Genomic DNA, 144,179 nt, shown 5'->3' with positions numbered 1-144,179 from the left:
TGAAGTTTTGTTATGCTAGAAGCAAGTGTTTTCATGTCACAATGGTGCTTTGTGGTATCACTGTGGCATTTATAGAAAATGTGCAGTTTGTTGTAAGAGGAATGTGACTACACTGTCTCATGGGAAATTCTGATGATATTTGTTAAATTCAATTGGTTTGTTGGCATAATTTAGCTCTGAGATTTCTCTACTAATTTTATTATGGAAAACCTATCTAAAGATGAGTGTGGAATATTAAAATCTCGCAGTATTAATTTGTCAGTACTGAGCTGATCTTTTATGAAATTGGGTGTCCAAACATTTTTGCATATATATTTATGATTGTTACTTCTTCATGATTACTCCATCTCACTGTCTCTATGTCTCTCTCTCTGTCTCTCTGTCTCTCTCTCTGTCTCTGTTTTTCCAGACAGTGTGTCTCTGTGTAACCCTGGCTGTCCTGGACTTGCTTTGTGGACCAAGCTGGCCTCGAACTACTACCTGCCTCTACCTCCCTGAATGTTAGGATTACAGGCAAGTGCCAGCACACCCAGCTAATTATTCTCTTAATTAATATGAAGTGGACTTCTTTATCTCATCTGACTAGGGCCTAGTTCGAAAACTACTTGCCGAGTAGAAAAATCCTCACACCTCTTTGTGTTTTTCATTTGGCTGGTAGGCTGATTTCCATATTTTAACATTTTATATATGCATATACACATATATATACATAATCTCAGTGCGATGTGTTTATTGAGACAACAGACAACTTGGTACTGTTTGGGGTGTGTTTGTTTGTATTAAATCCAGTCTGCATTGCTTTGATGTTAAAGATGTTGAGCATGTCTTTAAGTGCTTCTCAGCCATTAAAGATTCCTCTGTTGTGAATTCTCTGTTTACTTCTCTATCCCATTTTTTAATTGGATTATTTGGTTTTGTGGTATTTAATTTCTTGGGAATATATATATATAAAATATTAGCCCTTTGTCAGATGTAAGGTTGGTGAAGATCTTCTCCCAGTCTGTACACTGACATTTTATTCTGTTGACAGTGTCCTTTGCCTTGTAGAAGCTTTTCAGTTTCATGAGGTCCCATTTATTACTTGCTGATCTTAAAGCTTGAGCTGTTGATGTTCTATTCATGAAGTTGTCTCTTGTGCCAATGAGTTCAAGGCTCTTCCCCACTTTCTCTTCTAATAGGTTTAGTGTATCTGGTTTTATGTTGAGGTTTTTGATCTACTTGGACTTGAGTTTTGTTTAGGGAGATAAATCTAGATCTATTTGCATATTTCTACATGTAGTTAGACCGGCACCATTTGTTGAAGATGCTATCATTTTTCCATTGTATGGTTTTGGCTTCTGAAGAAAGAAGAGAAAGTGGGAAGGAGCCTTGAATTCATTGGTACAAGAGACAACTTCCCGAACAGAACACCAACAGCTCAGGCTCTAATATCAACCAATCTTATGGAGACATTTTCTCAGTTAAGTTTCCTTTTCACATGACTCTACCTTGTATCAAGGTGACATAAAATTAGCCATTCGGGAATTTATTTGTCCTCTTATTTCTTTGAACATATAGTTTTTCTTGTGAGTTCTTTGTTTGGGATTTCATCTAATTTACTCTCATTGGAGGCCTTTATTAAGGGATTAGTTATTTTGTGGGGAGCCATGTTGCTTTGGATTTTTTTTTAAAAGCTTCCTGGGCTTTATGTGAGACTCAGGCACATATGTTGTCATTAATTAGGTTGTTTTAAAAAAAAAAATCACAGTTTTCCTTTCAGCAGAAGCTTTTTTTTTTTTTATAAACAATGCTTAAGTGGATTGGGTAGAAATGTCCCTTTCATCTGCTAATCTGATATTTGGGACATCAGGCTCAATTTCTAGTACTCCTTTGACAGTAGCATACTGTCTACAAAACAATTATTGTATAGATACTATATGAAAACATAGTAATAATCAAATAACCATTACCCCTTAAATGTCAATTATGTTAGGACATAAAGGAGCACTGATAGTGCTGTGTACATTGGTAGGTAAAGGAAAAAGCACAGGACACCCAGTGAGTCATAGTTTAATAGAGGAAAAATAAAAGAGGAAAAAGTAATGTGAGGAAATAGGGACAGGCCAAAGGGATGAAGACGTTTGAGATAAAGATATTAAAAGAAGAGAATTAATAAAGAAATACAATCAGATAAGCTAAAATTTTCCCTGTTCTCAGGAGGCTAAGATATGGAAAATGCCCATGGGCTCTCTGTAGGGTCAGATTCTTCCTGTAGTTCCTCAGAGGTCAAGGTTATGGTGTCAAATAGAAGTGGAGGTGAGGGCTGTCGGTGCGTCCACAGGCTTGCAGCAAGGTCCCCAGATGGTAACACTGGAAGTCCCAAAGAGAGAACGAGAAGGACACGCAGCACACATCCTCAGATGGAGGTGTTCGGGTACCAGAGAAAGGGAAAGAGGGGGCCACCTGTTGAATGAGCAGGAACCTAAGCAGATCATCAGACAGCAGCATTAGAGTCCCAGAGGGAGAGAGAGGAAGGGCTACCTGTGAGGTAAGCACGTGACTCACTGCAAGTCCTCAGATGGCCAACTTCAAGGTTTCAGAGGGGACGGGGGGGGGGGGGGGGAACTTATGCTAACGATTGTCAAATTTATTTTTGCAGTCAGGACTTCACCGTGAATCGTAGACACGTGCAGCTAACTGAAGTCTGAAAGTCTCAACTGAGATGTTTGGTTTAGAGTTCACATTTAAGACTGGGCACATCTACTGAGGGTAGACAGGCAGTTAATTTAGGGGAAAGGGACCCAAAGGCAGACAACAGAGTCTGAGACAGACGCTGCTGCTGCTGCTGTTAGAGGTCCCACTTGAGGACCAAACCATACATCTGCTACGTATGCGTGGGGATCTAGAACCGTCCCATGGATGCTCACTGGCTGGTGGTTCGGTCTCTGTGAGCCCCTGTGGGCCCAGGTTAGTTGGTTTTATAGGTTTCCTTGCAGTGTCCTTGATCTCTCTGGCTGTTTCGATCGTTCTTCCCCCTTGTCTAAAGATTCTCCAAGCTCTGCCTAATGTTGGGCTGCGGGTTTCTGCACCTGTTTTCATCCGCTGCTGGGTAAACCCACTCAGAAGACTGTTATGCCAAGGTAGGTTGATACCCATGGGAGGTCCCTCCTTCTCTGAGAAGAAGGGGTGGGGGCACAGAGGGAGGTTAGAGGGAGGAACTGTGAGGAGTGGAGGAGTACAGGAGAGGTGAGAGAGGGACACTGGGAGTAGAGAAGGAAGGGAAACTTCCTACAAGAATGTAAGTTGATTAACTAAGTAACTAATTAATTGATGAAAAATATAACAGGACATATACACAAATGAAATTCACATTTACAATTTCTGAGTCTGGCTTTTGCCCCCTTTCACCCAAGCCTGCCCTATCCATGCTCTTCCCATATCAAAAAAGTAACAACTCTGAGGCTTCATCACCGGCTCTCTCACACCCATAGCTGCTTCACGAGCAAATCCTGTTAGCGCCAGGTCTGTCCACTTTTCACACCTGTAGGCATAAGGTTATTGAGTAGTTTAAGTTCCGATTTCTGTCTCAATGTTGTGTAAACACTGCTCCCCAGTTGTCCCCTGGTATGCAAAAAAAAAAAAAAAAACCCAAAAACCAAAAACCAAACAAACAAAAACAAACCAGCTTACAGCCAGTAGCAGAGCAGGGGATAGAATAGGAGGAATCAGAGGAAGAAGTAGGAGATTGAGCCAGAGGACTCAGCCACAGGCAGAGGTTTAAGAGAGATGAAGAAGATACAGCTGGAGCAAACAAGTAATTTAGGGGCTTTGGCAACGATGGAGCCAGGATAACCTAGAGGCTTAAGCGCAGACTTAAACCGCTTGAGACTGAGTTGTACAGCTTTATAAACAAATACAAAAGAGTCTCAGTTATCTGTGTGATAGGCAGTTAAGAGAGAAGCTAAGAGAAATGAACACAGTTTTACAAAAATAACTGCAGCACACACCTCTCCCCCGGGCAGCTCTAACCCAGCCGATCCCATCTCTTCTAGACTATGAGAAAGTCTAATTGGTTTCCTCCCTCTTCCTCTCACCCTGCCTTGAGTCTCCTCACACAGAGCTTTGAGTGAGTCCTTTAAAACCTAGATCATACTATGTGCCTCTCCTCAAGTCCTCTAATCGCTACCAGCTTCACCTCTCCCCCATTCACGCTGATTTGGCATATTTCTTGCCCCAAGCTTCTGAAATTCTGTCACCTCTCTTCCTAAAATGCCCTTTCCCCTGGGTGTCCTCACCGCTTCCTCATTCTTCTTTGGGTCTTTACTAAGATGTAATTTATGTTTACGTGTGTGCATGTGTGTTTGCCTGCTTGTCTATATGTACAGGAAGTTGCCTGTACACAGAAGCCAAAAGAGGAAGTCAGGACACCTGGACCTGGCATTACAGGAAGTTCTTGAGCAACTCGGTGTGGATTCAGGGAACCAAACAGGGGTCCTGTGTAAGAGTGAATAAATGTTCTTAACTGCTGGGCCATCTGTTCAGCACTCCAAATGTCATTTAAATATGACATTTTCCAACTCATTTAAAATTGAAACATACACTGTAAAGACCAGACAAACTCCATTTTGAAAAAGAAACTCCATTTTGTGTTAAACCTGGCCAAGGGTTGAACCCAGATTCCAGAAAAACCACAAAGTATTCTAAATGGAAAGATTCCCCTCGCAACACAATCAACTCACCTTGGTCTGACACATAGCAACAACCAATTACGAGAATACAGGCCAAAGTTCCTAACACCCCCATGACTGCTTCAACCGATATTTTCTGTAGGTCAACTTGTCCCTACACCTATTACCCAACCACGAAACACCAAGGCTTATAACGCCCTGCTTGCAGCTTTTCTGCCCAAATGCCATCCAGTCATATACTATAAAACCCATTTCTTTGTCTAAAGCCTATAAAAGCCCCCTCTCAGTTGAGACTCGGGCCACTTCCCTGCATCTGCTGTGTCAGTGCATAGGAGGCATGGCCCAGGCTCAAATCTGCAATAAAGACTTCCTTGTGATTGGACTCGGTTCTTGGGGGGTCTGTTCAGGGAGTCTCTCAATTTTTGAACAAAACAACACACACACACACACACACCTTTCCAATTCTGCATTTCATTTTTCCCATGGTCTCATCATTATCTGATACAGTGTATACTTTATCTGCACAAGTGACCCCCCTCTGATAACATTCTTTACTGCTTCTAGCATTACTTCATGCATAGTATGCTCTCAATAAATATCCGGCACATGAATTAAGATGGCAAATATTCCTGAATATCATTGGAAGAAAATGCAGTAAATAATCCAAACTTCTATGTGAGATTCATATAAGAAGCAAGGTGAGGCTACTGAGGGCCGTACAGGGGAGAAGGCTCCCGAGATAGCTCTTCAGTAGAGTGTTTGTCTAGCTAGTATGAGGCCCTGTTGGATCTGACACACTGCAGGGGAAAAGAAGATGAGGTGTCCTGTGATCGTATGTGAGAAACTGAGCTGCAGCACACACTGTGAGAACTTGCTTCCACATGGCCACATTCCCACACCCTTTCACCTGGACTTACAGCCTGAAAATCGGTTTTGCTACCTGCACTGCAGGTTAAAGATCAAAAGCCTTTTTCATTCCTTCGGTGGTAGAAGTCTATTTCCTAACCTCCCTCCATCACACTCCCCATGGGAGAAAGAAGGTGAAAAGCAAACATTCCTTGAAGAATGTTGTTAGCGACATTGCAGAAAGCATTTTAAAGATGCTCAAGTATTTTAAACAGTGGAATCATCCGTCATCCTGAGAAAAAGGAAAAGGGAGACGAAGTGTACAGGGGGAATGGCTGAACTTTAGCCTGCAGCTGAATCTCAGGCACTACTGTAAATCTGATATCCCCAAACACAAATAAGAGTCATTCACACAACTGTACGTTCCGTGCCAAGTTCCAAACAAAATGAGTAATGTTATAACAGATGACAAGTTCCATGGATGAGGGAAGACTACATCCACTGAATTGGATGTAGTGTGTCAGGAAAGAGCTTATGCCCATTCGGGATCTTCTTCCTTCTTTTCTTCACAGCTAATTTGGTTGGTTGAAAGGACTCCATCTTGCTTAAATGCGACTTGGAGAAAGAGTTGTCAAAGAGGAGTTTGAGCTTCCAAGGAGATGAAAGGGAGTTGGCCACTCATGTGCTTATGAGGTCAGGCTGGAATGTTGCCTATGACCAAGGCTGGCAGAGTTTAGTCTTTGGGGGAATAAGAGTAGGGATAAGGGTCATTGTTCAATAAGATAATAAGATAAATATGGATTAGATGTTTACATTATTTCAGGCTCTGATGAAAAACATTAATAGGCACAGGCTATCTAATCACATATTCATACTGACCCTATGAGATTAATACAACATTCAGCAGGTAAAGGAAGATGTTCAGAGAGTTTTCCTGAGACCTTTTGTATTTCTCTGGTGCTAAAAATGAGCATTTAGGATTAAGGAGCTCCTCATGATGTCAAACACACGGACTCAGACGGCATATGCACAGATGGACAATCACACGAGAGCTTCTTGGCAGAGGCCACAGAGGGCCTTGCTCATAAGGCCACATTCACCAGTGCAAATCATTAGAAGAACTCAACATTATGAGATGTATTTTCAATGATTTTGACTAAACTTTGCTTGTGAGCCCCCACGAAACCCACTCTCGACCAGCTGAGAAGGGCCCACACCTGGGCTTTTGTAAAGGAATGTTGCCATCTGGTGGACATCTGGTCATGCTAAAAGAACAAAATTAAAAAAAAAAATTCATGGTTGTAGGGAGTAAAAAAGGAAGGGGTTATGAACTTTGAAATCAAGCTGTTCTCGTTAAGCATCAGCTATTTCAGCCTTAATTTTAGGGCTCCAAGTTTTGCTGTGCAATTAAGTGAAGCTTCAAATCACATGACAACTATATATTGTTTGTCGTCCTCATACAAATCCCATCTTTCCTTTATTTTCACAATCTTATTAAAGACACTTCCATTAGCTAAATGTCTGGGTCTGGACAAGAAACTGGAAGCCAGAACAATATAGCTGTTATATGATCCAGCTATACCAATCCTGGGCATGCACCCAAAAGACTCTTTATGCTACTACAGAGATATTTGCACATCTGTGCCCATTGCCGCTTTATTCATAGTAGGTAGGAGATGGCACCAGCCTAGATGTCATCAATTGATGGATAGGTAATGAAAATGTGGTACATAAGCAATGGAGTTTTATTCAGCTATAAGGAAAAATGAAATTTGGAGGAAAAAGATTGAAACTGGAAAAAAAATGCTCCTGAGTGAAGCAACTCAAGTCCAGAAAGAGGAACACTGCATGTTCTCCCCGAGAGGATCCGAATCCACACAGGACACACCAAGACCACGTTCTCAGAACAAAGGAGATGTATTTGCCCCAGAAGGACAAAGGGCAGGGATAAGAGACAAAGACAGGAGGCAGAGGACTCAGGGAAGAAGGAAAAGGAACAAGGGAGAAAAGGGGCAGGGGAGAAAGGGAAGGGACATTTGTCCCTGAGGAACAAAGGGCTGCCCCTGCATAGAGAGAACAGAAGTGGCCTGTAGGCAAATGACAGTTTATCAAGGGAAAAAAGGAAATCCTCATGTCAGATGAATTCATTTATTTTGATTGGGCATGTTAATTAGGGTAGCCAAAAGGGAGATTTTTATTGCTAGATTTCAATACTTTGATAGCTGGACCAACATTAGTTTATCCTGTTACTATACAAGGCATGCCAGGAGATGATAGGCACCACCCAAGGTTATAATGAAATTAAATAGAATCCTGTAGACATGTTAGATTTGAGGAGATTTAAGGAAGCCATCACCTCCTACGTCATAGGTATGCATTCCTCCTATGTTAGGCAGATGTTAAATTCATGGACAACTCAGAACAGGATTATTCCTCAAGGTTGGAAAGAGTTGACAACAGCAATATTGGAACTTGGCCCTCAGTTACAATGGCAATCGTGGTGAAAAGAGGAAGCGAAGGCCACAGAACAAAGAAATCAGGCCAGTCAGAGGTATTGATATTTCCCAGGATCGGTTGCTAGGTGAAAGTCAATATGCTGATTCACAAAGGCAGTTTTACCTGGACTGTAATAAAGAGACAGGTTGCAGAAAGAGAGAACCCAGGTGAAGACCGAATGAGCCAGAGAATGAGAAGGAGCCAGGAGATTAGAGCAGGTTGCTGGAGTTTGTTTGAGGCCAAGCAGAGCAATTCAGAGGCCAAGAGAAAAGCCAGATTGAATAAGTCAGGCTGAGAGAGGAGTTTGAGCCAGAACAGCTGAGTTGAACCAGCTAGCTCAGAGCTCAGAGCTCAGAGCTCAGGAAGAACAAGGAAGCTTATTAAGCAGTAATTCTCAGAGGCTGAAACCTCAGAGGTGTAGGTTAGATTGTATGGAGGCTAGAAGCTTCCAGGACTAGGCCTAGGTTAGTAGACAGAGGCAGTAAGCCCCCGAGACAGTACTTGAAACAGGCAGATAAAAGTTCCTTTTACACCCTTTTCCGTTCTAATTTTATTAATTTGTATATTTGTCTTTTATTTACCTCGGATAAGGGTTTGTCAATTTTACTGATCTCAAAAAACAAACTCTTTGTCTCATTGATTCCCTCTTTGTTTTTTGTTTGTTTGTTTCTGTTTGTTTGGCTGTTTGTTTGGTTGGTTGGTCTATTTCTATTTTATTGATTTCAGCCCTGAGTTTATTTCTTGCTATTTATTCCTTTTGGGTGTAATTCTTCTTTTTATTAATTTCCTCTTTAAGGACTTTTGTTATATTCATAAAGGCTAATATTAGGTCCTTATCTTGCACTTCAGCCACGCTCCATTTCTAAGAGCCTACTGTAGTAGGCTTACTGGGCTCCAGTGGGGACATACTGCCCTGGGTTTATGTTGGCATGAAGGCATCTGGGTTTGGGAAAATTGTAATTCTCGGTGCTGATATTTGGTCTTGTCTTTTTTTGGGTGGGAATTTTGTTCCTTGATTTCTGCTGTCCTCTTTGATTCTTAGCAAAATGTGGTGGCTGTGTGTTGCCTAGTAGGGAATGCTTCTGGGATCCTGCTAGGTGTGGCCACTAGGGGTTCTGGGCACAGCAGGTTTCTAGGTATTGGGAGCTAATGTTTAGCAATGATGATGAACTAGGAGAGGGGTTGCCGAGGGGGCCCACAGCAGGGAGAAAAGCAGGGTGTTCCATCAGGGTCTACTTAGTCACCTGGGAATTGGGGCAGAGAATGAAGAGAGGATACAGCCTGCGATCAGATACAGAGTTCGGGATGAGTCTATGGAACTGGGCTTGAAAGAGTGAAGGAAGAATGAAAAATAGCAGCCAACTGTGCCAGCACACTCCCTCTCATAGCACTAGGGAAGCAGTGGCAGGCAGATCTTTGTGAGTTCAGGGCTAGCCTGATCTACATAACAAGTCCCAGAACAGTTAGAGCTACATAGTGAGACCCTGATTCTAAAAAGAAACAAATAAAATCTTAAGTTATGTAAAATAATCACAAGTCCCTAACCTTCTGTAATTACAAGCAATCTAACAATTTCCTGAATTACAAAAATGCACATCTGTTGATAGATTTAGCCATCTATTGTTTAAGATATGTGCTCTATCCTGGTGTCTCCTCCCTACAGCATAACTGTTTGTACTAGCTAAGTTTGCATCTTTGTTGGTTTTTTCTTAACTACAGACACTACCTTTCCATCCTTAAGTCATTAGACTTATGCTAAATTATAGTGCGGAATCAGTAGCATTGGAAACTTGGACTGGCTTGGGGTCATTATGACACTCCAAGTTAATACCATGCAAAGCACAATGTTGCAAGTTACCGCTCCTGGTGGCTATAGATGCTTCCTTCAGTCATGGTCAAGGCTCTTTAGCTGTCATTGTTTTGAGCCCATGTACCGAGGCCCACATCTACTCAGTTCATACTGTCTTATTCCATTGCTTCCCACCTCAGTCGTTGTCTCTCCCTAGCTCTGTATCTTTTGGTTTGCTTTTTGCTTGTTGGTTTTGAGATAGGGTCTTTCTACATAGCCCTGACTAGCTTTGAACTTAAGAGATCTGCCTATCAAGTGGTGGGATTAAAGATGTGTGCTACCGTGCCCGGCCTAATGCAGCATATTGTACACCCCCCTCAAGTCTCCTATCTCTACAGCCTAGGTCAACTTCAGAATAACCTTTAACCAAGAAGACGCTTAAGTTTTATTCACCTTTCAGTTTTACTGAGTTGCATATCTCTGTTCTGCCATTCCTATTCAACTGAGGTGTAGCCAAATGACCACTGAAGTATTTTACTCACCAAAAGGTGTCCTTCCCTACAATATTTTGTCAACAGTTCTTCAAGAGGATGTTTTAAGCTGAAGGATGTGGGGAAGCAGGATCACTATTCACTGCTAGTAGGAGTGCCACCTGGTACAGCCACTATGTAAATCAATGTGGCACTTCCTCAGAAAGCTAACACTAGATCTACCTTAAGGTTCATCTGTACCACTCTTGGGCACCCAAAGGATGCTTCATCCTACTACAGAGACAATTGCTCAACCATGTTTATTGTTGCTCCATACGTAACAGCCAGAAATTGGAAACAGGCTTCATCAGCTGTTGAAGGGATAATGAAAATGTGCGGTACACTTACACAATAGAACATTACTCAACTGTCAAGAAAAAATTTTCAGGTAAATGTATAGAGCTAGAAACAACAAAACAAAACATCCTCGGTGAGGTAAACCAGACCCCAAAGTACAAATATTGTGTTTTCTCTTATATGTCGGTGCTAACTTTTAAGCCTTTCATAAGCATGCTACATTCCAAATAACCACCAAGGTTGGGTTCCTCATAAGGGAATAGGTGGGAAGAGAGGATCGCCCACAAAAGGGGAGATAGAGTATATTGTCATGGAGAGACAAAAGGAAGCTAGAAAAGGAGACATAAATGGGGAGGAGGGGAGGAGAGCAGGGTAAAAGAAGGAACGTGGGGGAGGGACAACTAACACCAAAGATCTTAAAAGAATATGGAAACATGTGACTGTAGAAGCTTCCTAAATATTTTCAGATATGAAAGGAATTTAAATGGAGTCATCACATGATAGGAGAGACAGTGCACCAACTAGGCATCTTATGCCACCAAATAAAACCTCCTGTCTTAGGAATGAGTTCCATCTAGTTGAGTCATTGGCCAAATGTGTCCCATGGACCTGCACCCCAAACAATGCAGGCTATTGCCAAGGCTATTGATTACTCTCCACAAGGTGATGGTAGGGCCTATTGCTGAGGGAAAAAAACTTACCTGTGTCATCAAACATGAAGACATGGAACTGGTGCCTAAAAAGGGGCTCCAGCCCTAATAGATAGTGGCCACGCTACTGGAAGGTATTCTGAATATTACCAGAGGGAAAGAGTTACCATCAATATCACAAGTGACCTACAAAGTAACCTGACTACAACATACACTCGTGCAATAGTGATACAAATGTTATGGGAGCCGGGTGTGGTGGCACATGCCTGCAATCCCAGCATTCTGGGAGGCAGACAAATCTCTGTGAGTTTTAGGCTAGCCTGGTCTACAAAGCGAGTCCAGGACATCTGGGACTACACAAAGAAACCCTGTCTCCAAAAACTAAACAAACAAATCATGGGAGTAACCAACCACTGTTTTGTTAAACTTAAGGTCACTCTGTGACTGGGAGCCCATACTTGACACTGCTAAAGTGGCCAGAAAACTGAGAATAAAGATATCAATGGCCTAGGAAAAAAACCTAACACTTATACTTTGCTAAAGGAACTTAGCAATGTGACTCCTAGCACCACACTGCTGTATCCATAGATCAGTGCCTCTGTCAGCCATTATCAGAAAAGCGTCCTCTTGCAGTAGATGAGACCCCTTCCATCAAGGCTTAAAGATGTAAGTAAATGAAGAGGAAGGAAGATTATAAGCGCCAATAATGATGGTTGATTCCAAGGAAACAGTGTCTTCCAGAAGCAATAGAACTGATACACATGAATTCACAGAGACTGTGACAACACATACAAGACGTGCATGAGTTCAAACCAGACAAAATATTATCACCTAGAGGGAGAAGTAAACACAAAGTCACAGTCCTAACCAAGAAGTTATTTTGAATTGATACTTGATGGCAAAAAGAAAATCAGGTTTTTTTTTCCAGAGGAATTATTACTGGGATATGAACTGTACTACAGGTCAGGCCTTATACCTATGATTATTTACCAACACAAAATGAAACACACACATACACAGAGATGTGTATATACACACACACATATATATACACACATATGTGTATATATACATATATACATATATAAATATGCATATACACATATATACATGTATCTTCAGGCAATTGTTTGTTTTCATGGTTTTTGTTTATTGTTTTTTTATTTTTGTTTCTTAGTTTTTTGGAGTGTTTTTCTCTTCTGAGAGAGAGAACACCATACTGTTGAATGATTAGGGAGGTAGAGAGGAACTGGGAAGAAGGGGGGGGGTGGCAAACATAATCCAAATGTAATCTATGGAAATTCTTTAATAAAATAAATATACATATACCAATGAGAGCTATCAATTCTTAGTTTTTAAAAATAACTTTTTTTTTTTTTTACCTATATGTCCTTAGGTGTTGTTCACATTTCCTGACACTGCTGCTGGGTGCCACATGTGCCTCTTGAGAGCTGGTCCAGGCTCTGTCAGAGGAACCTCAGGATTAAAGGTTCTGCTTCCTTTAGGAGTAGCTACAGCGCTCAGAGCAAGGCCTGTGTGTAGGGCTTCTGGATCTCACCAGAGGTGTGGAAAAGAGTTTCCCACTGTGCTATAGTTAGCTTTTTTTTTAATGAGATTGCTGGTACCAGACAGCAGTGGAAACTGGGGACTTCTAAAGCTAGTGATGATACAGTGTTACAGCCCTCCAGCTAATCTGCCAGGCTAACAGCAGAGGGTGCAGGCAGATGCCTGAGACCAGCCAGAATGTAGGCCTGGCTACTGCTTCCTTGGTCAGGGGCTCACTTCCTTTTCAGTGGCAATCTAGGGCAGCTATGGCTGCCTGGCCAGAAGCCAAGCCTCAAGGGTCCAGCAATGAATTATTCAGGGGGGAGATGAGCCCTTCCTTCCCTGGGATAAATGACAAGTCTCAGATGGCTGTGGTGAAAAGATGATGACAGCCCATTTCTTTAGTGTAAAACAGGGACTTATAAACCTTGGGTAGTGGGAGTGGTTTTGAGGGTGAGTGTGTTTGATTCACTTGGATTAGGGGTGCCAAGGATAGTTCATTTACATGCAATAGCACAGTTCTACTGTAAGAGAGGGAACAAAGCACTTAATTATCCTATGGGTGAGGGAAGAACTCTAGGTATGGTTAAAGGTCATTTGCTGAAAGCAGAGGTCTCATCAGCATAGGGTGGGTGTTTCCAGGAATCACCAGGTGCTCACTGAATAGATTTCTAAGGAAAGGGTCAGATCCTGCAATTTTTCCTGAGGGCTATGTGACTCTCCTTAGAGGATCTGGAGTTTCCCCAGATCAGGGGGAGAGGAAAAAACCCAGCTGTGGAAGGGAGTCCTTCATCTTAGCACTGAACTCAGGAGCTATCCAGTAATACCAGACTTTGACCTTACCAACAGGGTACAACACTTGGCTTCATTTACAATTTGGCTTTATTTAGTGTTTTGTTGCTATGAAAACACAACATGACCATGCAATTCTTATAAAGGAGAGCATTTAATTGGGGCTTGCTTACAGTTTCAGAGGTTTAGCTCATTACTGTCATGGTGGGAAGCATGGCAACACAAAGACAGAAAAGGTGTGGGGAGATGTGGCTGAGAGCTACATCATGATCTGGCAGCCAGGAGTGAGACTCTGGGTTTACTCCAACAAGGCCACGCCTCCCAACCCCTCCCAAACAGTGCCACTCCCTAATGACTAAGCACTCAAATACATGAGCCTATGGGGGCCATTCTTATTTGAACCACCACATTTGGTATCAGATTGATTTCAAGTACATGCTCCTGTAAACCAGCTTCCTTCTGGCTCATAGTGAAACTAAGTTTTAAGTGGGGAAAATCCCAACCTCAACTGCCCAAACAGGCTAAGTAAGCTTGGCCAACACAGCTAGCAGGCCAATTTAAAAACAAACAAACAAACAAACAAACAAACAAGGCAATGGACAGAGAGAGGATATGTAAGCAATATGTTTGTATTTGGAAAACAAATCCAAAGTGTTCATTGGCCCAGGTCTATCTTTTGGAGGTACTAACATGAACATTTAAAAATTAAATTGAAAAGAATCTTAAGACATACCTGGTGACACATTGCTGATGAAGATGCTGTCTGCTTGATCTTTGCCTCAATTCTGGTTCTACAAGATCATCTTGAAAGTCTCTACAGCTTGAGGGATGAACTGGTTTTTATGAGAAAATTGTTCTTGCTCCATAATGCAGTCTTTTCTCCTAATAGGTAATTGCCACAATCTAGGGTCTGGAGTTATTAAAAAAAAAAAACAAACCCACAGTAGAAATGCAAAACAAAAACAAAAAACAAACAACAACAAAAAAACCCTATTCTGTTTTGGATGTCTCATGAACCCTAATGAGAAGTAAATACTTTTTCTTTATTTCCTTTAAACCAAAACAATTTCAAAGTGCCTGTTACAATGACTTAAATCTTTATAATTTAAATGTGTTAGGAAAAAGGATAGAATTAATGTGTTTTATCTGTATTTGTACCTGTTAGATATTTAAAATACTGTATATATCAGCTGTGTTTTAGATACAGCTTCCTGGGTTTTCATTTAAAATATAATCATCTGCTTGAAAATGAAAGCATTTTATAAATTGTGCAAATATACCAATAATAATGATGATGGTGATAAGGCTTAAAAGATGGAGGAACCCACAAGTAAAAAAAAAAAAGAGATCTAGTGTATGAGATACATTTTTTGATAAGAGAAAGTTAAAAAGGAAATAAAATGAGGCTGAAGGGCTGGCTCAGCCGTTAAGAACACAGGCTGCTCTTCCAAGGATGGGGTTCTGCTTTCCAGCACTCAGAACCATTGAAACTCCATCCTAGGAAACTCAATGCCTTCCACTGGCCTCTACAGACATCAGGCACACACACGGTACACAGGCACACCGGCAGGCATCACACATACACATAAAATAATGTTTTTAAAAAATAAAAAGAAAGCTGGGCAGTGGTGACTCACACCTTTAATCTCAGCACTCGGGAGGTAGAGGCAGGTGGATCGCTGTGAGTTCAAGGTCAGCCTGGTCTACAAAGTGAGTCCAGGACAGCCAAGGCTACACAGAGAAACCCTGTCTTGAAAAACCAAAAATAAATAAATTAATTAATAATAATAATAAAATAAAAAGAAAGGTAAAGATTTGGTGCTGTAGAAGGAGTATGAGAAACTGGGCGTGGTTAGAATTAAGTTGGTTGTAGGTGAGGGCTAGACAGTATCTACCCCTTCCTCATAAACTCCCAGTGGGGTGGGGTGGGGGAGTCTAACTTCACCAAAGTTCATGGGGTGAGGTATGAAGAACCAACAGGTTTATTAGGCTTACTTATGGATCAATGGGTTAGGGATTATAGCCAGACACATAGATGACCTTAAAGCCTATACCCAGGGATGACAACGACTTTTCATTGCTCTGAAGATCAAGTCCCCTTCCCTAGTTGCCTTCATACTCTACCCCTTCCCTAAGGGCAGAATAGCATGTAATTAGTTGGGAGGAGTGGCTATATCCTGGGTGAGAGTTCTGTGACGTCTTTTTCCTCCTCCTTCCATAAGGAATGTCCACTACCAACAAGCCCATGTTTTGAGAGCTGGTCAAGCCAAAACCCTGAAGATGGTGGCAGTTTGGCTCTGAAGATAGTCCTGTACAACAGTTACTAAATTTTAAAGGTCAAAAATCAATACCCTGAGGTAGAATTGATGCTTACTTCTCTGTCTACAATAATAAGCTTTTCTTGAGTATTGACCTATTTTTAGTAATGTTTTTAAAAACTAACTTAGGAAAACAAGGACTTTGTTTTATTCTTTTACTAAGTGAGATGTTTAAAACTTGTGGTAAGACGTTTGCTTTGTTTTGTTTTGTTGAGACGGGGATTCTCTGTGTAGTGTCGGCTGTTCTGGAACTTTCTCTGTAAACCAGGGTGGCCTCAAACTCACAGAGATTCACCTGCCTCTGCCTCCTGGGATTAAAGGTGTACACCACCACCTCCTGGGTAATACTTTATTTTCTCACTGCTTTGAATTTCTCATTGAGTAAAGTCCTCCTTTACTGGACAGCCATTTCCTCAATAGTAGGGAAAATTCTTACCAAAGGAATCATTTCAACCCTAACTAAATATCTTTTGCCACCAAATGAAGATTTTTGTGCCGGGGATGGATTACATGTAATTAGCTGTTGGCCAAAGGGAACATTAACAGCTCATTCTATTGCCAAGGATACTAGTCATTATCTACAAACTGATGGTGCAGTTCTATTGCTGAAGATAACACTTACAATTTCACTGATAAGAGAATTCAAACTGGAGCCTAACTAGAGCCTTCTCCCTACTGGATAGTGTTCATGATACTAGAAGGTTCTCTGCACGCTACCAGAGGGAAAAGGCAATCATCAACATTTCCCAGTTACAAACTCTTTGACTTACAGCAGTAACCTACCTACAAGATACATTGGTGCAATAGTGGCAAAAGTTGTCGGAGCAACCAACCATTGTCTGATTGGATTTAAGGCCCAGTCCGGGAGATGGAACCCATACCTGAAACTGCCTGGGTGACTAAGAACCCAAGACTGCATATGCCATGGGCTTAGGGGAAAACCAAATAAGGAACACAGACATAAAATGACTCTTAATGACATATATTGTTATATCCATAGATCATTGCCCTTCTCAGCTATCATTAGAGAAGCGTCCTCTTGCAATAGATGGGAACTAACTCAGGGACCCGGAACTGACAATATGCCAAGAGTGGCAAACTTATGAGCATCTAGTCCTAAATAGCTATCTCTATCAGACCCTCACCCTCAGGGCTCGAGAAGCTATGAGGAAGTGAAGACTAAAATATTGTAAGAGCCAGAAGGGATAGATGACACTAAGGAAACTGTGTCTTCCAGACACAGCAGGGCATACTGAGACAATGGCAGCCGAAACAGAACCTGAACAGATTCAAGACAGTTGAGGTACCAGGGCTGAGAGAGGAAAGTAGATATAATCTCCCACTTCTAACCAGGAAACTCTCTAATTGACAACCCCTTGCAAAGGAAAATCAGTTTCATTCCGTGGATTAAACAACACTTAAGAACAGTCCCCATACTCAGCAGTAGATGGTCAATACAAATCAAACTTAGTGTTGCTTTAGTAGAATGTTTTTCATCTCATGTTGATTTATTTGGGCCTTTTTAAAATCTTGTCATTTGCTTGTATATTATTGTTTATGATTTTGTATTTTTATGGGTTTTGTTTACTTGTATCTATCTGTCTATGTGTATTTCTTTTTGCTTTTTCATTTTTGTTTGTTTGTTTTAAAAGTCTGGTTTGTTTGCTTTTATTTTCCTTTTTTTTCTAAAGAGAAAGAGAAAGAAGGCGTGGAGTTGGACAGATGGAGAGCTGGGGAGGACCTAGGAGGAGATAGGGGAGGCAAACCATGATCAGAATATATTGTATGAATTTCCAATAAAAAAGAAAAAAACAGAATTATTCCAGGGCGCCAGAGAGATTATCTAGCTGGGCACTAGCTGTTCTTGTAGAAGACCCAGGATCAGGTCCCAGCACCCGCAAGGTGGCTCATAACTAGCCACCCTCCAGTTCCAGAAGCTCATGCACCCTGTCCAACACCTCAGACACCACAATGCACATAGTACATACACACATACAGACAAGTACTCATACACATAAAATATAGATAAGTGAGTCTTAGCCAAATGTGCCCTGGACATATCTACAATTACTGTTGGAGAGACAGGGGCAGATGAGTCTCTGAGTTTGCAGCCAACCTGATCTATATGTTAAGTTCTGGTCTAGTCAGAGCTACTTAATGAGACTGTGTCTCAAACAAAACAAAAACAAAAACAAAAAAACAAAGCAAAAACAAAGAACGTAAATCTGAAAAGAAAAAACAAAAGCCTAATCCTGTTTGAGGAATTTCTGCTAGTCACACAGCAGTCATGGAGCTCAGTGTAATGAATAACTATTTAAGTCTATCCACAAGCTTGGACTAGTAGAGAAACAAATAGAGTTAGTAAGTTGTCAAAATTAACTAACACTTTGCCTTCCTCCTAAGGTCTTCCCTTTTTAGAAAACATCCATTATCTCCGTATAATGTAAGTACCTGGCGGCCTATAAAAATTAAAATTTATATGACCTATCTCCACTAAAAGGGGAATGCACAACGGTCTTCCTCAAAAGATTAAGAAAAACGTGATTTTATCAACTGAAAAAAATGGAACAAACACACACAAAATAAAGTAGCTATCACATCAAAGACTCCATTCTGCCTGGAGGGAAAGACTCTGTCCAGTACTTCATTTTTTAAAAAAGATTTATTTATTTACTTTATGCATATGAGTGTTCTATCTGTATATACCCCTGCATGTCAGAAGAGAGCATCAGATCATATTATAGATGGCTGTGAGACACCATGGGGTTGCTGGGAATTGAACTCAGAACTTCTGAAAGAGCAGGCAGTGCTCTTAACCTCTGAGCCATCTCTTCAGCTCTCTGTCCTGTACTTCTAACCTATTCCTGGAAGACAAATTTTTATGCCATGAACTCCTAGATTTGTACGTCTTCTACAAACACACGCACCTGGACCTCAGACATTCTAAATGGCACTCATCTTCAACTACACTGATGCTGAGTACCCAAGTAACTAAACATTTATCACATGGTTAGCTTTCTTCAATCATTTATAAGTAGAAACTTTATTTGTTTAAAGTACTTAGCATTTCAAAACTCACTGTGGTTGTGACAGAATGCTAATCTTGCTTTTAATAGAAATGCACATGAGGATGTTAAGTCCTTTCATGTAGCAAGTTCCAGGGCAGCCAAGGCTATATAGTGAAACCCTAGATAGATAAGTAGATAGATAATAGACGATAGATAGATGATAGATAGATAGATGATAGATGGATAGATAGATAGATAGATAGATGATAGATGGATAGATAGATAGATAGATAGATGAAAGATAGATAGATAGATAATAGATGATAGATAGATAGATGGATAGATGATAGATGGATAGATAGATAGATAGATGAAAGATAGATAGATAGATAGATAGATAATAAATGATAGATAGATAGATGATAGATAGATAGATAGATGATAGATGGATAGATAGATAGATAGATAGATAGATAGATGAAAGATAGATAGATAGATGAAAGATAGATAGATGATAGATAGATAAATAGATAGATGAAAGATAGATAGATAGATAGATAGATAATAGATGATAGATGATAGATAGATAGATAGATAGATAGATGAAAGATAGATAGATGAAAGATAGATAGATAGATAGATAGATAGATAGATAGATAGATGAGAGATAGATAGAAAGATCAGAACAGTAGTGATGTGAGCTTGATACCTAGAGCCCAGGTAAAGGTGGAACAGAAAAAAGAGGTGGGTCCCCAAAAGCTGTCTTCTGATCTCTGCACACTCACCAGAGCATGTGTGCACCCTCCCACAAATAATTAATTTAAAAACCTAAGGCCACTCCCTCTTGGGGGCTCAGCTACATACTCCTATTATTCCTAATCATAAACCCCAAGTAGACTCTGGGAGATACCCTCCTGTGAAGCTAGGACCCGGCTGTAGGTTGGCACAGCTGCTCCCAGTTACTGTGCATACCCATCAATGGGCACTGCCCTAACAAGCTACTTTGTCAAAGCACTGCTTCTTTCTCATAGCGTAAAACATCAAAACACAAAGAGCAACCCTTGCTCCCATTTAAAAACAAAAACAAAAACAAAAAACAATAGCAGAACACAGAGGTCAACACCATGAACTCAATTCAGGCCAACTCTGAAGACCCTCCCAGCTTCAGTCCTGGACCAGGCTGTAGGCTCAGCTGAGGCTGCAGCTGTCTCTGCATTGAGAGGGGCTTGTCCTTCCAACCAGGGCTGCCCGTCCTGCTTCCTTACAGGTATCTCTGTAAACCAATCACCACGAGAACATCTTCAGAAAAGGCATTCCTTGGATTCTCCACTTGAGTGACAGGCAGAAAGAATCATGACTGAAATTCATTTTCTCACCTCACTAATCCAGACCAATCTGGATGATTCTAGTGCTTTCTGTGGCTGTAGCTCTACCTACGAGAACATAATTCTTCCTTTGAGATGTGACATGCTGGTAGCTTATACAGACAAGTGTGCTGGTAACTACCTGCGCTTATTGCTGCTTTAAGAGCTGTTATTTTAGCTTGAGAGTCTCTAGAAGCAGAGCCAGAGATGAAGAAAGACTCAGGTGAAGCTTGAAATCTAGGCCAGCTTCTTCACTAATGTACCAAGGACGGTTACACACCTGCGTAGGACACGGGAGCCCAGGGGCAACTTAATGCCCAGCCATACCATTCTAACAGTTTTAAATAATTTTGAGCATTTCTCATTCTGTACTGAGTCACATAAATCATATCGCAGGTCCTGGTTAGGACGTGTTCCCAAAAAATTTAAAAAGGGGAGTAGGAAGTGGAGCTGGGAAGTGTGGTAAGGGAAAGGGAAGTAGATGTGATGCTCATTACTAACCAAAGTGCTGGAGAAAAAGGAAGACTCTTACCCAATTCCCTCAGGGGGTGCTGCTGATTGCAGAGATGCAGCCTCAAGTTATTCCAGTGAGGGCCAAAACAAACGAAGTATTTTTCCCTCCACACTAATCACTAAGCACTTCCAATGTTTTGTGCCCAGGCAAAGGACAACCTGAAGCTGAGGGTGGTAGTTTGATCACGAGATGCAGATGCTGGCAGGCAAGGAAAGCAGTAGACTTGAAATCAGTGTTCATAAAGCTGGAAAAGGGTTGCAAGGGGTCAGATCAAATGCCAAGAGAAATTGCTGGGGTTGGGCATATACGTCATTATGAACAGGAAAAAAAAAAAAGAATTCTTGATGACCAAACCATGACTTCATGAGTGGAATTCTAACCAAAAAGGCATATACTCACTTATATAACCATATAAACCATATAAACATGAGTATATGTAATACTACATGCACACACACACACACACACACACACACACACACACACACACCCCACATTTAAAACCCAACTCTGCCCCCCTTCAGACTGAGTGGTTTGAGTTTGCTGTGTCTACCTGCTGGGGTTGCTAGGAGAAGGAAAAGGGTTCAATATATGTAAGGCTCTTAAAGCAACATCTGCCACACAGGAAGTACTAGTTAAATGTTAGCAATTACTGCTCTTGCCTTTTGGCTAACATGATCAGAACTTCCCAGCTCTCTGTAGTACAGCTGTCCCTCAGCCCACAGGCAATTGGTTCCAGGACCATGCTCCATATAAAATGACATAGTATTTGCATATAACTTAGAGCATCTTACATATGATGTTTTAATTATTCCTAGATTTATTTATTATGTAGTCCTTTAAAATGTAAATACTAACCTTTGTTGTACTGTATAATAAATGAAGTAAAGATGAAAAAACTTGTTCAGAACAGTCTCAATTTTGTTTTCAAATATTTTCTGGAGTTGAATCTGAGGATGCAGACCCCCACAGGTATACATGGTTAACTGCATTTTATTCTTAATTTGCTGCAGGCTGTTATTTTAGTAAAAAAAAAAAAAGAAGAAGAAGAAGAAAGAAATTCAAAAGGAATAGTGTAGCGGACACAAAACAGAAAGCCACACTTCAAATGACTTAACTTCAATAGCCAATTTCTTCAAACATTTTTTCACACGATCTTGGATGTCTGTTCTCTCCTTGTGCATGTGACAGCTTATAGATTGTTGTGTAGTTACAGTCTGAAGAGCACTAAACCAGACATTCTTTAATGAGCCACTTTGGTTGTTTTTGTTACAGATGAGTGAGAAAAAAATTAAAAATACATGAAAATGCTTAACTGGACTATATAATGACAGTCACTTCTTATGTCAGGCCTGTGGGGGACGCATCTTTGAACTGTCATTATCTGAATCAACCAAGTGTTTTCCTAAAGCTGTACAAAGGAGGACATAAAGGACAGACAGGCTTTGGTTTGCACCTCAGCAAGGACGCCCTCTGGGAGCTGCTCACACCACACTCAAGCAAGGCATATTTGAGTTAAGAGTGTAACAGGAGTTGAGTTTAATGCCTTCCGTGGGATTCAGTGCCTAGATCCCGGTGCTCCAAGGACCCGCTCCTCTTCTGCAGCTGAAACTCTGCAGTAACATCCTCACTCGATGCGTGTATTTTTTATGCCAAATATTCGTGTGTTTTAAACAGTCTTTTATTTATTTGACAATTTCATACATGTATCTTGATCACACCCAACTTCCCCTCCCAAGCCCCCACAACCTTCAATGTTTGCCTCCCATCTTTTTATCTGTTTTTATTTCCTTCCTTCCTTCCTTCCTTCCTTCCTTCCTTCCTTCCTTCCTTCCTTCCTTCCAACATTAGCGCCATTTCAAAAAGAGACCACTGCCGACGTCGGTTCTTAGTGACCCACCTTGGCCTTCTATCTCAACGTTTTTAAACGAGAAAGCAGATGCTGTGGAGTAATCTAGCCGACTGCTGAGCATCACTATTTCTGCACACCCATCTCTACTGAACTCAAGCAAGCCTCTCACGGGTTGCTATCTCCTTATCCAGCACAGCATAATGTTAACACGCAACAGGTGCTTCGTTCCTTGAGTGGCTGGAAGCAGCTATTATGGCAGCAAAACTGGCCCTTCGATCTACTAAACTCTAAATCCATTAAAAAAAAAAAAAAAAGACCAACCTGATCCAATTAATTTATTACGCGGAAAGAACTCTGCCAAGTTTGGGGCATTCAGAAGCACAAATTTCACAGTGATCGAGGGGGAAGGCATGGTAGAGTATGTACTTCACGTTTAACAATCTGACTGTGACCTCCATTTCTGGGAAACAACGTCCCAGAGCCCTTTAAATGTGATGGTGGCCTTTCCCTCAGACCTTTCTGGATCAGAGCCTCACTTTTGTTGTAAGGGTTTGGCAGAGCTCATCTTCGCATCCCGGGAACTGCAGAAAATTCGGGCGGTGTGTGTGTTGGCGGCGCGAGGTGGTGGCCTCCCGCGGGTGTCGGGTCCGCGGCACCGTGGCGAGCTGCACCTACCCTGTCCCGGGCACGAGTGTCCTCACACTCGACGGCCGCGGCAGGGCGTGGCGAGGGAGTCCGGGGCCCAGGGGGTGGCGGGCAGCGGCCCCGCCTACCGGACCGCGCGCCCCGCCCACGCGCGCGGGGAGGAGCCGGAGCGGAGTGGGGAGGAGAGGTCGGACGGTCCCGGATCGCGGAGAGACTGACTCTCTGGAGGCGCTGGCGGCGGTGGTGGCTGCGAGTGAGTGCCAAGCGAGCGCGGGGAACCGGCCGCGGGGACCGGGACCGGACGGGGTGGCCGCAGCCACTTCGGGGCCACCTGCGGGTCCCCCGAGTTGGCAGCGGACCGGAGCGAGGGAGCGGAGGAAGGAAGCGCGGGCTGCGGGCGCCCTGGGCCGCGGGAGGGGACTGGGAGCGAGGCCCGCCGCCGCGACCCACGGACGCGAGAGCCCGAGGAGCGCGAGTGACCCCGGAGACTGGGTCTCCGCAGCTGCCCAGTCCGGCCTTGCCTGGAGGGCGAGAGGCCCTGGAGTGGCCGCCTAGCTCGTGGAGGTGTGGGAGGAGCAGATCATGGAGGGGCGCCACGCACGCCCCTCCACTCCCCGCGCAGATCTCAGGACGCGCGTGGGCTGGCAGCCTCAGTGCTGGGTCCTCACTGGGGGGGAAGGGGGTGGCGGCGGGGAAGGAGAGAACTCGGTGGTGACACTCCACAAGGGACCCGGCGGCGGTGACTCTAACAGGAAGGTCGGAGTTCAAACTTACGCCTTAGGTGCTTTTTTTTTTTTTTTTTTTAATTGTAGCGGGAGACACTTTAGCCCCTGGGTTAGAGGAACTCGTCTTCTTTTTAGTTAGGGCCTGTCCATTAAACCTCTTTTAAAGACGCCATTGCTTGTGTCTTCTGACACTCATTTATCATGGCCGGGGATGTCTTGTAAACTTGACTTAAATCATTCATAACTTTCGTGAAGGGAGCCGTGATTCTTGTTAAACTTTAAGCAAACTGGAAATCAGCTGGAAGGATCTGCCGAGGCCTTCGGGCTCGTGGTCCTCCTGTGCGGGCGTGGCTGTGCACAAACAAGTGGAAAAGGAAGGAAGAATCCGCACGCTGGAGCTGGAGGGGAGGTCTGTGCCCATGTGCCAGGGCACGTTTAACCGCGGCTCCCAGCGGGAACACTGGGGATGTCTTAGGCCTTGTTGGACGGACTTCACATGATTCGCCTCATTCCGGTCAGTTATTTCCTCTCCCCTCCGCTGTCTTTGGACACTGTTTATATTTCCTGGGGCGATCGTAGCGTCTCCTGAGTAGACTGTCTATAATGAATCTTGTGGATGTTGTCAGAGCCAGGCTCTGTGCCTGTGTGTTCTCAATTTTTAAAGCAAAAGCTTGGCTTTGTTTTTAAGAGCGCCGGTCACCCTGCTGCACCATTGCTTGGCACTTTCAGACCATGGATGTAAATTACTGCTGGATTGCAGCCCTTCCCTAGGGAAGCTGGGAAAGCAGGTCACTCTAGAACAGCGAGGTTAAATTTACTGTTTGTCAGGCAGTCACTTTTAAGTAAGGAGGTCCTCCCCGCCTTTTTAGAAAAAATGCATTTGTCAGAAAGAGCATTTTCCAGTAAATAAACATATGGTTCTCACATTTTAAATTTTTTCTTTATTATTGTCTGTTTCAGACTTGTATATCCTCTTACCCTCTTTCAAACCACTAACTCGCATTGACCACCACCACCTTCCCCCCAACCACATTAGAAAGCAACCAATTGTAGATTGTTAAGTGGACTTTTAGATAAACTATTCAGACCCTTTGCCTTTCTTAGCAGTCAGCCAGCACCGTAAACCCCTGGTCCAACTCCAGTGAGTGCTGAATAGTAACCACAATGTGCTTGTATGTAGCACAGCATTTTTAGTAGGTGTAGAACCTTGCAGTGTGCAGCCCTTAGGTTTGTATAGACCCATGGACAAATGAGGATCTGTGGTCTCACAAGAGGCTGCAAGTCACCTGTGCGGAAAGCTTTGAGCTTATTTGAAAAACAAATTCTCTGACAGTTGGGTTGCTGTTCTCACTTGCTACAGAGCTTGCAAGGTGTTCATGTTTGTGAGAGCAAAGGGTCTCACAGGGGGAAAAAAAAACCCCAAACTATGCCACATTTTCATTAGGTGGGTTTTGTTGTTTGTTTCATTTTAGTATAGGCCTTGCCTAGAAAGGTCAGTTCTAGAACTAAGTTTTTCTGAGCCCTGACTGGGGTGAGAAACAGTTTAACAGCGGTTGACTATGTAGGCTTTCTTGTCAGACAGGCCAAGATGAGAATATATTTAGCCTTTTTCAATCTGATCTGTTAATTAGGATAATAGTGGTCTGGTCTCTTCCTAGAGTTTTGATGAAAGTGCATCAACTAGTCTTTGGAAAACGCAGACTGGAGCTAAGCGACATTAAGTGCTTAGAATGATCACATTTCTTCTTTGTAACCTAGTTTACTCAGGCAGCAGGATACTTGATAAACTATGATACCTACAACCTTCTAGAAATGCAAGATGTCACAATGTTAAGTTCCAAAGAATGATGAATGCTGCCATGGTAATCTCAGCAGTTGGCAGAGCTGAGGCAGGAGAATTGCTTTGAGTTCAAAGCCAGTTTGAGTGTCAGGCTAGCCCAGAGTAGAATGAGATCTTGCTCAAAAAACTAGAAAGTTGACCAGACTCTCGTGCGTTCGTGTGTGTGTGTGTGTGTGTGTGTGTGTGTGTGTGTGTGTAAGCATGTGTAAGCTTATATGTTCTGTTTCTACCACAGCAGTATGAACAATAATGATTAATGGACCAGTAATTTTAATAATACTTTTGGTGTTCTTGTATACATAATATTTTTAGGGCTAGGTAAGCTAGCTTTTAAATTTAAAGAGAATTTTTATTTCAAATAGTTAAATTCGTTAACCTTGGATAGAAAATTAAAAATAAATCAAAAACAGAAGTCAAATTTATCTTTCATGAAGTATTGACTTTTAAAGTTTGAAAAGGTATGATCCAAGAGTATGTAGTTGTTTGCGTTTATGTGTGTGGCTGTCCAAGGCCAGCAGATAAGCCATAAGAAATGGAGACTAATTGTGTTTATTTTAAAATTTTTTTGAGAGTAGATAGCTAGTTAATTCAGGGAATGAACTCATAGAGTCACTGAATCATCTGCTAAAATGTACAAAATTGAAAAAAAAGTTTTTACTTTACAAACAGACCCCTTTAAGTATCTGTTTCTTTCTTAATGCACATCAGATGCATAGGATCAGCCATGTCAGTGACTGACACAAATGCTGGTTTACAACGATTTCAAGTATAAAGGGTACAGTGTTCACTATGAATTGTTTTGGGGCCTGTGACATTGTGCTCTGATGTAGTGAAAGACTTGATTGAACAAATTATTGCTTGCTTTTACTCCTAGAACATTACAGCATAATGATGGATTGCTGGCTTATGCTCCTAGGTGTGCAGATCAGACAACTTAGTTAATTTCCTTGTGTTTTATTGGGGTTGCGAGGAACAAGGAATTTGTCTATGTAGACCATGCAGAACATTGCTTAACATTCAATAAGTATTAACATTGATACATCTTTGTACAGATAATAAGAATGCATTGCTTTTATAACAGGAAAATGGCCACATAAAATTTTCTCATTCCTCTCAAATCCAAAAAGGCTAATGTTATTCAAAAGTTCCTACCAAGTTGTACTTATGAAGAAACTATACAGTGATTAGGCACTAATATTTTGGTTTTTTTTAAATATGAAATGGATTGTTATACCAACTCACTAAGCAAATTAATTCTAGATCTTAATTTCATTTTCCTTTCTAATCAGTAACTCTGCATGAAGTCTGTTTTAGGTTACAGAGTTGAAAGACAGGTACAAATATAGTATATTATTACAGTTTTTAAAAATACAGCTAGCTCTGCGTTTTTGTAAAGGCTTCAAGGAAAATACAGGCAAATGGATTCCTCCATTATTCTTCCAGTTTCCCCTGTAAGCTTGTACATACTACAAATAAAAATGGTTTTGTAATAGTTATTCAAAATAAATTCTGGCTTATAGCTGCATATAGCAGGGATTTTGTTGTCCTGGAGAAAAAAACAAAACAAAACAAAAAACAAAAAACTTTTGCAACTGGGATATGGGAAGGAAATGGGAAACCCTTCAAAAGTTTTTAAGTTTATCTTTGTAAGAGATTGTGTGTGTGTGTGTGTGTGTGTGTGTGTGTGTGTGTGTGTGTGTGTGTGTGAGATACTGGCCATTGAATGTAGGGCCTTGTTTGTGCTAAGTGGTTCTATGCACTGCTACTCAGTCAGGCCTTGAACTTCTGGGCCTTGTGCTGTCGCCTCCCAAGTGCTGCGATAATGGATCTGCGCCACCACGGAGGGCATTAGACGCCACAGAAGGTAAGAAGGAGCTGCCTAAAAGCCAAGTCAGAGTTCACAGAAGTTGGCACTTGGCAGATCCAGGTCTCTTCTGCCTTGACACGCTGCGCTACAGAGCACCTCGAGCCTGCCCCGGATGGCAGGAATGAGGAAGAAACGGGTGCACGGAAGCTAATGAGAACGTCAGATAAACAAAAGGTGACTGCAGTACAACTGAGTGGTCATCAAGCTGCCACCCACCCTGGGCCCTTCCTAGGGCTTTTCTGCGTCCAGGTCCTGCCCAGTTCTCACCAGCGCCCACAGGAGGCTGATGTTTCCTAAGCATTCAAACCTCAAGGGTAGAGAGAAAAAAATTTCCCCAGAGTTGCTATAATTCCACAGCCCATTCAACACTCTGCCAAGAGTCATAGAAGAGGCCCATCCGGTCATAGGGGAGAGAGCACATGGCGCCTAATGGGGGCATGTACATTGGAAAGCTGTACATCAAGAGAGATACACCGGTCAGGGCTTCTTACATGGTTGAAAAAAGTAACCAGAAGAGAACCACGGAGGGCCTCACTACTTCAGCCACGGCAGTTAGTGCCCCACATAACATCTGAGACCCAGCAGGCCTGAGGTGCAGTCCGAGGCCAGTCTTTCAGAGACCTAGGAAGCTGTCTTCCCACAGTTCCCAGAGGAAGCCTTGACTGGGCCTGCAAAGTTCTGTTCCAGAGAAGCCCCTGCCAGCAGGTGTACACAGCATCCTGTATTTTCTCCAGAGGGCAGGGGCAAGCAGCTTGGAGCTGGCCAGAGGGTAGAAGTGACTGAACTGAAGATGACTTCCCAGCTAGATTATTCCATTTGCTGCCAAGTCTCTCTTGAAAATCATTCCTAGTGCCACTGAAATGTTTGGTTTGTCATGGCAGGTTTTATTGCGAGTCATAAAAATACTTAGCTACGAGTGTCTGGTTGCTGTCCTGGCACAAGGAGGGACTTTGTCTTTTTTTTTTTTTTTTTTTTTTCTCAAGTAGGTCTGCATTTCAGAAGGTTACAGAACAGTGAACCAGGGTGTTGCAGCCCTTTCAGACTTGTTACTTTGAGCAGTTCCCGAAGATTGTAGCTAGAAGAATTTTTTTGTTTGTTTGTTTCTGGGCCTGGCTGAATGAATGAATGAGTTGTTAAGAACTTGTATTTTTTTTTTCCCCATCTGATTTTCCCCATGTTGATTTTAAGTTTGTGACTCTGGGGCCAGGGAGTCAGCAATCCCTGTATTCTGTGACCTTCCTTGTGGAATAGGCTGTTATCATTCCTCTTGAAGACAAGGTCATACATGTGGTTGACATTTGGCTGACTGAGAAGAGAAATGTGAGTCTGGGTTGGATCTGAGTGGGTGTTGTTATCAGGGCTCCCTGGAGTGTCCAGGTTGGACCTGAGTGGGTGTTGTTACCAGGGCTCCCTGGAGTGTCCAGGTTGGACCTGAGTGGGTGTGGTTACCAGGGCTCCCTGGAGTGCAGACTGCATTGCCATCATCTGTACTCAGAGGCTCTCTGGAGAGCCTTCACACAGCATGACTGTGTACAAGCCCCCATAAGACAGTCACGGGGATACTTCAGTGGTTGAGGACCTTCAGGTTTCTACTTTGCTCCGGATACTCCTGACCCCTGGACACTAAACTATTAGTTCCCACTGGGGTGCATTGACTCAGATCTCAAGCTCATGGTAATTTCAAATTTTGTCCACCAGATTCCCTGGAAAATTAGACAAAAAAAAAAAAAAAAAAGCAAGCCAAACTGGGCATGGCAGTGTAAACTTACAATCTCAGTACTTAGAGGCAGAGGCAAGAGGATTGCTAGAAAATTTAGAGCAACCTGGTCTACTACATAGTGATTTCCAGGCTAGCCAGGGCTATACAATGAGACCCTGTCTTTAAAACAAAAAACAAAAAAACAAAAAAAAACGAGCCTCCTCACACCACCAAAGACTAAACAAATAACGACACACATCGCAATGTACTGGAGTATGATTATTCTGGGATGTAGAGGTGTTTCTTTCCAGTGCACTTGGGTTTGGTGGTGGTGGTGATGGTGGTCTTTGTTTTCCTAACTCAGAGAAGTGCAGGGTCTGGCAATAGCCCTGCCTCTCAAAGGCTGAACAGCTACAGCAGCCTTCTAAATGCCCTAAGCTGTAGGATGTGGCACATGGTAGTAGAAACTTAAGAGATGCCAGAGGACTGAAGAAGTAAGGCCGTGCTCCCTGAATGTGCGCCAGCAAGTTGTGTAAGCCACTGTCTTCTTAATCAAAAAAGGAAATGTCATTGTATTCTGGGAATCACACCCTCAGTGGTACACAGATTTTTAAAATCTGTTTTATTAACTTATTCATATTACATCTCAGTTGTTATCCCATCCCTTGTATCCTCCCATTACTCCCTCCCTCCCATTTTCCCCTTATTCCCCTCCCCTATGTCTGTGACTATGTCCCCTCCCCCCTGTATATGCTCATAGGGTATCAAGTCTCTTCTTGGTAACCTGCTATCCTTCCTCTGAGTGCCACCAGGCTTCCCCACCAAGGGGACGTGGTCAAATATGGGGCACCAGAATTCGTGTGAAAGTCAGACCCCACTCTCCACTCAACTGTGGAGAATGTCCTGTCCATTGGCTAGATCTGGGTAGGGGTTCGATGTTTACTGCACGTATTGTCCTTGGCTGGTGCCATAGTTTGATCAGGACCCCCCAGATTTTTTTTTAATGACTTCTTAATCTTGGCTTCATCATTCCTTAAGGGGCAGCTAAAGACTTGGGTGTCCTTGATCTTGTCTAGTGTTGATTTTACAGCAGCAGTCCTTGGATCACCTAATACTTGCTGAGCTGGGAACAGCTTGTGCACCCCTCTGCAATCATTTGTGCATCCTAAAGTGCCCCCAGTGTCTGTCTGACGCAGGGAAAGGAGTCCTAGGAACGGCTGGGGTGCGGAGAGAGACTCCTGTTAGGTATTAGACAGACATGGCCCTCTTGTTTGGGGTGAAATACTGGTGAGTGTAGCTATAGAAGCCTTTGGAACTGCCTCTTTGGGGGGGGGCGGTGGACTTCTAATTTAGGAGAGAAGTGAGGAATGCTGGTGCCAGAGCCATCAGGAGTTTATCTGTGTCTCCCGTACTGCCAGCTGGCTCTTAACGTTTTCTCTTTTAAGCAGCTTCTTCAATTTGCTGTCAGAATTAGCTTCCTCTTTCTGCACGTTTTGGGATGGATGAGACAGCAGGTGAGAGCAGAGCCTTGTTTGGTGGGTGTAGCTGTCAGGCGTGGTGTGAGGGTGAACCGGCTGCTCTGTATTCTGCCCTTCAGCTTTCTGCTGCTAGATAGACAGAGCCCCTTGTGAAAATAAGCCAGCATGTATGTCTAGAAGAGTGAGTATTTTTCACTCTTAATTTGGCTAAAGAAAGTCAGTCATCTTCAGCCTTGGGATTCCCAAAACAGAAACAGCAGATGACAATCCCTTTATCGGACTTCCTTATGGACTTTAACAGCAGGCTCACTTGCTACATTTCAGTGTGATTTCAGTTTTCAAAGTTGCAGAAAACTCTTGTGCCCAAGCATCTGTGTGTGCTTTGCCTCTTGTTTAGCCTGCATAGCCCAGGAGCAGCATGCTTTACCTCCTACTTAGTCCACAGAGCAAATAAACACCCCTGGCGTGCTGCCTGGGAGGTAGTACAGGCTTTTGGCCTTTGCCTCCCATTTACCTGCACTGCTCTGTCTTCCTTCTGGCCACAATACGGAACAGGGACTGCAGTCTGTCCACACCCAGAAGGGCAGAAGTCACCCTGTCCACACTCACTGTGCTCAAACTGGACTCTGGACTCTGGACCGAGTCTCTCTGACTTTACAGACTTTGGCCTGAGAACTTGTTGCTTACACACCTGGTCCCCTAATACCCCTCCTAGTCAAACTCCTTAGATTTATTTTTTGGTTTGTTTGTTTTGTTTTTCCAAGCTAATCTTACCCTATTTTTCACACTTCTAGGAACAACCTCTTCATTAAAAAGTTTTTTTCCAAAGTTTAACAATCATAGTAGAAATGAAAAATATTAAAGCTTGCTGTATGCCACTATCATGGAGGCTTTTCCATACCAGCTACAGGTATCAACTTGTAAATTTAAGGTATTATGGAATGTGTATGTTGCGTTTCTTCCCATTCTTTCATACGGATGGTCCCTATACTGTTGTCTGCCTTGGTGTTTTAAGCTGGCAGTGTGTTGATAAGTGTGTTGAGACAGCTTCTCTTTCATTTGCATCAGTTGTCCACTGTGTGGATGCTTCACAGTCCATTCTCTCCCACTGGAGCTGTGGGCTGTATCTAACCCTTTGTTCTGACAGTGCTGTAAAGACAGGTTAATGAGTAAATCATTTTAACTGTTGGAGTACCTAAGGCCAACTCCCAGAAGTGGTCTGCTGGCTGCTGGGCTCAGTGGTCACCTTCGCTAAGTACTGACTCAGCATGCTCTTCATGGACCACCAGTAAGAGGAGTGTCGGTTCCTTTTTATTTTGCTAATCTAGTTGGTGGGAAATGACAGTTTAGAGGTTTTTTTTTGCTTTTTTTTGTTTTGTTTTGTTTTGTTTTCACGGTTAGAAATGAAGTGGAGGTTTGAGTTAATTATGGGCCCTTTGGACATTGTCTAGGCTGGCAGGTTCTCCTGTGGGCCTTTGTAACCTTTCTTCATTTGTATAGTCTGTCAGGATTTCTTAATTACAGACTTAAGGATGTGGGCCTGGGTGGAGTGGGCTGCCAAATCATTAGCACAGAGTCAAGAAAAGTACAAAGGGTGGTTTTGCTGCATTTGCTAATGTCTGAATTACAGTCTTCAGCTAATGGTGTTATTAACTTGTGGCTGCTCCAAAGCCATGAAAAAATTATCTTCCTGAATGTCTCCTCCTCCTGCTCACCTCACCTCAAATACACATACAGACATACAACATGTACACTCACACATGGGTGGGGGGGTTGTGGGTGTATAGGGAGAGTGAAAACAAATCATGTAGATTCCAATGATATTTCCTATAAAACCTTTTTAGGAGTCTAGAATTTTTCACATATTTATATCTCTACAAAGGTCATACAGGTCACATTTGTTTATTTCTTTGGTCCTTGTATTGGGCTGTTCTGTTTGATTTTTTAAAAATATTTTTTGGTTTTTTTTTTACATATACATTTATATTATTTCACATATATAAAATAAACTACATCAGCAAGAAGAACCATGAAACAATCAGGAATTATGTTAATGTTACATTCATAATATCTTGGCTATTTGTATCTGATAACCTTAAAGAAAACATCTTTCCTATCTTGGTAAGTCTCAAATTCTGTATGTAAATCAGTATCTATCATATCTCATCATTATCAACTTAAAACATCTATCTAGACCTAAAAACATCTTAACCCCTAAACAACTAAGCTTCATTGTAATACTAAACTATCTGGTTTTTAACCCCATCAGAGACTTGAGAAGGAATAAAATTAATTACCTGAGTAAACAAGAAGTGCAGGTTAGCAGCTTCCAAAGTGAAAAAAAATGACAGAGACAGTTTGTTGCCTGACTCTCTCTAAAATTGGAGGGTCATCTTCAGCCTTCTGGCCCAGTATATCTGACAGACATATTTGTAAGGCAGGAACTATCGAGGACTTGCTTACCCTGTCTTGGCAGAGTTTGCCTCTCAACTCTACCTGCATTCAAGCTTGCCAATTTTTAGGCAGAATTCTGTCTGTAGCCAAAATGAGAACATTTTTGCCTGGTGGCTTGTTTGCCACCTCCATAAGGAGGTTCTTTGATGCTTATCATCTTCTTTGAGGTAGGCTAGGTATTGCCAGGGAAATGGGGCATCATTCTCTTAAGGTTTCTTCTGGCTGATTTGGGACGAATAATACCTTTGTAAGGGCTTAAATAAAATTGGAGAAACTGGTTAAACAAGCTAGGAATAGCATTTGTGGACCAATTTTTAAATGTTGAGAAATTCGAGGCTTAATAGAAGTCCTGTGTGGGACAGGTTGAAAATTCTGGACCAATTAGGATCAGAAGCTTTCTTTGAAGCTGTCCTGGGAACCATCCTGTTCTGATGAGGAACAGCGACTGAAGTACTTGGTGCTGGAACATGAAGGATACAGGATGTCAGTCATGCCGAGAGGAGTGAATCCTGTCAGGTCTGATCCAGTGTCAGTGTCAGGCTCTTTTGCTCTTAAAACATATAATTTCTCACAAGCATTATACAGTCCTAAAATTATAAATGTATGAGGTGTGCAGGATGCACAGAACAATTAAGGCTGGATTCTCGGCTCTTTGTGTGTGCAGAGGAAAGACATCTGTAAATCTTCATTCATGCCATATGACCTAACACCTTTAATCCCAGGGCATTGGTCAAAGCCCCAACTGAGAGAGTATATTTTGCTAGCAATAAACTTGATGATAACAAAGTACTTAAGCACCAGCGGTAGGCATGTACCAGGACACATTCTTACTCCTTGTAGGAACATGAGGTAAGGTGCACTGGCTCCATACAGGAGAGGAAGTAGGTTTGGAAGGGTGCAGCCATCAGTGGTAGTGAGGTTTCCTAGTATGAACCCACATACAAAGGATTCTGAACGTGGCATACGTGTCATGGCTCCATGTTGCTTGGCTTCCCTGTCCCTGAGAATAGCATATGAAAATGCCACAGAGCTGGACTGGTGGCACACGCCTGTAATCCCAGCACTCAGGGAGGCAGAGGCAGGTGGATCTCTGTGAGTTCAAGGCCATCCTGGTCTACAAAGTGAGTCCAGGACAGCCAAGGCTTCACAGACAAACCCTACCTCGACCTCCTCCCCCAATAAAAAAAAAAAAAAAAAACGCCACAGGAGAGCCGTGCACCCCCTGGAGTGGGCGGTCTGCCAGCTAGGAAGGAGATAAATGGTGCCTCCTTTTTTCCTAGCTATTTAATGTTTAATTCACTGAGACAAAGGCCCCAAGTCTTTTTAAATATCCAAGTGATCTTAAGTCAACAAAGCAGTTGCCTGTTCTGTAGGGAAATGGCTTTAAACAAGACATGAGCAGTTCTTTAGTAAGAAACACACCAGCTGTTATTGATTCGGGTCAGGTTAAGTATTGTGAAGGCCGGAGAACTAGGAGTGAGGACTAAGAAATGGGTGTCAAGAGAGTAAGAGGGTTGGTTGCCTTCATGAGGAACCTCTGGAAAGACCTCCGTGCAAAGTAATACTTCTGCCAGGACCAGCCTGAACTTGACCATAAGCTTGGTGCTTACTGGTGAGCACACGAAAAGAACACGTGAGTAGCAGTCCAAGGAGCCAGATGACAGGGCCGGGATGGATCTCGTTGAAAGTGCCTGTCCAGTATGGATAAGGCCCTGGCTGCAGTGATAAACAACACACGCACCTCTGAGCCACGCGGTAGCCTGAAGGAGAGTGGCTCCCGCAGGCTCATGTGTGTGAATCCTTGGTCCCCAGTTAGTGGAACTGTTGAGGATGGATTAGGAGGTGTGGCCTTGGTGGAGACAGTGTGTCACTGGGCACCGGCTCTGAGGTTTCCAAAGCCCATGCTAGGCCCAGTGCCTTTTCTCCTGCATGCTGCCTCTGGATCAGGATGGAAAGCTTTCAGTTGCTTTTCCAGCACCACGTTGCTGTCTGTTTACCACCGTGATGACCGTGGCCTAGCCCTCTGACACTGCACGCAAGCTCCCAGTTAAATGCTTTCTCCTGTAAGCTGCCCTGGTCATGGGGTCTCTTCACAGCAATAGAACAGTAACTAAGAAATTTGGTTTAATGAAAATGCCATCAGGACGTCATAGAGAGATGCTCTGTTCACAGATAAGCTATAATGAGCTGGGAACCTGTACCCCAGACATGAGCCTTGTAGGACTTCAAAGGGTGAAAGTTTTGGAACTATTTTTAATTCTTGCCTTTTATTTTATTTTATTTTATTTTTAATTCTTGCCTTTTAAACCATTTTAAGTGTACCATAGTAAAGGCAGAACCAGATTAAAAAGAGAGGCTACCTGAGCTCAAAACACTCAGGGATCTGGCACAGTTTATGCCAAGGGAATTGTATTCGGGTAAACATTGTTGAAACCTGCGCTCATCCTCCCGTTGAGTCTGCTGTTCTTTTTGCCTCATTCTAGGTCATTTCAGGACCTTCCCTTCCCTCCATGACGTTCGACTCTGAACCCCTGAATTATCTGGATCTCCTCTCTCCCCTACACCTCCTCCTGTTCCAGGCAACCTTGACCCTGGTCACTTGCTAATCAGCCTCTGCCTCATGCCTGACTTGCGCACTTTACTGTCACCGGGTGATTTCTCCGAAATGAAGGTCTGAAAGGTTACTTCCTGGATGACACTCAGTGGGTCCCCCAAATCACCCCAGGCCTGTCAGTAAGAATACTTCCTGTCCAGGTTCAGGTCCACCTGTGCTTCTTACCAGCCCTGGAGTCTTGGAATCACTTTAAGCATTTTTGTCTCAGTTTCACTACCTATAAAATGGAGGTGACAGTCACACCTACCCCACAGGTAAACTGTAGGTTTACAAGGAGTTAATAGTGAGGTTCATTCAGCCGTGCTTGGTGTACAAACCCTCCCCGAACAGTTGTTAGTAGCTGCCCTCTGTGTGGCAGGCTCAGCTGGTCTAGCCTGCTGCTTTCACTTCAGCCTCACACTCCACCCTTCCAGAAGGCAACAAGATTAGTACAGAAATTAAGAAGATCCAATTCGCAATCTATGTATCAGCTTCATCATCACTTTTGAAATGTTCAATTCAGTCTTTTAATTCAGGTTTTTTAAAACTGGATTTGTATATTGTCTGGTTTATAGGAAATCATTTTTATTGCGTTTTACAAGAATGGTCTTCCACAGTGAGTTGGAAATAAGTAAGTGGTTTTGTTTCCGCACACACACACTCTCTCTCTGGAGTTTATTGTACACACCTTTTAAGCACCTATTATAAAGTTGAAGACACAAGGGTGATAGTCCGTTACTTTTGAGAAAGTTTTTCTGAAACTAACCAGCCTAAGTCTGTGGATTGATGACCCACTAAGAAGTGTATGAGGCACCAGTGATGTACTTAGTCCTCACTGACCTAAGGTCCCTGAAGTGAGTGAGAGAAATGGAGGTCCAGAGCAAGGAGTGTGGAGACAGTGCGGGGATGGCGAGGCTGGCTGGAGGAGGGCTGGGAGGAGTCAGGAATGCCTTACCTGTGGGTAAGGCAGAGGCCGTGTGATAGAAGATGGAGATGCAGGTCTTAATGTGAAGCAAGTGGCTGAAGCCTAGCTGTAACACTCCAGCCAAGTGTGGGGTTGAGCGACGTCCTCTCAAGCCCTGAGACCTTTTGTTTGTGACCTGAGGCTAGCAGCATCTGCCCCTCTCAAGATTGTGCTGAGGCGTGCGTGCGTGCGTGCGTGCGTGCGTGCGTGCGTGTGTGTGTGTAAAAAGCGCCTGACATCAGCGTTTATCAATTTCTTAGTGTAACTTTACTCTCCTTTACTCCATCTCTGGGCACAGTAATATATTTTTCTTGTCTGCACTTACTGTGGGAAGCTTATCAACCGGTGTACTAACTACTACATTAGGCTAGGTAGTTTTGCCTATATTTTCTGTCTTCTAGATAGGTTGTGTCTCTTCAATCAGTGGCACTTTCTTTTCATTCACAGTGACAGCCATGTTTATCATGTATAAGGCTTTGTGTCTAGAAAATTTGTATTGAATTAAAATAACTGGTAATTTGTTACTTTTCAAAAGCTTCAGGAGGAATTGGTTAAAAACATTATTTTTTACCTTCTAGGTAGTGAAAGTGAGGCCCTTCTGGATAGCTTCTGATGTTTGCCTAAAGTCATAAAGCTGGCAGGTAAATGGCAGAGATGGGATTAGAACCCCCCATGCCTCTTATTTTCCTGGCTGCAAAGCATTGCCTTGTCAACTCAACCCCAAGAACTGGGAGCTTTGTGGGTGCCCTCCTGGCTCAGTCCCTCCTTGTCACTTGCCTTCACCCAGGCTCAGTCCCTTCTTGTCACTTGCCTTCACCCAGCCTGGGATGGCTGAGTGGGCAAGAACCTGGCCTTAGGGAGAGCCTTCGGGAACACCCAGCCCCCTCCCAGCTGCCCTGAAGGTATTTATGGGTGTGAGTCCTCCTGGAAACCTAGGGAGAGGCTGGGAATGGTGGCCAGGTGTAGCTGCCAAGAGTGGAGGAGGGGAGGGGAGGCGTGGCTTCTGAGAGTGATTTGTAACTAATTAGTGTCGAGGAGGAGGAGCCAGGTGGAGCTCTGCATTGGAATGCCGGTTAAGAAGTCCAAAGTGCAGTGGAGTCTGTCACAGACTACTTTTTGGTACACAACCCTTCCTACCCTCTCTCTCTCTCTCTCTTACCTTCTGCTGGGAAGCGTGTTCTTGCTTACTCACTCAGCTTGTGTTGTAACCTTTATTGTGTAGGCAGGCCGAGGGAGGGCTGAACACACAGGAAGGCTCTGACCTTAACCGTCCTGGCTTGAACGAAGTTTAGAGTTTTTGACTTTGTGTTCTTTTAAGAGTGTTGTTCGGTTAGAACTGTAGGGAGGGAGTAGGATCCAACAGCTTAACTGAAGCAGAGGTTCCCAGGGTGTGGGTCACACGCTTGTCTGTGTGGCAGCATCAGTGGGGAGTGACTGAAAAAAAAATCACACCACCCAGCCACACCCAGACCTGTGGAGTCGGCCCTTCTGGGTATGATCCAAAGGCAGTGCCCCCGTGAAGCTCCGGCAAGGTTCAGTGTAAGAGAGAGCCTTGTAGGGCAGCCATATGTAGTCTCTGTGGCCGGGATCAACGGCAGAAAAGAATCAGTCCCTGGCTGCTTAAGAGCCATGAATTAGTCCGCTTGGTTTTCTCATGTGTGTATGAGGTCTAAGAGGAGCCTTTGAGCTCAGATGCATGTTCCTTGCAAGCCCCTTCTTGAAATTTGCTGGGCCTTCTGTAATCTACCTGTTCAAGGAGGTGGAGGTCATACCAGAAACTTGCACATTTAAACGGCTACTACATCCTGTTGTGTAAAAACAAAGCAGAATGCCCTTAGAGGAAGAATGTCTGTCCTCTTTTTCCATACAGTCTGCACACCACCGCTCAACACAGGTGACACACACAGTGCCCCTGCTGTGGCCTAGCGGCTGCTGGGTCTAAAAAAAACTTTGTCAGAGAAGATAGGATCTTGGGATTCTGTGAGACTATTAACACTTGACCACCTTGTTATAACAGAGCCTGGGAGCAAACTGTTCTATGAGGGCCATGTGAGCCTTAAGTTTTTACTAGAAACTGTTTTTGTGCTCAACATGAACTTTATGTCCTTCATATTTAAATCGTCTGTGACTTTAAGGAGAGGCACCTAGGGGTATTTGCATTCGTGTGGTGTCTGCTGTTCTGGGTTCAGGGCCAAGCCGACTATCAAGACAAGGTTTTTCTTGTCTTGAATTTCTGATCCATATGTGTTTCTCCCTCTCCCAGGACAGCAAGCAGGTTCCAGAAGAACCCAAAAGTAGACATCCCTTGAGAAGTGTTATGGTCACAAACCTGCTGAAAATTAAAAATGAAATCTCAAGGTTTTAACTTGGTTTTGAAATTTTTATGACATCTGATTGTGAGAAGCTGTGTTATTTACCTGCCCTCTTTCCCTCTCTTTCTCTCTTCCTTTCTTCCTTCCCTCCTTCCTTGTTTTTGTTGTTTGTTTCATTTTGTTTTGACAGCTCTGTGTCTGTAGCTCAGGCTGGCCTGAAACTGACCTTGTAGTCCAGGCTGGTACTAAACTATTAATTTTCTTGCCTTGGCCTGTCCAGCCCTACTCTTGACAAGCTTTGAAATCTCTAAAGAAAGTATAACTAGTTTTACAAAGAGAGAGAACAACAGCTTTAAGAGGTGCCATGACTAGCCCAAGGATGCACGCAGTGCATGGAGAATGGACCACCTCAGACTTTTTGTGTTAGTATTTTGTTGTTGAGGGTGATGTTTGGGGTTTTCTTCTTCTTCTTCTTCTTCTTCTTCTTCTTCTTCTTCTTCTTCTTCTTCTTCTTCTTCTTCTCTTTCTTTTCTTTTCTTTTGCTTTTTTTTTTTTTGTACCTTTGAAAGACTCAGTCTTTTACTGGTCACAAGATTGTTCTGAGAAGCATTGTAAAGCCCGAGGCCCAGCCGAGTCTGCATCTACAGCACAGCGTCCAGAGAAGAGAAAATAGGTTGCAGTTCCTAAGAGCCCAGCTCACAGTCATGTGCAAGCTGCTTTATAACAGCTTCAAGGACTACAGCTACAGGACCCACTCAGCCTCAGTTCCCTGTAAGGTGCCCTTGCTGAGAGTGCAGCTGTAGTTGAAGTTTTGCTGTTGGATAATGTGTCTTTAGCTGATTGTTAACAATGAAGCCAAAGGGTTTGGTTTTGTTTCTGCGTTTGTTGTTGTTGTTGTTGTTGTTATTTTCCAGAAAACAGTGCTGAAGGAGTTCAAGAGTAAATGTTGAGAAAGTGGCAGAATTAAAAGATTGGCATTCTCCGGAACTTCTCAACAGAAAAGATTCAGACAGCAGTCTGGAAAGGTGTTAGGGACAAGTCTGGAAGCCGTTTGCTAAGCAAGCCCAGCTCTTTTTCTCTCTTTGGTTATATGGCCCTAAAATGTTTTCTAATAATGTTTTAAATGTCCATTGTCAATATTAAAAAGGGTCTTGGATTTTGGCAGCATAGAAGCCTGACAGGTAGGACTTAAGTCCCAGCCCTGCCACTTTCTACTTGTGCGACCTTGAAGAAATTACTTAACCTTTCCGTGTCTAGGTGTCCTCTACTGCAGAGGAAAAATGACTTAGTGTGAGGTGTGCGTTAATTACCAATGTCTTTATGGCTGTACTTGGCATTTCTGTTGCCATTTTAATTAACTAAATCTCAATTAATGTAATTGCAGGAGCCAGGAGGGATAATGGGGGGAAGGGAGGATGCTAAAATTGTCACAATGCAGCCTTCTGTGAATTCTCCCAGGGTAAATAATTCCCTTTAGCCCAGTGATTTAAGGTTTGTGTTTATATTGGCACTGAACTCCGCTTTTGAATTTTCTCCACATAGTGTAGTGAGAAGATCACCAAACCGCTTTAGCCCACGCTGGCCTGGAACTCACTGTGTTGCCCAGGCTAGCTCAAACTCAGGGCAGTTCTTCTACTACAGCCTCACAGCTCCTGGGATTACGGGCACAAGACACCTGTTTTAGCCCGGGCTCCTAGTGCTTCCACGAAACACCATGACTGAAAAACAAGTTGGGGAGGGAAAGCGTTACTCGGCTTACGTGTCCAGATCATAATGCATTATTGGAAGACGTCAGGACAGGAACTCAGGCAGGTCTGGAACCTGGAAGCAGGAGCTGATGCAGAGGCCAGGGAGGGCACTGCTTACTGCCCTGCTTGCTTGCTCATGGCCTGCTCAGCCTGCTTGCTTATAGAATCCAGGACCACCAGCCCAGGGGTGGTCCCACCCACAATGCACTGGGCCCTCCCTCACTGATCACTAATTGAGAAAATGCCTTGCAGCTGGATCTCACGGAGGTGTTTCCTCAGCTGGGGCTCCTTTCTCTCTGAGGACACTAGCCTGTGTCAAGTTGTCACACAAAGCCAGCCAGTCACCACCATTTACCCTTTAGAACGTAACTCTTTGTCATAGTTACTGTTCTATTGCTGTGAGGAGACATCATGACCAAGGCAACTTATGGAAGAAAGCATTTAATTGGGAGCTTGCGTGCAGTGTCATAGGATTAGTCCATGAGCATCAGGATGGGAAGCAGACAGCATGGTGCTGGAGCCGCAGCTGAGAGCTTTACAGCCTGATTGGGGGGGGGGGGGGGACACAGAGATAGAGACAGAAACACACACAGAGATAGAGAGAGACACAGACACACACACACACACACACACAGAGACAGACACAGAGACAGAGACACAGAGATAGAGAGACACACACACACACACACACGATGGAGACAGAGGCACAGAGATAGAGAGAGACACACACAGACAGAGACACAGAGACAGAGATAGAGACACAGACACACACAGAGAGACAGAGAAACAGAGAGAGAGACACACAGAGACAGAGACACAGAGATAGAGACAGAGAGACACAGACAGAGAAACACAGATACACACACACACAGAGACACACACAGAGAGATAGAGTCAGGGAGACACAGAGACAGAGACACACACAGAGAGAAACAGAGACACAGAGACAGATAACAGAGAGAGACACAGAGAGAGAGAGTCTCTCTCTCTCTCTCTCTCTCTCTCTCTCTCTCTCTCTCTCTCTCTCTCTCACACACACACACACACACACACACACACACACACAGAGAGAGAGAGAGAGAGAGAGAGAGAGAGAGAGAGAGAACTTTAGCATCCTCCTTCTCCCATTATCTCTCCCGGCTCCTGAAATTACATGGCGTTTTACTTGTAATTATAATGATCTGTCTGTGCCTCAGTGTCCTCATTCATCAGCTGAAGTTAATACCTAGGATGTGGGATTTTTAAACCTCAAAGGCCATCCCCAGTGACACATCTCCTCCAACAAAGGCTACCCCTCCTAATCCTTTGCAAACAGTTCCACTGACTGGGAGCCAAACATTTAAACATATGAGCCTAAGGGGGCTGTTCTCATTCAAACTACTACACTCTTATATTAATCTTCCAAGAGGTGGTAGATACAGTCTCTGCTTAAAGTGCTTTCCATGGGTGGAGATAAAGGCCAGGAGGAAAGAGGTGAGAGCTCCATGCTAGAGAGAAGTGATGCTTATAGTTTCTGTGGAAAGGGGCCCACTATGCTTAGGCATTAATTCATATTTATATCTTACAGCCATGTCATTTCCGTTCTGTTGCAGACGGAAAAAGACTTTTTTCTGGAGAAACAAGGTTTGTTTTTTTTTTCTGGTCCTAAATTGCAACCTTTTCCTCCTATAGGTTCATATGGGAAGGTCATTGGGGTAAGCCTCTTCTCTGTTTCCAGCTGGCCTTTCTGGTGAGTACAGTCTTTTTTTATGACTTGTTTCATGTGTTAGCCTTGGAATAATTAAAGTATGCTATTTAATTTGGATTTAGTGACCGATTGCCCAGGAAATAGCAGCTACCTAGCCACGGTCTTCCCTGGGTCTGACCTGGTAAGGGGTCCAGTATCGGTAGAAGGGTAGATAGATTCAGCAGTCTCCCATTGGGGATTGTGAGCAGAATTCTAGGATGTTACTGCAGAAAAACCTTTTTGAAAAGAAGAGTGAGCAGAAGTTCAGATTTGCCCAGTTCCGGGACTCCCAAAGCAGCTGTGGGTGCCAATAATTACAGCCTAGTAGTGCAGCTGCAGTCCTGAACGGCCTGTTCTGCCTAGGGTGGGAGCCACCTGTCCCACATGGCTCCTGCTCAGTGTTACTAAGACACTGGCTTCGTTGCTCTTTCACACGCTCCCAACATAGAATTTAAATGTGTGTAGTTGCATGTCCATGTTGGACGTGAGTCCTCGCCTCATGCGCCTCACTGTGGTCAAGTGAGAGGCAGAACCCTCTTCCCCTTTCAGAAGGCAGCTCCTGCCCAGTGAGGCTGGACTGGAACTCTCTGAGGTCTCACTTTGGGTGTTTTCTGCTAGACCTGCTTTCTACTTGTCGTCGTAATGACCTGTCTGTGCCTCTGTTTCCCCATGTGTCAGCCCACATTAAACACCTATCCTGTCCCTCCCTCTCAGAGATGTCAAGGGAAGCTTGAGCTTAAAAATTCATGGGAGGAGCTTCCCTCACAAGCTTCTTTATTTTCTTTTCAAAAAGTCTGTGGTGCCCGGAAGCGTCTTCGTTTGGGTAGGTTTTCTTTTCTCTCGGACAGTGTAGGTGGATGAACTTGGTGTTCCCCGGTGATGTTCATCATGGGACCACAGACTCACAGCTCTCAGCTCATGGGAAACATGAGCTAGAAGGCAGAGTGATGATGACACAAAGCCTATTCCACCAGTGAGTGCTAATGCTCAGGTTACCGTCGCTGAAGTGGGCAATCTCTACCCTGTCCCCCCAGGGAGCTGTGTCATCTAAGAAACCAAGGCAGATGGCATTCTGCTGGGGATTTTCTTAGGGTTTCTGGTGCTGTGATAAAACACTATGACTAAAAGCAGCTTGGGAAGAAAGAGTTTATTTCAGCTTATAGGTTTTAAGGTCCATCATCCAAGGGAAGTCAGGGTAGGAACTCAAAGCAGGAACCTGGAGGCAGGAAGTGATGCAGAGGCCATGGAGGAGTGCTGCTTACTGGTCTGTTACCCATGACTTGTTGCTTTCTTATATACCATCCAAAACCACAGTGGGCTAGACCCTTCCATATTAATCACAAATCAAGAAAATGCCCCACAGGCTTGCCTATAGGCCAACCTGGTGGGGCATTTTCTCAACTAAGGTCCTCTTCTCCTTTTTCTCTTGGTGGCTTTCTCATCTTTAGCCTTGCTGAGTCTCAACTTCAGTATTTGGCACAGTGTGTTCTTCAGTAAGAAAAACCTCTCATGCTGATTTTGACACAGCTTCAGTGGCTCTCAGACTTTTTTTCCAAGAGAGGGTTTTTTAGCTGCTAGGACACAGCATCAGTCAGTAGTTTTCACCGCCTTCAGGACTGTGCCACTCAGTTTTGGCAAGATAGCTTCCTCTGCATAGCAAGACAGGACAGCAGCAAGCTGGGACCAGGCAAGCAGGCACCTTAGCACTTCTGCAATGTTTGCTCAAAGCAGTAAGGTAGCATAATTGAAACAGCACCTGTGGGAACCCTGGCGTGTTACCCAGTGTGGCATGGCATAGCTATGCATGCTCTGGAAACCCCAGGGATATTACTTTTATTACACGAGAGTCTGCTTTTTAGTATGGTTTATGGATGTCCTTTAATTCTTTAATGACACCACCAAAAATTGTAGTGCATAACAATGACAAAGGGACATTAGGGCTCACTCTTTGTGTTGGATTTTCTATGGGTTCTGAAGATCTATAATGTATATTCGCTGTTGTAATATTCTACACAGTAGTTGCCCTGGAAGTCCTCTGCTCTGTTGTTCGTGCTCCCTCAGCTCATACTAAAACAACCACTAGTGGTTCCTCTGTCTTCATAGTTCGCCTTTTCCAGAATGACGACTATTGAAATTGCTATAATATATAACCTTTTAAAATGGTTTATTTTATTTAGTAATATGCACTAGATACTAATCACTTTGCAAAGGATGTTCAAGTTGCTTTCAGGTTTTGGCAATTATGGACAAACTGTACAGACATCCATACACACATTTCTGTCTAAACAAAAGTTCTCCATTTGTTTGAGTAAACGTCGGAGGACGCCATTGCTGGATTGTGTGACAGGGCTGTTATGACAAATGACTGAAGTGCCTGGGCTGCTTTGAGTGTCTGTCACCAGCTGCTGCCGCCCAGTATGCTCGTCAGCTTGTGGTAGTGTTGGTGTTGGGGATTCGGCCATTCCAGTAAGTGTGCCGTAGATCCGATTGGCTTATGGTTGAAAAGCACTTAAGTACTCAGCCCAAATCCATGGCGTTGGAGCCACTAGGTAGGCGTTGTACTGTTGAGTGTTGATTTCTAAGAAAATTTTCTTTTTGCTATTAGGTCTTTATCAGAAGTTTCTTTTGCAAATATTTCCGTTCAGCCCGTGGTTTCTCTTTCTGTTCTCATGCATGGCGTTTGGAAGAGCAGTTCGTTATCTTTTCATTTGAACAAAGGGAAGCTCATCAGTTGTCTTTTACTTCTGAGAAGCCATTGCTGCTCCTGTCATCATTTATTTTCCTGTTGCTGTGGTAGTCCATCAGGGTGGCAGGAACTGGAGGCCACTGGTCATGTCACTTGCAGAGTTTGGAACAGAGAGCACTGAGTGCACACGGAGACCACATGCAATCCGGATTCCAGGCCGGGGAGCGGGGCCGTCTGCAGGGCCAGGTCTTCCCACTTCCATTACCTCAACCAGGACAGCCAAGACCATTCCCCACAGACGCGCCCGGTGTCCCTTCTCCAGGGGATTTTAGGTGCTGTCAGGTTCTCAGTTGGCATTAGCCATTAAGATACCCAAGTCCTCCCACATGTCCCTAGGTTGTTTTTCAGTTTCTAGTTTTTAAGTCTACGGTGAGGCCTGTCATTGGTACTGACTTCTTGTAAGGTTGTGAAGGCTGTGAGGTCCGTGCCTGGTTTGTTTTTTAATGGTTTTGTTGAGAGGATTCTCTTTGCCGTTGCCCTTATGTACTTCTGACTAGCAGACTGTGCTTATGCCCACCTGTTCTGCCTTTCTTTCCATTGTTCTAACTACATTTCTGCTGGAGTTATGCTGACTTGATTACTATAGCCTTATACTCTAATTCTTGCAGTCAGACTCAGTCCTCCAAATGTGTTATTTAATAATGATTTGACTATTCCAGGCCTTTTGCTTCTCCGTTGTAAACTTTAGAATCAGTTTGTTAATTTATAAAGTAATTCAGTAGATTTTTGTGATTGAATTGAATCCAAAGATGAAGTTGTGAAGAGCTGTAGTCATAAGAACACTGAGTTTTTCTGTCTGTGAACACGGACTGTTCATTTATGCAGTTCTTTGATACATTTTGCCGTAATTTTATAGCTTTCCTTATACAGTGTTTATAGATTGTTTATAGCTCAGCATTTTACTTGGGGGTGCTAATATAAATGGTAATGCATATTTTATTTGAAATTAAACGTAATTGCTGCTGCTACACAGAGAAGCAGAAGCTTGCTGGGCTGGCTGTGTGTCTGGCAACCTCACTGTGGCCACGTAACAGACTCAAGACAATTTTTGTTATTTTTTTCATATTTATAGATGATCATATCGCATGTGGACAAAGCTTTACTCTCTTCTCCATTTATCTTGTGTGTATGTGTGAGTGTGTGAGGGGCAGGGGATACACATATACACAGGCTTACACTTTAAGGTCAGAGGACAATTATGGAGAGTCAGTTCATTTCTTTCTACCCTATTGGTTCTAGGGATCAAACTCAGGCAGGCAGTATTGGTACCAAGTATCGTTACCATCTCACAGGTTCTGTTTATTTTTTTAATTTGCCTTTCTGGTTGTATTAATTAGCACTTTGAATACAATGTTGAAAGCATTGGCAGTTTATCATCATTTGAATGGATAAAGAAAATGTCGTTTATATACAGTGGAATCATATTTTGCTCTAAAGAAGTGAAAGAAGCCAGACTCTGATTTTGCATGTTTTTTCAGATGTAGAATCTAGATTTAAATTTATGTATACACATATACACACATACACATACATATGTGGGGTGTGAAAATAGGAAGGAGAACTATAAAATGGAAGCAGTAGACCTAAATGAAAGAGAAGGAACAAGAAAGAAAAATTAAGATAAAAATTCAAAGGAGGCGTGAGCGGTGAGATGGATCCCGGGTTAAGAGCGCTCACACAGGACCTGAGCTGCGCTCCCAGCACCAACAGCCTGAAGTTCTAGCTTCAGGCAGTGTAACCTGCTCTTCCAGACTCCATGGGCCCCACGTGCACACACACACACACACACACACACACACACACACACACACACACACACACCCATGCACCTCACACACACATACACACATACATGCATGCACATTCCACACACACATGCAACACACACACACACACACACACACACACACACGCAACTCACATGGACCTCACACACAAACACACACACACCCATGCACCTCACAAACACACATGACCTCACACACATGTACCTCACACACACACATGCACAAACCTTGCACACACATACACACACATGCACGCATCACACACACACACACACACACACACACACACACACACACTCACACACACCCTCCCTCTTAAGCAAAAAAATGAGTGAAATCCTTCAGAAGAGAAGAACCGTGGTGAGAGCACCCGTCCGTCTCTTACGTTAGGACAGCTTTGTGTTTAACCAGTAAACATTCTGTCAGCTGTGCAGCTTTTGAGGAATTCTTGTTTCTGTTTCTTGGGGGTTTTTAGGGAGGTTGTTTTGTGTTTGTCTTTCTGAGATGGGGGTCTCAGCACACTCAGGCTTGGAGCTCTCACACGGCCAAGGGTTGCCTTGGACTGCAGCTGCTCTTCTACCCTAGTTTCCCAAGTGCTGGACTTAGCGCCGTCACCACCTCATGGCTCGCTGTACGGTTTTATAGGCATGCTTTGTCATCTGAGGATGTTTATTACCAGCTAACAGAATTTTTATAAATGTTGGGTTTTCCCCAAGTGCCTTTACTGCTGGAGACCCAATATGCTATCATATTTTGTGTGTCAGAAGCCTATTCTGTGTTACATAGATGTGTCACACGAATATTTTCTGACACAAACATAAGCCTTTTTGTGAATAATATATTTTGATGTCTAATTTTGTAACATTATTTGTAAACAAATCTATTTTCCATTATTATTACTGAATTAGTGTTCAGTGGGAACCATGTGTGTCTTCCCATTAACCCAACCAGAGATCTCAACACTGAGAAAATGTTTATGTTTCATGTGGAGCAAAGCACAGAAGCCATGCAGCAATGTTTCTACCTATGTCAGTCTCTTAAATTTTTTTATCTTCATAATTGATTAAAAGTTTAGAATTTTTGAGAAATAATTAAAGCATATTTTAATAATTTAGTCATCCTTTAATGCAAAATATTAGTTGTCTCTCTTCTGGACATCCAGGAGCTTTTTCCCCCTTGTTAGCCTCAGTCTCCATGAATAACATTTAAAAAGGCCAGATCTAAACCATTCCACTAGGAAACTCAGTCAACATTTCAATGTCTGCAGTTTCTTTGGCCTGATAGAAGTAAAGACTTTAAATATCATTGGCTTTTAACGTCAGTCTCAAGTTCAACAGTTAATTCCTGATTTGGCTTGGCCTGGCTGAGGACCTAGAATAGCAAGTTTTAGAAAGAACTAGTGGGCAGGGCAGGGCAGGGGCGCATCGTGGTAGGAAGAAAGAGAACAGTCATGAGCTATGGCCTCTGCACATGAAAGTCGTATTTCTATTTCCCATTTTTTCATAACACATAAACACATACACACACACACACACACACACACACACACACACACACACGTTGCTTCATATTAGCAAGGGATTGTGTTTGAGGCTGGCATATGGCAATGCTTTCCCAGGGTTGTACTCCAAGGTGGGTTTCTCATCTGTGTTGGGTTGGGCTGGGTTGGGCCGCATGCTCTTAGCAATGGCAGGTGGCAGGGGTGGGCTCACTGTTTTCTGGGTTGTGGATGTGACATGACCAGTTGCTTCCAATGTTCCTGCCATGGTGAACTGCAGCCTTGAACTGTGGGCCGAAGTAGTCCCTTTCTACCGTGAGCTACTTTTGTCAGGGCGCAGTGTATTACAATGTCAGGGACATAAGCCACATGGGACAGAGTGGGGTGTGTCACAGCAAAGTGGGGGGACCCTGTTGTAGCTTCCAGGGGCTGATGACAACAATAAGTAGAGGCTGGTGGTCTGCTAAGAATACATTTGAACACTTTTCATAGTCACAAGGATGTAAGTTTGGACACAGGCACAGCCTACGCATGGGTCCACTCAGGTCTGCAACATATTAGCTCTCCACAGTCACAAAGTTCAGTCGGTTGTCCATGTAGAATCGTAACCACATGTGGGCCTTGCCTTTTTTTCTGGAAACTCGTTTATGACTTCATAAAGTTGCTGTGAGGGTAAAGTAAATGTGAGTATAAAGCAAGTTCTTCAGCTGGTGTGCTGTGAGGGCTGTGCCTCGGGAGGCTTGCATACACAATAGGCAAGAGCCCGCGCGACTGCTGCTGCTGCTGCTTCAGCTGGAAGCTCCGGAACCTTCTGGATGCTCTTCCACCTTCAGTGCTCTCACCTTCCTCTAGATCCAGTGCTTTCCACCTGTTGATTTGATTGCACAAGGAGAAAAGTTGAAGAAATGTAAGTTCAATAACTTAGTTAAGTGGTGGAAATGCCTTCCTAAAGGTTACTTTAATACTAAAAATAAGATGTAATTGAGTTGGGCTGTGCTTAGGAAGGCTATAGACCACAGCGATGCCCAGGACTCCTTGTGTCTTGTCCTGCCAAGTTCCCTCCATGATCATATAGCCCCATGTCTCTGCGTCTTGTTCACGTGGTCCACTTGTTCTTCTGAAGCTCATCTCAGACTGTCTCCTAGTTCCTCCAGCTTCTCCAGGAAGGTCAAGCCTGCCTCCTGCCTGCTGTGCCTCTCGGGGCCCCTCCATCTGCCTCCACAGCCCACTCACCCATTTGGAACGGGCTGGTTGAGCATCTGATGTGTTAAGAGGTTTAGAACAGGGATACACCTGAGAGAAGGACACACAAAGTGGAGTTAGGAAGCCGTGCTCATGCTGCCTAGACTGGGGCGGAGGGGAGGGTGTGCCAGGATGTGGAGGCTGCCTGGGGCAGGGCTATTCTACTGGCTGTGAGGGACCCAGACATTCAAAGGTACAATGTAGCACTGCTCACTTTGTTTTGATTAATCTTTGTGTGTATAAAAGTGTGGTCATAAAACACCATGGCCAAAACAACTTGAGAGGAAACGTTATTTGGCTTACATTTACAAAGCACTATTCTTTGTGGGGTTTTATTTTGTTTTGTTATTTAATTAATTTATTCAGATTACATTGTTATCCCATTCTTGTATCCCCCATCTCAATTGTTATCCCATCTCTTGTATCCTCCTATTCCTCCCTCCCTCCCACTTTCACCCTATTCCCCTCCCCTATGTCTGTGACTGAGGGGGACCTCCTCCCCCTCTATATGATCATAGGGTATCAAGTCTCATCTTGGTAGCCTACTATCCTTCCTCTGAGTGCCACCAGGCCTCCCCATCCAGGGGACATGGTCAAATATGGGGCACCAGAGTACGTGTGAAAGTCAGTCCCCACTCTCCATTCAACTGTGTAAAATTTTCTGTCCATTGGCTAGATCTGAGTAGGGGTTTGATGTTTACTGCACGTATTGTCTTTGGTTGGTGCCATAGTTTGAGCAGAACCCCTGGGCCCAGATCCACCTGTCATAATATTCTTCTTGTAGGTTTCTAGGACCCTCTGGATCATTCTATTTCCCTATTCTCCCATGATTCTCTCACCTAGAGTCCCAATAGGATGTCCTCCCCTCTGTCCCACTTTCCTGGTAAATGAGGTCTTTCATGGGACATTCCCCTTGGGCTAGTGTCCAATTATAAGTGAGTATATATCATGTGAGTCTTACTACTTCTGAGTAAACTCACTCATTATGATCATTTCTAGTTCCTTCCATTTGTCCACAAATTTTGGGATTTCCTTGTTTTTAATAGCTGAGTAGTATTCCATAGTGTAAATGTACCACAGTTTCTTTATCCATTCTCCTCTGAGGACCACTTAGGCTGTTTCCAGGTTCTGGCCATTTATGAATAAAGCCACTATGAACATGTTCTTTATAAGTTAGGACAGGAACTCAGACAGGGCAGGAGCCTGGAGGCAGGAGCTGATACAGAGGCCATGGAAGCTTACTGGCTTGCTCCCCATGGCTTGTTCAGCCTGTTTTCTTACAGAACCTAGAATCACCAGACAAGGGATGGCCCCACCCCCAATGGGCTGAGCCTTCCTACATCAATGACTAATTAAGAATCTTATGGAGGCATTGTTTTCAATTGAGTCTCCTTCCACTCCAGTGCCTCTAGCTTGTGTCAAGTTGACATAAAACCAGCCATCACACTCTCTTATTTTTTTGGAACAAAGTCTAACTCTCCTACTTGGCAAGACTAGGTGCCCAGCAGGCTCAGAAGATCCCCTGTCTCTGTGTCTCAGCACTAGCCTCACAGGCACACCAGCACAGCTGCTTGTTACATGGGAGCAGGGAGGGGGGGGATCTGAAGTCAGGTCCCTGTGCTTGTGTGACAGGCACTGTACCCACTGACTGTCCATCTCCTCAGCCCATTTTGTCATGCTCACAATATGATCTTAACACTCCACTTTTGAAGAAACACTGGTTCTAGAGAAGAGATGCAAGGATAGAGTATGCCCAAGGCTGATGCCAAAAGCATTGGCTCTCAGGTTTGATAGAGAGTGGAGTGGCTGGCTAGAAAACAGGGTGGGGCCAGCCAGACTGTGGGAACTAAGTGGTTTTACCAGTATGTCTTGAGCATCTGGCCTCTGGTTTCTCCACCTGGCCTCATTATCAGTGCCCTGGGTCCCACAGGTGTGTCCGTCCTTGTACTCTGTGTCCTCCTGTGACTTAGCTCCAATTGTGGACTTGTGTATGCCTTTCAAAGCCCTCTACCTTTGCAACCTCAGCTCTAGTTTCCATGGTACCTTGGGCTGGATGCCCTGTGGGCACCTTCATATCAGCTCACTTTTCTGATCACCCAGACTTGGAATCTTGGAGTGACACGAAGCATCTTTCTTATTCTGTTAGGAAAGAGCACCGCTGGCAGTTCTGCTCACTGCTCAACACTGCCGGGATTCACTCCAGCAGTCTGACAAGGTTCCTCCGCCCTCTCTGCCCATTTCTTCCGTTTCCCGCACCCCCAGTCCCTTCCTTTTTCCTCTCTTTCCCTTGTTCCAAGCAATATTTATTAGACCAAGAATTATATCCCTTCCCCACATGGATTGTTTCATTAGATGCTCACAACATCTGTGAGAAATGAGTATCAGCATCACTCTAGAACTCTGCAGTGCAGGAATGTAAGCACCAAATGGAATGTACAACTTGTCTAGCATTAGATTAGGGACAATCTGAGTTTTGTCTAACATCCTTCCTCAGGACCAGATTAAGCCACTCAGCTGGGATCCACATTGGTCTCTGTTGTCTTCCCTTCTGTGTGGTGTCAGAGCTTGCTGCTTACTCTAATCTTCCCACAGCACAAATGTGACCCTGTCACTTTGCAGAGTACCTCAGTTAGCAACCCCACTCCTGGCCGACTTTTCTGCCATTCCCTGTGTAAATACTCCACCCAGGCCATATTTTCTGCCATTTTGACGACACTAGTTTATGAAAAACAACATGGGTCTGGTGGTTTGGAAAGCCTGGGTTGACCCTAGAACTGCTTCCTGTCTGTTACCGAAAGAGAGGTAGTTAATTTCTCTGAGTTGTTCTGTCCATTTTGTGTGTGTTTCCTGCATGTTTTCTCCTGCTAGTCTTGCATGAGGGATTCCAGTGTTCGGAGCTCCCAGGGGGCCCATTTGCTCACCTTGGACTTCCTGCTGGACCGTGTCGGGACCTGTGTGGAGTGCAGTCTGTGTGGTGCAAGGTGCTAGTTCTCCAGAACTGCTTGCTTCTGCTTTGCCAAAGCTCCCTGCAGCTTACTAACTTTTAATTTCAGCTTCTTCCACCAGCCTTCTGTCCCTTAAAAAATACAGTATATTCTCCCTTTCTTCTTCTTCTTCTTCTTCTTCTTCTTCTTCTTCTTCTTCTTCTTCTCGACCTCCTCCTCCTTTTCCTCCTCCTTCTCCTTCTTCTCCTCCTCCTCCTCCTCCTCCTTCTCCTCCGTGTGAACATGTGTTGCAGCCTTAGTATAGAGGTTGGAAATTTCTCTGTGAAGTCAGTTCTCACCTCCTGCCTTTATGTCGGTCCTGGAGATCAAACTCAGGTGGTCAAACTCTCAGTGTTGGGCAACAGAGCCATTTTACTCACTCCGCCTTACGTCATCTGGATGACTGACCTGAAAAGCTGTCCGACTCACTGAAGCTTTCCAGATCGTCCTTACTGAATAGAATTGTGTCATTTATGAATGAGTTCAGACATTCTCACTAAATAGTTTAAAAAGCAGGTGTGTTGCTGAGGGTGCTACACAAACCTGAAGTCATCTCTGATCCCTTCAAGGGATCCACAAGGTAGGTGTGTTTCTACGATAATATTAAGATACTACTTGGTATTTTTCTCTGTGTTGACATTTGGATATGCAGTAGTCACATTCATTACAACCTTATGCTCAGAGTGAAAAAGAAATGTTACTTGAAGCAATAAAAGTTACTTAACTAAGCCTCATTTCAAAACACATCTTCTGAATCTGCTGTGTGAAACAGTGACAGATAAAGCTGACTGTCAAGCCTGGTGTCTCAGGGAAACACTCTGATTATTTTAGTTGCACACGTAACTAGCCACATTTGTATTTTTTTTTTTATTGGTTTCTCCAGTGTGCTCTCTGTTTTGCATCTCTGGTGCACTCAGGCTTGACTGTGGACAGCAAGCATTGGGCAGGATCCTACTCATGTTTTCCTGCCTGTATGACTTCAGCCCTAGCTAGGTGGTACCACTGTCCCGGGTCACAGTGATGCTGGTAGGTGGGCAGCAGTGGAAGAGTGAGCATGTCAGTGATCCCAGCTTTTTGTTTTCAAGACTGAGTATACTGTACAGAGTTCTTTAATCTTTTGGTCTCTTAAACGTCCTGACACTTCTAAAAATTGAAAATCCCCATGAGGTTTTTATTTAGCCTAATCTGTTGAAATATATAGTAACCATTGGCATATGCTGTAAGAAACTGAAATTGGGAAGTTTAAAAGTGTTTAATACATTTTATAACGATTTTCATGGGGTCAAACCCTAGACAAAGAACCACAGGCAACTAAGGAATGCCGATGGAGAAAACGTCCTTCCCAGGCATGAGGCCCCTGATTCCCTGTCCAATAACAAGTGGTCAGCCCTGAATTACAAGTGTGTTTAATAATGCTAATGAGATAACTTATGGCAGGCAGCCCCTAGATAGCTTCAGGATGGGGGTTGGCTAAGCACAACAACAAAACAGAACATTGTGGCAAGAGTAGAGCGTTGTGGTAGAAGTCCAAACACTCCAACCTTTTGGAGGGAAAAGGTTATGGCGGCTGGTGATCTTAATCAGGCAGTCTGCTTGTGTAATGAAGCCGCCATAAAAACAGAAAGGAGTAATGTTTGGAGAGCTTCCTGGTAGTTCCTGGAAGTTGATGCCCCTGGAAAGAGCGTGGTAGCTTTGCACGTGCCCTGTTGTGACTTCCCATTCCTTCATCTGGTCTTCATCTCTGTCCTTTTTAGTATCCTCTTAATAACCCGGGAATGTTCTCTGAGCTCTGTGAACGGCTCTAGCCGATTAATTAACTGAAGACAGGGTTTCTGAAAAGCTTGTTTCTAGCCAGTCAGTCACAAGCACAGCTAAAAGTACTTGGGGCTTTTTGCCTGGAATCTGAAGTCTTAGGGAATATGCCTAAGTATGGGAGAAATGCCTTATCCAGACAGACAGTATCAGAGTTAAGTGAAATCGAAGGGTATCCCTTGCCGGTGCACACAGCAAGGCCCTTGTTCATCTGGGTGCAGATATCTGGGTTGAACTGTTGCTGACACCAAGACTGATTTTCCTCCCTGTATTTTCAGAAGCCCACCATCAAAGGCTAGGTTTGTTGTTGTTGTTGTTGTTTGTTTTTTAATCCATAGTACCACAAAAGAAGAAGCCTTTTTTTGCTCTGGTGGTTCAAGAGGAACAGTAGCTGTTTCCCTAACTAGTGTGTGTCCTTCTCCTACCTCTACCCCGAGGGCACAGCTGACAGAGGCCGATGACAAGAGCCCTTACATCCAAGGCAGCTCACCCCAGCTGAAGCAACAGCTCTTTATGCTCAGAGTCTTTATGTGAAGTGGAAATAGAAGATGTGAATGACACTGAGGTCAGGGGACACATAGGGAGGGATCTCCGAGTGACCATGACTGAGGGGAAAGCTTCCTAATTAATGATGTGTGCACTCATGATGCATGCCCGCCCCCCACCACAGGTAACCCTAGGGCTGGACTGATTTTTTTTTTCCTCCACTCATTTTCAAGGTTAGAACGTCTTCTGATAAAGTATGGAAAGCTTAACTGGAAATTATTTGAATAAAGTCAGTTTGGGGGAATTTTCCAAAATTCAGAGCTTAAAAAAGGGACTTTTCTGTTGGGCTTCCTTAGATCCTGCTGTGCAGTTTCATTTGTGTGCTGTTCTTACTTGAGCTGGTGTCTTGTTTGCACGTTTGTCTAAGTCACTGTTTTGTGCTGCCTCAGTTCTGCTCAGCCTGCAGCAGGGTGGCCTCCTGTACTGACTGGTGCCCACGGAAACCTTAAAGGAGAGAGGTTCCATCTCCGGTGTTGGTCTTCATGGCAGGACAGGTTAGGTATTTTTAGAAAAAATAATCAGAGAATTTACTTTGGTGAACATGATTTTTTTATATCTGGTTTTTTTTTAAACTCATAAGCTGGAACTTAGAGAACAGTGAGCCAAGACGGGGGCTGAGTCGCCTGTTCCTGCCAGCCTTGGCCAAGTGTTAGCTTAAAGCAACCTACTTTCCCTTTATAAAAAGTCTGATAATTATAACGGTCTCTTCTCGCTGTGTTCATGAGAGGAACTAAATATTCATGCCTCCAGCAAACGTGGTTAGTGCCTGCTCTCTGTTTCATACACTGTGGGATGGTACTGCAAAACCAGATTGAAATGGCATTCATAGGAAGACGCTTATAAAACATGCTTGCATTACGGTAGAACACCCAGGAAGCAGCACTGTTGCTGCTTTTACTTTTGCATGCAAGTTTAGAACGTCTTGAGTAAGCCATAATTAACCAAGAGAAGAGTGACACGGAGTGCCAGCCCAGCAAGGCCTGTGTCTCTGGGGAACAGAGCCTAGGGTGTCTGCATCTGTAGTCAGCAATGCACGGGCTTCCACACACAGACTTGATTCTTGTGAGGCCTTCAGACATTAGAAACAATGTACATGTTTAGCAATAAATGGATGTATTTTGTCAAGAAGGCACCCTGAACCAAAAGAGGGAAAAAAGAGAGCCATTCACGCCCATCATGAACACAAAGACATGTCTTTTAAAAGTTGGTCAAATATTACATTGTGAGCATGCAGTTTGTAAGAACTTGCAACACTGATAATATAATGACCCTAAAGATAAGCAGTAGGAAGAAGAGCCAGTTTCCATCATTTCATTAAGTTCTAAAGTTGCACTGTGCACTGAAGTGTTCTTACGAGCCCAGATTCGGGTTTTCATGTAGATGGGAGCCTGTGTGTAAGTCTGTTGGTCTGTCTTTACATCTACCCTGGTTGTATATTGTCCTTTCCTATGTCCTTATGCTCCAAATCCTTATTCTAATGGCAGTAAAAACAAATCCTGCCCTGGTACATGTCTATTGGTTTAGATTTTCACCTGGGTACCAGTACCAGGTAGCTAGGTTTGGTTTTGGGGGGGGGATGAGGGCGGCATCAAGTTAGACACACTTGCCGTACACACTGTTCATAGAGAGCTTAGTCAGCAACTTTGTTGAGTCAGGACGCATTTGCTGTACGCATTGTGCACGGAGAGCTTAGTCTGCAACTTTGTAAACACTTCCTGGCACAGGACCCTGCCGAGGCTTGAGAAATATTATCAACTTGTGTGTGATAAGGCTCAGAATTGGCATGCAGGGTTCCTTGGGGCAGCGTCTTACTCTTGGACTTAATTTTCTCTTCGTACATTTGGGCACCTGATCTTTGAGGAGCTAAAAGAACCATCATGCCCCTGGGAGGGTACCGGGAGTGTACCCCTGGGAGTGTCCTGCAAAATGGTGAGCAGAGCAGAGAAGGGCCCCACATGAATGCAAGGGGAAGCTGTTACCCCACTTGTTACTCATGGTAGTTGTAGGTATGAGTTGGTCTGACCAACAGGTAAAAGTAGACCTATGTCCCAGATGCTACACATGTCCATCCAAAAGTGACAAGAAACAGTTAGTAATTGGTGTACCTGGGGATCGGTCAAAATTGTAGACTATCAAAAGGCAGTACAGTTTCTTGTTAAATGTCAATTAGGCAAGTGAGGCAGTGGTTGACATTTAAAGCATGGTGAGAAGTGTAAGACATACATCCAGATGCCTATAGATCTGAATCCCAATGTTACATACAGATTTGTAATGTAGAAAAACATTTAAACCCTGAGAACCTCAGTGTCCTTGTCTCTATAGCGGGTACAGTTGCTTTGCGTCTCTAAGGTGGTGTGCATCCCTTTGGCCTGGTGAAGCATCCATTATAAAGTACTAGCTTCACAGTTAGTTGTTAGCAGAGGAAAAATGAGAGAGGGCAACACTGATTGGTGCAGGAATGGCTCCACTGGTGGGTGAAGCAGCTGCCCTGCATGGCTGAATCCCAAGGCATGCATACATCCTGATGCCCTGCATGGCTGAATCCCAAGGCATGCATACATCCTGATGCCCTGCATGGCTGAATCCCAAGGCATGCATACATCCTGATGCCCTGCATGGCGGAATCCTAAGGCATGCATACATCCTGATGCCCTGCATGGCGGAATCCCAAGGCATGCATACATCCTGATGCCCTGTCAGTGGCTGAATCCCAAGGCATGCACACATCCTGATGCCTTGCATGGCTGAATCCCAAGGCATGCATGCATCCTGATGCCTTGTCAGTGGCAAGTTTGATAAGCAGATGTTTCTAAATCTGTAAGCCTTGTCATTTCATGAATATTAAGACTAAACATATCAGAAAAGCAAACTGACCAGCCGTGACCCTAAAAAGTTAAGGGATGTATCATGGCGGAGGCAGCTGTTGTGTTTATTGTCACTAAAGGTCTGTGCTAGTCTCAGCCCATTGGTTCGCCCTCTTCGTTGTATTGCTTCTTAGTTTCAAATTCCTTGTGGTCACCAAAGGCTGTCACAGCCTTTCAGCCTGAACAACAACAACAAACAGTCACATGTTCCTGGTTTTGCTGAGGAACTAGAACTTTCCCCTGCATCCTGCCCAGGTTTCCCCTTAGGTCTCATTGAATTGACCGCAGAGATTCCAACATATCTGCACAGGAATCCAGGCTCTATCAGCAGAGACACATTGGGAGTGGTCTGCTGAGTGACCACTAGTGGCATTGCACATAAGTCAATGGAGGAAAAAAGAAAAAAGGTGGGTGTTCATTGGACCGGATTTATTTGTGAGGTTCCAATACCCATGTTCAGGGATTCAGGAGTTAGAAGTCCTCAATTGTGGCTTGAAGGCTCTGATAGTTTTGAGCCTAGGAAGAACACTTTGGAAGATGCCTCTGCTTTATATGTGGTTTTTATCCTCACTCCTTCCTTTTAAAAAAAAGTGAAAAAATACTTACAAAGGTATCCATGTGTTTGTGGGTACCCACAAAGGGCAGAAGAGAGCACTGGGTCTCCCTGAGCTGGAGTTACAGGTCATTCTGAGTCATTGAGCATAAGTGTTGAGGACAAGCACTGGCCCTCTGCAAGAGCAGTACCTCTGAGCTAGCATTCCAGGCCCAGCATACTTCGTTTTTGTTTTTGTTTTTTTTCTTTCTTTTACTTATTTGTTCACACTGCCCTATACATATATGTACTTTAACCACACTCACCACCTCCCTTACCCTCTCTTACCCCCTTCCTGTGCTGTCTTCTTCCTTGCCACTCATCTCTTACTATCATGTCTTAGTGTGTGTTCATGGCTCACTCAGTTTCATTAGGGTTGCTTAAGTAACCATGATTAGGACTTATTAAACCAGACCCTGGGCGAGTTACTAGTGGTGTAGCTCTCAAGAAAATGAGTCCCCCTTACCCAGCAGCCATAAACCACATTAGCCACGCAAGGCACAGTGAGGACTTGTGAATGTCGATGGATCCAGTCTTGTGCAGGTCATAAGCAGGTAGCCACCGCTGCTGTGAGTTCAGGAGTCAAACAGCATGGCATGTCCAGAAGGCAGCACTTCACAGCGCAGTGCTCCTCCCATCTCCCAGTCCTCCCCGTTCCTCCCCCCACCTCCCGAACTTGGAAGGGCTCAACCTCCCTTCTTTCTAGATGGCAAAAGAATAGAGGAATGAAAGAATTCAAGTTAAGGAAATGTTTGGGAGTTAGTGTTAGGCATCTGAAATGTTTTAACTCTGACTAATGCCAGGAACTATATCAAAACTGGCCAAGGGACTGTTAACAGATTACTTGCCCACCCAAGCCCCATGAGGGGAAGAAAATCTAAAACAGTATTTGGGCAGGCTGGCCTTGGAGACAGGAAGAACGTTTGCAGTGAAGCTTTGCAGAAGAAGACAGGAATGTGAGGGTCGCTCAGAAGTCACCAGCCCTTGGTTTATGTTGGCCCTGCCTGTGCTGGGTGTTCATATAGGGAGGAAGAAAGGAAGCCACGTACATAGTCTGGGTAGGAGAGACCCTGGAATTCCATCCAGAGTTAAATTGTGCTTGCATTCCAGGAGTCCAGATTTGTGATGTAAAGAAATATGGATGGAAGGAAGGAAGGAAGGAATGGAGAGGCTTTGCAGGACATACTAACTTGAGTAATGACATACTTTTTGTCTGTTTGTTTTCATTTTTCAAGACAGGGTTTCTCTGTACCCCGACTGTCTTGAAACTCATTCTGTAGACCAGGCTGCCTGCCTCTGCCTCCCAGGAGCTGGGTTTAAAGATGTCTGCCACCATTGCCTGTAGCGACAATTCTGGAATTTTGTTTTGTTTTGTTTTTTTTAACGCAAAAATATTATAAGAATGTGTTTTTGTTTTAATCCCAGGTATGGGGATATGGAGCTGCTTCAGACTGAGTTGCCTCGTGCTTTAGCAGAAACATGCTTTTGACCTAGTTTCTATGATTGTGTAATGTTTGGAATTCTGGGAACTTTTCAGGGGGTATATAAATGCTAGAGCCCTGATAGGTGGTGTTGGTGGCTGTTGGTTGTGGTTTGTTAGTAGCAATGATCAAAGAAAAAAGCAAAAGGAAAGAAATTAGATACAGAGATTTTCCTAATTCTTCTCTTCTTTCTATCCTTGTTTCTCTCCTATCCAGTATTAGGGGGTAAAAAAAGGGGGAGGGGGTTAATGTGTGGGAAAAAGAACCCACAAAAAATAGGAAAGAAAAACAGTTACAACCACCCAGCTATCAACATCTTTCTTTTATAATCCAGATTTACTATTTTGTTTCCAACAAACTACCCAAAAGCTTAAGTTCCTACATGGTTAGAGGATCCACATCACAGACAGGACCAGTGGTGAGAGAGGGTATGACATCACAGACAGAACCAATGGTGAGAGAGGGTATGACATCACCAACAGGACCAATGGTGAGAGAGGGTATGACATCACCGACAGGACCAGTGGTGAGAGAGGGTATGACATCACCGACAGGACCAGTGGTGAGAGAGGGTATGACATCACCGACAGGACCAGTGGTGAGAGAGGGTATGGCATCACCGACAGGACCAGTGGTGAGAGAGGGTATGACATCACCGACAGGACCAATGGTGAGAGAGGGTATGACATCACCGACAGGACCAGTGGTGAGAGAGGGTATGACATCACCGACAGGACCAATGGTGAGAGAGGGTATGACATCACCGACAGGACCAGTGGTGAGAGAGGGTATGACATCACAGACAGGACCAGTGGTGAGAGAGGGTATGACATCACCGACAGGACCATTGATGAAAGAGGGTATGACATCACCGACAGGACCAGTGGTGAGAGAGGGTATGACATCACAGACAGGACCAATGGTGAGAGAGGGTATGGCATCACCGACAGGACCAGTGGTGAGAGAGGGTATGACATCACAGACAGGACCAATTATGAGAGAGGGTATGGCATCACCGACAGGACCAGTGGTGAGAGAGGGTATGGCATCGCAGACAGGACCAATGGTGAGAGAGGGTATGACATCACCGACAGGACCAATGGTGAGAGAGGGTATGACATCACCGACAGGACCAGTGGTGAGAGAGGGTATGGTATCACCAACAGGACCAGTGGTGAGAGAGGGTATGACATCACAGACAGGACCATTGATGAAAGAGGGAATGACATCACCAACAGGACCAGTGGTGAGAGAGGGTATGACATCACCGACGGGACCAGTGGTGAGAGAGGGTATGGCATCACAGACAGGACCATTGATGAAAGAGGGCATGACATCACCAACAGGACCAGTGGTGAGAGAGGGTATGACATCACAGACAGGACCATTGATGAAAGAGGGTATGACATCACCGACAGGACCAGTGGTGAGAGAGTGTATGACATCACCAACAGGACCAGTGGTGAGAGAGGGTATGACATCACTGGCAGGACCAGTGGTGAGAGAGGGTATGCCATCACCAACAGGACCAGTGGTGAGAGAGGGTATGACATCACTGGCAGGACCAGTGGTGAGAGAGGGTATGGCATCACCGACAGGACCAATGGTGAGAGAGGGTATGACATCACCAACAGGACCAGTGGTGAGAGAGGGTATGGCATCACCGACAGGACCAGTGGTGAGAGAGGGTATGGCATCACCGACATGACCATTGATGAAAAAGGGTATGACATCACCAACAGGACCATTGATGAAAAAGGGTATGACATCACCGACAGGACCATTTAAATATTAAAGAAACTTAATGTCTAAATAAAAGGCTGTCAAGACTCAGGCATGATTTGTTACATTGTATATATTGAGGAAGTCACTGAACAGAAAAATGAGTGTGCTTTGTTATATGCAGTGTAAGAATTTGATAAGACCCTTGATTGAGCTGTGCTGTGAATTCTCAAATGATTCAAAATTAAGAATATTTTGTTTTGGGGACAACGGAATGGCTAAGTGGATAAAGACACTGCTGCCATGTCTGACCTGAGTTCGAGTCCTGCAACTTACGTGGTAGAAGGGCAAGTTCCTCAAGTTGTCTCCAGACCTCCACATGCATGCTGTGGCAGGAGTGCACCTCTCCCAATATTTTTAAAAAGAATGCCTCGTTTTTAAGAAGGAGTCCCAAAGTCTCGCCTTTAAATGCTGCAGAAAGATTGTGCTTTAAGAAATGGAGTGATGAAGGTCTGGAGAGATGGCTCAGAGGTGAAGGGCACTGACTGCCCTTCTAGAGGACCTAGGCTCAGTCCCCAGCGCCCACATGGCAGCTGACAACTATGTGTAAGTCTAGTTCCAGAGGATCCAATGCCCTCCTCGTACAGACACACATGCAGGCAAAACACCAATGCATATAAAAATAGAAATAAATAAACTATTAAAAAAGAGAGATGAACCGGGTGGGTGTTACACACCTGTATTCCGAGCACTCAGGACACTGGCCTTAAGTACTTTAAGTGCTAGGCAAGCCTGAACTGTAAAGACAGTTTACAGCAAACGTAAAGGAGAAGGAGGGGCAGCTGGTGAGACGGAGTACTTGCTTGAGCAAGCCCGACTACCTGAGTTCCACAGGCACATGTGGGCACAGCCCCCACCCCACAGCAATAATAAATAAAATGTAAAAAAAGGAAAACCAGTTTGAAAAAGAAGACAGTTGGCAGTTGATCTCACCTGCTGAAGCTGATCAGAGAGTTTGTTAGGAATGCAGCCAAAGAAGAGTTAAATTTGTGATGGGAGATCGTGGTCCTCTGCCACGTTGGACAGATGCCAGGGTAGAATGGCTGTCCCCTGGAGCTAACACTGACAGCTTAGGATGTCCTCGTCAATGGGATTCATTCATGAAGAGAAACACTACCCCTGTGAAAGGCACCCAAGCAGCCGGAGCCCCAAAGACCCTTGGAAAAGGCTGGCACTTGTTTCTAGGACTCCACCTCCCAGGAGTTTTCTTAACGTTCTGCAGGTTTTCAGTGGCTCTTTGGCCCCGAACGTCATAGAACCAAGTAACAAAAGTAGTGGAGCCATCCACGTGATACTGAGGTCAGAACCAGCACTATTTAGAAATAACTGGGAAGAAACTCTGCTACTAACAGGAGTGCAATGTTTAAAGTAGCGAAGCTTCAAGGCCTTAAGACACAGAAGACTGGAGAACACGGGTTGCCTACCAACAGTTTAAGAGTACAGCCGTGATGTTTTCCAGTGAACTCATGTCATTGCTCTGCAAGTTAATGTGTTTGTTTGTTTGTTTGTCTGTCTGTTTGTCATTTGGGGGAACAAGAAACATTTTCATAGTACTAACTGAAACCCAGTTTCTGGCCAATTAAAAATACTACCTGTAGGAGATGGAAGATGCTTGAGCAGGTAAAGTGCTTTCTGTGCAAGCATGAGGACCTGAATTTCCAAACTCCAGCACCATGAAAAAGCCAGACAAAGCAGCACTGGTGATGCAGGCAGGCGGATCCCAGAGCCTGCTGCCTGCCGGTCCAGCTGAATCAGTAGGCTTAAGGTTTAGGCTGGAGAGTGAAGAAGACACCTGTTTTCAGCCTCTCAGGTCACACGCATGCGCTTGCTCCCCACCCCCCACCTCCGTCCCCATATACACATAAACTAAATAAAGTTGTTATTGAATGCTTGTTCTTTTCAGGCTCTGGGGCACAGCAGTGAGCAAACAGTTCCCTTTGAACAGTTTTCATTCCAGTGTGTGAGGTGCATGCAGATCAGTAGGTAGAAAGGGGAGCATCAGAGGGTACTTTGACATGGCAAAGCAGTGTAAGGGAGGAGGGCGGAGGGCTCTTGGGAAGATGACACTCGATCTCTCAGAAGGGCTTATCTTCTCCATCAGGACCACCAGCCAGTTCAGTTGGCTCATAGTTCATCCTGTAAGGCACTAGGGGTTTTATGAAAAATACACAAGCCAGCCAAGCCTGACAAAGTGACATAAATATCAGGAGGAGTGGGCGCAGAGCCTGAGGGCCTGTCATGTAGGGTGTCTTATCTGTGTGTACATAGACTAAATACAGTCTATTATAACAAGTATTTCTCGAGGCACAGCACCGTCCCACAGTCCTGAAGATGAAATGCCAAGCAGGTTCTGCTGTGTTCAGTTTGAATTTTGGATGTCTTCCTTTCATATGTTGATCTAGATGCTTTTGTTGTCTTGCCAGCTAATGTCAGTTGCTTCCCATGAGTTTTACCGTATTAGGAAACAGATGTGCTGTATTTCTGTGAGTTCTTTCCAAATACTAATCAAGACTTGACTACTTCGTGGGATATACAGATATGCGCGCACACACACTGAACATTTGAAGGATGGATTAGATGTGAATTGCAGAGTGAAGTGCAACAGATAGATTTTCAGAAAGGCACAGATCGGTGCCAGGTTGTAAATGTCTTGGTCCACTCTGTTTGATATAACTTAGCGTGGTTTAGCTAATGCAGTCTTTGCACTGGGGATGCTTCAAAATTGTTTCATGGTAGGAGTGTGTTTTCAATGCAGCAAAGAATATACAGTTAATACACCCTACACTTTAATGTTTCAGGTGCTAGACAGTGGAGAAATAGGACCACAAAAACAACAGAGCCTTGAATCCTTCCCCTCTAGTTTAAGTGCAGTGTGTTGTGAATTACATTAATGGAAGGAACAGCCGTAGAGCTTCAGGGAGTGGAGTGGTTTCACTGAACCAAGATTGAGGAAACCCTTCTGACAAAAATCTATATTTGTGCCAAGTTTAAAACCACAAAACAGTTGTGGTGATGCACACCTGTACTCCCAGCATTTAGGAGATGGTGACAACAAGCTCACTGCCAGTTCTAGGCTAGCCATGGCTACGTAATGAGACACCATCTGAAAACAAATAAGCTAGAAACCAACCCTAGGTTAAATCTAAGTTACTTTTGAAACTTCATAAAAGACTGGGTAAGGATGACTATCGCTTTGGTAGACTCCCTGAACTTGCTAGCGTTTCTTGAGAGCTTCCGGTTGCAGCAGATGATTACCTGTTTTATTTGGGTTCTTCTGCCTTTACCTCCCTTTTCCACCCTAATCCCTCACAACCCCCCAACACTAGGTAAACGAGAAAGGTTAGAAGGCAAAGGGGATGTCGGTCTCTTTAGACTACTTCCTGCTGATTAGGGTCGTCAGGTTCCTTGGGACAAGTCCAGTGTTCGTTTCAGAGTTTCTCCCAAGTTCTCATCAAACTGCAGCAGCAGCCACCAGGGGTGGCAACTACCTCTTCTTCTTTGCATTGCCCCTGGCCCTCTCCACGCTCTGGCATTTATTCCCTCTACAGAGTCCAGAATTAAACTATGTGCAGCTGGCAGAGATCACATCTGTGCTAGTGCACAAGACATCGTATAATTAGCTGCTATGGACAATCTGAAGTAGCCCCATTTTCCACACCTGGGATATAAACATAAACATAACCACAAAACATAACTGGGTTTCGAAAGAAACCAAATGTCTCATTTCCCTGATGCTTTGAATAAAGGTTTCCAGTAGAAAATGCTACAGAATTGGTACGTTGAGACTTGATTAAAATACACACCAAAAAGCCAACCAAACATGACAGAGCTCCACGTATATCAGTGTGTAAGGAACCGGAGAGGCAAAAATGTTGCACACAATTCCACTTTACCTCACAAGGTTTGGTTTGGTTTGGTTTGGTTTGGTTTTTCCGGATAGGCCCAGGGACTGGTCTATAGCTAACTAAAGAGCTCAGGGACCCTACCAGGACCCTACTGCGTCACCTGCAGTCTGTACCTCAGTTTTCCATGCTACTCAGTGGGAATTGTTTCACCTGAAAGCTTTTCCATAGACTGACTATAAAGCTCAAAGTGGATAGAAATATACTTTGAAAAGCAGTCAAAAGCATTTTACCAGGAAGCAATGCCATTGTTTATGAGGCTCATAAACACACAAGCCATATGTTTATTGCTGTTGCATATTCATTAAATGTCTTACAACTGAGAAAAGCTACCTCAAGATTACAAAAGCTGCTGGTGTGGTGGCGGTCCTTTAATCCTAGCACTCAAGGTTGCAGAGGCAGGTAGATGTCTGTGAGTTCAAGAACAGTCAGGTCTACATTGTGAGTTCTAGGTCCATAGCAGTTACATAGTGAAACCCTGTTTCAGAAAAGGGACAAACAAGAGCAACAACAAAGTTGCAGAAGTTTGGGGAATACATTTGTAGCAATATATGTGTGCTTCTGTATTCATTGCTGATCATGAACTATAAAGAAGACAATCATAGTTATAAGAAAAAACAAACTAGTGCAGAAATGAACAAAGAATATGAGTGTTTTCATTGTAACAAATCATTAATAAATGGGAAATTTTCATCTTTATTAATTGTTAGGAAAAATAAAATAACATTAACAGTACCTTTTTTTTTTTTTATAAGATATTAAGACTTTAGGAATCAGTGCTGGAGAGATGGCTCAATGGTTAATAGTGCTTACTGCTCTTGTAAAGGTTAGGGGTTCTGTGTCCAGCACCCTTGTGGCTGACCACTATAGCCTGTAAGTTGAGTTCCAGAGCATTAAACATGGTCTAGTGACCTCCATGGGCTCCTGTGTACATTATGTGGTATACATACATAAATTCTACAAAGTGCTTAGTGAAATAGATCTTAGGAGCTGCTAATTATTTTGTTGATGGTATACTAATAAAAGTTCCTTTAGTGAAGAGGGGTTCACAAGTCCCACCCCTAACTGGGGAGATATTGACAGTTGGTAGCTTCTGGGGGAGAGAGGGTCAGTTTCTTTAATGGAATGTCACCCCTTGGTAGGTAAGCCACACTTCAGTGGATGGCCTTATACACATGAGTCTATATAGAGTGCAAACTTGACTCAGTAGGATTAAAAGAAATAAAAAGGGAGGTGAAGGTGGATCTTGGAGGAGTTGGGAAGTGACTGCCATCAAAATGTATTATATGAAGTTCTTCAAATATTCATAAAATGCTGCATTTTTAAGTAAATTTTCTTTAAGAAAAGAAAAAATAAACCAAGTAGCAATTCTAGTCTTTGAGTACAGTGAAACTAGAGAAATAAGATACAAAGCAAAATCATAACGATGCCAGAGTCGTCATAGTCATAAAGATATTAGCCATCAGTAACCTAAGGACTCCAGCATGGTGAGGTGGTTTAGTAAATTAAGGCTCTCAAAATGAACAACTCCAAATGCATACATAAAACACAAAATATTTAAGGCTTAAAATTATTTTTTAAAATGACTATCACTTATGGAATTTTTCCTTTTAAAACTTTTATCATATATATGTATGATCGGCCTGCGTGTATGTCTGTGCACCATGTGTGCCTGGTTTCTGCAGAGGCCAGAAGACAGCCCCTAAAATTGGAGTTATAGATGGTCATAAACTGCCATAGGGTACTGGGAATCCAACTCAGGTCCTCTAGAAAAGCAACAAGCGCTCTAAACCACTGTGCCTTCCCTCCATCCCCCACTGAATTTTTTGTCTCACTGTGCTAATACTATTTATCCTTCTAACAACTGTATGCAAGTGGTAATATTAGTTTCCATTTTATACTAGAGAAAACTGAGGCTCAGAGACAATTAGTCATATTCAGTCATATAAAAACATGCACATTCATCTAAAGTAATTGCCACAAATACTAGCACTTAGCACAGGGAACACTAACATTTTTAAAAAGATTTATGTATTATTTATTTATTTATTTATTTATTTATTATTTAATGTGTATGTGATTGATTGAGCCTGTATGAATTTATGAGTACCACATTGCACGTTGAAGCCAGAAGAGGTTATCAGGTCCCCTAGCACTGATAGTTAAAGGCAATTATAAGCTGCCATGTGGATGCAGGAAACCAAACTTGAGTCTTCTCCAAGAACAGTAAGTGCTCTTTAACTGGTGAACCATCTCTCCAGCCCTTATTCTATAATTTTATGTATGTTCATAGCATGGCAAAGTGGAAGCACAGAAGTGAGCTCATGAGATGGCTCAGCCCATAAGGCCCCCTCTGCCAGGCCTGATGACACAAACATGAACCAGGGATCCATGGTGGAAAAAAAATACCGCATCTAAAAACTAGCCCTCTGACATCTAGACATGGAAGAACTGGCGTATTAAAATGTTTCTCTCTATTGTTGGTATTGTCAGACTACCATGCATTGTCAACCTATCTACGCATTGGTTGAGAACATGGACTACCAGCTACTGAGAAATAGACTTTGAAAGGCGCTAGAGAGGCAGCGCAGTGGTTAAGAGCACTGGCTGCTCGTGCCAACGACGTGGGTTTTGTTCCTGGCACCCACCATCCGTAATTTCAATTCCGGGAACTGCTTTCTAACCTCTGCATGCACCAGGCATGCATGTGGTACACATACATACATGCAAGCAAAGCACGCATACATAAAATAAGATAAATAAATCCTTTTCTGAAATAGACTTTTAGTCTGCATGTTAAGGATGGTATCTCTTTGGAAGAGTTACTCTTAATGGATAGCTTAAGCCAAGTCTGCCAGCAAGGAGCCCGTCTTGAGTGGAGGCTGAGGTGGTAACACCTTTGGTTAAAGTGGACCAGTTCACCACCCTGGGGACATGGTACCCCTAGGATAGATGCCCCCCATCTATGTCATATACTAGCCCTAGTCATTTTACCTTCAGAGTCCATCTACTTCTGTCCCTGCTGTCACCATTCTAGACCATCATTTCTCACCTGAGCAATCAAGTGATCTCAGAATTGGTCACCTTTTGCCCACTGTTGCCTCTTCTAGAAACCTTCATACAGCTGCAAAATAGAAGTAGCTGAATTCTTCAGTAGTCATGACACTCTCTGCTCCTGTGAAAAAAATTTTAAGAGCCATCACTGCTTGAAATTGAGTTCTTACTGTGTCTGCGCATTAGTACCCTGTGAAGGCCTTAGGCCATAAACACCATTTGCCTTATTCACTGCTGCATCCCAGTGCCCACAGCAAGGCCCAGTGCAGTGTGTTTGCTTTGTAAACCTCTCAGTAAAGAGTTGAGACAGTAAACTGGGTGTGCTGGCGCACGCCTTTACTTCCAGCACCCGGGGAGACAGAGGCAGGTAGATCTCTGGTGAATTTGATGCCAGCCTGGGCTACAAAGCTGATCCAGGACACCCAAGGCTATACAAAGAAACCCTGTCTTGAAAAACAAACAAGAACAACAAAAAAGTTGAGATAGCAAAAAATCAAAATACAAGTGCATAATTTGGTCATGAGTGACAGATGCCTCTCAGATTGTGCTCCTGAGAAGGTAGTACTTGATATCTCTGTAGTTCGGTGGCTACTACAGCCAACTGCAGTTATCTGCGGGTGCTGTTCTAGGTCACAATCCTGGTGCAGTTTTTGGGAAAGGTAGAAAGAACACCTTCTTGCTGAAGGTCTCTGCGTATCTCTGATCCTGAAGCTGCCTTTTTTACTGTTAGAGGACCATGTCCTTATACAAAATCCCAGGAGGCATTTAGAAAGATTCCATAAAACGCTGGGCCATTTCCTAGCAAGCAAGACTTCATTATAGCCTAAACCCATTGTAAGCTGCTACTTACGTGTACTATCCACTTCAGACCCGTATGTAGGGGCCAGTATGAGAACTGAGTTCAAGCCCAAGCACCCGTGTACGAAAGCTGGCTGTAGTAGCACACAGTAACCCAAGAGCTGCACAGAGAGTCACAGGCAAGTACCTGGTCCTCACTGTCTGTCAACCTCGCCTTCGTGGAGAGTTCGAGGTCAGAGAGAAACCCTGTCTCAAAAACAGGTGGACGGTGCCTGAGGAACCACCCCCAAGTTGCTCTTTGGCCTCCACACACAAGCAAACACCACAGATACACACATAATCCATATGCAAAGTAGAATCAAACCAAATCAAACCGATGAATCCCTTGGAGATATAGTAAGTCAATTGCTTATGTTACTTCATGTACGGAATAGGCCTGGGAAGTATCGTTGCCTTGGTGATGGCTGGATTTAAAGGACAGAGACAATCCTGCTTTGTTAAAGTGGATATCCAGAGAGCTCCGATGTGCTTTCATGAGCCCTGTGTCCCATTCTTGCAGTGTTGCTTTCCATATGTGTATTTATTGAGCACCCACTGTATTCTAACATCTTAGGTCTTAGAGACCCAAAGATGAGGTCTGAAGGTGGTGTTCTCAATCTTCCAGGGTTCTGTAAAAGTCTGCAGAGAGATCGGCACATCACAAACCAAAGCCTAAGAGCTACTTTGAGGTAGAAGGGGGGGGGTGAGGGGGCAGAGGGGGGAGAGGGGGGCAGTGGGAGAAGGTGGCTACAGACTTGGAGTAGCTGATAGGCCACGGGCTCTGGAAGCTCTTTGTCTGTTGTTACATCCAAACTTTGTGACCTTAGGCTACTGCCTTCACTGTACGTGTGTACCTACCTGCCGCATGGGGCCATAAAGGGTGACTCACAGAGTTACTAGTGGGGTTAAGGGAGCTTGTGGTGCATTAGTATTAGCTCCATAAAGATCAGCTCTTACTTTGGTCTTTTGTGAGCTGTGCATTTGTGAGCTGAGAATAAATGCTACTGCAGTGGCACCACCATCTCTGGGCTGGTTGGCTGGGAGGTTTGAGTGACTGAAGAACAGGATACCCATGGGGAGTGTGGCAATGAGACAAGTGGGAGGTGGTGTGAGTCTTCTTGCAGCTTTGGGCGTGACTCTGACCAGCAGTGCGCTGTTGCCTCGGCCTGAGTGTTCTGAGGTCTCGTGGATGAGCTGGCCAATTCATCCTGTGGGTCTGTGTCTCACTTCTTGTGATTTCTGCCTATGCATTAATAAAGTAAAAGGATGGGGGGTCCTGTTATTCTGTGTTCTATTCCCTCTGCCTTAACTCCCTGCTGCTGCTAAAACAGAGGCACAGATAAATACTTGTGACTTTTCTGGAGAATGATAAAAGCCATGGGCTTTTGGCGAAGACAGGTGACAGAGACAAGCTCTTCTGTAGATCTCACATGACCCTCACATGACACTCCCTCCCTCCTCATTCAGAAAGATGCCAGACTCATTGCACTGCCTGACTCCAAGCCTGCTTTTTGTTTTCATATTCCCATGTCAGATTGTTTTTAATTTTCAAGCATAAAGTGACTCTGCCATGTGCTGTTACCATTGCTGGCTAACCACGTCATCACGTCATCACGTGCACTGACTTTGATAATGATGATCATGATTTCCAATGAAGGGAATATCTTATTTTGAGATGTTCTAATTAAATTGACAGTAAGTAGTGCATGGACTCTGGAGGCAGGCCCCACCGTCCTCGTAAGGCCTTAGGTGAGGCATGTAATGTCACTGTGCTTCAGTTGCTCCAGGACACACTTAACACATAAGGTTACCTTGAGGGTTAGTTGAGGTAAACGGAGCCAGGGCAGGTCCTGCTGGCACCTGGACAGCACTGAAACCGATTTCTCTTAAGATGAGGCAGTGATGGATTGTTGTGAGGAGGAAATAGTGACTGATTTCTCCCCTTTGGCAGCTGGGGAATTGTCTCAGTGGGTAACAGCCTTTGCTTCCCAAGCTTGAGGACCTAAGTTCAGATTGGCAGCCAGCACCACATAAGAACTTAGTGGAGCAGCACATGTCTGTTAGCCTAGTGCTGTGGGACGGAGACAGGAGATAGATCCCCGGGGGGCTGGGAGGCTGAAAGGGTGAGCTTAAGATTTGATGAGAGACTTATCTCAGAAAAATATGGTGGAGGAGCTCGAGAGATGGCCTAAAGAGGTTAAAGAGCAATGGCTGCCCCTGAAGAGAACTCTGGTGCACATACATAAATGCAGTCAAAACACTCGTATGCAGAAAATTGAAAATAAATAGAATAAAATAGAATGGGGAGCAGTGGAGGAAAACATCTCACGTCACCTCTGATCTCAACACATGTGTGCATGGTGTGTTTCACACCTGTACACATGCATGTGCATAATGCACCGTACATTGCTATGTATCTGTGTACACACACACACACACACACACACACTCCATATCAACTGATTTGCTTTATAGCTTGGTATTCACTGAAAGCCAAGACTGTCTTTCTCAGTCGGGTCTGCTCTGTGTGCAGCCGCGGGCTGTGTTGGACTGACATTGTCGCTGTCCTGAGTTGAGAAGTATGAGATCTTGACAGTTTAGTTTTGAAGACTGAGCAGAGGAAGCGTTGGATGGCTGTAGGGTCAGAGGACACCAAGAGTCAGGTGTAAGGTAAGAAGCAGAAGCTGCAAACAGGCACTCAGGTGGTAATTTGTAGGAAGGATTTTTGCTTTTCTTCTTACAAAGAAAGAAACTATTCAATATGAGGCTAATCAGTGCCACTGTGGGGGCCATTTTTCTATGTATATAATTATTTCATAACATGCTATAAACCTCAAATATATACAACAAAGTTTGTTAAGTGAAGAAATATAAAATATCTTAAATTTTTATGTGGACTTCCTGTTACAATAGTATTTTTAATTATTCAAATCTCTTGTGAAGACTTTCATCCATTTCTACTTTTCAATGTAGCTTGTATTATCTATCACTTGGGGCTCAACATTAACAATAAAACAAATTTTAGTTATTTACTTGCTCAGGTGACTCCATTAGAAAGCCTGGAGCATCCTCCTAGTATCCTTCAAGTGCGGCTTAATCCTAGCAGAAGTGGGTTATGGGACCAGAGCAAGAGTGACATCTGCGGAGGCTTTTGCTCACTTGCAGAGTTTGGATGAAAACACGACCATTTATAGTTATGCTGGCTTCAGCCTTCCAGCCACTCTCTGCAGCAAATGAGAGAATGCCTTCTATTTGGGAAGCTGAAGTAATGTAGGGGAAAAACACTCCCTACTCTACCAGGAGCCAGGAGCAAGCTTTGTTAATCTTTAACTAATAAAGAATAAATACTTGGCATTACACAGTCGTCGCTTGAGATGAAAGCAGATCTTTTCCATGTGCGATTCACTCCTAGTTTGTGTGTTTAATTCTCTTTCAGATTCACCTCACGGTTTAAAACCTGGAGACAGTGGACCACACAAAGCCTTGCTGGTAAGTAAGGTCTTCCTCATTCATTGTTAAAACAAAGTGACTCTGTGCCATTACTTTTGAAATGCTAGTCACACTTTAAGTCAAAAGCACCCCTTAACATGGCTGAATATTTATTTGCACATTTTTCCTCTGAATGATTTATGAATTTTCCATGCCTTAAAAAGTTTTATGGTTTTTACTTTTTTCTTTTTCTAAGAATTGAGGCCAGTAGATCTGTGATTGCATAGCAGATTCTATTAAAATAAAATCTTCTGTATAACGAAACCCTTTCCAGGCTCTTGTTGCTGTTCTTCTTGTTTCATATAGTATCCAATGCAGCAAAAATGTCCCTTGGCTAAGGAATTCAGAATCTGCCTTGAAGTATGCTGTAGTGAAAATGAATGCACAGCTACAACACATTCGGCTGTACAGTCTTTTGTTTGTTTGTTTGTTTGTTTGTTTTTACAATTTTTCATTATGCATATGCATATGTCTCTCTGTGGGGGGGTGTGCACATGAGCGCAGAGGCCAGGAGAGGGCGTTGCATCTTGCGGAACTGTAGTTGCAGATGGTTGTGAGCCACCACCTGAGTGTTGGTGACTGAGCTGACTGGCTGCAAGAGCAGCCGGTGCTTTACACCACAGAAGCCTCTCCTCAGCCCCAGACTGCACTTCCTGCTTTGCTTCCTTTCTCCTCTAACCTTAGCCTGGCTGATTGTTGCACAGACGGGAGCTCAGTAGTAGAAATCAATTTTGTTTTGTTTGGTTTTTTTTTTTTTTTAAGTGAAAAGCATCTGAGGATTGGTACGGTATCACTTCCTGGTCTTGCAGCTGTAGTCTGTTTGCGGTGGTAGCTTTTACTCTATAATAAACCACTCTAAATGTATTTCTCAAATAGCAGTTGTTTATGTATCTTCCAGTTCTGTGGGGGAGGGGGCGGTTGAGCTCAGCTCAGTTTTGTGATTCCTCTGATTTGAGCTCAGACTGTTTTATTCATGAATAAATTCCAGGTGAATGAGGCTTTGTTTTTGTTGGTCATGTGGCTGTTGGCTGAAGTGTTTATAATGCCTGAGGCGTGGAGTCTCCACTTGGTGCCACATTGCCTGTCCTTCAGGATGTCCTTGCTCTGCTCACAAACCACCCCTACCTTCTCTGCTCCCCGGCATTCCAGCCCGGGCATCTCTATGCTGGCTGCCTAAGTGCATCCTCTCTTGCTCGCTCCTTACTCTTCATTCTTTGTGTGTGGTGTTTGTGTCCAAGTCAGAGGTCAGCCGTAAGTGTCATTCCTCAGGAGCCATTGACCCTGTCTTTTGCTTTTTTTTTTCCCCTCCCCCTCACTGGGCACCTGTAGATGGCAAGTAAGCCCAGGGGTCTGACTGTCTCTACGTCCCCAGCACTGGGATTACAACCACATGCTACCACGCTGGTGTTTTACAGGAGGGCTGAGTAGAGGTCACAGGCTTGCACAGCAGGCATTTACCCACTGAGTGATCTCCCTAGCCCCTATGCCTTCTTTTATTTCTGTCAGGCTAATCTGCTCACCATCACATGAGGCATCTTATTTCATTCTGCTTCCCCTTTCTCCACCTGAAGAGCCTTGTTACTTTTTTAAGGGTTAGTCAAGTCCCGCCTTGTTTTTGCCATCTGTGATCTCACCTGCTCCAGTCTCCTTCCAAGCTAAGCAGTGCCCCTCCCTTTTTCATCCTGCCTGCTCTACCCTTTTTTTCCCCCCTTTGTCAGCTCTTCAAAAGCAGAACTTTCCATATGCACTCCTTGTGGTCCGACAGCAGGAGCAGAAAGTACGAGAGACCCCTAGTTAATCAGATAGCAGGCCAGCCCAGCACTCATTCACACCCCGAGGCCCAGTTCTGGGGGAGCCACAGGAGCGCCCCGCTGCATGACATTCATCAGGCTTGGGGGAGAGCACAGGGATCAAGTGATGCTTCACAGCAGACAGCCACTTGTTACTCCAAAACCAAAACACTTAGGGGAGGCTTGGGTTTTAAGCACAGCTCCAGGAGTTTCCCTGCAACAAGCCACCTTTCCGAGCTGCGGCTCCCCGGTCTGGATCAGGGCTGATACTTAACGCAAAGCCTACCGGAAATGAGTGGAAGTGGTGGAGTAATAAAACAGCATCCGTGCTAATAATTAGGGTCTGCCGTTTATTGGGCAGTGGCTGTGTGCCAGGCACTGTGCTGTCTGTTTACATGCGGATTTCCTGGAACGCTCCTCATACATGTGCAGAGCACTGTTTTTCTTGGGATCGGGTTGGACTCACCGTTTAGCCCTGGCAGACCTGAAAGTCAAAAGTCTTCCCGGTTCAGACTCCCAAGTGCCAGAGTTACCGGGGTCACCGCTACGCCCTGCTCTCATAGGTACTATTTTTATAGCTTTTTTTTTTTTTTTTTTTTTTTTTTTTTGCCATTGGTGATATTTTGTGCGTTTTCTTTTCTATTCTTCAAAATAACTAATTAGATATACATGTCCCTTACAAAGGTATGGTGTTAACGATATCAGCCATTGACAGCTAGACAGACTTACCATGGAAATCTCTTCAGAGAAGTGATTTTAATTCAATTAAGATTATTACCAGAAAGGAGCCCAGAATTCCACAGGGACTGGGCTATTCATGGAAGGAAATTTCCTTTGGGGCTTTATTTCCCCTTAAGTAAGGTTTATTGGTTGCAATTATTCTGCTCATAAGCAACAGAACTCCAGTTTAAGCCAGGTTATTGACTTACACGGATAGCTGGTTTGTCCTGCGTGGGCTTTAGGCACAGTTGTGTTGAGGGGCTCAAAGGCCTTCTACCCAGCCATTTGGAGTCTCTCTCCTGTGCTTCTCCTGTCATCTTAATTCCATCAGTGTTATTCTCCTCCCTATGCCACGCTCCATTTACACACCATGGTGGCAGACATAGCCACCAGCATCAGCCACTGTTCTTGAAGTCTGTGTCTTAAGAGGGCTAACTCTTCTATTAGTACCAAGAAGGTATTTTCACTGGCCTGGTTTGGGTAGCCTATTGGAACCATCATGATTAGAAGTGGGCAGTAGCCAGCAAGCAGTGTCTCTCTGACCAGGCTGATCATATTCCCATGGCAGAAGGCAAGACTGTCAATGCCAATTGCGGGGAGGAGGTAGAACTTTTCCAACAGGAGGGTTGGTGAGAGAAGATGCGAGGCAGGTAAGTACCAAAGCGGCCTGATTTAGAAACTTCCTAATTTGGAGTCAATTAAACTTGGAAGGTTGAAAATTAGATGTAGTCTTGGTGACACTGCTACCGGCTTCAAGTTCGGTGCCTTGATCCAGGCTGCCAACCATGAGCTTGTGGCAGGAACCAGAGTGAGTGGCCTTGCTGTGGGTGTGGCAGGGAGCTCCTGGATTGAGGACTCCATGTTGTATCTGAAAGGGCTGTAGAGTAATCGGTGTCTAGAGATGGTGGTTGAGCCTCAGTGGCTCTGTAGACCTTCTGTAACGATTTACAAAATCATGTACATGGAGCATCAAGTGGTCCATCACTCTTTCACTGGACTCAGCTGATAAACCATCATTTGATTTAACTGTGGCTGTTTTAGATTTCACTAGTTTGGTCTCTGGCATCAGTTAGTCTCTGTTCTTGGCTCACCTAGCGAAGTTTAGTGTCCATTGTAAACATGGAATAGACAGTGATGTCAGTGGCTGAGTATTTTGCCTTAAATTATATATTCAGTTTTCCAGCTTTATGTATAAAGTTTTCACAGCCATAGCTGCCATTTACCTAATGCCGGGTTCAGCTAAATACTTCATGCACATTATCTGAACTGCATGTTTATGGACATGGCTAAGTCAGGGAACCTCGGATCTGTCACAGTACATCCCGCTGGGACCAGCACCTTCCAGCTGCCGTTCTGGAGGCACAAGACACAGACTCTCCTTCTGTTTGCTCTTGTAGGCCCCAGAGCCTCCTTCCCACCACAGGTGGCAGGATCAAAGCCTCAACATTGGAAGACACTGCTAAGATCATGTGCTTCATTGGTTTCCCGTTCCATTCATACCCTGTCTTAGTAGGATTTCATTGCTGTGGAGAGACACCGTGACCGTGGCAACTGTTATAAAGGGGAGCATTTCATTGGGGCTGGCTTAGAGCTCAGAGGTTGAGTCCACTATTGTCATGGGAGGAAGCATGGTGGCATGCAGGCGTTCATGCTGCTGGAGAAGGAGCTGAGCTGAGACTTCTACCTCAGGATCAGCAGGCAGCAGGAAGTGACTGGGACACACTTCCTCCAATAAAGCCGCATCTACTCCAACAAGGCCACACCTCCTAATAGTGCCTCTCCCTATGGACCTTTTGGGGCCACACATTCTACAGAAACCTGCTCACCTAAGATAATACAACAATTTAGGCTTAGACCTCAGACTTGGTTCAGTACCTGTCTGACTACCGTGCTTGCTTTCCTGTGTGGTCCTGGGCAAGCTGCTTGCTTCTGAGCCAGTTTCCTTGTCTGTCAAATTGGATAGATAGCTGTCTTATGGAATTGTTAAAAGGGTCTGAGTGAGGTTCACACCCCCACCCCAACACACACACACACACACACACAATCAGGTTCACTTAGAAGCCAGCAGTACTCTCTAGGGAAGGCCACCTACTCTTTTAGCTGCTTATCCCTGCGTCTCTCTGGTGCCACAGAAAGGAGAACACAGTCACAGATGGCCTGAGCCTAAAGGGCTGTGTTTGTTAACTTTTCCTGGGAAGATATGAACAAATGTTTTTTCACCTCAGATAGGGCAACAGCAGCAAACCAAATGCAATTCTACCAGAATCCAACTTGGCAAAGCAGTGAGTTTATCGGGCTTATTTACAGAGCATGGGGGCAGTGCTGCTTTCAGGGGCATGATTATCCTAAATGTCTCAAGTCAGAACCAGACAATACATTGTGCCTTTCCTCAGTGTCAGAATTTCTTTAATAAAATAAATTTATAGGATATTGTAGTTTCAATGAATTCTTTTATTCAAACCTTAGTTACTAATACTAACTCTCCGATCACATAACTGCATATAACACAGTATATATCTCTCTGCACCTGCATACATGGAGGTTATAGCTTGACTATAAAACATGAAAGAGGCAGGAAGTCAAAGGGGCTTCAGAAGCCAAAGCTGGGAAACTGACAGGGACACACAAGTCTCTTTTGATAAGATAACCAAGCCACAGAGAAGCAGCACCAGCACCACCAGCAGCGACAAGAAGCACCAGCAGCAGCGGCAGTTGTGGGTGTTGGGGTTAAAGTTGTAGAGGACCAAGGCCAGACACCCTAGCAGGAGGATGAACAGGTGGCAGTGGAAGAAAGTTGTGGCAAAAGTAGGGGCCAAGTCAGGCTGAACAGGCAGTCTGGAGTCCTCTGCCTGTTGGTCCTTGATGTACACATCATGTGGTTAGGTGACAGGTTATTGGGAGCTATTGCTATTAACAGTGCTAGGTACCACAATGCTGTTCTGATAAGTGTTAAATGTTTGGACCTGGTTTTCTTGATAGGATTTTAGTATACCTATGGGTCTCTATATTCTCCGTTTACTCTGGTAAATTTGTAGGGCAACACCCCCTCTACTTCTAGAAATAAGTTACCAGCAGGTGCTATTGGTCATATGGTGCTGCTGTTGTGACCACTCAGGTATCTTCTGTCCTCAAAATAGAGTCAAAGGTGCTTAGTAAAACACAGTGTCAGGGGCTGGAAAGATGGCCCAGCGGTTAAGAGCACTGACTACTCTTCTAAAGGTGCTAAGTTCGATTCCCAGCAACCACATGGTGGCTCACAGCCATCTATAATGAGATCTATTACCCTCTTCTGGCCTGAAGGTATAAATGCAGACAGAGCACTGTATTCATAATAATAAAATTTTTAAACACACACAGTGTCTGGGGAACACACACAGTGTCTGGGGCAAGGCCCATCTGAAAAATTTTTTTACACAGTGTGGGTAACCTAAAGCAGAGAACAGACTCTCAACAGCAGGTCAGTCCAAACAGCTGCATCACAAAAAATCCCCACCTCCTCATGGATAGCCACCTCATGGAGGCCTTATTTCAGACAACCTTCTTCTTCTGTGTACTCCGGCTTCTCTTAAGAGCCTTTGTAGCTGGGGATGTGGGGAGCAGGAAAGAGGATCTTGTGACCTGTCAGTCAGTAGCTGTGTTACAGTTAGCATAGATCAAGCTATTTTGCTGATTTGTGGTACTTGGTACCTAACCAAGAACTGTCTACTCCAAGATGGCATGAGTTGAACATATTACATCTGGAGGGGGAAAGCCATGCTGCAGCAGGCCGATGGAGAAAAGTGGTCTCGGTGTTGGTTTCCTGGCTTTGTCCGGCACTTCCCCGTGAGCCGCGCTGTACCTTCCACCACCCTGCCGTACCCTCCTTCACAGCTTCTGGCTCCCAGTCCTCTTCGTCACTTGCTGTAAGGGACACTCAAGCTGCCTTCTAGTGCTCAAGATAGTTGCATTCCCTGACTTGTTTTGAGGAACAGACAAAGCCACTTACTGTGATGTTTTGAACAATCCTTCTTGAGTTTGGTTCCCGTGGGTAGAAGTTACACCACCGGCCTGGGATTCTGGCCGAAGCTGCCTTTAGAACTGGCCTCTCTGAACTGAATCAAAAGGGCAGCCCTCTTGTCCTCGCCACCCTGGGATTGTAGAAATCAGAACAGTTTCCTCCACTAGTGTTGTCTATTTCCACTGCCTGCCCTGTTTACACCCTTGTTAGGACTCCTAGATCTAGCCAGGTTGACTTCCTAGAAATTTCCATGTTATGGTCTATCTAATCCTTCCTTTGGAATTTTTTTCCTGTCACATCTTGACTCTTCAGTGGAAACTTCCACTACAGTGTCTTGCTATGTTGAGTCAGCTCCTGACCCAGGATAGAAAACTCCTCTCCAGAAACCTAAAAAGGGGTCTTTCCCCCCCCCCCCTGTTCTGTCTTTCCAGGTAAAAGAGTCAGGAGTGGTGAGGCTGTGGTGTGGGCGATACGTGTGTGTGTGTGTGTGGTGTCAGAGGGGAGGCGTGATGTGTAGAAGGGTGTGCTATGTGGTGTGTGTGTGTGTGTGTGTGTGTGTGTGTGTGTGTGTGGTGTCGGAGGGGAGGTGTGATGTGTGGAAGGGTGTGCTATGTGGTGTGTGTGTGTGTGTGTGTGTGTGTGTGTGTGGTGTCAGAGGGGAGGTGTGATGTGTGGAAGGGTGTGGTGTGTGTGTATATGTGTATATATATATATATATACATATATATATATATATTGTGGGTATATAGGTGCTGTATGTGGTGTGTGTGTGTGTGTGTGTGTGTGTGTGTGTGTGTGTGTGTGTGTGTAGAAGTACCATGAAGTACCTTACTTGTGCAGGACAGTTTCAAAGTGAGTCTGAGACACCCTGTTCTCAGTAGCCTCGAGGAACCCTCTCACTGCTGGCCGTGGGTAGGTTTCACTGCCCTCATTCCAAAGCGCACTTGATGTCACCTACAGAAAGCCAGCGCCTCTCGGGAAACTGCTCAGTCACCATTTTTCATGCTCAGCGCCCTAACATAGTTTATCTTGATCGGAGAGCCAATTTGCTGTGTACCATGAGGGTGTTTTGGTGAGGGCTCCACACAGAGCTTATCGGTGCCACAGAATCAAGCCTTGTTTAGTGTTCCACTCCTTCACTGAAAAGCCACCGCAGTGCACCTTTTGAGGCAGGGAAGAGGGTGCTGGGCCAAGAGGCTGGGGGCTTGTTCTTTCCAATTACTGAGACACTTGCGCAGTGACCTCTGCTGCGTCTTAACTGCTTCATCTCTAGTGGGGTGATAAGATTGCGTAATATGATCTCTCCATTCCGGAAGCACTGCACTTGATGAGCTAGCTCACTGCGGCCTCCCTCTCCGGAGTCAGTAGTCGGTGGTCAGCAGACAGCTTCTAGGAGTGTTTGTTTGCATGTGGCCGGTAAGAACAAGTTAGAAACCTTTTAAAACAGCCCACTTCATAAGACTTTTTTTTTTTCTTTAAATCAGTCAGGACTTTGAGAATAGCCTAAAATATGTATATGCTTCGAAATAAATGACTGTCTTGGGCTGGATTGATGGCTCAGTGGATTAAGGCACTGGCTGCACTGGTAACCTAACTTCTATCACCAGAAGCCACATAGAAAGAAGGTGAAAATTGATTCCAGAACATTGCCCTTTGACCTCTGCACATGTGCCGATACATGCTGCACACAGTCACATAAATAAATGGTATTTTTTATAACATCTGCTTTGTGATATTCATTAGTCATTTTATAGTGTGAGTACTAAGTGCTGAGGTAATGAGGCTTATCTTCCTAGCTGAGACCTCGGTCAGGTCATTTACACAAGGATAATAGTGTCCAGTGTCATAAAACTTAGAGTGCACGGAGCAGGCATGGCACACTGGGAACCTCCAGTTGTGATGGCCGGCGCTTTCCTGTACATCGGCTCCGTTATATAGACAGGCATTTGAAGAGTGTTTGGTTCCTTGTGACGAATGATAAACAGCATCATGAAGACACTTTCACATGCAAGACGTTGCTGTCTAACTTGTTCGAGAAAGAACATTTGACAACAGAGGAGCTTGTGATCAGCAAGCTGGTACGTATAAAAAGCGGTGGCATTTACTTAATTAAGCAGCTCTCCCTTTTGGAGATATCTCACTGTGAAAGTATGAGGCAGTCGTTTCACCACCGGATCATATCTCTGTTAATTTTACAAGGACTAGGGACACATATCTGCGGCTATGTTTAGCTGGCTGCTCTAAGCCCAGATGTTTATTTTGCTTTCTTTCAGTGAAGGAACAGGTGCCAACTACAGGAAGCTGAGCAGGGAGTATGAGTTCCCTCAGGAAGAAGCAGGGCCTGGAACAATGGCCTAATATACACAAGGGCTGCCGATTTGTCAGGCAGATATGAGACATGGGCCAGAGCAGAGATGGGCTAAGCAGGAAGTTGCCTTTTCCCGTGGCAGGCACTCACTTCACCGTCCCCTTCCAGGGCAGTCCAGAGTAGCTAGAGCTCCAGCCTGCTACCCTGTGGTCCATACACAGAGTGAGTGCGTAGAGTGAGGGCTGCGTTGTTTTGGCCTAAGCTAACCTAGTAGTTTGTGTTTTGTAACACATGCCTAGGCACCTCCGGTGAATGAATAACCCGGAGAGCAAGAAACCCATGCCTGTGCCGGTCTTGACAACACCTTTTGAGCAACAGTCATTCTTTATAAGGAAGGCAAACTACGGCTAGGCAGTTGGAAACAGGAAGGGGAAGGGGGGGGTGTCCGTGGCAATCAGCAGACCACTTTAAACAGTTGGTTAGCAAATGTTTAAGGAATACCTTACACTTGAGGCTATGGGACTTTATTTCCGAGCTCCTCAGTCTGCTCCCAGTGGCCTTAGAGAGATGCAAGGCTGACGGGAATCCTTTGTCTGCGTAGTTCTCCGCCATCAGGGCCCACCACAAGCTGACAGTTCCCGCAGCAGCAGTCTGCCACGCCCATCCCTGTAGCTTGTATGACCTCACACATTTTACTTGATTGTTTCTTTGTTTTTGATACAGGGTCTGCTCTGTAGACCAGACTTGTAATGATCGCCTAGTTTAATTGTGTTTCCTTTGTTTAAAGAAGACTCTCGAGGTAATGTAAAACTCTGTAGAACCTACAAAAACCGGATTTAAATGGAAGTGTAGCAGGACCTCCAAGCCTTTCCTCTGCCCTCGGTGTGCTCATGAGCGTGCCAAAGAGGGTCAGTCCCCAACCCCAAACTGGCTTTGGCCCCGTGTGTGCAGCTAGACCTGGACATGCAGTGGGTTCACTTGACCGGTTTAAAGAAGGAACTGCTGCTTCTTTAAAGCCCAGCAGGGAACTGCTGCCGGAGGCATTCCTGGCCACCGAGTACCTTCTATGGTGTAATGAAGTCCCAGCACTCCCCCAGGAAGGGAAGCCTTTCCCTCTTAGGCCTCCAGTGCAGCTGTGCTTGATCAGAAGACCCACAGAGGAGCCATTTGGAAAGGAGCCTTGGAAGCATCCACGGGCTGAAACAAACACTGGAAAAATTCTCCTTAAAGAAAGTTATCCACTGTGGCAAAACCGTGGCCCTGACCCAAGCCTTAGGAGAACCACCCAGCCTTCAGGACTGTACAGATGAAGGGATGAAGTGTGCCCGCCCACTCTTGCCTCTTTCGGCATAAAAGGGCTGAGGTGCTTTGCTTATCAGCCTGAATGGCATGTATGTGAAGGGGCAGGGAGAACGCCCTTTGAAGCCCTGTGAGGAACTGGTGTGACAGTGACTTTTCCAGTGCAAAACTGGCCGTCCTCGCCCCCTGGAGGAGGCCGAGAGAATGACCTAATACAGGCTTTCCCAAGCATAGAGTCTTCATCCTGTATTCCTTGAAAATACTATTAGAAACTTAGAGTTGTACACCCATTTATTGTGGTAAAGCGTGCAATGGCTAAGATGCCATTAAGCTGGAGTTCATTACTTATTAAACACACAGTGAACATTTAGCAAAAACCTTCCCTGATGCTGTTCACACCAAATTATCACTAGTGCTGTGCCCTCTGCCTATGTAAGACTTTACCAAGGAGGCTGTAGCGACGGCTCAGTGTCTAAGAGCATGCACTGCTCTCGCAGGGGACCTGAGTTTAGTTCCCACCATCCATATTAGGTGGCTCACACTTGCCAATAACTCTAGCTCCAAGGCATCCAACCTTTAGCCTTAGCAGGTATCTGTACTCACAAGAAATTAAAAATAAACAAATATTTTTAAATGAATATATTTAAGAAGGAATTTGTCAGTGACAGAAAGGCAATAAGAAAGCAAGAATTTTCAATTATGAACTGAAAAAATATACATATATGTGTGTGTAGATATGTGTGTATACATGTGTACATACATACATATATACATACACACACGCCTATATACATTTTCTTTAAATTGATCATATTGCTACTAGCAAATGCTGGGTACCAGATTCAAAGGAGAATTCAAAACAAGCCAAGGTGTAGTAGGACCATCAGGAGTTCAGAGCCGCCCTCAGTTACATTATGAATTCACAGCCACCCTGAGCTACATGAGGCTGAAATACGGGGAGGTTAATGGTCAAAATATACCAGCCTCCTCATTTGTTCCATCCTTTGCTACACTGTGGTTTCCGGGTCCTCCCAGCCACTTAGGGCCCAGTTCCTCAGCCTTGATTGTGTGCTTTATACATGGAGGACCTCCATGGTGAAAGCCTCACCCAGTGTCCTCTGTTCACCAGCAGTACTTCCATCTTGTGATGAATGTGTTGTCGTCTCCATCCCCCAAGGGAAGGACACATTGGCAGTGTTTAGAGATGAGTCTGGTGTTTTATTTTCTCAAGCCCTCCTCTCCCAGATCACTGAGGTGCACCTCAGTATTGAAGACAAGGCACTATTAAGAGATTATGTAGGATTCAGGCATCAGGCTAGTTGTTTCTCTGGGCCTGTCTCTTGTTAAAAGAAAATGCACACGTTGAAAGTTATTGTTAATTTTTAAAAAACATTTGGCAGAAGCATCTAATAATTATTGATAATATTCTTACATGTTTTGCCTTTAATTTTTCATCTCATATAATTTTTCATATGAGAAAAAGATGACAGTGCCATCAATGTCCTTTTTGCCTCAGGCTTCTAGAAACCAGTTGCTCTGAACAAACAACAGGCTTCATCTGAACGGGTTGATGGGATGTGTTTCTCCCAAGAAAAATTCTTTATTTTTTATTTTAATTTTATTAATTTATTCAGATTACAACTCAATTGTTATCCCATCACTTGTATCCTCCCATTCCTCCCTCCCTCCCGCTTTCACCCTATTCCCCTCCCCTAGGTCTAAGACCGAGGGGGACCTCCTCCCTCACTATATGGTCATAGGCTATCAAGTCTCATCTTGGTAGCAATTCTTAGGGCACCCATCTCTTTTCTTTCATCTTCCTCCTCTAAGGATGCCTTGAGGTAGTAGTGGGTCCTGGGAAGCTAGAATTCCTGGTGGACTAGATGTGTGCCTGGTACTGGCTGATCTCTTTTGTCTTCCTTGCCACCCCTGTTAAAGAAAGAGCACACACACACACATGTACACACAGCCATTAGTACCTTTCTCTCTTTCTGGATGTTGGTCCCCTTTCCACTAGTCAAGCCACCATTAGGAATCCCTCATGGGTACTGCAGTTCCTTGTATAAAATGGCATGTTCCTGCCTATAATGTACACATATGCTCACATACACGTTTTTTATTTTGAGACAGAGTTCTGCTGTATATCTCAAATTGGCCTTGAACGCAAAATGCTCATATTGACTTCCTAAATACTAGGGTTATACGTGTGTGTCACCACTCCTGCCCTCTACTTATATTTTAAATTATCTTTTGATTTGTTGAATACAATGGAAGTCCTATATAAATGGTTGTTGTACTAGGTTGTTTAGGGAATGGCGACCCAAAAAAAAAAAAAAAAGCCTGTACATGTTCAATACAAACACAGCTTTTTTTTTCCCCACCTATTTTTGCTATAGAGTTGATTAAATCCACAGATGCAGCACTCCTGAATATAAAGGCCTGCAGTGATGTAAGATGAAACTGGTCATTGCCTCAGAGGCCCCACCCCACCCTCTTCCTCCTGGGATTACCTGTTTGTCTTTCTTGAAGAACCAGGCCCTTCCCTGCTGGTTCGGAGTAGTTCTCCCAGATTTTCAGAAATCCCTACCTGTGTGTTTCATATTCCCCACCCCATTCTCTGTTGCCTCTCTCCTGTGTTAGTGGAGCACTTTATCGTGTCCCTAGGACACCTGTTCAGAGTAGACAGTAAATATGCACTGAATCCGTGAACAAGAAAACAAACACGTACCCAGGGTCATGAGGGGACCGTACTCTTTTTAGCCATACTTACAGTTTTAAAAGCCATCCAGATGTCATCGAGACGTGCATAGTGGTGCACATCTATACTCCCAGCTCCTGGGAGGCAAAGGCAGACAGATCTCTGAGTTCGAGGCCAGCCTGGCCTACGTAGAGAGCTCCAGGACAGACAGAGCTACATAATGAGACCCTGTCTTGGGAAAGGTACCCCGAGACAGAATTCCTTGCTGGATTCCCAGGATTTTACAGGAAGGAAATGCTTATCCAAATAGAGCCTCGTGTACCCTTAAAAATGATATTTATTTGTGTCTGTAGTATCTGCCAAAGGTATATACTGTGCCTTATAGGAAAGAAAAATTTGGCAGTTTCAAGTTGTGGCATATTCTACTCTTAACAAATACCGACTTTGCCAAATACAAAGAGTTAGGATGTACCCTTGTGACGGCCTGAATAGGAGTGGCCCATGTACTCACATGTATTTGCATGTTTGATTCCCAATTGGTAGACTGCTCAGGAAGGATTAGGAGATACGGCCTTGTGTGTCACTGGGGGTGGGCTTTACCATTTCAAAAGCCTACACGGGGGGGGGGGGGGGCCTCCCCGCCCTTCCCCCCTTTTCCTCTCTTCTCCCCCCCCCCCCTTCCTTCTCTTTCTGCCTGCAACTTAGAGATCAGATATGAGTTCTTAGCTACTGCTCCAGCACTTGCCTGCCTGCCTGCTGCCGTGCTCCCCACCATGCCTCCCATCTTAGGGTAACTCTCTGAAACTATAGGCAAGACCCCAGTTAAGTCATTTTATACATGGTTTATGTTATACGTTGCCTTGGTCATGGTGTGTATTCTCCACAGTAAAACAGTAACTGAGACCACTTGTGTTAAAAAAAAAAAAGACTCAAGAGACATGGCAATGGAACATACTGTATAATTTTGGATTTTCTTGTACTATAATAGACGTTATAGTATTATGATGTCATAATCTGAATAAGTCTATGTTAATTTCCTGGGTTGGTTAAATATAATATGATTATATAAGAAAATTCCTTATTAGTAGGAAATGCATGTCCATATATTTGCCTAGTGTCTTTCTCCTTTCCTTTAAGGTTGGGATTAAAATAAATACAGTAAAATATTGAAGTTGGTGGGATCTGACTAAGTAAAGAAACTTGTTCTAAGTCTGAAGCTGGTCTCAGTGCTGACTTTGCAGCCCCAACTCCTCAGCAGGCAAGGAGAAAGGGCCACATGAGCTGAGCAGGCTCAAAGCATCCTGAGGAATGTAAGGAGACTTGCACCTCAAAAAAATACCACAGCATGGTATTCATAAAGAATGTATTATAAAGAAGCCCTGATGGAGATGCTTTTGATGAAGTGATATAGCAGAGGAAAGATTTGGATGGACTATATTTTTTGAGACAGGGTCTTGCTGTATGTCTCATATTGGCTTTGAACTCAATTCTCACGCCTCAACTTCCTAAATATTGGGATAACAGATATGTGTCACCTTTTTAAGATAAAAGAGCTGGAGATAGAGCTCAGTACACACTTGCCTAGTACTCATAAGGCAAAGAAAAGGCTGTGTGTCACACACAAAAAAATATCAGTGACCTGTGATCTTCGCTTCTTTATCACTACATTCTCCATTCTACTAAATGGAGACCATGTATATACACGTGTGTGTATACAAAAAAAAAAAAAAAACCCTACATACAGGGTCTCGTAGAGTCCAGGCCAACCTCAGAGGGTGATCTCCAACCTCTGATCCTTCTCTTTCTACCTCTTAGGTGCTAGGATCACAGGGTCTAGAGCTTTGTGCATGCTAGGCAAGCACTCTTAACAGCTGAACTGTGCGCCTGGCCCCTTAAACTAATAGTCTGAGGCAGGGTAGGAGTTAACCAAGATGCCCCTGTAAGCTCCTCTGCCTCTGGAATTCCTCACTTTCTTTTCAGTTCTTTAGGAGTAGCTGCCTCTGTGAGCCAGATGCTGTGGCCAGGTGTCATCTCTAAAGATGTCCATGGTACACAGGTCAAGTCAGATAAATCACAGGCTGGCTTCCTGGACCAGGCACGATATGAACGCAGCAGTTCCTAAATTAGCAGACTTGGATTCGAGTAGTGATGGCAGCAAGCAAGATTTGCCTAAGGAGCTCCCTTAGAACTGAGTCTTGCTAAATGTGAGCTTCCACTCAGAGAAGACGAAGAAAGCACAACTGACAACCCCTTACAGGTTGCCCTGGTTGTCCCTACCTGGAAGCACATGCCGTGTGGACCAGGAGGATGGCGTGAGGGCAGCGGCTGCCTAATCGCTCATGTACTCAGTGGAGTTGCTTTGAGTGTTTTACTCATTGAGAATCGTTATTAAAACCAAGAGGCTGTGTGTGTCTGGCTTGGCAGGGTCCACAGTTTCTCCACACAGGCAGTCTTCAGCACCAAGCTCTGCGTTTCCCTGGGCAGCGTCTTGGCTTTGAACCATTTGCCAAGGCTCATTTTCCATCCCTGTTGTGAGAACCTGAAGACCCCAGGACATTCACTTTCTCTACCATGAAACTAAGTCAAATAGACATAAAATCCTGGCTTAGTTTAGAATCTTCTTTTTGTCTTAGGACCCTTCTTGTAAATACCACTTTAAATTTGCGTCACAGTTCCTAGGATTGTATGAGCTAATGTAAATTGGGGGCCTCACACACAGTAAGCATTCAGTGGTAAGCACACACTTTGGAAAATTCATTGAAAATGTCTTTCAACATCTAGTCCAATCACTAGAAAGGCACAGGAATCCCTAAGTTTATTACCTTGAACTGAAATGCTGTCAGTTTTAAAGGAAGATTAATAGCCACTCTCCCGTGTAGGACTTTTCCAGGGATTAGGCAAGTTAGTATACAGGAGACTCCTAATAGTGTCTGGCAGCTGAGAGTCATCTCTGTGTTTGGGTAAGTGTGCAAATGTGTGTGTGGTATGGAGGCCAGAGTACAGCCTTGGGTGACGATTCTCGGGTGACTAACTGGCCTGGAACTTGCCAACCTGGCTGTCTAGTGAGCCAGTGTGTCAGCCTGTCTGTCTCCACCTCCCAGCTCCAGGATTGCGAGTATGAACCACCAAGCACAGTTGAGGGGTGGGGGGCTCAACTCGGGTCCTCAAGCTTACAAGGAGCCCTTTAGTGGCTGAGTCCTTGGTACACACAAGCTAGCATGTTACCATTTCAGTGAGAATGCGTGCACTTGCTTACTGCTGGGAGGTCTAGGTTTTCCACCTTTCCTGCATTTCGCTTTGACTTTAGGCAAGTTGTTACATTTCTCTGTGCCTCGGTTACCTTACCTAGAATGAAATCAGGTCCTGCCCAGGACTGTGAGCCCTATGTGCCCTAGCCCTATGTGCCCTAGCTGAAAGGAAGCCACCTGTTAGTTTCTGGTCTGTTAGTTTCTAGTGGCTGGCCACTAGGTGTCATCATTGGCCAACTAATAGAGAAAGTTTTTTGGGGTTTTTGTTTGTTGGTTTGTTTTGTTTTGTTTTTTAAGGCACTGCACTGAGTGCCCAAGCCTGTGTAATTCTAATTAGAAGCTGGTTGCCTCTGGATGGCTTTCCTTGAAGAAAGAGACAGGAAGTTTCTTCAGTATTTGTATATGTGGACTTTCCAGCTAAGTATGATTTAGAGCCCACAGTCCTACTCAGGCTAAGACACAGGGTAACCTCACAGGGCCCGTGGCAGCATCTGCAAGTCCTGTGTTCAGGTCTTTTTGCCCAGTGATAAAAGAGCTGCCTGCAGTCAGCAGTAATGTGGGTTACTCCTGGTGTCTGACACTGTAAAAGAGAACTGCTCCGTTGCCTGCCAAGCGCTAGCGCCCAACAGCTTCCTGTGCTGCTCTTGTTTCACAAAGCCAGCTTTCCCCTCAGACTGTCGTGTGGTGCTGTGTCAACATGAGGACAAAGGGCAGCCTGAAGTGTTAGAACAGGTGTCACAGCTGCTTGGGGGTCACTGTGGGGACGAGTTGCCACCAGCAGCAGTTTGCAGATAACTGGAACTCGGGGGAAGAAGGTGAAATCATTCCTTGCTGAAATCATCAAGGACAGAGCTTCTTGCTTGAGCTATTGTATGCATCTGGGTGTCTGGTTTCTTTAAAACTCGATGAATAAAAACTACTAATGTTTACTGCAGACTTAATACACAAATGGTGATATGCTGATCGCTGGACATGTGATTTTTTTTTTCCACTTAGTCCTCACAAAACATCCCTTTGACTTCAGTATAATTTTCATGTCTGCAGATGAGGAAACTGAGGCATACAAAGATTGTAATGCGCCCTGTACTTCCTGCAGGCGGACTGAGCCATTCATACACATAAGAACTCTAATGTATGTGCTGTCGCTGCTGTCTTAAAAATGGGGAAACCCGGGCACCATGAGGGTTTGGCGGGGTCACCTCAGGAAGGCATGGTTCAGAGTACAAATCCACGCTAGATTCCAAAGCACTTTTTAAAATATGCTTGCTGCATTGTACTTTGCATGCAGTAAATACTTAGCAAAGGTTTGTGAGCAGAATAGTTAAGGACCTAAATTTCATCAGTGCAGAAAACTGCACAAAGAGAAACCGTACTACTCCTCTTTCCACCCAAAATTGTACTTCTGCCTGCTGCCACCAGAGTTCTGGGACACAATGCCATTCTATGCGCTAGACTCCGCCATTAAGTTTTTGTTAGAAATTGCTTGTCTTTCAAGTAGAACAGTCAGGAAACAGCTTCCGAGGGGAAAATATTAGCTCATTTTATTTTATTTTATTTTATTTTATTTTATTTTATTTTATTTCTGACATAGATATTTCCTGGGCTTGTTTGTTCTGGCATAATTGTGTCCTGCATAATCTGTGTAGCCTCAAAAAGCCAGGGCCATAAGGTTGCCATGGTATCAGTGTAGCCCTCAGTATTGCACCATCTGTGTCTACTATCACGCGCACAAAGCACCTTTCAGTCCCTTATGAGCATGCTCCGTGCTCCTGATGCCAGCCCAGTGCCCAGGGAGGGCTCGTTAGGGGCCATTGCCAGGTCAGCAAGCTGGGTCTTCATGCTGCCAAGGCCTGAGGAGGAAGAACAGGGCGCGGTTCATCATTCTCCAGTTCACTGGTTCTTTTTATTGTGCTACTATAGTAGTCCAAGTGAAGTTGGGGTAAAACTCCCATCAGACCCTCAGATCTGGGCACCAGGTTTGTTTCCGTAGCCACTAGCCCCTGTAGCATGCTTACTTTCAGCAAACAGCTGTCAGATCTTCCTCAGATCTCAGCTTTCCCTCAGCATCTCAGGGATTCCCCGACTCTACCCTCTTAAGAAAAACAGTACCTTTCTTTTGGAACTTCTCTTTCTAAGTGCAAGAAAGCCTTCCACTGTAACCAGACCCACATCTGTCAGAGCGCTGGAGAGAGTGGGGAGCTGTCGGGAGACAGGTAGCAGAGTGTATCCATGGAAACAGGAGAGTGTGGACAGCCCGGGGCGGGGGGGTGGGGGGGTGAGGGTTCCATCTGTCATTGCCGCCTCAGCCATATTGTTCATTGCCTTTTAGCTACACTGGCCTTATTTATCTTCCCAGGATGCAGGTAGAGTCGAGCTGTTTTCCCTGTAATCTGGGGGGTTGGAGGAACTAAAGGAAGAGGGTGGAAGGTCAGAGGTGAGTTGGGCTTTTGTGGATGTTTTCTTTTTTTTCCTGTTTACAGCAAGATTACCTGTGTGTGAAAGTATCCACAGTAACCAGAAGATGGCATCAGATCTCCTGGAGCAAGAGTAACTGGCAGTTGTGAAGCAGCTAGTGTGGGTACTGGGACCAGAACTCTAGTCCTCTAGAGAGCAGCAAACGTTCTTACCCGTGAACCATCCTGGCAGCCCACCTCCGCACTGTCTTGAAGTTGCTTTTCATTCTTCTCAGCCCCCGATTTCTAAACCCACTGAGGTCAGTGGGTCTGCCTGATCAGTGGTCACAGTACCAGAGCCTGGCACAAACAAGAGGGACAGTAAGCGTGTATTCAATCAGTGGTCACAGTACCAGAGCCTGGCACAAACAAGAGGGACAGTCAGAGTGTATTCAATCAGTGGTCACAGTACCAGAGCCTGGCACAAACAAGAGGGACAGTCAGAGTGTATTCAACTTCTGCTTATTGTACCACGCCCAGCTCTGCTTGTCCTATTTAAAGCTTTGGCATTGTAGCCTTTAGTCTCTCCTGTAAACAGGAACTTATTTCCAGTGAGAGCCTAGGATCTTCTAGTGATGTCCTAGGACCAGGATATATTTAGCACAGTGTGTTAAAGACTACAATTCAATTGTTAAGGCCCTAGAACACTATAAAATTCTTGAGTGCTCTTGACTCATCAGAGACAAATTAGATTATTCATTTAGCAAACATTCTGAGTGTGCACAAGGTGCTCCGTGTGATAGAGCATGTTAGGACAGGCTGACAGGTTTTACTCCTAGGCTAGGCCATAGGGCCTCTGTATTTTCTTTCTGTATTGAACATTAACTGATCTGCAGAGTCGAGTCACATTTAATATAAGACTGAACAACAGAGGTGCTTCTTCACTCAGAGTCAGGGTAAGGTAAACCACCAGCCTTAGGGAGAAATGAAAATACATCGGATGCAAACCTGCCCTGGTATGCCTGCAGTGTAAAGGAAGCAGGAAGGGTTTGTACGAGATACCTCTAAGACAAACGGAAAGATACTGGGCTGTGGAGCATGTCCCAGGCCAGCAGGAGGAAATACATCTGTGTGTGAGCTGGCTCCAGTAAATGGACACAGCAGAGCGGAGACAGGTCAGCCCTTTCCTCTGTTACCCCACCTTGGAGCATCAGACCTGGCTTCTTAGGCTTCACAGAAGGCTGCACCCTCTCATCTCCGTGCCAGCGCAGGATAAAGAGGTGCTTGCTGTGCGCCTCTCCTGTAAGCCCACGAGTCAGCTTTCCCTCATGTTTCTCTGAAGAGAGTCAGGACACGTACCCTCCCTGCATTCATCTCTGACACGTACGTGATCTACCCTAGTCTAGACTTAACCATGGTCACATGGAGAGGCAGCTTATGTGTCCAGCAGAGAGCAAGGGGAAGATGACTGTCAAGTGTTATTCAGAGGGCACACCACCAGAGAATCAGTAGACACTGTGCTTGGTGCAGAGGACAGGTGGGCCCTCCTGAGCTTGTTCCTGGGAGAGCCGCCTAAGAAGCATGCGCCCTGTTTTCCCTGCAGGAGGTACAGGGACCACTGCGGAGTGGTCAGTAAGGCTTTCTTGGGGAAGTGATGTCTAAGTTGTGGAAGTCCAGGGAGACATTTCTTTCTTTTAGAAGTCACTCTACCAGTAAGAAGTAAATTGCAGAAGACCGCAGGGAAGATAGAGAGAGCAGCGGGGAAGCTGTCACGGCACAGCAGAGTCACCAGCATGAGCTGCACAAGGTCAAAGCGTGCCATGTGAGAAAGACTCTGGAGAGCCTGGAGGTAGCAGAGGGATGCAGTTGAGTGGAGGGGGTCCAGCTATCTGCCCACACATCGGTGCTGCTCCCTGAACTGCAGACCACAGCAATAGGTTGAGTTCCGTACTTGGGATAGAATGATGGGCAGAGGCACATGTGGGTGGGTCAGGATAAGCGCAGGTCATCATCGGGGACAGATATGTAGGGCCCTGGGGTTGTGCTGAGAGGCCTCCTCACACCATCCTCTTTAAGAATGTGAACAGACAATGGTGAAGAGAGATGGAGGGGAGGAGTTGCTGGGAGCAGCTAAAGGGATCATACCTTTCTAGGTCCAGGCAGGACAGCAAGTTCAGTGTGATGGTAAAGTGAGCTGCTCGGAGGAGACCAGAGTGGCAGCACTTGCCCTGGGTACAGCAGCCGTGTATAACTTGGCAGTGTGCTTACATACACTGTCACTTAGTGCCGGCCACTCGTCCTGTGAGAGCAGGCGTTCTTGCAGTAACAAGGATTGCAGCACCTCAGGGGAGTCAGGGCATTTCTCAATGTGGCTCCTTGTCCCTTGTCTCAGACCAGTGCTTTGTTTACTAGAGACCTCGGCAGAGAGCCTTCACTCATCACTGGCCAAGCATTTCCTCAAGTTATAGCCCAGTACAGGAGACAAGGGAAGGCAGGAATACAGCTGCAGAGCACAAAGGCACAAATCCCGGGGGCTGCTTTGGCCCTGGCCGCTGATCTGGCTGGCCTGCCTAGTCCTGGCTAGGTCATCAGCTCACTGTAGAGCATGAAGTAGAACGCTACACTGCTCAGCAGGTTAGGCTAGGGAGGGGCTCCTGGAGCCCTTCCTACTGGGAGTTTAGAACAGAGACGTTGGTGAACTTACCTCTGGGCTGAGGTCCACTAATGTTGGTTGACTTGCCCACAGAAGAGAAAGCAGCGGCCTTGATGGCAGCAGATCTGCCATGCAGAGTGATGCAATAGATAATTCAGCTAGCTGTGGTCTGACACAGAACTTCTTAGTCCCAAGCTCCTCTACGTGTAACCCCTTTTTCAAGGACAAGTTTTAAAAGGGCATACTTGGAAGAGTCTCCTAGAACACAGCCCATTGGGACCATCTCACAGGCTTCTGCTCGCACAGAGCTGCCCTCCCATATCTGCCTAGACCTGAAAGCAGAGCAGCGTTGAGATCTCCGAGAAGTGGTGGGTGGGAACCGTGAGTGATTGCTGTGTTCCTTATCACAGTCCTTTCCATGTAGGTGAGTGAGCTAACATGCGTTAGACTCCAGAGGAACTAATCCAGGACTTAGCAACAGCAACAGCTGGTTATCCAGAAGTCTGCACTAGAGGATCACCCCAGTTGAGGAGGAGCTATGCGGAGTTCCTAAGGGGTGTGGCTAGAGAGGAGACTATTGGTTCAGTCATAACTCTTGCTGAAAGATGGGTGTGTGTTGACACTGACCACGCTTAGCATCCATGAACGGGACATCTCTTTGCACCCTGTTAATGCTGCTTTGGGTTAGAAAGGCAGCTGCACGGACTCCAGAAGATGTGGAAGGTTGCATCTCATTTAGTACCCAATTCGAGGCACAGGTTGGGTTGAAGAGAGAAGCTCCTTGTTGGCTTGGCAGCTCCTCTAATGCACCCACGTTATATAACCGTTGCATTGTCTTGGAGATAGAAAAAGACATCTTGGTCATCATGCTGGAAAGCCATTTAGATTTCTCTGGGAGTGCTTTTGGGTAGGAAGAAGAGAATGTATGTTTAGAGTTCCTCCCACTGTGTGTGTGTGGATGAGTTCGTTCATGTGTATGAATGTGAGCACACACGTATGCAGCACACACGTGCAGGTCAGTTAGTCCTTGCCTGAGATGGCCTGTATTGTTTACTTCTCGGTACACACAACTGGCTGGCCCATGAGCTTCCAGGATTCTCTTCCCGTCTCACCCTAGGAGCTCTGGGATCACAGATCGTGCTACTGTACCCTACTTTTACTTGGGCTCTGGAGGTTTGAACTCCTCTCTTCATGCTTGCATGATGTGGTTTCGATAGGCTCACCTCACACATTTGAACACATGGTCTCCAGCTGGTAGCACCGTTGGGGAAGGTTGTTGGAGCTATGGAGCCTTGCCAGGGGAAGCATATCTCTGGGGGTAGGCCGGGAGTTTATGGCCAGGCCATACCTTCCCTTCGCTATTTGTGAATGGACACCAGCTTCCTGCTCTTGCCCTTTGCCTCCCCTAACAGCTGCCATGCCTTCCCCACCCTGATGGACTGTGAGCCAGAATCAACCTTTCTCCCCTAAGGTGCCTTTGTCAGGGTGCTCACTCACAGCAGCGAGAGCAGTGAGAGCCAGAGCAGAGCCTTACCCACTGAAGCATCTCTACAGCCTTAGACGTTTGAACAGCTACCACTGCTTTTGACTTTTGCTTTTTGTCTTTGAGACAGAGGCTCATTGTGTATCCTGTGCTGGCCTCCGGGAGTCTCAAGAACTAGGGTAATGGGCCTTTAGCTCCTCCTCCTCCTCCTCCTCTTCCTCCTCCTCCTCCTCCTCCTTCTTCTTCTTCTTCTTCTTCTTTTTTTTACAGCTGATGTTTATTGTTTATTTGGTAGCTAGTAAATGTTTTTAAGTTTCCAGAGACTATTTAAAGTATGTATGGCAAACAAAATATGTTTATAGCTAGTCTGGTGTTTTTGATTTTCACTATAGTTTTTTTTTTTAAATAAATAAAATACAAATAGGCATGCATGTGTGTGAATGTTTGGGAAACCCCGGAGTGACCAAAATAATTATTGAAATTGAAAACTGCTAAAATAGTTTAACAAAAGAAAAAAAAAGTACTTGCTTCTTTAGCTGATGAGGAGAACTGACTCCTTGCCTGTCCCAGGTTAATGAACCTGGTACATAGACCATTACCTGGCTCTGCATGCATGCACACTAAGATGAGAAATCTGCAGGGCTTAGTGTTGCTGTGACAAATTATCCTTAAGGTAGATTTAAAGACGGAAATCTATTCTGTAGTTTGGAGGCGTCGAAAATAAGCCCTTTGCTCTGTAATGCACACAGCCTTCTAAGAAGTGGTTCCCCGAGACCAGGATCACAGGTGATCACAGCTGCACTCTTCCTTTTGATACTATGATTTAGTTATTTGAGCACTGCCAGTTTGATGGGAGGAGTGAGTCACTCAGTGAGAGGGCAGATGACTATGTGAGGACACTCTGAAAACCGAGTGGCCCTGGAAACCTAAACCCCAGCTGTTGCCATGGAGAAATATGCCCCGTAAGGACCTTCTTTGAAATCCACTTTGGAACTCCTGCTGATTTATAAGTTGAGGGGCTAATGATATAAAGCCATCACCTACTGGTGTGTGAAATTCTCAGCACTGGCCTGTCATCAAGAGTTTATTGAGTGACTGCTGGGTGGATTACACTGATAGGCGTATCAGGGAGAAACAAAAGGCAGAGAGAAGCGTGGCTGCCCTCCAGAAGGCTACACCTAGCTGGAGAGGCAAGACCTTGCTGTACAACTTCTGTGGTGCCTGAGCCAAAGCGCAGGAGTCTGCACGCAGCAGCAGGGAAGGGGATGTGAAGCCAGTGTGGTTAATCAGGGAAATGCAGGGCTCCACCCTGGGGCATGTTCTCTGTTCATTTGTCATCCCCAGAGGCACCAGAGACTTTCTCATTCTTCCTGGAGAGCCTTGTGGGTGACGGGCTGGCTACAATGATCTGGGCAGAGACTACTTGAAACCACACAGGAGAGATCAAGCCGTCTCACTCCCCTCCCCCCATTCCCTTCTCCTGCTTCTGCCTCCTAGTCGTCCTCATCTTCCTTCCCTTCCTTTCCCTTTCTCCTTCCCATTAATTTGTTTATTTTGGGGTTCTGTTGTCATGTTTTGGTTTGGGTGTATTTTGGTAGCGGGCTGGGTAGCAGGTATGCATCCCACCCCAGGTTCCACCATTGAATCAGAGTCTGGAGGCCGACAGGTGAAGCTAGTGGTGTGTCTTTGTCTAACTTTCAGGGCGTGTGCAGAGGGGGACAGGTGCTGGCCAGTGACTCACCAGAGAGGTGGGGTGGGAGGGAGAGTGGGGTTAGGGCAGAGACGGGAGCCCTGGCCAAGGCTGCAGGTGTGGGTCCCGGCCAGGGCTGCAGGTGTGGGTCCCGGCCAAGGCTGCAGGTGTGGGTCCCGGCCAAGGCTGCAGGTGTGGGTCCCGGCCAAGGCTGCAGGTGCAGGTCCCAGCCAAGGCTGCAGGTGCGGGTCCCAGCCAAGGCTGCAGGTGTGGGTCCCAGCCAAGGTTGCAGGTGTGGGTCCCGGCCAAGGCTGCAGGTGCGGGTCCCAGCCAAGGCTGCAGGTGCAGGTCCCAGCCAAGGCTGCAGGTGCGGGTCCCAGCCAAGGTTGCAGGTGTGGGTCCCGGCCAAGGCTGCAGGTGCGGGTCCCGGCCAGGGCTGCAGGTGCGGGTCCCGGCCAAGGCTGCAGGTGCAGGTCCCAGCCAAGGCTGCAGGTGCAGGTCCCAGCCAAGGCTGCAGGTGCGGGTCCCAGCCAAGGTTGCAGGTGTGGGTCCCGGCCAAGGCTGCAGGTGCGGGTCCCAGCCAGGGCTGCAGGTGTGGGTCCCGGCCAAGGCTGCAGGTGTGGGTCCCAGCCAAGGCTGCAGGTGTGGGAAAAGTCGATGCTTTTCATTTCCTTCAGGTTTGCGGTCTCAGGGAGAGAAAGGGGAAATCAAGAGGGAAAGACAAACTGGGAGTAAACATGTCAAAAGTGGCCTGTGATCCAGCCCCTTAAGAACGAACGCTAATGGTTGCTAAGCAAAGGCATCTAGGTCAACCAGTCCGGCCTAACTGAAGCTCCTAAAGGCCTCCCTGAGAGTGCTCCCCAGGAGCTGTCATTAGCAAGGCACCACATGCACACCCTTCCTTATGGTACTGCAGTGTAGCTCTTAGGAGCAGTGGATCTTGCCATGTGCATCAGCAGAAAGGATGGCATCCCACTCAGAGGGTGAATCCTTGTGTTGGCTTACTTTCCCTGCTGCAACAGATACCTAACTAAAGCAACGTAGGAGCAGGAGAGATGGCTCGATTGTGGATTGTGGAGGAGGGGGGCAATCTCTTATAAAGCGTCCTTTCTTCATTACTCAAAAGAAGCATAACATTTCCCTTTTCCCTCTCCGTCTTTTCTAGGCAAGATTTTCATAACACTCTTTCAAAAGATCTTTTTAAAGGTCTCCACTCTTTCTCTAAAGCCTTCCTGCCCACCATGTGGCTCACTCACTTCCATGTCTACAGCTGAGCTCAAACCACGTGGCTTTCTTCTCTGTTTTCTTCTTTCTCGGGTCTCCGGACAGTTTGTGAGAATCACAATTTGGGTGCCCTGGCATGTTTCTTTGAGATGCTAAAGAAATTGGCTTCTTTGAATAATAAACTTAGGTTTTGCTTGAATTTCAATACAAGACAAAAAATAAAATAAAATCTCAGAAAAAAAACCACAAAAATAATTTAAAAGAAGGAAATTTGGGCTTAACAGCTCATTATGACACTGTAGAAACATGAGGTATCGGGTCACACTGCACCTGCAGTCAGGAAGCCAAGGGCAGTGGATGCCACGGGGCTCCGCTTGTGCTGGTCATGTTACTCAGCCTGCAGCTTAGCCCCTGGGAAGGTACTACCCACCCATGGTTACTGTGTCTGCTTCCTTCAGTTAACACAAAATAGAAGCTCCCTCACAGGCACGCCCACAGACTTGTCTATAAGGTGATTCTATATTCTGTGAAGTTGGCAGTATTATTCCCAGCAGTCAAAAGTAGCATAGAACATGCATTGAGTATTTACTGTGGCTGTAACATTGAAGTACTGTACAAGCTTGCCCCATTTAACTTCCCTGGGAGGGATTTTATATTATTAAAACTCCAAATGGCAGTTAAGGGAAATGCAGGGGGTTCAGTACCTTCCCCAAAGCCTCACTCATATGGCAGGCGTGGGCACGCACCCCAATACAGCCGTCTTCCTAGACCCCTTCTTATTTACTACCTTCCTGGTGTGAGCTACCTGAGGGAAAATCGAGATGGGAGGTGAGAAGAGGGAGAGGCCTTGGAAAAGTAAGTCAGAGAGGAAGTTCTTTTCCAAAAGGAGGGCTTGTAAGGGAACCAGCGAGTTGGCAGTCAGCTGCTAAGGGAAAAGGCTCTTCTGGACGGCCCCGTGCTGTGGGAGAATGCATGTGTGGAGAGACAGAAGATACGCCGGACACAGCAAGATCCCACAGGAACATGCTGGGTGAGCCAGAAGGAGAGACAGCCCCCACACAGCCGCGTCTCCCCTGCGCTCTGCGGGCCTCCTGTGTGGGGCCGAGTTTCCCTTCCACAGAACAAGAACAGGACATTGAGCTGAGTTCCTATGGAGGCTGTGTGCATGCACCGTGGGAAGGACAAGAATGGCAGTACACGGGCTGGAGAGCTGGCTCAGAGGTGAAGAGCACTGCCTGCTCTTCCAGAGGTCCTGAGTTCAATTCCCAGCAGCCACATGGAGGCTCATAACCATCTGTAATGAGATCTGATGCCCTCCCCCTGTGCCCCCCTCCCCTTTGCTCTCCTGGCTCCAGCTCTTCTTCCTCTTTGCTTCTTGCACTAATGTTGAAGATCCTACATCCCTCGCATCTCCAAGAAGATGGGGAAAAAAGTGCATGGATACTGCAGCATTCCACAAGGCTCCTCCCCTGTGGCCTGTGGCATGCTGTGCGTTACTCTGACTTTTGTCTTGTTACTGGTAGCTGCCACCAAACCCTTCAGGCTTCCTCTGCCACTTGGAAACCTTCATTGATCACTCACCGCCCGTCAAGAAATATTCTGCAAGCCAAAGAACCCCCTTGAATGTATACTTTAGTATGTGTTTCAGTCTCCCTCCTTTCTTTTCCCCCCTGAAAAGGAAGATTATATCCTACCTCTCCTTCCTCCTGTCCCAGTGCCCCTTGCAGACTCAACAGTCTCTTGTTTGAATGTAGCAAGTTCTGTAATTATTTGTACTTTGCAGATTGGGAGAATGAAATATTTCAGCCATTAGATCTGTGGGTTTACATTTTGCTCCCAACAGGCAAATCTGTGCTCAACTATAATTCTCACAGCCGGCACCCTCAAGGCCCACGGTATCTCAGCTTTGACAGAGAGAGCCACGTGGTTTGCATAGCAAACATTCCTGGACAATAGAAATAGCTAGTTCAACTTTCATCGCATTCCCACCAGATTGTGGGTGTTCCGGTGAGAGGAGGAGGAGGAGGGACTGGGCCCTTTCATGGTCCACACATGATGCTTGCTACCCACCCACCTCACACACATACCAGGCCCTCAGAGGATAGCGAATGTTAGGACTGCTCTGTTTCAGGTGCAAAAGCCAGCTTTTAAGTACTTCTGTTGTTTCCCTGAGGCAGGGAATATTGAACACTTGCCCCTCAAGCCTGCATCCACGTGCCCTACCCTCAGTCTATGAAAATAGCGTGAGCTCCTATCCAGTTAATCTTTGTCAATGAAGCTGTTGTCATAGGACACTTTGAGGAATTAACGTTCTGGTTAGGAATAGTGCTGACTGGGGGAGACTCTGACACTGTTTATCCCAAAGGTGTGATCTTGCACCGCCTACCACCTGGAAGATTCCTTATGCCACAGCTACAAGTTAGGGGCTATTTATAGTTTTGTTTGTGTGAAAATATATCCAGAAATTGACATCAGGAAAAAAATGGAAGTAACTTAGTTGAAACTCGCCAGTTGTTTTTCCCCCACCTTTTTGAAGTGCATTGTAGCACCTCCCAAGGAAAGTATTTACATGCATGCTCTTTGCTTTGGGAGATCTTAGCTGCCACTCCTTTGAAACTGGAACTTAGAGCATCTATGTCCTCCGACCCACATACATTTCTCTCTCTATCTTTACCCTTCCTCAGACTCTTAAAGATGCTTATAACCCTGGAATCCAAATAAAATTGCCAGCTCCCTGAATTAATTGCTCTCCAGTTTTACAGCCTAATTGTTTGTATATAATTTGTAAGTTAAAATACCAACTAATAGGTTTAAATCAAACTCTGTTTTTATATCAGCACTAAAAAAAAATGTGTATTTTATTTGGAGCTACATGGGTGCACAATAGTGGGAGGCTCCTGGGTTCTTCTCCATCCCTGGGTGAGACACTGGTACTACAGTACTTCCTCCCCTGTACAGCTGCACCCCGCCCCCATGCCTCCACAGGACCAGCCACTTCTGAGGCTTTGACAATCAGTTACTGGGAAGAAGGAGTATTTTGCAACATTCCTTTTAGTTCTGGTAGATTTAAGTGCTTGTTGAGCTTGAGGGCGAAGTAGAGACTTTGAAAATTAAGAATGGAGGGGAAAGTGTCCTCCTGTATTCTTACAGGGATCACTGTAATTATGCTGTGTCAGCAGGTAGTTTATAGGGGCGTCAGTTTCTGAAAGGAGAGACTCTGGCCTTTAATTATCCCGGTTGGTGTTCGGCTTTAGAAAGCCTGTGTGCTTGCTGAGCATGTTAATTTAACCACTTTATAGTTGGCCGTTCTAGAACCCAAACCACCTTCCTAGAGGAAAGAATTTGAGGATCAGATGATACAGAGAGCTTTAACCTTTTCCTTTTTCTGTTCTTCAGATTGTAGCTCTCTCTGTGAACCTTTAGGTCACAAAGAGTCTGTGAATGCAGGTTAAGAGGTGACTTCCCCCAAGGCCTCTCTCTTTGAGGGGCCCTTAGATTGCAGGGCCAAGAGACACGGTAGTAGACAAACACAGATTATTTCAGAGGATGATGGGCACCACGGACGTGTTACTGTACACCTTTTACCAGATGGAGACCATGTTCTCGGAGAGCCTGTTTTCCTCATTATTTATCCAATCCAACTTACCTAGCCCAACCCTGAAAATGGGGAGAGGGCACTATTTTGTCCATTTTATAGAAGTACTAAATTGCAATTTAAAGAAATGAAGCCATTTGTCAGAAGTTATTAAGTGTGTTGATCTGAAGCAAATATGACTCAGCTCAGCCCAACAGCGCACTGTATCTGACCTCAGCTTGATCCCTTGAGCCCACGTGGAAAGAGAGAGAAACAGTTTCCCCCACATTGTCCTTTGGCCATAGTTTCCTCTGCTCACTCTCTTGCTTGTTGCCCCCCCCCCCTCTCTCCCCTCCCTTCCTCCCTGCCCCCTCCCCGACACACACACACCATAAAAGTAAAGAAAAGTCCATTGGGAAATGCTAGCTCCAGAGGATCTGCACCTGTGATCTTTTCCCTGGGCCTTGCTGTCTTGCCACACAGTGCAGCCTTAACCACTGGAGGAAACAAGGCCCACAGGAGTCAGATGCTTCCCAAGCTCCATAGGCCATGTACCACCAGGTCTGGTCCTCTTTAGTTCAGCAGCTGGTAAGGCTGGGGGCCTAGCCACATAGATGGTAGTCTTGTATACCGGCCCCTGTGGAAGCCAGTTGACTCACACATTCCACTGCTCCATCTGTGTGTAAAAGTCCCCACATAAGATGGAGTTTGTTTTCTTCTTTGGAGATATTAACCTTTGTTCAAGCTTAAACTTTTTTAAATTTTATTTTGTTTTATTTTATTGGTTTTTCAAGACAGGGTTTCTCTGTGTAGCCTTGGCTGTCCTGGACTCACTTTGTAGACCAGGCTGGTCTCGAACTCACATCGATCCACCAGCCTCTGCCTCCCGAGTGCTGGGATTAAAGGCGTGCGCCACCACGCCTGGTTCTCAAGCTTAAATTTTTAACTAGATTTTTCTTTTCATGTATTAATTGTACAAAAAGAAAAAACGTGCTTCGTTATGGTGTTCCCGTGCCTGTGTGCCCTCTATTTTGATGACGTTCACCCCACTTTTTCCACATCCCTTCCCTCTTGCTGATCCTCTTCCCACACAGTGCTGCTTCTACTTAGGTGGTACATATATTTTCCCCGTAAGAAAATATAAGAGAAACCACATTTATCTGGCTCTGTCTTACTTCACTTAACAGGATGCTGAAAGTCCATCCATTTTCCTGCAAATGGTCTTGTTCTTCTCAGTGGCTGAGTAATTCTCCATTGTGTATCTGTTATATTCTCCTTGTCCTCACACTGGTGGACCCCTGGGCTGGCTCTCTAACTGGCTGCTGTAAGTAGCACTATAACAAAGAAGAGACTGTAAATGCTTGTCTTGTGTGCTGCCTGTGACCCCTTGGGAATATGTACCCAGAAGCAAGGTGATTATGTTGTAGGGCAGTTGACAGGGAAATGTATGATTTTTTTTTTATTTCACACAGGAAAACATTTACTGTGTGTCCAGCCCATTCTGAACACCCCACAATCATTGAAACGTTCATTTTTCAATTAAGTGTGGAAAGTGGCACAAGAATAGCAGCAGTTTCCCCTCCATCACAGAGGAAGCAGGTTACACAGCCGCTCAGATCCAAACAAATTGCATTTGTGCTTCCTTCTGCGAACTTGATTCTGGCTGTTGTTTCCAGCGGGGTTCCATACCCTCTTAGGTGGTTGCTAAGACATGCAGAAGAGCGAGAAAAGCGTAGCCGCAGAACCCAAATGTTCATGTTACTATGTTTGTGACGTGAGACATACGTGCATAGCACATGAATAAGAATCTTTCTCTCCTCCTGGGGGTGGAGCCTTGTGCATCTTTGTAGGCTGTAGGGAGGCTAAGATGAGGTAACGCATACATACACCTTGCCCTCACAGCACCTGAGTCCTCCACAGCTGCCCGATGAGCCGCAGCTGCACATCCGTGACTCTGGAGCACCTCTGTGCTGCCTTGTGCAGCACTGGGCTGCACATGGGGGCTCTAGACTACATTGTGTTCTTCTCAAAACGTCTTTGCATATCTGAAATTTGATTCTCAAGAGAAATGCCAGACCACAGTGTAGGGCACTGTGGAGAAGGAACATGTTCCTGGGTCACCTAAGAATTTGAAGGCAAGCTGGGCGTAGTGTTCATGCCTTTAATCTGAGCACTCTCAGAAGCAGACAGAGCTCTGTGGGCTTCATCTGCATACTGAGTTCCAGAACAGCTAGAACTATGTAGAGAGACTCTGTCTGAAAAACAAACCAAGAGTTTGAGTGCAGTCTGTGCCGTGGACGTGCTTGCCGCTGTCTAAAAGCCCTGCTGCTTTGGCCAGGGCCGTCTTGCTCAGGGAGCTGCTAGGGTATGGTTCTGTTCTTCCACTTAGCTACAGTGTGCCAGCTCTGGTTGACGTCACTTCTTCCTGCCTTTGCTTATGTTTATATCACAGTGGGAATGGCATAGAGCTCAGGCAGGGTGAGCATGAAGGGGGAGCGAGGTGATCTTGTATAAAGTAGTGTCTGGAATACAAGTGGCCAGCAATCCGGGGCCCAGCTGTCTTTACAGTGCCTTCTGGGGTAGATGGGTCAGTCCTCCCTCCCCCCCCCTCCCCCTCCATCCCCTCCCCCTTCCCTCCTTCCTCCTACTTTCTCTGTGTGTCTTTCTCTTCACTGAAAGTGGCTTATTACATGATTGCTACCAACATTTTAGTGTATCTGCCAGTTTATCTACCGGCGGATAAACACCAGTCTCTCCCTTTGTTGCTTCCTAGAGAACTGTTTGATATCCAGATGTTATTTGCAAATCTCTTGGGAACCAATCGCTATTTTTTGAAAAATGTGTACCCTGGCTTCCCTGGTTATTTACCTCCTATTTCTACACTGGAGGTAATATACAGTTACATAAAAATGTCTAACTTCGCTGTTTAATTAAATCTGGAATATGTAACAGAAGTCCTATAAATTGCTGTTTGGGATTTTGAAGCTCTAGAAACAAATTAGAATTTTTAAGAAGTCTTTTAGTTTTGTTTGGGAGGAGGGGAATCCAATCCAAGCAGGGTGGCTGAGCGTAAAGAATCCGCTTCATTTCGCCAGGAAGCAGCCTGTGTACAGAGGCCCCGGGCTGCTGTGCTGCTTACCCAACCATCCCCTTCTCTGTCTGTAGCCTCTGGCTGTGTGGCAGCAGATAGAGTCCGCCTGTGCGGCATGAAACTTTCATGCCATGGCTCGTGAGCAGTTTCTATTGCCAGTTAACAAAAGTGTGTTACGTTTTGTTGTGTCCAATTGTACTACGATGTTTCGATGGTGTCTAGTAACACCTTGCTGTGGCTTCAGGTACAAAGTGGATGTAAATGCCGCGCCTGAGTCTGAACTCTTAAACCTCATTCTTGACTAGTTGTGCCCCCTTTTCTGTGGGGCTGGAGACCAGGAAGGTGACTCCAGGGACTTGACCACCCAATGACAGATTGGTGGTGAATTCCATGAAGTCTGTGAGTTTTGAACTAAGCATTTAGGAGCCTCTGTTTTTCATGATTAGTAAGTAGGCAGACTGCTCCTCTACCTTGCTGGTAAATCCTGCTGTTCCTGCACCACTGACGATAGCTGTCATACCTGGCATCATCTAGTGTCAGATGTGGACTGGTTTTTGTTTTGTTTTGTTTTGTTTTTCAATCTACTTTAAATTAATTCACTTTTTAAGTGTTTCATATTTTCTTGTTATTCTATGCGTGTGAGTCTTTTGCCCACATGCACATCTGTGCATCACTTATGTGCCTAGTGCCAGCAGAGGCCAGAAGAAGGCTTTGGATGCCCTAGAATTGGAATTTATAGATGGTGGTTAGCCATCATGTGGGGGTTGGGTCCCTTGGAAGAGCACCAGTCCTCTTGACCACTGATCTGTCGCTCCAGCCCCCTCACCCACAGTGGTAGTCTGAATGAGAATGTGCACCCCCACCCCCCACGCCTCACACACACACCCAGGCTCATAGATTTGAATGCTTAGTTCCTGGTTGGTGGAACTATTTTTCAAGAATTTTAAAGATGTGGCTGTGTTGGAAGAGGTGTGACCCTGGGAGTGGGCTTTGAGGTTTCAAAAAGTCCATGCCATTTTCAGTTAGCTCTCTGTCTCTGCCCTGTGCTTGTGAATCAAGATGTGAGCTCCCGGGTAGTGAGTGCTCCAGGGCCATGTCTGCCTACTTGCCACCGCACTGCTCTCTGCCATGATGGTAATGGGCTGTAACTCTATGGAACTGTGAGCCCCAAATTAAACACTTTCTTCCATAAGTTACCTTGGTTATGATGTTTTACCGCAGCAACAGAGAACTAACTAAAACTTTTTAATACTCTGATTTTTTTTTTTATTAAAATGAAGAGGGAATGCCTGTTATTGTCCCAAATCACTGTATGTCCCAAGAGTGGAGAACTGTTTGTTAATGGAGAGACCAGATGATACAATTCATTCTGTCTGATCTTTCATCATAGTTAAGGATTATGTTTTTGATCTGTTTGCTTGCTTGTTTGTTTGTTTTACCACCACCCCTGCCTTGGAGTTAGCTGTCTATGTGTCATTTAGCCACTCTATTATTTAATGTCTCTTCATTTTCTTCAGAACCTAAGTGTCATGTCAGACCCACTTTGTCCTCCAGATGATAATCACAGGTATTGGAGCAGAAGCCCCAAGCATGGTGCCTGGGGTGTTAGGGCCAGCATCTCTTCTCTTTGAAGCCAGTTCTTGGAGTGAGAGAATTTCTGAATATCTTGTGAGTGTCCATTTCAGTGGCTTGCCTATGGAACATGTCACATATGTATTTATTAAGTAGAAAGACTAGGTAGTTTTAGAGCTAATCAGAGGAAAAGCACAGAGTCTGGAGTCATGAAATTAAAACCTTTCTTGATGTTGGTTGATTAGTGAATGTTGTGGTAGCTGTGCCTTGTCTGTGTTCTATGAAGCCATATTCATGCGCGGAACACCTGGCTTGTTACATGGATGCTGGCATCCAAACTGCAGTCCTCATGGTTGTCCAGAAAGATCTCTTAACATCTGAGTCTCATAAATTATATAGAATGTTTAAGTAGCTTATTCTGTGCCATGCAACTTACACAACTATTAGAGCATCTAACAGTGCTGCAATTCAGGAGGAACACATACCTTTGGTGATCAGTTTCTGTTTGGGACAAGCCAATGCACTCCCAGCCCATGCTTGTGACAGTGTATTGCTCATGCCCAGGAAACATAGGCTTCAGATGCCAGGAGATAGCACTTGAGGTAACTCCTTATGGACCCAGGATAGAATATGATGAACTTTCTCCCAAGGTTGATATATTTTTCTCTTTCTTTCTTTCTTTTTTTCTTTCTTTCTTTCTTTTTTTTTTTTGGTAGTACATAGGAACAGTTTGGAAGAAAAGTCCACATTATCATCAGGTACCTAACCTTACACAAGAAGACAGTAGAAACAGCCAGAATCCAGAACACATCCATAATCCTGGCACTTCACTTCCAGTGAAGATTAGAAGGTCAGGAGTTCAAGGTCATTGTTGGCTACTTACGGAGTTTGAGGTCAGCCTGGGCTACATGATTCCTTGTCTCAAATAAAGCAAGGAGCCAGGAACCCAACTCTTCCCCAAAGCTTGAGTTTTCAAAAACAGATACACAGAATCTTCTAAAGTAAAAAGCATTTCTTGGGGCTGGAGAGGTGGCCCAGTGTTAAGAGCATCTGCTTCTCTTCCAGAGGACCTGAGTTCGGTTCCCAGCAACAGTGTCAGGTGGTTAACAGCCAACTGTAGGGCCTGTTCCATGTGATCTGGCAGCCTCTTCAGCCTCGGGGGCACCTGCCTACACATACCATCCAGTCACACGGACGTACATCTAACAATGATTCGGGTGGTCTTCTCTCACTCTGGCTCAGGGGTCAACAAACCTGTTCCATGATGGAAGAAACAGTAGATAGGCCAGGCTTTGTGGACCGTATGGTCTCGGTCACAACCGTTCAGTTCTGCCACTGTAGGGTGGAAACAGCTATGGATAACTGATAAGCAAGCACATGACCTGTGTTCCCGGAAAACTTGGCTCACAAAAGGAAACATAACAGTAGACTAGGTGCGCGCACTGGTTGTAATTTATGGACCATTTCTTCGTATGAATGAGGGGAAAATGCAGATGTCCTATTTTCCACTGTTTCAGTGCTTAAGCAACAATGGTAAAAGAACATCCATAGTTCTCTCTAGCAGGTTAACCTTGCTTATTCTACCCACTTACTGTAATATGTGGATTACAGAAATAAAATTACATATATACATTTACTTAACACATACCCTAAATACATTTTATATACCAATAAAATCTTCAGAATTTGTACACTCAGTGGTACATGTCCACCTGGCATGCGGTCACATACCATTCTATGTTTGAGGATTCTTTTTTTAATCCTTATATTTTATTTTCAGTGACTGGCTTAATACACATATCTCGTATTATCCCTGTTGGTTAGAATTGCTAAGTTCAAAGATATAAATATTAGTGTGTGGGGTCTGACACGTGGTGCTTTGGCTTGAACATGGGACCCTGAGTATAGCGAGGCCAGCATGCTATCACTAAGCTAAAGTCCTAGAGCCCAGTTTTTATGCTTTCAGGAAAGAATCTAAACAATGGCTCTATAACCACTCTGACTACTCCTGGCCATTGCGAAGGTCCAGTTCCATGGTGGTTTTCATAAGGAGGCTCTGGAAACCTGAAGCGAGGTGTCTGCTTCCCAACCACGGCTGACTTGCCCTGGTTTGCAGAAACAGAAGCCTAACTCCTCTCAACTCTGATATTCATTTGTCTGCTGTTCAGACCCATGGGGGCATCCTATGAAGTAAATCCCCAACCTTTCTGGGTGTAGCGTAGAGTAGCTTTGCTCTGTGACTTTCCAGCGAAGAACACACCCCCAGTTACACCCTGCCTCACTGGTGTGATGTTGCCTTGCTGCTGCCTGTACTGTCACCTCTACCTGGAAGGTCTCCTAAGTAGGGGCTATTCAGTAAATGCATGGCTGAATTGTCTAATCGTGTTATCTTAACCAGGAAAGTGTCAGGCAGAAGTCCCTCAGGCCTGAGCACTTGAGTTCATGACTTTTACAATTCTGAAAGGAATGTGCCACAAGAGAGAGCATTTTGGCAGCAGGAGTTTATTCCATGATTAGCCTTACATAGAGAGATTTGAAGTGTTAGACTGTTAGAAGTTAGATCAGTAGCCAGCGCTCTAGGAAGAAGTCAAGGCTGGAAATACAGGGAGAGTTTAGGAACTTGGTTAAGGTGTGTGTGTGTGTGTGTGTGTGTGTGTGTGTGTGTGTGTGTGTGTGTAGCTATTGCACAGTGGATTTTATTTAGTGCAAAACAAAATTACTAACTGAAAATATGCTTCATTGTTACAAACAAAAAATAGAAACCTATTGTGTAGTTCCTTAGAAATAATTACTGGTTTATGATGAAGTCAGCTCTTGAACCTTCAAGACCTATTAATGATGGCTGGTTACTGCCAGGAGTGGAGAATGTTAGCAGAGCACGCACAGGCTGAGTGTGTCTTAAACTTACAGATATGACTCATGTGAAGATGTTTGTCCTCACGCGTGCTTGTCAGTAGGTTCCAGGAATATTTGTCATAGGGAAGGACAATTTAGTGTTTGTATACATTTCAGATTGAAATAAGTGAGGGACACTGATGTCCAGAATAGGAAGTGATGACAAGGACCTGTGTAAGTCAGCCAGCCAACTGACAGCTGAGTCTGGATTGGTTGGCCCTGGATTTCTTTATTTCTTCTGCACCCCCTTTGGGTTTTTTTGGTTTTGTTTTTTGGTTTGTTTGTTTGTTTTTGTTTTTGTTTTTGTTTTTTGAGACAGGGTTTCTCTGTGCAGCCCTGGCTGTCCTGACACTTGCTCTGTAGACCAGGCTTCCTTCAAACTCAGATCCCTGCCTGTCTCTGCCTCTGAAGTTCTGGGATTAAAGGCATACTCCACCAATGAGCCTGGGTTTCTTGACAACTCTCTGTGCTATCAGTGTGCCAGTTGTCCTTTGATGCTCTCTATAGACTGTAAATGTCCTGTTGCTTTAGAGCAAAATCATTTATAGTGGGACCTAGAATTGTTTTAGTGATTTATTTTGCCAAATGTTTTTATGAGCATTTTAATGAGACTTTGCTTTAGCAGATTTCAAAACCTAGTTGCAGTTTGCCAAACACTTTCCATTAGTGATGTAAACATGTAAGTAGCACGGGAAAGGTTGCTACAGTAGGATTTTCAGTAGTCAGCAATAGAGTAGCACTCATGTCGAAAGCTAAGACTTGATTTTAGGTACAAGCATCATTTTTTTCAAGCCTGTGGAGAATTTTAGGAGGGGGCACTTCAATTTTTGCTTCAAATTCTGGCCCCACAACTTTAATAACTAAACAGATTTTAGCCATGTTCAGCCCTACAAGCCAATTTAAATATCTGCAAAACAAACCTAGTAGCCTTGGTGTGAACACCGGACGCCTACCTGAGTGGCGCTGAGAGAGACAGCCCATCACCTTACACACGAAGAAGCAGAAACCAGTTGGAGTGACCCAAGAATTCAACCTAGAGCCCAGTCCCCAAGCTTCTAATCGTCCACCAGTCACTGCTCTGTCTCCTGGGGCTCCTGACTGTCCTCCCCAGACTGTTCTTGCCAGAGAATTGTCTGTTCTTGCCACATGGATGGGTTTCCTGGCAAAGGTGACCCATGAGGGCTACTGTCCCTGGGGTTGGCATCATAAAGGCCAAGTCTGCAGAACTCAGCAAGCAAGTTCCACTGAGAGGCCACCCTGAGAGTTTTATTACAGCCCTGCCACACAGCAGCTGAGCCCAGGCTCACCACCCTGTGTACTTATAATAGCAAAGCAACAGAGGCAGATCGGCTGTGCGGAGCTCAGCCACTTGAGCCCACTGAGGGCGGGTTGTGTCCTTGCAGCCTGTGGCCATGTTAGCTTTAGGGGAAAGTGGCTTTCTGCTGCAGCCTTCTCCAACTTGGTACTTGATGAGCTTTCTGTTTTACTTTTCTGTCAGCTTACATGTTTGCCAAGCACTAGACCAAAAGAAGTGGGGGTGGGGTAGAGGGGAGTTTGGTATGTCTGAGTCAGCCCCAATAAGCTAAGCCCCAGAGCACCTTCCCACAGTGGTGACAACCATAGATTAATTACCCCCACCTTGATGCCATGCCATTTTCTACTCAGCAGTGAGACTTTATCCCTCCAAAATTGACACACATCTTTTCCATTCCCTGAGCACAGTAGACCCGTGAGGCTAACTCATCCCTTGTAAAGGGTATCTCACTCTATATCCACTCACGACACGGATCCATGTCCTTGTCTGCATCTGTCACAATGTCAGGACTTTGTCAAAAAAATTTTTTTTGAGCTCTTTTGAAAAAATGTTGGTTTTGTTATTTTATAATTATTATAAAATTATAATAGCAGGTGAGTGCTGGTGCCCTCAGAGGCCAGAGTTATCAGATCCCTGGTGCAGGAGATGTGAGCTGCCTTACATGGATGCTAGGAATGGACTTGGGTTCCATAGGCAAGTAATACTTAACTCTTAGCTGGGCGTGGTGGCGCATGCCTTTAATCCCAGCACTCGGGAGGCAGAGGCAGGCAGATCGCTGTGAGTTCGAGGCCAGCCTGGTCTACAAAGTGAGTCCACGACAGTCAAGGCTACACAGAGAAACCCTGTCTCAAAAAAAAAAAAACAAAAAAACAAAAAACAAAAAAAACTTAACTCTTAGCTGCTGAGCCATCCAGTCCTACCTGTACTCTTGATTGTGTGGCATTCTTTATCCTCACAAGAGATTGTCTGCCTTTTAAAAGTATTGCAGTTCCTTTGTTCTCAATCACACGGCGTTCTCTAGCATCAGTAAAACTCCCATGTGTGGAGAGCTTGGAGCTATGCAAGCAGAGGTACCTGGTTCCCAATCCTGTACATGCTACTCCATAGGTAAAACACGTTAGCCAGACCCCCCCCACCCCCGTGCCTTGCAGGGCTCATCTGTGTAATGGAAAGAATTACAGCATGTATCTGGAGAAACTTTTTGAGGATCCAATCAGTCAAGGTACCTAAAGAAACTAACTCACCGTTGTTGGCCACATAGAGAAGTTGTCACTCACATGAGGCAGAGGCTATCAAGACTTTTGCCTCTTGCGGACTCTCACCAAAATGCTGCTTTATAGATCTTGAGAAAACACTGGGGAGAAAGCACACCCCCAACTCCCTCTCTAGCTGTCTGGTCCCTTCCCCATCTGACTGCCGCAGAGAGTACCCTCAACCTGAGCTGTGATCTAGATATTAGGTCTTTGCCCATGAGTCAGGCTTTAGCATTCACTTCTCCTGGGACGGGGTAGCCATCAGGGTTGGTCACATGATGTAGGTGGCCCAGTAGAAGCTACAAAGAACACACTGGTGAGAAAGGAAGCAAAGCGCTGTTTGTGCAGTACCACCGGCTTCTGGGCTTCCAGAAGTAGAAACATCCAGAATATTGCTCCTGCCCCTGAATGGACACTGGCTGTGGAGGCTTAGAATTCTTCAGGCATCGCTTCTGGGTGCTGGTTCCTGGCCTGCCTGGACCACCAGTTAGAAGTCCTTCTCCGGGGAAATAGCATGCGATTGGGTGCTGCTCATCCCCTCCCTCCATTGAGTTTTCTGGAACTGGCCCTGTGTTAATTTGCAGGGTTATCTGGAGAAGAGAAAGTATGCAGCTATAGGAATTTTCTAATTTCCAAAATGACCCTCAGTATTTTGTTGCATTGCACCCCCCCTGCCCATTTTCCCTCCTTTCTTATAAAAATTTTTAATTTTTTTATAAAAAAATTAAATATGTCAAATTGAAAACTAAAACCAGGAAAATAGGCTAGCCACCTGCGTGACAAGGCTGATTGCCCATGGTGTGTGTATTGTTGTGTGAAAAAGCAACTCACAGAAGTATACGCAAATAGGCCTCATTTGTTTAACAACTCATATCTATGCATATGGCATGTTTGTAACAGTTGGTAGAAGGTACCGCGGGGGCAAAGGCGATGGACACGGGCTACTCATTCGGAGTGAGCTTAGAAGGAAAAGATTGGGGCTTTTTGTTTTGTTCACATAAATAGTTTTGCGTATTTCTTGCTCACTCCTTTTAAAAATGAAGGAAAGGCAAATTCTTGAGCTGGCTTCAGAAAAACAGAGCTAAATGACGGTGTCTAGAGGCTGGGTCTAGCCTGGCTTGCTGGACGGTTCTGCCTGAGGGAACTCAGACAGGACAGGAACTCATTTCAGGCATTTTGACCCTGCGTAGCTCACACGCCTGGGGCCTGCAGCAGACTGTGACACTAGCTCGCTTCCCCTCCCCCATCCACCTACCCCCCTCCCTCAGGATAGCTGCAGCCACTCTGCACACCCCCATGTTTGACCTGTGTCCATGAGGGAACACTGTAATCACCCAATCGCAGCCAGATGAAGGGGCCACTCCATGCTCCAGTACAGGTGGGAGGGCACTTGCTAATCACCCCAGTAACCTCTGCAGAGCCCTAGCTGTGGGGGATCGGGGAGTGCTCACCCACAACAGAGAGTGAATACCTCATTGGTAGTCAGGACCTTCTGTCCTGCGGGACCTTGGTCAAGTCCTCAGGTCTCTGCCCTCTGTTTTCTCCTATGCTGGTGTCTAAAATACTAATACTGCGCCGTGCTTAAAGAGGCATGAAGATGAGAGGAAGCGGTTTCAGCACTGGAAGGTGGCACGCCACCGGGGAGGGACAGCACAGAGAGTGTTCCCAGCAGCTGCCTGAACCGTGAGACCACCACAGCTGTCAGCCTGCCATCGCTATCCCAGCGGGCAGTTCTCCCAGAGCAGTCACTCTTGACTTGGATGCCCAGTCCTTTCCTCATCAGCATCAGAGCTCTTCATGGTACACAAACAGCCAATGGCTCGTGTGAGGGTGGTGGCCAAGACACAGCCCTCACTCTCACCTTGTCTGTGGCTGTGCAGTAGCCTCACTTCCCCTCTGCCCTTGCAGCCGTTCAGCACAGCACTGGCCACCATGGTGAACATTTGGGCGGCAGCGGGATCTCATTTTTATTGCGTACCATGTTTTCTTTTCCTTTTTTTTTTTTCTTCTTCTTCTTCTGTTTGAGCATTTCAACTTTTCTTCCTCGCTCATTTAGGTGGCATTTTAAATGGATGCTGCACATGAATTTGTTCACTAACATCTAAAATGGCACACTGCCGTCAGAACCCTTAAAGTGAGATGACAGTAAGCGACAGATAACCACAGGAGGAAAGCAAAGGATGAAAAGGAACCTCATAGGCAATATATACGTAAAAAGACCCTGCAGAGAGAAAGCGGCCCCTCAGGTTTGTTTACAAACCCTCAGTGCCTGTCAAGGTGTCATACAACCCCTGTTGGAGAGCTGTGACGGGGAGAAGGGCGTGGCTATTTTAGCTGAAGGATGAGAGAGATTTGGTGGAGATGTAGCGTGGCATGACCTTGAAGCAGACATGGATCCCTACAGAGAGGAAACTGGGAAGGGAAGCGTCTTCTGAAGAAAACAGAACAGAGCAAAAAGCAGGAGCAGGTTGTGGAGCTAAATTGGGGGCGGGGGGCAGGGGCACTTTAAGGAGCAGGAAGTCGAGCAGATGTTCTCTGCCTCCTCAGGCAGTGACCCCCTTGAAAACCATGGATGCCCCGAGTGCCTGCTATGGACTGCTATGAGCCTCTCCCCACAAAGGGCCCACATCACGTTTCACCAGGCTTCTGGGTTATTTAAGGTTGGAGAATACGCCAAAGCGCAAGAAGCCCAGTGCCGGCTTTTTTAGCACCACATAGAAGGTCCCTGATCCTGACTGCAGGGACCTCCAGGCGGAAAGCAGTGTCCCTGTCCTCACATCACCATTGATAACTAACTGCCCACTGTCCTGACTTCTGACAGCAGAGAGCAGTTTGGCCTGTTTCTGTTCTGCATGCGCCTGGAGCTATATGAGGCATGCTCCATTTTCATCCTTGTGGCTGGCTTCTCTTAAGTCAACTCTGTTTATAATCCATCCCTGCCACTGCAGGTGTTTAAGCATGTTCCTTGCCATAGTCTTTGTGTCCATGAAATCCATTGAGTGACTCTCGGTCCTTAGTTGGACGATTCCATTTGTAACCAGCTTTTCACTAGTGCTGCCATGGACATTCAAATGTATCTCCTGCGAATCATTGTGACTGCACCTGGTCTGAAGAAACAATATGCAAATGTTCTGGTTGCAAGACTGCAAGTGGAATTCAGATTTCCATTAACTGCTTGGCATAAGCCATCAAAATAGAATTCACATACCCAACCTACTGACAGGAACCTGCCAGAGCTGTGTTTCGGGGATATGGGGATATGGATGTGCCTTATCAGTGTGGTTTCAGTGTCCCCTCAGCAAGATTGTGGGGAGAGAAGGGAAATGGGTGATGCTCCAGGCTCTAACCGCACCCCTGTCAAGGCAACACCCTCATGTTTGCTGGGTTAGCTTTGCCACTGTCAGGATCTCTGGGCCAAGCCCACTTGTCTCATAGTTCAAAAACCTTAGAATGAGACATCAGAGAACTCGAGAAAGCCAGAGTTGCTTCTGTAACTGCCCCACCCCCACCCGCACCCGTACCTATTCATCAAGACATGAATGAGCAGTTGCTGACAGGCACCTGGAGAGGGAAGCATTGGAGGAAAATGGAACCAGTACAGGCCACCCAGTCCTGTGGCTGTGAGGAGACAAGATGCTTATCTCAGACACAGAACTATGAGTCGTAGCTGTGGTGAGATAAAGATCGTCCTGAGTTGTCTGAGTAGCGTTCTGGACTTAGAGACAGCTGTGCGCCCAGCTGGGGCTCCGCGGCATCCCTTGGGAGTGGTGGGGCACGTGTAGATGGGAAAGCAGCGCCAGGGCAGGTCTTCGAGAACAGCTGTGTCTAGAGACAGGCAGCAGGGGAGGCTCTGTTTGAAACCTGAAGACACAGCGTCCTAGGTGCCTTTCTGTTACTCTGGTAAGCACACACCCCGTAACCTGTGGGTCACAACCTCTGGGAGGTAGGATGACCGTTTCACAGGGGTCACCTCAGACTATAGGGAAGCACCACACTCATGGCAGTAGCTAAATTACAGCTATGAAGAAGCAATAAAAACGATTTTATGGTTGAGGGGGGTCATCACATGAGGAACTGTATTAGAGGGTCATAGCATTAGGAAAGGTGAGAGCCACTATTATAGGCATATGGCTTTCAAGGAGGAGTCTACATCAGAATTACATACAGCTTTCCCAGAATACACCTGAGTGAGGTCCTGTCCCAGGTACTCAGTTTACAGGTATAGGGTGAGGTTGGAACTTGAATGAATTGTGGCATTTTCTTAAGTGACTCTGAAAGGCAGGCTTAGTAATAATATACTTCTAGACACTTGGTTTTTGATTCTATCTTTTATGTTTCAGTATCCTTTGGTACTTTATAAAGAAAATTTAAGTCAAAGTTCTGAAGCCTGGAAGTCTGGTATTTCGTGCTTCGTGTGTGGCGTTAAGTGAGACCATCATGACATGTGGTATCTATCACAGTAGCAGTGATACATGCAAAGAGATCACAGGGGAGACAGGAAGCCAGGCTTGCTGTATTATAACAACCTGCTTCCAAGGGAAGTAGCCAGGATCCTGAGAGAACTACATCAGCCCCTTCCAAGGGAGGCATACCCCATCACTGAAGGGTCTTTCATTAGATTCTGCCTCATAGCAGTGCCATACTGGGGCCATGCTTCTTGAAGATGATTCTCATAGGGGCCACACCTCACAGTATCCAAGCCAAGCAAAGGGGAGAACAGACACTTCCTGTTGACTGTCCCTGTGAAATTATTGAAAGTGAGAATACACTTAATATTTAAGAAGGAGGTCCTTGATAGGCTAGGAAATAATTTTTTGAGGCAAATAATACTTACCATTATTATTGCTGTTGTTGTCATTATGTATTTTTAAAGTATCTTCAATAAACTAATTAAGCATAAAATCTGAATTTAGCACAAATTTGCATGTTAAATTCAAAATGTACTTACAAGTCTAACAAAAGAAGGAAATTTAGACAAAATGTAGTTATTAATTGACCCTGTCCAATATAGATAATATTTAAGAAGGCACTTTGTGTTATAAAGTCTCTTGGTGGCATTCTATCCAGCTTTCTGGAGTAGAAATACAAGGATAGGAAAGGAGAGAAGGACACGGGGCACCCTGCAGAACCTGCTGACAGCCAGGCCTGTTTCCCAGCGTCCACCTGGGCATGGTCTTCCTGTATAGCTAACTCCCTCTAGCCCAGGAAAGCATAAGTACCAGGTATGCAGCCTTAGAATGCTGCCTAGTCCTCCTCATAAAAGCAGTGGCTTGTTCGGGGGTTCTAGCAAGGGAATGCAGCTACTCGTATAGCCTTGACTGAAGACCGCCCTCCTCTATTCGGTATTCCTTCTCAAGTCTCTGATGGGGTTGAAGACCAGATAGTTTATTTTTACAATTAAGCTTAAGTTGTATAGGGGTTACGGTGTCTTTAGGGTGATAGAGATGAGATATGATAAATACTGATTTACCTTCAGAATCATAGACTCACCAAGATAGGAAAGAGGTTTTCTCCAGGGTTGCCAAACACAAATAGCCAAAACACTATGAATGTAACATTTATATAATTCCTAATTGTTTCATGGACCTTCTTGTTGTATGTAGTTTATTGTATACATGTGTAATAATATAAATGTATATGTAAAAGTAAAAATTTTAAAAATATATTTTAAAAAATCAGCCACAATATAAAAGAACCTCAGGACAGACAGAATCTGCTTCAACCAGCGGAAGCTCCTGTTTGCTCACAGACAGCTGAATCCTGCTTTCCCATGACCTCGATCATCCCATTTAATCCTGGGAGCATTATTGACGAGGAAACCTTAGTTCACTCTACAGTGACATGAGTAGGTAACAGGACTGCTGTTGTAACCGTTAGGCTTGGTCCTTGCTACCCCTTCCCTCCGCTCCTTTAGCAGAGACGGTATTCCGTCTCTCATTTATTTCCAGAGTTCACAGCTTCAGAAGAGGGTTTCCCTGGATCTGGAAGGGGAAAGTGCCGACGTGGAAGGAGCCAAGACAGCCTGTAGCCGGATCACAGTAAGCATCAGCTTCCTGCCCATCAGCGCAGAAGTCCTGACTGAGAGTACATGCACGGCAGGTGCACTTTAGACTTGCAGCAGGATGTCCCTCAGCGTACACAAGAAGTTATATAAAAGTGCTGCTATTTAATTTAGGAGGTTATTGTTCTGGTCCCTAACAGGCATTTGATAAGAATCAGAGCTAAATAGTTTCTGTAATCTTAACCTCCTTGTCTAATGGGTGATCCATTTGGGAAAGCATTCACTGGACGAAAACCTTTGGTGATGTGACACCCTCCCAGCTTGTCTGTGTCTCCCAAGAGCTGGAATTAAAAGCATGGGCCACCATGCCTGGTGAACAAAATATACCTTAACTTCTCTTTTATCTCCTTTTTTTTTTTCTGTTTCTGCTTTCAGTTCAAGCGCCCTGCTGTTTCTTTTCCCATGTCTGTGTCTTCCAGGTGTCTCCTCTGCCTTCCCTAAGCCCAATCCTGAGCTCATCCGTTCAGCTCTTACAAAGACTTCCTCGCACACCTTCACTCTGTCCCTGGTTCCCCAGCCTTCTCTTCAGAAACACTGCTGCCAGCCACCCTAGAACATCTAACCATCTTAATATTTAAGAAGGAGGTCCTTGATAGGCTAGGAAATAATTTTTTGAGGCAAATAATACTTATCATTATTATTGTTGTTGTCGTCATTATGTATTTTTAAAGTATCTTCAATAAATTAATTAAGTATAAAATCTGAATTTAGCATAAATTTGCATGTCCAGAACGTTACTCAGACAACTCAGGACGATCTTTATCTCACCACAGCTACGACTCATAGTTCTGTGTCGGAGATAAGCATCTTGTCTCTCCTCACAGCCACAGGACTGGGTGGCCTGTACTGGTTCCATTTTCCTCCAATGCTTCCCTCTCCAGGTGCCTGTCAGCAAATATTACCTCTAACCATCGTCGTACCTTCACTGCCCGCCTCGCTTCTCTCAGCAGAGCCCCTGTCCCTGCTTAATGCTTCTCTCTCCAGTTTCATATTGTGTGATGCCCGTTCCTTCCTTTTGGAAACTGCTTGTTGAGAGAACGCCCACTCACAAATGCTGTGGGCAGCCTTGCTCTGCCGGTGGCAAGAATTCTAGGTGGGTTTAGTGTTCTCCATGCAGCGCTGCAGCGGTAGGTTTTGGTTTGGGTGACGGAGTATGGTTTGACAGGGAGCAACCAAACTTACCTTTGAATGGTACATGATGTCATTACTATTCATCTCAGCCTGGAAAGGCAGGAGGTGAGGCGGCTGCTTTTAGAAGAAGCCAAGAGCAGCAAGAAGGTGCATGGAGAAGTTGCCGCTCTGGCCCCGCCTCAGCAATACCAGGAGCTGGAGGGCTTGGTGGCGCATGGCTTTAATCTCAGCATCCAGGAGGCAGAGATCTCTGTGAGACCGAGGCATTCGAGGCTATGGAGTGAGGCCCTGTCCCCAAACAACCAACCACCTTCAACCCCCTGGGACACTCCTTCACTCATCTTCCCATCAGCACCCGCAGGCCTGACGCTTGTGCCAGGAAACCTTGGTGGCCCCATTCATTAGGGAAACCACGCTAGGCTGCTCTCTGCTGTTCTTGCCAGTAACCATTTTGAAATTCATACTCCCGCTTCATCTCCACCTTTAGTGTCAGGCCTTTGAGGATTGACTCCTCTCAACCGCCTGTATGTTCAGCCTGCCCAAGCCCTCACTGGCCACTCCCTTTCTCCAAGTTCCTAACTCCTGCCTTTGGATGTTTCATTGTCTCACTTATAGTCCCCCTCATGTCCGTCCTGACAGAAGCATAAGCCACCAGTCCAGTAGCCAGTGTGCACTGTTGGCCATGCACAGGGCCAGCTGGTAATTGTCAGTTTCTCTGAGCTGCACAAAGTCTTCTCAGGCCCTCCCAGCCTGTTCCTTGATAACTATTTATCCTGCCCCTTCAAGGTGCCGGCACTATTCAAAGCAAGACAGTGGCCACATGTCCCCTATAATTAAAAATGGATGCAGCAGAGTCTTGTTGCCACACTCAGGGGAGAGGATGCTTGGTTTTTGGTTTTGGTTTTGAATGCTCTCTTGAGAGACAAGCTCCCATCTGCTTAGCAGCATGCTAGAAGGTATATCCTTGGCTTAAGGTGGACCAGGTGCTAGGTCCGTAAGGCTAGAATCCTAGTCTTCTCTCTCTCTCTTTGTCAGCTGGCCAGCAATGGGGGTAGAATAGCTAGCTACACTGTAGACAACATCTAGGGTTTGCTCACAACCAACCCTCTGCTCTGCTAAGCCAGGGTGGTACAAAAGGACAAAGCACCTAAGTCCCCCAGGCAGGCTGATAGGTATGACTTGCACTTGGTCATGTGGCTACAAAGGAAAGTTCCCGGGTTCGGGTATTGGGTCAGAGACCTTTATCCCAGGTAATAAGTGGAGCCCCCAACCTGAGCAAGTGGGAATCTGCCTCCTTCCTTACTGAGACCACTCTTGAGTCCCTGCCACCTTTCAAGCTGTCTGTAGGCTGCCCACAGCTGTGCTTCTGATCTTAGGCTCGGTTCTAGGATAACATCAGGACTATGACCAAGTTTGTTGAAATAGAACCACTTCTGTTTCATAGGCAGATCTTCCTGCTGTTTGCTTTGCACCTGTCCAGGACAGTGAGCACTTTCTAGACTTTAGGGACTGAAGGATCAGCTGGGGGCTTTAGCTTCTTTATTTTAATTATGTGTGTGTGTGTGTGGGTGTGTGCACATGTGAGTGCAGGTACCTACAAGGTTCAGAACTGGGTATCAGATCCCCCGGGGGCTAGACTTTGAGGGGTTTTCAAGCCTTTCCCCTGCCCTTCCAGGTTGGTTATGGAAACTGAAACCGGATACCCTGCAAGAGAAGCAGTCGGAGCTGTTAACCACGCAGCTGTCTCTCCAGACCCTCACCTAGAGTAGTAGTTGAGGGTGGGTGATTCTAGGACGCACATTGACAGGGTCCGCTCCTAACCTGATTCAGCAGGACTGGGTTGGAATCTGAGGATTTCCGTTCCTAAGAAATCCACAGTTGTTCCTGAGTTTGCTGGTTCCAGAGTGAGACTGTAGACTGAGAGCCACTGTACTAGAGGACCCTTCAGTGCAGCCTCTTAGCCTTTGTGCCTCCTTCCTCTCACAAATGTGTAAGGACACCACCATATAGAACAGTGAGAACTGCTCTTAAGCGATGTGGAAGTCCCGCCATTATTGTAGTAGTGTGTGTCGTCTGTAGTAGTCTAAGGGAGGGCTAGGCCTGTGTTTGTACCCTTGTGTGTATACAAGCGGAAGCCAGAGCAGGTCTTTATCGTTCGTTGCCTGAATGCCTTAGAGAGTGTCTCTCACTGAACCAGAAGCTCACCAGTTCAGCTAGGCTACCTGACCAAAGAGCTCCTGGGATCCACCTGACTACTGGTTAAAGGTACACACAATCAATACTAAGGACTTTTTAAAAGCCTGGGTGGTAGGGACTTGAACTTAGATTCTTGTCTCAGTTACTCTTGTATTGCTGTGACAAAACACCACGACCAAGATGACCAAGGTCATCTATTTTAAAAAGTGTTTAGTCCGGCTTATCATTTCAGAGAATTAGGGTGGAACTCATGGTCCCGTGCAGAAACAAGCTGAGAGTTTACGTCTTGACCTGAAAGCAAGAGGCAGAGAGAGCTAACAGGGAATTGGGGTGGGTGCTTGAAACCTCAAAACCAATGCCAAGTGGCACACCTCCTCCAAAAAGCCCACACTCCTAACCTTTCTCAAAACTTTCAACAGAGAACCAAGTATTCAAACCAAGGAGCGTGGAAGCCATTCTCACTGAAACCCCTCGGGCCCTCATGCTACAGAGCAAGTGCTCTTTCTTACCCACTGAGCCATCTCTCCAGGATAGCTGTGCTTTCGTGTGGACCCTTTGGGGCTGTCATTAGTGCTCACTGTCTGTTTATACTCCCAAGAGAAATGCTAACTGATGAAGCCGCAGTAATTTTCTTTTTTAGGGGTATTGTAAAGAGTAAATAGAAACATGATACAAAGCCGTTAAGACAGTGTCCAGCCCAGAAAAGCATAGCATCAGAGACTGGCCTGACTCGGGTGACATGGGAATGAAGAAAGGACAGACAGACACAGTACAGAAAAGCTGAGATCTGACAGGCCGTGCTCGAGGAGGGCACCGCCTGCACAGGCTTGAATCTTACTTACGTTATGCATCGTCATCTAGGAGGCAGGCTTACTGTATACAGCTGGACAAGGAGGTAGCCATAGCTAGTTTAGGTCGGAGGTTCCTGTAGGAGAAGCCAGTCTCAGGCTTCTGTCATCCTGGAGGAGGAAGCTACGGTTGATGTTTCTTGCCGTACTAGGTAGCAGGTAAAGCTTGTACATAAGCATTGTTCTACATGTTGACAATAAACATTTGCTGAGCGTGGCCCGGCATAAGTGCTGAGTGCTACACCGCTGTGTATGAACTGCAGTTGAGAATTCACAGAGTCAGCATTTTTGTCATAATCAAATAGAACGGAAAAGCGGGAATTCCACCTTTGCTTCTAAAGTCTGCTCATGGCAGCATAGCAATGGGTATTCATTGGCTCAGAATAGGCAGTTTTTCCACATACCTGTGGGAATGACTAGCAAGCTGTATCCTGTTGCTAAGATAACAAGTATCAGGCATAAAAAAAACACCACCAACACCATCAACACCAACACCAACACCACCACCAACCAACAACAACAACACTCCCATGATGGCTTCATGGTAGCTAATCACGATTGGTTTCTGTGCTGTAATGTCTTACTCTAACCCAGGTATTTATGGAGGTCTCTTCCTCTGCATTAGTCACTGTGAGGGGGAAGGTGGAACCAGCTGGTCAGGATGTAGACTTGATAGCTGAGAAATACGGCCTAAAATCTATAATCTTGGAAATTCTGAAACTTTCCTGAGCTTTGGTTTCTACGGGTATAATAAATCCAGCCTCCAGGAATACTAAATTGGCACACGGAAATGAAGACATGTAGTCGCTATACCACGGTGTTTATATAAAACCAATTGCATAACAATACACAGTGGCTAGCAGATAGTTATGCGTGCAGAGCTTGCCCTGCCATGCCTGCCCTTTCCAGGCATGAGCCAGGCCTTCAGGAATCCCTGAGCCCCTGATCTGTAAGCATATGTCATGAATTAATTGATAAAAGGTTTTAGCTGTTGTAAGCAAAAGTAGTTAGGGAAGCATTCCCTGAAGAAGATAGCAATCTAAACAGGATTCTAAAGCTAGAGAAAATTTAAATAGAGCCAAGAAGCTGGCAGAAAACTTGAGTGGAGGCTCAAGACTTGAAGACACAACCTACAAAGTCAGGGACTTCAGTGTTACACCCGGACACTGCTTCTGTGTAGCAATAAAAATTCGGGCTCTGAATCCTTAAATCAACTTGTCTCAAGTCAGATCTTATCCTAACAGCTATTTAGCTGTTTGGTGTTTGGCACATGCCTGATGTCATCCATGAAACTAGAAATAAAGTGGAACTTTCCTCAGGTTACTGTGATGGCTTAGGACTGTAGTGTGTCTGTCACCTGGTACCTGGCCTTTGGTACACATTATATAGAAACAAGCTTCTTTTGTGCTTAGGAGTTGATTACGGATGCAGACTTGTTTGAGGGCCTTGAATGCAAAGCCTTTGGACTTTTTGAGGGGTACCTTGGGAAACCCCTGGATCTTGCTTGAGTCAGCTTTTCAGAGGTATTAGCTGAGTCTAGACTGTACTGGTCAGGCCAGATGGGACTGGAAGGTTGAGGACAAAGGTGTTGATACAGGCATGATACAGCAGCTCTGGCTTGAGGTGCTGAGAGCCTAGGTTAAGCTAAACCAGAAGCCAGGAACTGGGGAAAACGAAAATAGAATTTGTCTGAGTAGCATTTGGGAGGATTGAGATTGCCCTGGTCTGAGATTACTCTGCCCACTGAAACTGCCACCCCTGAAGCCAATACAGTGTTAGTGAGTACTACTGAGCACTCAAATGCCACTGATCTGATTAAGATTCAGTGCGTTTCAGTGGTTCAGGTCCCCAAAATATAAACTATTTCAGTAATTTTATATGTGTTGCATTAAGCTAAATATGCATTGGATATAATATTAATTATATATATTTACATTATATATAATTAAATATAATATTACTTATTTTCTATCTTCTCATGTGGCCCTTAAAAAAATAAATTTCTGTCAGACAGATCTCTGTCTAAGATAAAAGGAGGGCCAAGGGAAAAGGCTTCAGTGTTCAGGACCGTGGAGGTGTTCCCTCCTGAGAAAGGAGTAGAGTGAATGGACACATGGTACCCCTCATCGGGTTTTACCTGTCACTTGGACAGTGTGGGCATGGGTATTAAGGTCCAGGGTATTGGTGAAATGGGTGATGGCTGCATCGTCTCTCCCGTGAGGAGTCAGGCAATTTATCTGGCAGTAAACACCCTTGATGGCTCTGCTGCACCGGTACCCCAAGATGGTCCTGAGAGTGCATGCATTGAAGATGGGGGAACACTGCGTGGGAGCACAGCACTGTGTGTGGCAAGCACAGGTTGTCCAGCATTATGGTACTTTCCAGAAGGAAGTGTCCATCCTGGAAACAAACTTAGACTTCAGTGGCAAAGAAGAATGTCAACTAATAGAAAGATTTCATGCTGAAGGAAGCCAACCCTGTAGGCTACTGTCACCAAAAAGAGAATCATTCAGGGCTTAGTCAGAGCTTTGGAAAGTCACGCGCGGACAGAAAGCACCATTCTTCTCAATTGACCCATCTTAGTTCCAGGCAGAAATAAAGATGGGCAGCAGCCAGAGGCAGTCTGGCCACCACTACTGCTGTTTCAGGAAAGTCTTCCGAGGAAGCTTTTAAATTGTCTGATTCCTGTTGCAGACCTCCTGAACCAGGTTTCTGAAGCCCGTGTACCTCAGGCGTTCTTAGGTACTCCATGAAGCCAGGGCCTCACTGCCAGGGCCCAGAAGCTCCTGCCCACTGGACCATTACAGAGATGGGCTAATTCTCCTGGCTCCTGCCCATCATCTCAAGGCTCACAGGATGTTGCAGGCGTCTGAGTCCTTAGCAGTAGCCTTGCCTAGGGTCTGGGGCAGGTGTCCTGTTCTCCTTAACTTGTCCCTTCTTGTAAATTCCCTCCTCACCACACTTCTGCTCACATTCCTGAGGGGACCAGCTGTGGGAATGACCCCTGAATGGAGACCAGTGCCACCTTTTATGCAGTGAGGCTAGTGGATGCATGCCACTCCTTTCTGCCAGCTCCATCCGAGACTCTGCTATTCAGGGCAAACCATACACAGGTGATACATATGTGTGCAATAGCATCTTGAGTCATGTAGCCTGAGCTACAATCCCACTGTGTGTGATCTTAGGCTGTGTGTGTGTGTGTGTGTGTGTGTGTGTGTGTGTGTGTGTGTGTGTGTGAGAGAGAGAGAGAGAGAGAGAGAGAGAGAGAGAGAGAGAGAGAGAGAGAGATATTTATGTATATGGATATATATATAAAGTATTTATAATATATTAAACTTTTGTGCAACAATTGTAAAAGAGAAGTGATAAAAGGTTGGAACCCCTGACATTGCTAAAAAATAAAATAAAATATCAAATGCAATGGTGTGTGCATTGTGTACAGACAGAGTACTCAGCAAATGGTAGCAGTTGTCAGAATTAGCCATTTTAACTTACTATCTTTATCATTGCTATTGGAAACATGCCTTCCTGGCACACACCTTTACTCTGAGCACTTGGAGGCAGAGGCGAGCTAATCTATGATTTCAAGGCCAGCCTGATCTACAGAGTAAGTCCTAGTACAGCCATGGATACACAGAGAAACCCTGTCTCAGAAAAAAAAAAAAAAAAAAGCAAAGGCCAAAGATGGATATCTGATAAAATCCTCACAGGTGAGCGCTGCTGAGGCCTTGAGAGAGATGTTCTCTGATTCTGAACGGTGTACATGTCTCTTAGAGATCTCTAGATGATGTATCTTCTCCATACAAAATGCATGTTCCTGCTCTCCTGCAGACTTCCTTACTGCTTCCTCTCCTTTTCTTCTGTACAAGCTGTCAGCACAACTGTTTGCAGGAGCCGAGTGCCATGTACAGCTTGGCCACAGGCTTGGCTTCCCTTGGCCTCACAACCCATAACCTCAGCTGGGAAAAGGAGAAGGCAAGTGTTAAGACTCGGTCCTTCCTCCACTGAAGTCTAGGAGTCTGAGGTGGTCAGCAGTGATAGCAGGGCAGAAATAGAAGTCATAGCTCATCTATAAGCTGTTAGCAGTAGGTTAATTATTCTGTGTGATGTGTTTCAGTTACAGCCAACTGAAAGCACGCGCTGCAGTTTTAGCAGAGTCTTAAGACAGACTGAGGTACCTGCACAATCTCTGAACAGCAGAACAGGCTCTCACTAGTGTCCCTAGAAAGGACTCCAAACCACACAGAATGCAGAACCAGAAGGCTGCCGTGCCATGTGGCCTCTCTGTAACTGATTGATGACTAGACTCTGGGACACCACACCCCCTGCCTCCTCAAACAGCAGCCTGCCCTCCAACTTCCTTGTCTGCAAAAATTCCTGTCACTCCTGTCTGCCAGGTCAATACTTTGACCACTGTTCTGGTAGTGAGAGAACCTAGGTGTGGCCGTGTGCTCTGAATACTATCCAGTTACCACAGGCCAGGGCCTCAAGCAATGATGTTTGGTTTTTTCTGTTTCTGGAGATTAGAAACCCAAGATCCAGACGTTGGCCTACTTGTCTCCCCTTTGTGAACCTCTAGACCCAAGTTTCCCCTCTCATAAACACGTTGTCTCATGGGATAAGGGACCACTCTCATGGTCTCGTTTTAACTCAGTAACCTCATAGAAGATACTATTTTCAGATATAGTTATATTCTGACGTGCTGGGGTTAGACCTTCCACATATGAAATTAGGGGTGGGGAACACAGTTCCTCCCGTTAACATGGAGATATCTAGTTGATTGCTTTCCAGCCCTGCAGTGCAATAAAGTATACCAGGAAGAGGAAAGAACTTCGCCCGGCCCCAGGAACTACAGTAGGAACACCACACAAGATCTGATAAGAGGGCTCAGGTGCTAAGCACACAGCAGTCTTTGTATTTATTAATCTCCATGCTTTCTCCCAGTGGTAGGGATCGACTCCAAGGCCTCCATTATAATAAGCAAGCATCCCAGTACTGAGCCATCCCTACACACACAATGATTGTGTCTGATATCTTAACAATCCTTTGAAATAAGAAAGTAGTGTTGTCCCCTTTTCTCATCATGAGAAAAATGAGGCTTAAACATTCAGCCGGTGTTACACAACAGCTTTGCTGGAAAGAGGAAGAGTGAGACCTTGCTGCCCCGGGCCTGCGTGTCCAGGGCACGGAGAACAGCGGCAAAACCAGTGCATGTCAAAGGAGAAGCTGCCTGTCAGATCCAGCTAAGGATTTCCCAGTTTTTCTAGACATCATCCTTCTAGAGTGAGATCTCTAAATTTCTGTTTATTTTTGTTCACTCGTTCGTTTGTTTCTTCATTCGTTTATTTTGTTTGTTGTTTGTTCAGTCAGTCTCACTGTGTAGCCTTGGCTGGTCTTGCACTCCTAGCTGTCTGCGCCTCCTGAGAGCTGGGATTAAAGGCATGTACCCCCCCCCCGGCCCCCCTCCCCCGTGGCCAGCTGAGATCTCTTTTCCAAAGGGTGACAGTTGATTGAAGTTAAAACACACTGTGCAGTGCACGTGGGGCCAGTGACACCATCCGAGGCTGGCCTGAGCCTTCGGGCCCCAGTATGAATGGTAAGTGCTCATGAGGATGAAGGCTGTACCGCCGGCTCTGCACATCACCCCTGTTAAGCCATATTAGGAAGCTGTTGCTATGTGACCACATAGCCTTGTAGTTCCCCATCTGGTTCACACCAAGAGCACAGGGCTGAGCCCAGCACTTAGCAGTGTCCACGCATGTGGCGTTTTGAGGACAGCGGGTATCTGTCCGATCTCTCACAGTCCTAGAAGGCAGGCCTGCTTTGTCCCTCTCTTACAGAAGACCCAGAGAGAGCTGGAGTAAAGGGAAGCTTGCTCTTTTGTTAAGGCCACAGAGGGGTGTTTGTTCTTGGAAGTTGCTTCGCCCCAGTGCTTAGCTCTGGGCCAGACCACTATGACTTGTCAATCAGACTGTAGGCTTCTCTGTTCCTTCCGCGGAGAGTGTGCTCAGTGACACTTATGCCCGCTCTCCTCTTTGGCTCAGGTCCTCTTGACACAGATTTAAATGCCTGTATTCCCTTAATGGACCATCTCGTTCCTAGGAAGTTCTAAGGACTTCAGAACCTAGGCAAACCATAGCGTCAAAACCAGTGCAAACCACTTGATAGCTAAATGCTCTGTGTGTTCCATTGTGTTGCTCATGTATGAAGCTGAAAAGAAGCAATAGCCAAGTCTCATCAGATGGCCTCCAGTTCTTGAGTTTTGGCTCTGCTGGGCAGAATGGCGTTCAGGACACACACATACACACACATACACACACACACACACACATACACACACACCCCACGACCACCCCAGTGTTGACTTTCCCCCTTGCCTATAAGCTACAGAGAATGTTCCCTGCTAATTTCTGGATGTGAAGCCCCCTGTGGCTGTGGGCAAGATAACTCTTGTGCCCCAGGTAGTAATATGTACACACAAGGCGGCCGGCAAGCCCCTGTTCCAAGTCGACAGAGGGTCAAAGGTGTTTCCAGTGAAGAGGCACATTGCGGAACATTGTGTGGTGCCCCCAGTGTGCAGAGTCACCTTAGTTGGAATGGTACCCTCTCTGTGAGGCAGGTGGGAAGGGTGACTTCTGGACACAGAAGTCCCACAGGCTGCATAAAGCACACAGACTGGGCTACCGGGAAGCTGGCCTTCCTCCTTCTGGTTGCCTCACCTTTAAAACAACAGTAATAACCCCGTGCTGGATTGTAATGAGGCTTCTTAAAATGGTGAATAAAAGCAGCGCGTGGGGCTTCAGTTTCCATGAGGAGGCCAGGTGGTCTTTGCCCTGGAGTTTATGCTTGGATAAAACAAGCTGGTGCGCTCCTGCCCAGGAGAGTCAAACTGAGACATTTGCGGGTGTTTTCCCAGTCTCCCAGTCCTGCTCTGCTCCAGGACATTAGTTGAGGTTTTACAAAATATCTGCAAGGAGGAAGGTCATCTCTAGCCAGTCCCAGCCCCAGAAAGGCTTTCTTCCTCCCAAGTACTGAAGAGCCACAGCCTCTGTCTACATTTGAGGCAACTCAGTAGAATTCTGTATCTCTGAAAGAGGCTTCTCTACCTAAAATTATAAAATTTCGATCTGATTTCTCCTTGAGAACAAAACGCTACTCAGAGATTCCCTTCCTTCCCAGTGGCACAGTGGCCGTTTTCTAGGGCTGCCCACAGTCCCCCCGCCCCCCTCCCCCCCCACACACCCATTGAACTGACTTTGTATTTAGGAATGAACCTGAAACACTTTCATCTCTATGTGTTAACTAGTTTTCTAGGCAGGGTTATCCCTGTGCCAGCAGAGAGGAAGGAACTTGCAGGGAAATTCCACTAGAGCTGGGAGACTGAGAATGGTGACAAGCAGTGTGGCAGGGCTGGGCTCCCCTGCAGCAGAAAAGGAAAGCATCCGGCAGGCACTGTATCCCTCTCCATCCAGTCTCTGCACACCCAGCCCAGTGCCAGCACTGCTTAATTGGAAACGTGTTGCTGTGTGTGGCATCTCAAGCCTATCATTCCAGCGCTTGGGAGGGAAGCTTGAGGATTCCCACAAGTTCAAGGCCAGCCTGAACCAGCACGTGCCCACCTGTGTGGCCATTAGCAAATTATCCACAGTCAGACTCTACTAATAAAAACCTTGGAAGGTCCCTCTCTCAGGGGAGAGAAAAGAGACCTACTTTTAGAGACCCTGCCTCAAAAGGGGGCATGGGGTAGTTGCTAGGGCCAGCATGGTAGCTCGTGCCTCTATTTCCAGCTCTTCGGGAGGATGGCTCGCAGCCAGGAGACTGAGGAAAGGAGGGAAGGAGGAAAGGAAGAGTGGGAAAGAAAAAGGGAAATTCCAGTGTTGTATGGACACTTCAGAGCCTGGCAACCTGCAAGGTTTTCCCCATGGAAGGGAACAGGGAGCTGTGAGTGTGACAGGGTCCAGTAAAGAAGCAGTAGAGGCCAGAGCTGGCAATAGTGAATTGTGTATTTCTGGTTTTGTCTTTTTTATTTTCTTTTGTTTTGGCTTATAAGCTAGTTGGTTTAAATACAATTATAACACAGCAGGGAAGGGAGGAAGCCCTCCACGTGTCTCTGTAGGTATCTTCACTGGAAGAGGAACCTCTCCAGGCTTTTGCAAACAGAGCCGACTGTGGGTCACTTTGCTGATGGCCACACAGGTAGTAGCAATGAGTGATGTTGTTCCTGTGTGACCTTTCCTGCAGTTCCGTGAAAATGTGACCTGGGCCTAGATACTGCACCCTGAGGGCTGAGAAAAAGAGAATGCTTGGCAAAGGGAACGTAGAGAGCCCCTAAGGGTGCACCCCACAAACCACAGGCCACTGAGAAAAGGAGTCATGGTCTCACAGTCAACCAGCCAGCAGCTGGAAAAGGAGTCCAGGATCCCAGGCTGCAGGGATAGACTTTTCTTCACCAATTTGCTGTGCATCAGGGCCCTGCACTCTGTGTGCTTTAGACCCTGGCCCAAGTACATTAAAGGATTATAGGCCAAGTCAACTGGGTGTTGAGCAGCACCCCACCCCCAGCCTTACTGGGACACCCTGAGCCTCTCTCTGGGGCGGGGCCACGTGACTGGTATGTGAGGAGGAGTCTGTTAGTCTGTGTGTAGAATCAAGGTCACTTACGGCTTCAGGCAAAGCAAGGCCACACTGCCCTGCTGTACACTTCCTTGGTTCCTGCACCTCTGTCCTGAGGGACTTCCTACTGCTCCGGTCATCTGTTGGTTGTCATCACCCCTTCGCTTCTGTCCTCATACCAATGTGTCTGAAATGCCTGAGGACCTGTTCTAAAAGGCCCTGCTGCCCCGACCAAATCAGTCAAAACCCCCGAGGTCCACCGAGCAGCTAGGGGAAGAGGTGGGCAGCGCAGGCGCAGGGCATTCCAGAGCTAGCAGCTGCAGTTTATGGAACACGGTTGTTCTGGGCCCCATACTAGCTACTGTGCATTGGTGACAAGCCCAACACCAAGGCTTACTACAGAGTCCTGCACACGGATTGAAGGGGTATCTTTTAGTTTGGGGGGAGTGGTACTTGAGTGGTTTTAGGGGTTTGTAAAAATGGACACCAAAGGGTCCAGCCCTCTCAGATCACTGACTCAGCCCTTCGCAACATCTGTGTTTCTCATCCACTCACTTAGTCTCTGTTGCTGTTGGTTTATACCTTGTCCGGTCTAAGCTTTGTGCAGCAGCAAGCTCTCCCAAAGAATGAGTCAGCCTGGGTTTGCTGCTGGCGCCATGGTGCCCTAGACTGCTGAGTCCTCACATAGTGCCAGGGAGGCACACCTAGTGCCCACCTGCTCCCATGAGTCATGAAACTGCCACCTTCTTGCCAGCTCAGCCCTTTTCTCCGGTTGCCACCACTCGAGGCATGAGCGTAACCATATATGGCAGGGGCACCAGGCAGTGCCTGCCCTGGGCCTGTCTTCCTCTTCAAATGGTGCCATTGGCTAAGCAAACAGGTCAAAGCTCAAGGGCCAGGTTCTTTCTACTGCTTTGCATCAGGTGGTTGTGTGGACAAAGCAGCAGGGCAGTGTAGAATCCAAGGGCTCAGACCAGGGAGGAAGATCAACCCTCTAACATGTGAGGCCAGGTCACAGGGTGGGCAAGTGTCTTGGCCACCAGGATAAGGCAGGAAGGGATGATAACATTTCACTATTTCAGGCTTTTGTACATTTGGCATTTACTCCCCCACCCCACCTCCCTTTTTTTAATTAAAGATTTGTTTATTTGCCAACAGTCTTAGACTTTACTGCACATCTGCTGACCCCTAACAATTGCCCTGCCTGCAGAGTTCTTTAGAGGAGGCTTTCTCTCCATTTTCTGTGACTTGAGTTTTTCATCAGGCTAATAGAAATGAAGTGGATGGAGCCTCTGTTAATGGGGGTCAGGTCGTGGGGATAGCAGCATGCTCTGCTGGCAGATGCTTGCTTTTGCCATAGGCCCTTTAACTACTGCAAGTGTTATATCTTAGAAAGTTCTCTAAAGGACACTTTTCTGTAGTATGTTGGGGCACGTAGGTTAAACTGGTTGGTGATCTGCAGAAAAGTTTTGCAGATACTCAGATGAGTGGCAGGCTGGCACATCTGCATCATCACCAAAATGGCTGTGGGGCATTTCTGGCTGTGATGGTTGGGGATATACAGCCAGTCCCCCTTCAAGTAACACTCTTAACAGATGTTCAAATAACCTAAAGGAAATTCTGTTCACGTTCTTAAACTTTCTCTTCAGATTTCGGAGAACAAGAATCATCAAAGATGTCCAGCAAGACGGCAAGCGCTAACAGCACCGCCCAGGCCAAGAGAACTGTGCAGCAGCTGAGATTGGAAGCATCCATCGAAAGAATAAAGGTACGTGACAGGGGACTGGTGGTGTGTTCTGGGTAATTCCCCGCCCTTCCTGGGCTGGAACACAGTCCAGAGAAGATACAGCCATCCATCCACAGCTTGCTTGCTTCCAGACCTTTCCCAAGCAGGCTGACAGTAATTTTAGTTTTCATTTTCTACCAAGCACAGATGTTATTCCAAAACAGCTGAGGAGCCAGCTATTGAAGCTAGCCCCTCTGTCAAGCCCTAGATGAGACTTCCTGGAAGGCTTTGCCTTTCCGGAATGAGTGTGATCAAGCCTTGCCTGACTGTCTACAAGATTCCTAGTGGAGTTGATTAACATCCTTGACATCCTCCCAGAATCTATCGAAGTGTTACCAGTCAACTGTCAGTCTGAATCCTTCCTCCAGGAAACGTCTGCCTTTCAGTGCGTCACTCAGCGACCACTCTGTTGCCCCAGGTTGAGTAGAGATGCTATCTCCAGATCAGATATATTTTGTTAGGTATCTTGACCTTGAAGTGTGTTCCCTTCAGTCCTGAGAGGACTGGCTCATGAGAGTCCTGGAATATTATGACTAATGCTGTTTCCTGAGTCTGAAGCAATCACCTGACTGGAGATTGTCACCTGTCTGCAAATCTCAAGGTTCCTGTGGTGGCCCTCAGGGCTCTGTTCTCATCACTCCAAACTCCCTTGGCAGGAGGCGGAGTTCCACATGCCACAGCAGAGAAAGGCACGGTGCCTTCCTGGTCCTGTGTTCTCACTTCCCCACCCTAGGTCACTGACAGTAAATCTCAAACCCTACTCAAGGGTAGGCTCCATAATTCAATTCTTAATTCTGTTCTGTGTCCCGGCCTCCTTTCTCTTGGATAGAAACTAAAATGTAACTTCTCTTGCTCCACACACCTTTCCTTCTTTACCCCTAACTTTTATTTGGAAACGTTTCATACTATAGAGAAATGGTAAATGTCCAAATACTCATTTTTTATTTATTTTTATTTTTTTATTTTTTTATTTTGGTTTTTTTCGAGACAGGGTTTCTCTGTGTAGCCTTGGCCATCCTGGACTCACTTTGTAGACCAGGCTGGCCTCGGAACTCACAGCGATCCACCTGCCTCTGCCTCCCGAGTGCTGGGATTAAAGGCATGCGCCACCACGCCCGGCCAAATACTCATTTTTTATTAATTTTTTATTGAGAGATGGAGGATGATTGTGTGTGTGTGTGTGTGTGTGTGTGTGTGTGTGTGTGTGTGTGTTGTGTGTCTGTAGCAAAGCACACATGTAGAAGTGAGAGGACAGTTTTTAGGAGACTTTTTTATCGCACTGTGTTGGTCTGGGAGGGAGAACTCAGGTCATCAGGCTTGGCAGCAGGACCCTTTACCCACTGAGCTGTGCACTGGTTCCACCATGATCTCTCAGCACTTTATTTACATTGTTAACCATTGAGCACTGTAAAATGTCATATGCTTTTACTTTCCCCCAATATCTCTCTTTTGCTCCACATTTATACAGAAAACACTAGGACTTTTTCTTTAAGCCACTTGAAAAGTATTGCATCTCAGGGTTCTGTAACAACAGTATTTAACCCAGAGTGTGTCTTACGGCGAATCCAGGCAGCTTGTTTCACAGAGTTGCCACCACTAAGAGTGGAGACTGATTGTTGCCTGTTCCTAGTTAATGTTTTTGATAGCTTCCTAGTGAGGTGTCCTCATGTGATCACTTGGTTAAGACAGGTCTTACCTGCCAGGTACCGTTTTCCTTGCCCCTGACAATCAGTCTGAAGGCCATGCTATGATACTGATTATTGGCTTCAGATCCACCCCTGACATTTGTTGGTAAAATCTTCTCTTTCTTATTTGGGTCCGTGTCAGGTCTCAAAAGCATCTGCAGACCTGATGTCATACTGTGAGGAGCATGCCCGGAGCGACCCTCTGTTGATGGGCATACCAACCTCAGAAAACCCATTCAAGGATAAGAAGACCTGCATCATCTTATAGTGGACCGGGAAGCACCCCTCGCCTCTTAACGCAAACCACAGCAGCAACCTGAAGAGATGCCTTCGGCATACCCGGTAACCACAGCTAGTAACTAAAACGCCCTTCTCTTGGAGTAACAGACCCCAAAGTCTCTCTTTTTCAAGTGTCCTTTCTTTGCCCTTTACTGATTTAATACAGAATAACTATCTTCTTTTCTATTTGGTAACTATGGTATCATATTGGGTTACTGTATAAGGAAGGTGGCAGGGGGCAGAAGAAGCTTGTCTTATATAATTGATTAAGATATGTCAAGACTGAAATTGTCCAAGCATCGGCAAATTAAAATGTCAAGAATCACTTCTGTCCGAAACCTTTATATTATGTTCTTAATAAGATTTATGCCAACCTATACCCCACGCAGGGGGTCTGGAGAGGCAGGTGTTCATGGCCATATCTCTTTGCACTATTGGCACTAACCACACTGAAACTTCCTCCTGCAACATCAACCCCCCAGGCTCATACCTTTATCCTGAATTGTGTGTAGGTAGAATAACAGATTATTTCTGTATAATTTTTGTACAAAAAAAAAAAGAGGTAATGAAAGAACATTGCAAAGATCATCTTCATTATAATGAGCTGATGCTGTTGCCTCTCCTGTCTTGGAATCATACGGGCCCCTTAGTCTACAATAATTGTGCTAATTATAAATCTAAGGCTAAAACTGAAAGCCCTTTGATGAAGTATTAATTCGTATCAGTCATTTGGACTCCTGTGATCCTGAGGCCAAGAAAGGAGAAGAGGCCCTTGGGAGGACCCTGGGCAGCTGTACTACAGGGCTCATGACCTCTGCTGGATTGGGATGGCCACCTCAGAAACTTTCACCTCATGCCTGGCTTGAGTGCAGGAATGAACTGGGAGCCAGCAGGGGCGCAGACATTGGTGAAAACAGCTGCTCTCCTGGGCCCAGCTTTGCAGGCAACCCTTTCCTTTTCTCCTTGCCAGCATGGTGCCTGTCCTTTGCTGCTAGAGCAACTGTTTTCAGGAGGACATTCCCTATTTCCCAGTTTCAACTGGGGGAACACACTCAAGCACTAGAAAGACATGGAAGCACTCTGCAGATGCCTGCGGTTTCGTCACTACCATGTTCACAATCCAGTCAGGGGTTCAGACCCTTCCAGAAAGAGGCTTGCATTCTGTAGGACAGCCGCAATGCTTATAGCAGTTGGTATTGAGGTCCTCAACTTTGATCATGAAAATACCCCCACATACCCGTACAGTGTCCAGTGAGGATCCCAGAGGCACATAACCTGCCATGACCACGGATGTATCTTGACTTTGACAGTGAGAAGGTCCATTTACAATATTCACTTAGAAGCCCAAACCAAACACAAAGCCTGTGATCTTTTAATTCATTCTTTCAGTTCATTAAGGACTTCACTAATGAAGGATTTTTAAAAAGTGTTCTCAAAAGGGATATAGTCCCCAGGAATTGTTTGTAGAATTTCCCCTACTTGCGTACAGTGTACCCTAAAAGGAAATTATCTTTTAATGTAATTTAATGTAACGCTTGTGCTTTGGGCATCGTGCTTCTTGATGGTAAACAGATGCAGCACTATTCCGTATCTCTCCAAATCACCCATCTGCTCAGCGCTCGGGACTGAGCGTGTGAAAGCCATAGCACTGCCCACAACCTGTTCTCACCTGTTTTTTAGTTTCCAGCTGCATTAAAGGTACCTGTTGAGGAGAGAGAGAAAGCTTTTACCTTCCAGAAGGTAAAAATGGAAATGTGCACCAAAAAGACAATTTTTACACTTAATGGAACATTCTTTTTTTACAAGTATATTTTTCTACTGATAGTTTCAGAACACTAATCTTATATCCACTCTAATTTTAAACATGTTCCTTTAAATATTTATAAGGCAGTTTATTACAGGATATTTTTATGCAATCATGTGCACACTATTGGTAGCAAACATAGGATATCCTTTCATACTTAAACATACGCTTGTTAATATGCTTTTAATGGTAAGAAATGAACTTGAGGTCCTGGAGATTTTGTTTCCTTTTCACTGGTTAGAGACATTAATGTCTTTTAACTTCCTAACCAGATCTGAGCTATGCTCCCAATGAAATTAAAATCAGATCCTTTGATGCTGGACCCAAGAGGAAAAACACTAGCCAAACGTTGATTTACTTATAGTGAGACGGCTATGTGAAAATATATGACTCTTAAATATAATACATGTATATGACACACAGAAGTCACTTATTTATCTGTCTTTGTTCACGTATGGAGCCATGTAGCTGCCTGCAGCAGTATGTTGTGACGGTCATGATGAACACAAGTCCCAAGTAGGATTTCTTTCCTGCACTGACAGCTTGGCTTCATTTCTGTATGTTCAGTCTGTTTTGTCTGAACTGACACTCCTCTGAGCACTGTAGTGTTTATACTCTGATCCCCATAGTCCATCATAAAATTGTCCATTTTAAGCCTCGGGGCTGTGGCAAGATAGAATACACAGTATTCTGTGACTCCAGAGCATTTTGAAGAAACACACATTTTTTTAACTTTATATAGCAAGTAGTTCATAAGCTGTAGATTGTAGCTAAATATTTTGTTTTTCTGAAATCATGTGTTTAAGTTCTTTACCATATGGAAAAAAAAAAGTATCAAATATTTTCACGGGAAGGGTTGATCTACCTTTTCTGTGTTTGGATTATTTTTATACTTTGCTGATCTTTAAACTCTCCATAGGGAAAATTGTATACCAGTAAGTTAATAATTTTGATTCATTGTTTATACAATGTAAGATGTGTCAAACTGAGTCCAACAAGACAGCTCAGTGGGCAGAGATGCTTGCTGCCAAGCCCAGCAACCTGTGTTTGATCTCCAGGATGTGAAAAGTAGAAGAAAAAACTGACTCCTACAGGTTGTCCTCTGACTGCTACATGCTCAGTATAGAGGTCACACACATGCACACACACACACACACACACACACACACACACACACACACACACGCACACACACAGTAACAATAAAATAACATTTTTAAAGATGTGCCAAATTGTATCTGTTCAGGTGCCACCTCCCCACCAGCTTAACCCTAAAATAGAACTCTCAGGCCCATCACTCTGAATCTGTGTTAAAGTGTGTCCGTGCACGGGCCCAAGAGTCGTTTCCAGTGAAATAAATGTAATGCTGAAGTATTCCGTGAAGTTGGTTGCTTTCTTTCATCGTAAGCCTATTTGTGAGTAAAATACATCAAATCAAGTAGAATAGAGCACTTCCCAGTGTTTGGCAGTCTGGTAAGTCCTGTGCTGGGTGACTGGACCAGGCATGTCAGCTCTGACCCTCCTCTTCCCCTTTTGTCACCAGGGGGTAGAAGGAGATGGTGGGTGAGATCTCCCCTGTTCCCAGATGCCTTGGTTGAGTGACCTGCCTCTCTGCTGGTCCTGCCAGTGTGTTGGTGCTATAAGCTTCTTCAGATACTGGTCTGTCTATATTGTGTGCTCACCTAATCACTTATGTTATATAGTGCCTGTTCCTACGTTTACAGACTTGGTTTCTGTAATGTCTCATTTTTAGCCATGTTAACTCCAAACACATATTCTCTTATGTCTCAGTAAAGTTTCATTTGATTAAGTTGTTGTTGAGATTTTGTTATTTGATAATATTATTTGGCTACTCGTCCAGCATCTTAACCATTTTAAAACTGTGACCGCTATTTGGAACTCTGTTCTGTAGAAAGAATAAAAGCATTTTTTTTTTCACGTGCCAACATGTTCACAGCTGTGAGAGAAGAGTCATTAAAACCCTGCTTTACTTACTTGGTCAGTGTGTCATGGACTCCTTCCCGTGTTTTGCTCAATAAATTAATAAAAGGCCATTTGTCTTCCCTTTTCCTTTCATTTGCTTGGCGCTCTCTAAGCTCCTCCTGAGAGCCGCGTGCTGCTGACACACAGGTAAACGAGGCTCCCCAGGCCTCGCCAGCCTAGAGTCTGGTGTGAGGAAGGTGGGATGCTGGTACTTACCTTCATGACGTGAGTCATGAAAGGGCATTCTGGGAGCTCAGGGAGGGACGACAAGTGTCACACAAAGTCTTCTAAGAGGGCTACTAATGTGATACATGTGCTGGGGCTTGAGAAGCAGAAAAACAAAACAACCACTGTGTTAGCTTTAACCCAGTGAGGAAGAGACAGTGAACTCCACGCTCAGGGGTAGATCCCCCAGACACCACCATCTAGCCTGTAAAACCAAGAGGTTTATGGGATGTTTAGGGAGTGACACCACCCTGAGTTCCGTCTGTGACCATGAAAACAGGTAACATTACAGTTGCTGAAGATGCTCTACTCCCAGCCCTTGTAATCCTTCTGCAGTGATGAAGGTCACAGAGCTGCTTCTGAACAGCTATGAGAAGGGAGCAGCCCACCAGCCCCAGGCAATACGGTAGATCTACGAGGGAAGGGCTCCCACCTCTGCGGAGCCCCACCCCCACAACACATGCGCAGTGGCACAGAAGGTCCTCAGACTGTCTAGTAAGGACTACAGGTGCTCAGTACTCTGGTCATGAGAGTGAGGCCAAGGCTAACAACCGCTTGTACCAGTTGTTACCGAATCCCCTAAAGCTGATTTTTAATTTCCCTTTTCTCATCTTTGCTACACCCTCTCCCACAGATTGTTGTGACTCTTTGAAGACAGATGTGCTAGGGATGATAGAGGAATTTAGTAAAAACTTAAAGAGGCAGGAGATGACAAAACTGAAAGGGTGTGGCAATAAGCGTGGCCGGTGAAACATTTCCTACCCTACCCTAAGTTATGGGCAGGAGGCAGCTGCCCGCAGTGGCAGGTGAGTGTGTGTTGGAAGGACACTGCTGTTGGAGGTTACAGCCCTCCCTGTCTGGATAGCTGCTCTGAGCTCAGCGTTAGGTACAGGACTCCCTCTCCCCAGCAGGGCCTCTGGCTCTCTGCTTGGCTCCATCTGGAGAGTGTCTTTTAGACATAGATGCCACTAACCACGTTTGGCCCCGACACAGCTGTCTGCTACCTCTCCCCTCCTGGTGCCTATAAGTAGGTACTGTGTTCCCACTCATATGACAGGAGCGTGCTGCCAAGTGTAAAACAAGCATCCTTCAAGTACCTGGTTTCAACCAATTATAAACACCTATCCTGGAAGCCTCCCGCCCACTCCCCAAGGGCTATAGAATACAGCCTTTGTTCGACAGAGTAAAGTTGACCTGGCTCCTGAAGTGGTTTCTGGAGTGTCTGATCTCCATCGTGCTTACAGCCTTCTAAGCCCTGCACCTCATCTTCTACTCCTCTTGCCTCCGTGGGCTGGTGGCCATCAGCCCCCAACCCCAGGAAAGAGGAAAATCACAGTGCATACTACCCTAAGGTGCACCACCTGCAAAAAGTGGCAGTAAGAGCAGCAAGTGAGTGTACACTACCCTCAGGTATGTACAAGAGGCCCTTGGCAAGAGTGGCTCCTGAGTATACACTACCCAAAGTTACGGGCAGGAAGGACCTGCCAACAGCGGTGGTAACCGCCGGGAGATGCGTACCACTCGGTGTTTCAGCTTTTCTCTACATGTGCTATCATCAGCCTTTCACTGTCAAGTGTCGAGTTACAAAGACACATGGACAGCCACTCCCAGCCTTTTTACTGAGGGATAGGCAGTCTGCCCCCACCCCACCCCCCACCCCCCCACCCCCCCACCCCCGCCCTCCGTCTTACAGCTGTGAGCCTGTTTGTAGAATCAGACCCGTCATCAGCTCTGTCTTTGTACAGCCTTGATATGTGTGGTCAGCACCTCTAACTGATTTGTCTTTACTCTCTGCTACTCCAGCCTGTGCTGGTTGTGAGCAGCAAATGACCTTTGCCTTCAGATGGCCCCTTTTTTGCGCTTTGTCTGTGTCCGCGTCATTGAAGCCTGCATTCAAATGTCCAGGCCATCTCTAGGCAAACGCACTGTGAGTCTTAAGAACATTCATCACAACCATCAGATTTTGTTTTGTTTTGTTTTGTTTTTCAAAATTCAGTGTTGCCTTTGCCCTGCAAGAAATTACAGCCCAGGGGCTGGAGAGAGGGTTAAGAGCATGCACTGCCCTTGGAGACCTGAGTTCGGTTCCTAGCACTCTGCGTCAGGCAACCTCAAAGTGGCTCCAGCTCCATCCCCAAGGGATCTGATGCCTCTGACTTCCCCTGGCACCTTGAAGCATGAGCACATGCCCCCACAGATCCACACTCGTACACATGACTAAATAATAAACTCTTAAGTAAATTCATGCTAAGGTGTTAATGGCTTAATGTTAATTTGTTGATACCATAAATAGAATTATGGAAGAAAAGCAATGCTTATTAGCACAAAGGAATGCAAGATAATAGTACATTTTTAAGTATCATTGGAAATTACTATAAACACGGTGTCCCAGGTAACACCTTCCAATCCTCACAGGCAGTCCATGCTGTTATGAAAGTGAGTAATAGAAACAGTTAAAACACAAACTGAGTGATGCCAGACTTGGTACTTCTGGTAGACCTGGCACCTCCACACACCCCATTTAGTGACATTCACTAAGAGCTAGAGGGCACACACCATGTGACACAACTTGGGGCTCCATTAGATTCTGAGCTGGACAGACATGGGCAAGAGAACCTTCTGACCCAGGCACCGGTAGGCTGAGATGTTAACGTCCCCTGGGATTAGGATGAGGACAGTTTTACAATGGGTGTGTGAGGTGGTGGTATACAGTTCTTTTCCTTTGGTGATGGGCATTGAAACCAGTGCCTCAAACTTGGTAAGTGCATTCTCTATATGAAGGAGACACTCTGAGCTACAAATTAATCCGTTAGTTCACCAGCTCACCAGTTGTGTAGTTTTACATGTCCAGGAAAGCTAGAACTAGTGTTACAAGTTAGATGAAGTCGCCTGCTGAAATGTATTTTTAAAATTAGCCAGTTTACACTTTTTAAATGTAAATTGCACAACCTGTCTTTAATTCAAATCTACACAGAGGCCTCATGGTCTCTGTAAGCACAGGATTACCTTTCTGCATCTATCCACCGCCAATGTGTTAGAAGTGGTTTGTTCTACATAATTCTCAGGTCTGACATCAGTGAGACATATTTCAATACAGGCTGTAGAACATCTGTCATGAGTTCTAGGCATTTGTGCAAGGCATGGGAGAGGGAGACAGCAGTAGTCTACACATTGTGTGTGCTCCGCTTAAGCCTCGTAGCCACTGCTTAAAAGAAAGTAAATGTGATTTAACCTCATCTCATAGGTCAAGAAACAAGCTCAGAAAGATTACATCATGTCCTACCCCTCAGAAGTGCTAGAGAGAGAGCTCAGAAGTTATGAGCATTTGCTGTCCTTCCAGAAGTCCTAAGTTTGGTTCCCACCACCCACATTGGGTTCCTCACATCTGTCACTCCAGTTCAGGGCTCCAGTGGTCTCTCCTGGCCTTCGTAGACACTGTGGGAACTCAAGTGAGAACGGCCCCCACAGGCACCTATATGGGAATACTCAGTCCCTACTTGGTGGAACTGTCTGGGAAGGATTGAGTGCTGTGGCCTGGATGTAGGAGGTGTGCCACTGGGCCAGGCTTAGGTTTCAGCTGCCATTGACAGCTCTGTCTCTGCCTCATGCTTCTAGATCAAGATAGAAGCTGTCAGCTACCTCTCTAGCGCCATGCCAACCTGCCTGCTGCCGTGCTCGCTGCCACGATGGTCATGGACTTTAACCTTCTCACTCTAATCACAACCGCCCCCCCCCCCAAAAAAAACCAAACTCTTCTTCAGGTTGTTTTGGTCACGGTGACTGATCACAGCAAAAGAAAAGTAACCAATGAAGGCACCTGCATCCATGTGCACACATGCTTACACAAGAAAAGGGAAAATGAAACCTAGCCTGGGGACATACTTTCAGCCTGCAATTCCAGCACTCAAAGGCAGGAGCAAGTAGCTCTCTGAGGTCCAGGCCAACCTGGTCTACATAATGAGACCCTGTAGCAAGATAAATTGTGCATGTGTGTATGTGTGCATTTGCGTGCGCACGCGCACTTGCATTTGCATGTGTGTGTGTGCAGATCTGAAACTTATGTCATCCAAATTCTATACCCATATATGGATCTCTAGTTTTAGTTTTAAATAGACATGTCTTTGATGGGTTTTTTGTTTGTTTTGGTGGTGGTGGTTGTTGTTGTTAATGAAAATACTTCAGATATTAAAATCAAGAAAGTAAGAAAACAAGTTTTTTAGTAGTCAAGAGGACCAGGAGGTATGTTGGCTTATCTGAGGAATCCCAATACTTGGAAAGTAGAGGCAAAGGAGAATCAGGAGTCAAGGTCACCCTCAGTTTCATGGTGAGGCCAGCCTGGGCTACATGACACCCTGCCTGAAAGGATGAGAGTATAGTGTCTGGGCAAAGAGACTGGTGCAGCCTATGATTAGGTTCTGTTTGTAGTATTTTGCATCTATTAATTAACAATTCTCACAGCAGATCCAGGCAATAGCTATTATTTTTGTCTCAATTTACACACACAAGGGTAGAAGCTTAGAGAGATCCACAAGAATATTTAATATGCTTTTCAAATTAAAATCCTTATAGTTTGATCTACATCGAAAACCACATGGTACCCAGTGCCCCTTTACTCCCCTTTCCCATCCATGGTGGAGACACTCTATGCACCAGTGGGCACCCAAAGCCACAGGTAGTGTCAAGTCCTGTGTACGGTGCTTTCTCTTATATGTACAAAATTGCGGTAAAACTTGAATTTTTAAATGGGCACAGTAGGAACTGAATAACAGAACATTATTATAAATACGCTGTGATAAAATTTACGAACCGTTGAATTTTCCATTTAATATCTTCCAGCCTTGGTTGACTACAAAGGAGGGCCTACTGAATTACTCTCTCTTCTGGGTGACAGTTTGCTGTCTCAGCACAGGACGCCTAGGACCTCTGGCTTTGCCTTCTTGTCTAGTAAAAAAAAGAATCTGGGCCAGGCAACACCTAAGAGTTTCCTCCAGCCTTGGATTTTGCCACAATCACTGCCTTAGGTTTCTATTGCT

General features: G+C 45.2%; 1 protein-coding gene across 4 annotated transcripts; it reads left to right on the top strand.

Moving 5' to 3' along the window:
* The first annotated feature begins 23,439 nt into the window (after positions 1-23,439).
* Positions 23,440-138,995, top strand: GNG12 (G protein subunit gamma 12). Of its 4 annotated transcripts, none has more exons than XM_084786078.1 (6): positions 23,440-23,566; positions 42,665-42,722; positions 73,283-73,335; positions 103,600-103,736; positions 133,037-133,155; positions 135,001-138,995. In XM_084786078.1, exons 4-6 carry the CDS (start codon positions 103,601-103,603, stop codon positions 135,124-135,126), a joined length of 381 nt encoding a protein of 126 aa, XP_084642204.1. In that variant the 5' UTR covers positions 23,440-23,566; positions 42,665-42,722; positions 73,283-73,335; position 103,600; the 3' UTR covers positions 135,127-138,995. The 4 variants fall into 4 exon arrangements, with proteins under 4 accessions (XP_084642204.1, XP_084642206.1, XP_084642207.1 ...); XM_084786079.1 differs by lacking the exon at positions 23,440-23,566 and adding an exon at positions 37,538-37,574; XM_084786080.1 differs by lacking the exon at positions 103,600-103,736.
* Positions 138,996-144,179: the final 5,184 nt, after the last annotated feature.

The sequence above is a fragment of the Acomys minous genome (assembly GCF_964271855.1).
Source record: "Acomys minous genome assembly, chromosome: 6".
Taxonomy (NCBI): domain Eukaryota; kingdom Metazoa; phylum Chordata; class Mammalia; order Rodentia; family Muridae; genus Acomys; species Acomys minous.
Note: the sequence above shows the minus strand (reverse complement) of the source record. Positions and strands in the feature narration are given on the sequence as shown.

Coding starts and splice junctions, on each gene's coding strand:
- GNG12 (XM_084786078.1), top strand. CDS start 103,601: ATGCTGAAAGTCCATCCATTTTCCTGCAAATGGTCTTGTTCTTCTCAG. Junction 103,737..133,036: donor TGGCTCTCTAACTGGCTGCT/GTAAGTAGCACT, acceptor CTTTCTCTTCAG/ATTTCGGAGAACAAGAATCA. Junction 133,156..135,000: donor CATCCATCGAAAGAATAAAG/GTACGTGACAGG, acceptor GGTCCGTGTCAG/GTCTCAAAAGCATCTGCAGA.